The 138,893-nt window shown below is 33.9% G+C and overlaps 3 protein-coding genes and 2 long non-coding RNA genes across 10 annotated transcripts in view; 3 read left to right on the top strand and 2 right to left on the bottom strand.

The window, feature by feature from the left end:
* The first annotated feature begins 25,638 nt into the window (after positions 1-25,638).
* On the top strand, positions 25,639-26,420 carry LOC142225964 (uncharacterized). The gene is made up of 3 exons (XR_012719541.1): positions 25,639-25,727; positions 25,901-25,964; positions 26,361-26,420. It is a non-coding gene; the product is annotated as an uncharacterized LOC142225964 (long non-coding RNA).
* A 16,335-nt stretch (positions 26,421-42,755) lies between these two features.
* On the bottom strand, positions 42,756-48,790 carry LOC142225589 (uncharacterized). The gene is made up of 3 exons (XM_075295380.1): positions 48,781-48,790; positions 48,494-48,603; positions 42,756-43,634 (listed from the first exon to the last, which is right to left on the bottom strand). The coding sequence occupies exon 3, from the start codon at positions 43,614-43,616 to the stop codon at positions 43,308-43,310; it is 309 nt and encodes a 102-aa protein (XP_075151495.1). The 5' UTR covers positions 43,617-43,634; positions 48,494-48,603; positions 48,781-48,790; the 3' UTR covers positions 42,756-43,307.
* Positions 48,791-55,792: 7,002 nt separating this feature from the next.
* LOC142225588 (uncharacterized) lies at positions 55,793-78,883 on the top strand. 5 transcript variants are annotated; one of them, XM_075295379.1, is made up of 6 exons: positions 55,793-55,917; positions 69,844-69,911; positions 69,975-70,170; positions 70,320-70,400; positions 70,501-70,660; positions 78,467-78,883. In XM_075295379.1, the coding sequence occupies exons 2-6, from the start codon at positions 69,854-69,856 to the stop codon at positions 78,641-78,643; spliced, it is 672 nt and encodes a 223-aa protein (XP_075151494.1). In that variant the 5' UTR covers positions 55,793-55,917; positions 69,844-69,853; the 3' UTR covers positions 78,644-78,883. The 5 variants fall into 5 exon arrangements, with proteins under 5 accessions (XP_075151494.1, XP_075151491.1, XP_075151492.1 ...); XM_075295376.1 differs by having other exon boundaries at positions 55,878-56,031; XM_075295377.1 differs by lacking the exon at positions 55,793-55,917 and adding an exon at positions 56,525-56,606.
* A 22,276-nt stretch (positions 78,884-101,159) lies between these two features.
* On the bottom strand, positions 101,160-102,366 carry LOC142223072 (uncharacterized). The gene is made up of 5 exons (XR_012718539.1): positions 102,103-102,366; positions 101,920-102,008; positions 101,705-101,766; positions 101,395-101,610; positions 101,160-101,327 (listed from the first exon to the last, which is right to left on the bottom strand). It is a non-coding gene; the product is annotated as an uncharacterized LOC142223072 (long non-coding RNA).
* A 36,301-nt stretch (positions 102,367-138,667) lies between these two features.
* fon (fondue) overlaps positions 138,668-138,893 on the top strand; it is a 12,598-nt gene continuing 12,372 nt past the window's right edge. The window contains exon 1 of one of the 2 annotated variants that reach the window (XM_075295372.1): positions 138,668-138,792. In XM_075295372.1, coding sequence (XP_075151487.1) covers positions 138,744-138,792 — 49 coding nt within the window. In that variant the 5' untranslated portion in view covers positions 138,668-138,743. The remainder of the gene's footprint in view (positions 138,793-138,893) is intronic. The other variant, XM_075295373.1, reaches the window with a different exon arrangement.

Here is a 138,893-nt window from a genome sequence, read left to right as displayed (position 1 = left end):
GGGCAGTCACGACTGTATATGGTGGCCTATTTGCCACTTGTGCTACATTTGGGGCACCTCTATGGTATAAAACTGCTTTGGGTATATATGACCGAAAGAAGATTTACTCATGTCAGAAGATCGCAATGATGGCATGCTTGCCAGTATGCAGAACGGTATCTACGGAGGCACTTCAGGATGCACTCGGAATGGCTATTATGTATAGGGTCAAGCAGGGAATTCCGCTTGAGGATGAGTAGTGGCTCACGGGATCTGAGATTGGGGAAGGGGATCGTAGGCGACTCAAGGCACTCCTTATGGAGCTTCTTGATATTAGGTGGGGAACGAGATGGACTGATAGTGAGAACCGGCGGGCGACTTTTGCATTCATTCCAGACGCAACGTTCGTACGGGACCGTTAAGATTTTGGTTTCGGCCTAAATCTGGCTTATATACTGACGGGACATGGTCCTTTCAATACATTTTTGCATGTGAGGAGTCTTTGCACGAACGCTTGGTGTGATTGTGCGGTTGCTACGATAGCTGTTTGCAACATGTGGTTTTTTGTGAGGTGTGGCTGGACTCATCACATTGTCTGATTTATATAAGGGTTATCGGTGCTGGACGCTATGGTGGGTTGGTTTATTTTCCTCTCGCTTATGTCGTTTTCCTATTTTTCCCTATACGGCGTTGATTTGGCGATACACCTAGGTGACCAGTCCGGGACTAGTTGCGGTCCAAATGGTAGTAGTTTCGGTTACGAGGTCTGACCAGAAGCCCCTGGGATTCGTCCCAGCCTGACTATGGTGAGGACCCTGCTAAGGGTTAAACTTGGTGGCTGTGGTTTAACACCCATATCGCGGGTAAAATTTAGTCTCGGTGTGGAGTTGCATCTATCAACAGGCTGCCATTTAACCATAAAGCGGAAGGGGTATTGGATAGGCTCCGCTCCTCAAAAGAAAAAATCTTTTAAGGCCGGTATGCACCTCTAGCGAAAAATTTAATTCCCATAAGAAATGCATTGCTATTTATGCTAACGAAATTTTCGGTAGCGTTCAATTTCGTAAGCTGGTACGCACCTTTAATGAAAATAACAGGGTTGTCAAAATCATATTTTGGCAGCAAACATTTAATTTATTACAATCATTGTGTGCGTAAAAGTTTTAAGAGGTCTGTAAATAATAAACAATTTATTTGAGGAATATTTGGAACATATATTAACAATTTTTAAAAGCGATTAGCTGGTTTACAATTTGTGTGCACAGCCCTGTTTTTTTGTTGTAGACTTAAATAAATTTTTGCTACCGAAAATTTCGCTAGAGGTGCATACCGGCCTTTAATCAGAAAAAGCCTGCTGTTGTCACATGCTTCAAATGAAAGAAAGGATATTGGTGAGTAGTACATGCAAGGCATATAGCTTCTAAGCAAAATCGCTATTTTGCATTTTGTTGACATGAGATTTTGCATCGAATTTATTTTATATCGAATCGTGAACATGCAGGTGATAGAATCCTCCTACGTTTGCTCTGTAACAGATAACAGTGGCATCACATCCACTGTCGTTTACCAGAAATAAACTTTAAATAGTTTAATAGCCATACAATGCAATTGCCACAATTTTATCATTACAGTCCAGCTGAGATGCGACCTTCAGGCATAATCAAACGGACGTAGCGTCATATCACTGTTCGCTCGAACAAGTATTGTGCCATAGGTCCGTACCTGCGGTTCCTCTGGTGCTGCGCAGGAATGCTGTCACAACAACATATTGTCATTAGAAGGGTAAAACTAACCTGTCTCATTGTCAATAAAGGCCCGATCCAATATCTCCCACTTATTCTACACCTCTTATGTCACCTTACACTGCCAGATTAGAGTCAAGCTCAGCAGGGTCTTCTTTCCCCACTAATTTTTACAAGCCCGTTCCCTTGGCTGTGGTTTCGCTTGGTTGCAGAGAGGGACAGTAGGAATCTCGTTAATCCATAAATAACGAGGCATTTGGCTATTAAAATTCATCTTTACTTAAAATCCTATACAATGGTAATTCCATTTACTTAAGACTAAAGCATTTGAAAATATTATATTATATGAGTCCTTAAAAACGGATTAGTTTCGAGCTATCTTAGGGCGATGGTGTACCGACTCAAGCATGAACTGTACTGATCTATATTTAATATTAATTAAAAGTAGTTAGCTTATATAAATACAAACAGTAAGTTATATTCATGTCAACTAATTACAAACAGTATAACAAATCAATCCAACAATTAAATTCACGAGGTCGCCTCCCAGACGCATCTCATAAACTTGGCGTGCGTAATCGCCCCGGCCACCACCTATCGCACCTGACCCTTATGTAGCTTCAATGCCTCCATAAGGCATTCGTTGTCCTTGAACCAGCCACCCCTAGCACCTACAATGAACAGCTAGGGCCAGGAAAAAGTTCACCTAGCTTCTGCAGGAAGGAGGGCGTACAGTATTGCATTATGTGAGTGAGGATTTAGATGAAGAATACCCCTCACGAAGCACCTTATTTTTCTGTTCGCCTCCTCAAGCACCTTTCTTGTTAGTGGGCTGTTGAAAGAAGGCCACATAGCTGGACAGCAGGAAATCCCTAAGCATCCTTAGCTTTTGAGCAGGCTTAAGGGTGCTCTCTCAAGCCGCTGAAGATGGAAAAAGAGGGACTCGTTTGTCACCGTGTGCTCCCCGGACGCGGTGAATTCTGCACCCAAATACCTCGCCACACCATTCATCCCGACCGCTGCACTCCGCACCTCCCCACATTGTATAACACTACCCTGAATAGACACCTTCTTTTTGCTTAGTACAGTCTCAAGTCTGATGACATGGCTTTTCCGCTCATTAATTGCCATGCCCCTCGCAGCGACGAATGTCAACACCCGCTCCGCCATACTGGCTGCATCATCGGCGACTTCGCGAATAAAAATATGTCATTCACGTAGGCCAGAGCTGTGATTTTCTGACCTCCTATCCCAACGCCGGAGAACCCATCGATCACTATATTGAATAACAAGGGAGAGATAGGGTCCCCTTGCTTAACGCTCTGATTGACACCCACCGTGTCGAGGTGGTTGCTCCGAACAAATTTTGCTCGATGTAGCCCAGAGTCCTGCTCTCCACGCTGCCTCGGCGTAGAGCCCTAAAAACGCTACGGTGAGACATGGTATCAAACGCCTTGAAAATATCTACTGACACCATACACACCGGCTTACCTTCCCGCCTCAGCAGCTTTATAAGGGCGTTCGTGACTACCACATTTGCAAAGCATCCGTCCAACCTGCAGAAGCCCCTCTGATTTCTCACCAACTGGATGCGCTCAAGCCTCCGGCTTAACAATTCAACCGTCGAACTGAATGGATGTGTTTTTTAATAGCGGATTATTTCATCGTAATAGGTACCTATTACGAATTTCACGTATGGTGGAAAATTAAACCATCATGCAGCAAAATTCAAAGTCATCCACTGGGTTGCTAACTTCATGGCCCAGTGGACGGGTATCGACTGAAGTTTTAATTTTGGGCAGTGACCAAGAGTCAGGCCCAATTAGTCGACCTGTAGACGGGTCAACAGGTGGCGACACTTTGGCAAATCGAACCTTTTCTAAGGTAACGACATCAAAAGCAGGTAATCCCTCACGAAAGACATTCAAGGAACGCAGAAATGCCATCCTCTAAACGGGATCAAACATCGTTTGCCTCAGTTGCAAAAGACAGTGATGTGATGGCTATCATTAATAAAGGTGCATTGGACAGTATGGTTCCAAAACAAAAATGGGGGAAATTGAGAACGCGATGCCTGGTGTCTACTCAGAGGTGCGAAAAAAATTTCCAGGGCCAAGTCCTCGACAGCAAGATGCTGGATGGTATCAAGGACGATATAAGTTAATAGCAGCTGCAGACCAGAGATCTGTGGATTGCTTTAAAGCTGCATTGATGCTAATTGGTGATGTTTGGAAAGGAGCCGCTGTGGAGTTAGTCGATAAAAAAGACATACCGGCTAAACCTAGAGCACATACATGGATACCTGCAAACCCTCCTTATCCTGTGTCAATACTAAACAGACTAAAGGAATGTAACCCAGATCTTCCAACCACCGATTGGAAGGTTGGATGAGGTGGATGGACCAAGACGACATGCGGTGTTTATATTGAACGTTGAGTCGCTGCCACATCTAGTCCAGACCCAAGGACGTGTAAGTTATGGCTTTCATGATATCCATATGAAGGTATACAAAAGCGATCAGCCAAAGGATGTCGAAACGGACAAGCCTCCGGTAGAGTCAGAAGTGAAAAAATCTTGCGAAGCCGAAGGAGACATACAAACTGCAGACATTGACGAAAATCGAATGCGGGAAGTTTCTACAGGCTCAAACCTCACCAAAGCTGAGCCGTATATTGTTGCGAGAGTTACCGAGATCTGTGAAGAGGAAGCCCTTGATGCCTCAATTGAAGCGGCAATTGAAAATTTGGAAGGTTATACGGTTCCTCCAGATAAATCTTCACCTTTGTAAGGCCGCTTGTGCTGCCTAAAAAGTTCTCCTGATGAAAGGAGATATAGATATAGTTCTTATTCAAGAACATATATAAGAACAAGATCTGTGAATTAAGCACTCCGGGTTTCAAACTTTTGCATAATACCGGTAAAGATATAAATCGAGCATGTATAATTGCTAAAAACGAACTAAACTTGTTTCTGCTACCTTCATTGAGCAATACAGACACTGTCGTAGCCAGTCTAGAGATACCCAAATGCAAATATTGAGTATCTGCGGTCTACATGGGACATGATAGGGAGATGCCTACATGTGCCGTTAAGACCTTAGTTGAGGAGTCACTGAAAACAAAACTCATTATGGGATGCGATGCGATGCAAATACACATCGTAGTATTTGGGGAAGTAGTGATACTAATGCAAGGGGAGAGTCGCTAATAGAGTAACCAGAGTAGTAACCTGGTAGTTTGCAATAAGGGAGATACACCAACCTTCGTCACCAAAAACAGGCAAGAGGTTTTGAACGTCACATTGGCCTCTCCGGAACTGAATGATAAGTTATCTGAGTGGCAAGTTTTGAGGGAACATAGCTTCTCAGATCATCGCTACATCAGTTTCAGATTGGCTGTTCGTACTTCAAAGACCATATTTCCGCCAAATGTTAGGAAAGCTGATTGGAATAGGTATAGGGGATCGTTCAATTTGATGATACCGGAAATGCCGGAGATAAATATGAGCACTGTGCAATATATCGAACACGCAGTGGAGAGGATTACTAAGGCCTTCAACATTTCACTGAAAGCTGCTTGCCCTAGAGGAAAGCCAAGGGAAAAAAATCGGCCGCCATGGTGGACTACGGAGTTAAGTAATATGAGGAAATCCTGCAGGAAGCTCTTTAACAAAGCAAAGTCCACAAGATCGCCGGAGGATTGGGACACTTACAAGATGAATCTGAGAGAATATAAACGAGAACTGAGAAGGTCTCAACAAAACTCTTGGGATGATTACTGTAGCAGTATTGAGAATACGTCAGAGGCTTCCAGACTACGGAAGGTACTAGCATCCACTAACACCGCTCCAGGTTTCATTAAAAAATCGGAGGGAAATTGGACAACGTCCAGTGAGGAGACGTTGGAGGTACTTTTGGACACACACTTCCCTGGAAATCAGACGGTTGAACCATGTCCCGGCGGTGTAACAGAGGCTCAGCGATCATTTCCTATCGAGGAAATTGTGTCGGAATCTAGAATAAGATGGGCTTTAAATAGCTTTGGACCATTCAAATCCCCCGGACCTGATGGAATTACTCCGGCGGAGTTACAGGCAGTGGCTGAAAGAATTATCCCCTGGTTGACGGTGATATATAAACGATGTGTAAACTTAGCATATATTCCAGAAAAGTGGAGGGAAACAAAAGTCGTCTTCATACCTAAAGCAGGAAAAGCCTCTCACTCGAGTGCGAAGGATTTCCGACCAATCAGCTTATCCTCATTCCTACTTAAGACCCTGGAGAGGATGATAGACATGTATCTTAGAACTAGCGTGGATTCAAGTTTGCTCTCGAAACGACAGCATGCATACTCGAAGGGCAGGTCTACTGAGATCGCATTGCATGAACTAGTCAGATTTATTGAAAGCTCACTATCTGTCAAAGAATACACAATCGTGGCGTTTCTAGACATCGAAGGGGCGTTCAATAATGTCCATCCGAGCTCGATATTAAATGGACTGACAACTCTGAATGTTGATCCAGGTATACTTAGGCTGTTAGACGAACTTTTTAATAAAGAGACGTATTTCAGCCACACTAGGGCAAGCAAACATACAAAGGTATGTGAACAGAGGCACTCCCCAAGGAGGAGTTCTATCACCTCTTCTTTGGAATGTTGCTATAAACAACCTTCTGGTTTCCCTAGAAAAAGAAAGGATAAAAGTGGTGGCATACGCAGATGATGTGGCGCTAGCAGTCAGGGGAAAATTCCCATCCACAATCAGAGATAATATCCCATCCACAATCAGAGATAATATCCAGAGAGCTCTCCGGATGACTGAGAAATGGGCGAAAGATAATGGTCTTGGTGTAAATCCAGCAAAGACAGAACTAGTCATGTACTGCAAAGATCGCAAAACTCCCACGGTTAGGCCCATTTCCTTAGGGGGTACTGAAATTCCCTTTGGTGAGTGTGCAAAATACCTTGGCGTTATTTTGGACAGGAAGCTGAATTTTAGGCTTAATATTGAAGAGAGGGCGAGAAAAGCCACGGTAGCTTTGTACTCGTGCAAAAAGGCAATAGGGAAAAAGTGGGGACTAAGACCAAAAATTGTGCATTGGCTATACGTGGCAGTAGTTAGACCTATAATGCTATATGGTGTTATAGTCTGGTGGCCGGCACTTCAGAAACCGACTTGTTTAGATAAAGTTCAGCGTATGGCGAGCTTATGTATCTCAGGCGCATTTAGTAAGACAGGAACAGACTCCCTTAATGTCATGCTACATCTATTGCCGTTAGTCATTTTGGCCAAACAGTCAGCTGCAACAATGGCTGTGTGGTTGCGCGAGCTATCGATGTGGTCGGAAAAAATGTACGGTCATAGTTCGGTCCTCTAAGTAATGCCAGATGTGCCTAACGTAGTGGATTACACCCTGGCAAAACCACTTTTCGACAAAAAGTTTGAAACTCTAATTCCCAACAGTGAGGCGTGGTGTACACAGACCCCGGGGAATAAAAGATATATAGATTTCTATACTGATGGCTCCAAATTGAATGGACAAGTGGGGTTCGGAGTATATTCTAAAGATCTGGAAATTCGAATAGCGAAAAGGTAATCACTGTAGTGTTTTTCAGGCTGAAATATTGGCAATAAGAGAGGTGGTGAATTGGCTGAGAAGTAATGTTCCAATAAATATTGGCATTAATATATACTCAGACAGTCAACCTGCAATAAAATCCTTGGACTCTGTGTTCCTTAACTCGAAAACGGCCATAGACTGCCGCAAATCTCTCAACGAGATGGCTGAGCAGTACAATATTCACCTAATATGGATGCCTGGCCATGGGAACATACCGGGGAACTGCGAAGCAGATGTGTTAGCAGGGCTAGGAACTACCTTACATATTCCAGGGGAACTAGAATCTGTTGGTATGCCTCTGGCCACAAGCTCTGCAAGCTCTTACTGCGTGAGAAGGCTGTTATGATGGCCAATAATCGATGGGAAAATTGCAAGGGTTGTAACGACACCAAGCAAATATGGCCCCATTTAAACTTAAACCGCACACTAGATATGCTAGATAAGGCGTAAGCGAATTTTAGGAGCATATAGCTTTAGATTACTGGCTGACCTGGAAAACGTTAACTTAGGCAGTTGGTTAATGTTTTTGGAGCAATCTGGTTGGTTCCACAAAAGTAAATAATAGAGAAGGTTCAGTGGTTAAGACTAGAAGTATCCATATGTAATAGGTACTTTTAGGTAAATGTGGTATCACAATGGACTGAATAGTCTAAAATGAGTTTTGTTCTCCTCGATGCTCTCACCGATTTTCAACCCCCAAAAACTTTTTTGCTTGGAATGGTAGTGGCTTCCATTTCGTTTGCTATCTTAAGTCGACTATGGCTTAAAATAAGAAAAGTTAAACTTGATATTTTTATCATTACACGTTCGGAGCATCGTGTGTGTTTGGTTGCATTTGATTTGCTATCCTAAGCCGAATCTGGCTTAAAATAAGAACATTTTTACTTGATACTCATTTATGAGCACATTGGAATGCAAAATAAAGTTTTGCTCTCCTTGTTACTCTTACAGATGCTTTATCATGTATGAAACATTGTGGGTGTGTATTAGTGTAAGTTTTGATTTCGAATTTGTGTTTTTGGCGTCGCTTGCATTGTACTCGTATATGCCAAAGTATTTAGTATTATTGTGTGCTTAGACCCTAAGTGACAGTTAAGTAGCTTTATAAGTTATGAATAAAAAAGTTGAGACAGCATACAAATATTTAAAAGGTAAGTAAAAATTAAGTTTATTAGTTTAAAATGGCTACTTGCCAATAAATATGTATTTCATCATATTTAAATTTATTCTGCATACATCTATTAACAAACGTAGCGTCTATATACTAACAAAAAAATTTTTATCATGCCGACTCAAAAGTCATCGCATCGTTTTATGCGCTTTACAGACTATCAGTTATTCCGGACGGAATGTCGGTGTTTGTAAAGAATCGTACAGTGTGTCGGATCGATAAGACTTGTCGGCGATGACTAAATAATCGGTAAATGTGTTATCGATCCCATAAACATGCAGCAGTATCGATTATGCCTTCGGACTTAACTTATAATGTGCACAATATATGTGACATGTTCGACACGAGCACTGTCGTTCGGAATAACTGATAATCTGTAAAGCGCATTATAGAAATAATTGTTATAATTAATTTATGTTTTGAAATATATTTTAAATAGACAATAATACTTCTTGTTTTACAACCTCTACTTAATACCAAGGTCTGGAAGTGGAAATCCATGCGGAAATTTGTGAAAATAGGACGACGCGGCCCCTCCAAAAGTTCAACAAACGAAACATCAGAAGTTATCAAATTGACAATTTCGTAAAAGGAGTGCTTGAACAGAGCGCCAATGGATTTGGCCGGCATATGTGATAAGTGGAGGAAAACTTACAATTTAAAGCGACAAAGACTACAAAAGTTGAATTCCTCTGAGTTTCTTGCTTCCTGGCCCATGTTTTCTCCATGCATGAACTGCCGATTTTGTAAATAAAAAAAACATAAATATATATTTTTAATATTTTATATTATTTTGTATATATTTATTTTTATTAACAACATGTATTTTGTACTTGAATCAATTACCTATATTATAAATCTATGTAACTACTTCTTCACCTAGGTGTATTATTTGTATAATGCAGTTTCTTATTTTACATATTTTACTTTTCATTACAAATGTATGTGTCGATATAAAAAAAGAATAATAAAAAATATTTTAAAAATATATGAACAAATTTTTACTTTATGGGAATTAAGCGCACATTGAGATTAAAACAAGTACAAAGCACACTAAAATCAAGCGCATATAAAATAACATCGAATACGGTTCGGGATTAAATCAAGTACAGATCGTTCCTGAATCAAGAATAGTAGGATTATATTCAAGAATAAAAAAGATTGATCCAAGCCTTCAATCCGCTTAAAACAAGTTCATTTTGGCTCAAGTTAAGCGCTATTGGGTTTAATGTAAGCTTAAATGCGGATTGAATCAAGAACAAATTAGGATTAAATAGAGTTTCACTAGGCTTAAATCAAGCACTTCCCGTACTTAAAACAAGCACAAACACGATTGAAATTTTCTAAAATTAAGAAATCTGTACTTAATATTTTCGGGATTAAATTAAGAATTTTCTTCGTGGATTTAGAAATTTCGTACTTACCGTACTTTTGACACCGCTACGGCTTGAATCAAGTAAACTTTTCTCTATTAATTTTTTGGGTGTACATCAGTTTCAGATTGGCTGTTCATACTTCAAAGACCATATTTCCGCCAAATGTTAGGAAAGCTGATTGGAATGGGTTTAGGGAATCGTTCAATATGACGATACCGGTAATACCAGAGACAAATATGAGCACTGTGCAAGATATCGAATACGAAGTGGAGCGGATTACTACGGCCTTAAACATCACACTGAAAGCTAGAGGGAAGACAAGGGGGAAAAATTTACCACCATGGTGGTCTACGGAGTTATGTAATATGAGGTGCAGGATTTCTTTAACAAAGCAAAGTCCACCAGAGCTCCTGATGATTGGGACGCTTACAAGAAGAATCTGAGAGGTTACAAGCGAGAACTGAGAAAGGCTCAGAATAACTCTTGGAATGTTTACTGCAGCAGGATTGAGAATATGTCCGAGGCGTCCAGACTACGGAAGGTACTAGCATCCACTAATTGCGCTACAGGTTTCATTAAAAGGGCAATTGGACAACGTCTAGTGAGGAGACGCTGCAGGTACTATTGGACACATTTTCCTGGAAATCAGACGGTTCAACCATGTTCTGGCGGTGCCACAGTGGTTCAGCGGTCATTTCCTATCGAGAAAAATTGTATCGGAATCTAGAACAAAATGGGCGTTAAATAGCTTTGGGTCATTCAAATCCCCCGGACCTGATGGAATTACTCCGGCGGAGTTACAAGCAGTGACTGAAAGAATTATACCCTGGTTGACGGTGATATATAAAGGATGTATAAACTTAGCATATATTCTAGAAAAGTGGGGGGAAACAAAAGTCGTTTTCATACCTAAAGCGGGAAAAGCCCCTCACTCGAGTGCGAAGGATTTCCGACCAATCAACTTATCCTCATTCCTACTTAAGACTCTGGAGAGGATGATAAACATTTATCTTAGAACTAGCGTCGATTCAAGTTTGTTCTCGAAACGACAGCATGCATACTCGAAGGGCAGGTCTACTGCGACCGCTTTGTATGAACTAGTCAGATTTATTGAAAGCTCGCTATTTATCAATGAATACACAATCGTGGCGTTTCTAGACATCGAGGGGGAATTCAATAACATCCATCCGAGCTCTATATTAAATGGACTGGCAACTCTGAATGTTGATCCAGGTATTCTTAGGCTGCTAGACGAACTGCTAATGAGGAGAAGTATTTCGGCCACATTAGGACAAGCACAAATTCAAAGGTATGTGAACAGAGGCACTCCCCAAGGTTCTATCACCTCTTCTTTGGAATGTTGCTATAAACAACCTTCTGGTTCCCCTAGAAAATAAAGGATAAAGGTTAGGTTAGGTTAGGTGGCAACATCAAAATAAGGGATAAAAGTGGTGGCATACACAGACGATGTGGCTCTCAGTCAGAGGAAAATTCCCAACCACAATCAGAGATGTTATACAGAGAGCCCTCCGGATGACTGAGAAATGGGCGAAAGAGAATGGTCTTGGAGTAAATCCTGCAAAGACAGAATTAGTCATGTACTGCTAATATCGCAAAACTCCCACGGTTAAGCCCATATCCTTAGGGGGTATTGAAATTTCCTTTGGAGAGCATGCAAAATACCTTGGCGTTATTATGGACAGGAAACTGAACTTTAAGCTTAATATTGAAGAGCGAGAAAAGCCACGGTAGCTTTGTACTCGTGCAAAAAGGCAATAGGAAAAAAGTGGGGACAAAAACCGAAAATTGTGCATTGGCTATACACGGCAGTGGTTAGACCTATAATGCTATATGGTGTTGTAGTCTGGTGGCCGGCACTTCAGCAACCGACAGGTTTAGATAAAGTTCAGCGTATGGCGTGCTTGTGTATCTCAGGCGCATTCAGTAAGGCAGGAACAGATTTCCGTAATGTCATGCTGCATCTATTGCCTTTAGACAATTTGGCCAAACAGTCAGCTGCAACAACGGCTGTGCGGTTGTGCGAGCTATCGCTGTGGTCGGAAAAAATGTACGGTCACAGTTGGATCCTCAAAATAATGCCAGATGTGCCTAACGTAGTGGATTACACTGTGGCGAAACCACTTTTCGACAAAAAGTTTGAAACTCTAATTCCCAACAGTGAGGCGTGGTGTACACAGACCCCGGGGAATAAAAGATATATAGATTTCTACACTGATGGCTCCAAATTGGATGGATGGCGAAACATTACCTAATCACTGTAGTGTGTTTCCAGGCTGAAATATTAGCAATAAGATAGGTGGCGAATTGGCTGAGAAGTAATGTTCCAAAAAAGGTTGGCATTAATATATACTCAGACAGTCAGCCTGCAATAAAATCCTTGGATTCTGTGTTCCTTAACTCGAAAACGGCCATCGTCTGCCACAAATATCTCAACGAGATGGCTGAGCAGTACAATATTCACCTAATACGGGTACCTGGCCATAGAATCATACCGGGGAACTGCGAAGCAGATGAGTTAGCAAGGCTAGGAACTACCTTACATAATCCAGAACTACCTACATATTATATAGAATTCATAGAAAATGTAAAAACAAAAAGTAAATGATGGGAACGCCAATAATGAAATTATATACAAGATAAAATGCAAAAAGGCAGTATAAGAATGCTTAAGAGTAATTATGACTAAATATATATTGTTGTCATATGGATGCAGGGTTTATGTCTACTATATAATCGTACTCGCCCAGCTCTATCTCACGAAGGTAATCCACGAACGGGTCCTCATTATAATATATAAATTTTACAAAAAGTTTTAAGATTTTCTACACTTATAAGCAGTTTTATTCGAAAACAAGTGAGTAAAGTAGAAAGTCGGGCGGGCCGACTATATCATACCCTAAACCTACAGAATTATTAAACATTGTTTGTGGGGTATCCGTGGTTTAGGTTTGAGAGATAAACCGCATTTCCATATTTAAGAACATTAAGGGGTACATGGTTGGGAGTTTTATCACAATCTGAACAGAAATGTCTGATATTAGGAGCTATAATTGATTCTGGACCTACAGAGTTAGTATGCTACTATTATAGAGTCCATTATTAAAAAAGAGGAAATCGCTAAATTAGTGTGGATAATAAATCAAAATTTGTGAAACTTGAGAAATATATATATATATATATATATATATATATATATATATATATATATATATATATATATATATATATATATATATATATATATATATATATATATATATATATATATATATATATATATATATATATATATATATATATATATATATATATATATATATATATATATATATATATATATATATATATATATATATATATATATATATATATATATATATATATATATATATATATATATATATATGTAAGAGCTACATGTAAGTCTAACTACGATCGGCTTCTTTATTAGAATATTAGTTAATAAATAAGAGTCTTATGACCAAATTTGGGAAAATCGAGCGATGCATATATATGGGAGCTATATCTAAATCTGAACCGATTTGGAAGATATTTTCCAGATTTAGTTTATACCACAGAAGGTTATCTTGTGCTAAATTTGAGTAAGATCGGTTAATAAATAAGGCTATTATGGTCAGAGACAAAGTTATAATGGGTAAATATGTGAAAAACGGGCGAACATATATATGGGAGCTATATCGAAATCTGAACCGATTTGTATTATACTTGCAGATTTGGTTTATATTACAGGAGATTACCTAGTGCTGAATTTGAGTAAGATCGGTTAATAAATGAGGCCACTATAGCCGCAAATAAGGTTGTAAGGGGCTAATTTTTGAAAATCGGGCGCTACATATATATGGGAGCTAAATAACATATAATTCTGAACCGATTTGGATGATATTTGCACATGTCAGTACTATAGAAGATTAGAGTAAGCCAATTTTGAGTAAGATCGGTTGATAAATAAGGGTTTTATCGGGCGATACATATATATGGGAGCTATAGCTAAATCTGAATCGATTTCGATGAAATTTGGCACACTTAAAAGGTGGTTAATTAGATTACTTTATGGCAAATTTGACACCGATCGGTGGTAAATGAAAAACACTCTGTATTAACGGGTTGGCTGATAATTCCCCAGCCTAACAAAGAAAAACACATTTTTTTTCAAAATTCGTTTCTATTATTCAACATAGTTCCCTTCAAGAGCGATACAACGATTATAACGACCATCCAATTTTTTGATACCATTTTGGTAGTACTCCTTCGATTTTGCCTCAAAATAGGCCTCAGTTGCGGCGATCGCCTCTTCATTGCAGCCAAATTTTTTCCCTGCGAGCATCCTTTTGAGGTCTGAGAACAAGAAAAAGTCGCTGGAGACCAGATTTGAAGAATACGGTGGGTGAGGAAGCTATTCGAAGCCCAATTCATGAATGTTTGCCATCGTTCTCAATGACGTGTGGCACGGTGCATTGTCTTGGTGGAACAACACTTTTTTCTTCTTCATATGGGGCCGTTTTGCTGCGATTTCGATTTTCAAACGCTCCAATAACGCCACATAATAGTCACTGTTGATGGTTTTTCCCTTCTCAAGATAATCGATAAAAATTATTCCATGCGCATCCCAAAAAACAGAGGCCATTACTTTGCCAGCGGACTTTTGAGTTTTTCCATGCTTCGGAGACGGTTCACCGGTCGCTGTCCACTCAGCCGACTGTTGATTGGACTCAGGAGTGTAGTGATGGAGCCATTGTTCATCCATTGTCACATATCGACGGAAAAACTCGGGTGTATTACGAGTTAACAGCTGCAAACACCGCTCAGAATCATCAATACGTTGTTGTTTTTGGTCAAATGTGAGCTCGCGCGGCACCCATTTTGCACAGAGCTTCCGGATATCCAAATATTGATGAATGATATGACCAACACGTTCCTTTGATATCTTTACGGCCTCTGCTATCTCGATCAACTTCATTTTACTGTCATTCAAAATCATTTTGTGGATTTTTTTTTATGTTTTCGTCGGTAACCACCTCTTTCGGGCGTCCACTACGTTCACCGTCCTCCGTGCCCATTTCACCAAGCTTGTATTTTGCATACCAATCAATTATTGTTGATTTCCCTGGGGCAGAGTCCGGAAACTCATTATCAAGCCAAGTTTTTGCTTCCACTGTATTTTTTCCCTTCAGAAAACAGTATTTTATCAAAACACGAAATTCCTTTTTTTCCATTTTTTTTTCACAATAACAAAAGTTGCTTCACAAAAGACGCTCTATCTCACAAACTAATTGACTTACATACGTCGCATTTTGACACGAATCATTTGAAGGTTGGTACTATATAAAAATAATATGCATTTAATACTAGCGACTCCATCTATGTGTCAGACCGGGGACTTATCAGCCAACCTGTTAAATTTCATCGAAATCGATTAATAAATGCGACCGGAATCCTGCGAACACCAAATACATGGGTGGACGGACGGACACCAAGGCCTAGATCGACGCAGCAGGTGATTCTGAATCGATCGGTATATATTTTATGGGGTCTAAAATCAATATTTCTGCACGCAGAGAAGAAACATGATTGTCACAATCATATTCGAAGAGCAAAATAATATGATAGCAGCTATTTTTGCGGCGACCATGTAACATTTTAACCTGTCCTCATCTAAAATGTTATTATATTGATAAAAAGAATTTTGTTTGAATGAAAATACAATGGTCACGATTTAAAATGTTATGGTATTCATTAAAAATGTTTTTCTCCTAGTTAAAAGAACATGGTCACAATCTAAAATGTTTTGATCTTTATGAAAAAACTTTTTTCATCGTCGAAAAAAGGACGCCACTTGAGAAAAGGAACACACAAAATTAACTTTATTTGTTTGTTTTTATTTATTTATAAACTAATTCATTGTTTATTTGTTTTTATAATGCCGTTCAAGCAAACATCATATATTTTTATACACTCTATTTTATTTCAATTCCAACAATAAGTAATTATTCCATATTTACATCGTGCCCATCAAATGTACAAACGCAGACATCATGTAACTGCAAATAAAAATAAATGATCCATATAGCAAAATGTAGAACGAAAAACAGGTACACTTTTTCAATTGCACTCACATAAAACCACGTGCCACTTCTGAATAAATAAATTAACACAAAACACAGTAATCCGTATTCAGCGTCCATTCCAAGAAACAATCAACACACGACTGACGCGCAAAATGAAAATCGTGTGTACCTGCTCAATATTTTTATACAATTTTTTTCGCTGCAAAAAAGTTAAAAAATTAAATGGTCTTTATGGCCATGTAATGGTTCTATACATATCTATACTTAACCTATAAAAATACTATTTTCCCTGTAAAAAAGTAAAAAAATTGAATGGTCAGATGCATGATTTTCCCGACCATTCAATGGTCTCAAATTCTATCATTTAAATGATAGAACATGTTTGCGGCATTTGAGAACCATTCAAATGCTTATTGCCACCATACATTTTTCTCCACTCGAAAACTATTTTTACAAAGACAACATAAAGGGTGATTTGTTAAGAGCTTGATAACTTTTTTTTTTAAAAAAACGCATAAAATTTGCAAAATCTCATCGGTTCTTTATTTGAAACGTTAGATTGGTCCATGACATTTACTTTTTGAAGATAATTTCATTTAAATGTTGACCGCGGCTGCGTCTTAGGTGGTCCATTCGGAAAGTCCAATTTTGGGCAACTTTTTCGAGCATTTCGGCCGGAATAGCCCGAATTTCTTCGGAAATGTTGTCTTCCAAAGCTGGAATAGTTGCTGGCTTATTTCTGTAGACTTTAGACTTGACGTAGCCCCACAAAAAATAGTCTAAAGGCGACAAATCGCATGATCTTGGTGGCCAACTTACCGGTCCATTTCTTGAGATAAATTGTTCTCCGAAGTTTTCCCTCAAAATGGCCATAGAATCGCGAGCTGTGTGGCATGTAGCGCCATCTTGTTGAAACCACATGTCAACCAAGTTCAGTTCTTCCATTTTTGGCAACAAAAAGTTTGTTAGCATCGAACGATAGCGATCGCCATTCACCGTAACGTTGCGTCCAACAGCATCTTTGAAAAAATACGGTCCAATGATTCCACCAGCGTACAAACCACACCAAACAGTGCATTTTTCGGGATGCATGGGCAGTTCTTGAACGGCTTCTGGTTGCTCTTCACTCCAAATGCGGCAATTTTGCTTATTTACGTAGCCATTCAACCAGAAATGAGCCTCATCGCTGAACAAAATTTGTCGATAAAAAAGCGGATTTTCTGCCAACTTTTCTAGGGCCCATTCACTGAAAATTCGACGTTGTGGCAGATCGTAAGTCTATTCATGATGAAATGTCAAAGCATACTGAGCATCTTTCTCTTTGACACCATGTCTGAAATCCCACGTGATCTGTCAAATACTAATGCATGAAAATCCTAACCTCAAAAGAATCACCCTTTACATGGTTTTCGAGACAATTACATGCTCTAAATAAGCATTAAATAGATGCGGCAACCATGTTCAAACATGGTTTTTCTGTGCGTGTGGTGGGCACATTTTTTGACATATCAAAGTTATTATACTAACCCCCATTTTCATGAAGCTCCGTTAGTGCTCCGTTAACTAACGAACTTTTAAACCATATTATGGACATAGCTGTCGTCTTGCCTATATATTCCATATCCCAGTTAGGAACTTAACTGCCGAAAAATTTTCAGTCAAAATTAACCGGAGAGAAGATATTTGCAATTAACTTTCTGTTAACTGGGAGTTAAAGCTTAACGGAGCTACATGAAATTGGCCGTTATACTTATAGTGCACACAATATTTAGGTGTATTTAAAGAAACTTCGCTTAATGAAAACAAACAAAATTAGTTGCAAACAAAAATATGTTACAAGAGAACAACGTTGGCTACACCCGTATTGCAAACGTTTTATGTTTTTGTATCTGGGTCCAGAATTAGACAATTATTTAGCGCCGAAAGAAAACTTTGATTGTCGGAAATTTTGTTCCTCAGAAAAAAATTTCTTCTTCCAGTGTAGATTGATGTTGCAAAATAACAAATTTAATTTGCTTATTTTTCTTCTTCAAACTATATGAATTGCAGATTTTCATTTGTCAGCATCTTGTTCCACGTAAAAGCCAATTTTCGTTTTGGTGAAAGCAAATCAGAAGGTGAAATCTTTTTAAAGGAAATCAAGAACAACCCGCATGACTTTTTATAGCCTAAAAGCGTTTTTCTACAATAATTTTGTGATTTTTTTCAGCGTATGGGTTAAATGCTGTTATTATTAAATATGTGATATAATAATTCCGGAGTACTATTCGAGATATGCAAATTCCGGTTTGGTAAAAGAGATTATACACCAAAAAGAAGACCGACAGACGCTTGGTTTACGCTGTTTATTTTTTAATGGCTCAAAAGACAGAAGCTATTATTAATGGATCGTAATATAGGCAACTTGAAATTGTGGGTGATTCCCAAATGTAAATCAGAGAAACCTGTTCTCACATGATAGAGTCGCTTGGATAGACTTTGTTGAATTGAATTCACGTTTTAAAAAATGATTTGCATTTTGTCGATTGCATTCTCCGGCTTGGTTCAGTTTTGCCCTAGCACAGAGGAGAGATTTTTTCTAAATGTAATGCGGAGGGCATTTTGAGTAATATAAATAAATTGTTTCATTATTATTGGTTTTATCTCTAAAGAATAACAATAATAGGAGATCGGAAATGTTTTATTGGCATTCAATATTATAGAAACAGTCAAACAAAAAAGACTAGGGAGGAGTCGAACACATGATACCCTGAAACTGCAGTAACTCCAACACCCAAGGAAAAAAATACGTTGGGAAAACGGGTATCGCAAACATTGTTATTTTGTTACAGCGTTGAAATTTTCAAAAAAAAAAAAAAAACAGTGAACCCACCAGGAAGAAAAAAATTGGTTAATTTTAGAAAATTTAGGTTATTTTTACAAAAGTTTAACTAAACAGTATTACAAACGCTGACATCATGCCGATATCACAAAAATAAGTAAATATTTTTCGACAAATTGAAGAAAATTTAAGAAAAAATTGGAGTTCAAAATTGCAAGAAGGTCTCTAGTGCCATACGAAGTTCAAGATGAGCGCATTTGTAGTAAAATTTACAAATTTAAAGAAGTAATGAACTATTTTTTTGAGGAGAACGAATTTAGTAAATCTTTATGCTTCATTTGTGTATAATTTTTCCCCCGTTTTTTAGTTCATTTAACTAACGTACGCAAAAAATTATTAGAGAATAATTCCATGAACTAAAATAAAGTAAAATTGGCTTTAGTGAAATAGGCTGTTCACTTGTTTTGAGTGTGTTCTTTTCTGACTTTAAGTCTTAAATAAGACACATTTTGAGGTTTCGTAGTAAAAATTTAAAATAGTAGTATGCAATAGCCAACATCCCTTTGAAAGCATACATGTGAACATTTTTGGAACTTATGTAAAATTAGATCAGTTCCGTGTCCAAAGTTGTATTTGGTACATCGTTTTCAAGAAAGAGTCCGACTGAAGTAGATTGTTTTCTTTAAATACGGTTCTATTACTTGGGTGTTGTGTGACGATGAATGTGGTTTATAAATAGAACTGCTTGACTTGCGCGTTGATGGCTATAGCGATAATTGCCAGTAGATGACAATAAAAGCAGCTACGTGGCCGAGTGGTGAGTGTGTTGGCTTACAAACTGGACCGTCCGCGGCGCGTCAAATTTTCCAATGTGGAGTATAAAATATTAATATTGCAATGAAATTTCGACTTTAAGTTAAATATTGAAAGAATGCATGAATGGTGGGCGAATTTAATATTAATAGTTTAATTTCCAAAGTTGATGAGGGTGTGCTCCAAACAAACATACAACCATCGTTTACCATTTGCTATTTTGTTAGGAATAAAAGTACATTCCTTTCGCGATAAACATTGATTATTTTTATAGGATGCGAAAACATTCATAGAGACTCACTCAATTTTTTTTAATTTTCCGGCTAATTACATTTCCCTCACATCTTTCTCACTTCCACGAGGTTTATTTAGTTCTTAGAACTTTTTTCTGTAATACAAACAATATAGAAGAAATTATTCGATTTAGTCGGCCGCTTCCGTTGCACCAAATACAACTTTTGCAAACGGAAATAATGTAATAATCACAAAGAATCCAAAATTTTTGCAAGATTTCGAAAGGATGTTCAGCAGCACATAGTAGTATGTTAAGTAGTATTCAAATTGTAATACAAAACCTCAAAATGGGGCTTATTCAAGACATAAAGGCAGAAAAGAGCAACTCTAAGTACACAGAAAAAAGTGTCTCGTAAATTTAAGAAGATTTTTACAATAATTTATTGCAAGAATTTTCCAGAATTTTAGTTCATTTTTCGTATCTTTAACGAAAATTAACTACTCGAAAGGAAATTTTACAAATTTTAAGTAGCAATCGTTTAGTTCATAGCCTACAAAATACGATGGAAATTTCCTTAAAAATTTTCTTAACTGGTAGTTAAAAATTCTTTCGTCATACTATGATCGATAGCTTAGAAAAAAGTTATTATGAATGTTCAATATTTAGGAAAAATGCTGAAATGGAAAGTATATTGAAATTGTTTTATCTAATTTAATTTTTATTATTCAATGTAAAAAATAAATATTCAATTTCAGAGTAACTCCAGATGAATTTGGAAAATTGTTTGTTACACCTCAGCGTATAGTTTAATCATAAATAGATAAATGTTCTTTTTTCAATGTGGTTTTCTTTTAAAAAATAATATTCTTTATGTATATTATTAATTGCTAATTATTATTATTATTTTTTTAAGCCAGTTTCGTGTTTTTCTTTGTTGTAAAAAAATATTTAATTTAAGAGCAACCCAAATGGATTCGGGCAAATTTTTATATTTCTCCTCAGCGTATAATTTAATAAAGAAGTGGTAAGTTTTCTTTTAAAAATTGGCTTTCTTTTCACTAGAATATTTACGTTTTTACTACCTTATTTTAATATTACTTTAATCAAATATTTTTGGAAACCAATTTAATATTTTTAATATAAAAAAAAAATAATTTCAGAATAACAATTTGGAAACATTTTTATGAATTGGTAAGCGTTCTCTAACATTCTTTTAATAAGAATATTTAGTTTTTTTATGCATATTATTTCTTTAATTATATTTTTTGGAAACAAATTTAATGTTTTTTATTTAATGTAAAAAATAAATATTTAATTTCAGAGTAACCCCAAATGAATTTCGATAACTTTTTAACCTCAGCGTACAATGTAATAGAGAATTGGTAAGTTTTATATTAAAACTTTGGCTTTCTTTTAACAGGAATATTTATTGTATTATGTCCTTCACATCGATAACAACACAATTTTATGAGTTAATATATTACTTAATTCATTATTTCTCTAATTGTTTCAGGTACAAACTTTACGAGGTACGTTTATCTGAGAAAAGTCGAATTCCTTACACCATTTAATAAAATGCCGCCAACTATGGTAAGTTATAAGCTAATTTAAAGAGCTAAAAATTATATTTTATTACATGTTAATTTTTAACAATTTTCATTATTCCTTCCATTTTTTTCAGCAAGATATGTGAAAAATATACTTACGATGAATAAAAAACTAAGGAAAAGTCAAAATGTCCAAAAAGCGTGGACATTGTTCCACGTGGTCATAATTTTCATTCACAAAAACATTGTATTAAGAACTTTCATCATAAGTTTTTGTAATAAAGTACTTTTGCTTAAAGAAAGTTTAATTTTATTGTATGAAAATTTTCATAATAGTAAAACGGTTTGTTGTTCCTTTAATTATTTAATTTCTCTGTACTGTGGAATGATTAATTTAAAAATAGTTTAGTCGTCGACATGTTAAAGAGACTGTTAACCAATTTTTATTATCGGGTTTCCCAAAAAATAAGCAAGTAAACCAAAATAATACTGACTTTTTAACTTGGTAGGGGTATATAAATCTTATGGTGTTGTAAAAATGAACTAAAATACAATGTTATAGATGAACTAAAATTTAAGAGAATTATAAACTAGACAAGTTGAAAAAAATCTTAAGGGCTAAATCATGGTCAATATTACTACAGTTTAGTTCATTTTGCAATGGAAAAGGGTTCATTGTTTTTTCAGTGTATAAACGTAATGGATTATTCTTTTGGAACAAACAGTTTTTTTTTTTATTGCAAAAATAAAAAAATTGTAATAAAATCTAAAAAATGTTTATAACGGGTTTGTATTATAGAAGAGTAAGAAAGTGGTTAGTACACAGAAAAAAAAAGTGTCTCGTAAAATTAAGAAGATTTTTACAATAATTTATTACAAGAATTTTCCAGAATTTTAGTTCATTTTTCGTATCTTGAACGAAAATTAACTACTCGAAAGGAAATTTTACAAATTCTAAGTAGCAATCGTTTAGTTCATGGCCTACAAAATACGATGGAAATTTCCTTAAAAAATTTCTTAAGTGGTAGTTAAAAATTCGTTTGTCATGCTATAAAACTACTTGTGAAATGTAAAGTATTTTCTAAATAATAAGTGCAATTTACTATAAGATTTTTTTGTATGAGAAAATATTTTTTTACGAAAAATGAACTTGAAAGTGGATAGCAATTTCTTACTGACTATTCCTATAGTTAATAATTGTTGGTAAAAAATTACACAATGAAATATTTTTAGTTCACATGTAATTAAATTTATAGACATTTTCGTCAAAAATGGTAGATAACATTTCATGAAAATTTTGCAAATTTTAAGTTAAACGTTTCATGGCTCATAAACTGGAGTGCCTTTACGAATATTATTCTTAGAGTCAGCAGATGCGATGAACTAATGCATAGTACAGAGATCTTTATCGGAATAGTGGAATGTGATTAATGTAAAGATGATGTTACTTGAGTATTGTTGTGTATACATGAGCGTGGGGTTGTTTTTATTTTTGTTCATTTAGTGGTTTGTGTGTGCGTGTGTTTGTTATTCGTTGATGGTTTTTGGCTGGATGAGGTGTTGTTTTCAATAAAGGCACATGTGTTTTTGTTGTTGTAGGAATGTTTTGGCTTTGCTTGGTTTTGTTTGGCATGCTTCAGTTGTATAGTTAGCGTTGGCGTGGGCTGTTGCATCTGTTAAGTAGGTATGCAACAAGGGAATATAAAGGCATGGAATATTTTGGATTTTTGAGTCATATATTAGTGTTTGTTTATTAAACCTTTTAAATGAAAGTTATTAATATTTTATCGGTAGTTTAGAAAAAAGTTATTAAGAATATTTAGTAAAATATGTTGAAATTGAAAGTGTATTGAAATTTTCATTATTCAATGTAAAAAATAATATTCAATTCCAGATGAATTTGGAAATTGGAAAATTTTGTAATATCTCAGCGTATAGTTTATTCATAAATTGGTATTTTTTATACCCTCCACCATAGGATGGGGGTATATTAACTTTGTCATTCCGTTTGTAACACATCGAAATATTGCTCTAAGACCCCATAAAGTATATATATTCTGAGTCGTGGTGAAATTCTGAGTCGATCTAAGCATGTCCGTCCGTCCGTCCGTCTGTCCGTCCGTCCGTCTGTCCGGCTGTCCGTCCGTCTGTGGAAATCACGCTAACTTCCGAACGAAACAAGCTATCGACTTGAAACTTGGCACAAGTAGTTGTTATTGATGTAGGTCGGATGGTATTGAAAATGGGCCATATCGGACCACGTTTACGTATAGCCCCCATATAAACCGATCCCCACATTTGGCTTGGGGAGCCTCCCGGAGCAGCAAAATTCATCCGATCCGGTTGAAATTTGGTACGTGGTCTTAGTATACGGTCTCTAACAACCATGCAAAAATTGGTCCATATCGGTCCATAATTATATATAGCCCCCATATAAACCGATCCTCAGATTTGACCTCCGGAGCCTCTTGGAGGGGCAAAATTCATCCGATCCGATTGAAATTTGGTACCTGATGTTAGTATATGGTCTCTAACAACCGTGCAAAAATTGGTCCATATCGGTCCATAATTATATATAGCCCCCATATAAACCGATCCCCAGATTTGACCTCCGGAGACTTTTGGAGGGGCAAAATTCATCCGATCCGGTTGAAATTTGGTACCTGATGTTAGTTTACGGCCTCTAATAACCATGCAAAAATTGGTCCATACCGGTCCATAATTATATATAGCCCCCATATAAACCGATCCCCAGATTTGACCTCCGGAGCCTCTTGGAGGGGCAAAATTCATCCGATCCGGTTGAAATTTGGTACCTGATGTTAGTTTACGGCCTCTAATAACCATGCAAAAATTGGTCCATATCGGTCCATAATTATATATAGCCCCCATATAAACCGATCCCCAGATTTGACCTCCGGAGCCTCTTGGAAGAGCAAAATTCATCCGATCCAGTTGAAATTTGGTACATGGTGTTAGTATATGGTCTCTAACAACCATGCAAAAATTGGTCCATATCGGTCCATAATTATATATAGTTCCCATATAAACGGTCCCCAGATTTGACGTCCGGAACCTCTTGGAGGAGCAAAAGTCATCCGATACGGTTGAAATTTGGTACATTTTGTCAATATGTGGCCTCTAACAGCCATGTAAAAATTGGTCCATATCGGTCTTTAGTTATATATAGCCGATGACTTATTACACAAAAATTGGTCCATATCGCCAAAAATAATCTTCCAAAACTTTATTTCCATAGAAAATTTTGTCAAATTTTATTACAATAGAAAGTTTTGTCAAAATTTCATTTCTATAGAAAGTTTTGTCAAAAGTTTATTTCTATACAAATGTTTGTCAACATTTTATTTCCATAGAAAATTTTGTCAAAATTTTATTTCTATAGAAAATTTTGTAATCTACCAAAACTTTATTTCCATAGAAAATTTTGTCAAATTTTATTACTATAGAAAGTTTTGTTAAAATTTCTTTCTATAGAAAGTTTTGTCAAAAGTTTATTTCTATAGAAATGTTTGTCAAAATTTTATTTCTATAGAAAATTTTGTAAAAAATTTATTTCTGTAGAAAATTTTGTCAACATTTTATTTCTATACAAAATTTTGTCAAAATTTCATTTCTATACAAAATTTTGTCAACATTTTATTTCTATAGAAATTTTTGTCAAAATTGTATTGCTATAGAAAATTTTGTCAACATTTTACTTCCATAGAAAATTTTGTCAACATTTGATTTCTATAGAAAATTTTGTCAAGTTTTTATTTCTATAGAAAATTATGTCAAATTTTTATTTCTATAGAAAATTTTGTCAAAATTTTATTTCTATAGAAAATTTTGTCAAGGTTTCATTTCTATAGAAAATTTTGTCAAAATTTTATTTCTATAGAAAATTTTGTCAAACTAGATTATATACGTATTTAATCGGCCGTTTTTTGATTAATATATACCCCGTATGGGCTAACTTACAATTTAGAAGACAGTGTTAAAAAGTTTTACGATACCTTGCCATCGGCAAGTGTTATCGCAACCCAAGTAATTCGATTGTGGATGACAGCCTTTAGTAGAAGTTCCTACGCAATCCATGGTGGAGGGTACATAAGATTCGGCCTGGCCGAACTTACGGCCGTATATACTTGTTTAATATGGCTTTCTTTTGAAAAGAATATTTTTTATGTATATTATTATTTGTTAATTATTTTTTTTTGGAAACCAGTTTAATGTTTTTCTTTGTTGTAAAAGCGATATTTAATTTCAGAGCAACTCCAGACGGATTCAAACAAATTTAAAAAGGTAGAGAATTGGTAAGTTCTTTCTTTTAAAAATTGGCTTTCTTTCAACTAGAATATTTACGTTTTTATGACCTTTTAATCATCAGAATTACAGGTTTTTAATAACTTATTTTAGTATTTCTTTAATTAATTTTTTTGGAAACTAATGTAATATTTTTAATGTAAAAATAAATATTTAATTTCAGAATAACCCCTTAAAATTTGGACAAATTTTTAGTACTCCTTTGCCTGTAATTTAATAGTGAATTAGTAAGTTTTCTTTAACTTTCTTTTAACCCTGGACATCCATCCTTATTTTTTGTACATTAACGTCATCCTTTGTCATTTTGACTACGGCTGATTTCAAGACGATATAATTTTCATCGTGAGCGAACAAGTGAACCAAACTTGCATTTATTTTCTTATTCAATTTGGTTTTAAGTAGTATAAAACAAAAATTCATAAAACGGTCGAATTAGTATAACTTAAATTTACCATTTCCCAATAGACTAAAATGCATTTTAAATCGAAAATGAAATTACGTGTCGTCATTTTGATGACTGTCTAGGAATATCAAGAATATTTGGTTTTTTAAGCATATTATTGTTTTTTTCATTAGATTTTTTGAAAAGTTATTTAATAATTTTATTTAATGTTTAATTTCAGAGTAACCCAAATAAATTTGGACAACTTTTTATATTTCCCCTCAGCGTACAATTTAATAGAGAATTGGTAAGTTTTATATTAAAACTTTGGCTTTCTTTCAACTAGAATATTTATTTTATTATATCCTTCACATCGATAACAACACAGTTTTATGAGTTTATTTAGAATACTTCATTATTTCTCTAATTGTTTCAGGTACCAATTTTATGAGATACGTTTTCCAAAGAAAAGTTGAATTCCTTACACCATTTGATAAAATACCCCAAATATGGTAAGTTACAAGCTAAAATGAAGAATTAAAAATTATATTTCATTACATGGTATTAATTTTTAACAATTTTCATTATTGTTTCCATTTTTCCAGCAAGATATGTGAAAAAATTACCTACGATGAATAAAAAAAGGATAAGTCAAAATGTCCAAACAGTGGGTTCAAATGAACTACTCTCTTTTCCATGTGGATAGTTTAATTTTAATGTATGAAAATTCTCATAATAGTAAAACGGTTTGTTGTTCCTTTAATTATTTAATTTCTCTATACTGTGGAATGATTGATTTAAAAATAGTCTAGTCGTCGACATTTTAAAGAGACTGTTAACCAATTTTTATTATCGGGTTTCCCACAAAATAAGCAAGTAAACCAAAATAATACTGACATTTTAACTTGGTAGGTGTATATAAATCTTATGGTGTTGTAAAAATGAACTAAACTACAATGTTATAGATGAACTAAAATTTAAGAAAATTATAAACTAGACAAGTTGAAAAAAATCTTAAGGGCTAAATCATGGTCAATATTACTACAGTTTAGTTCATTTTGGAATGGAAAAGGGTTCACTGTTTTTCAGTGTACTAAATTTAATGTGATGTAGAAATAGGGTATTGCAATAAAACAAATCCTCCCCTTCGTTGAGGTCCCTACCCCAATTCAGCATGTGGTCCGGAAAGCCAAAATATTATTTGTTTTATTTAAAAAAAAAATGTACCTAGAGACATGTCCATGGTCCTAGGGCAAACACCTAGAAATCTGCTTCATTTTGAGCCCAGAAAGGAAAAACTTTTGGAATATGGTGAACAATAGATTATTCTGCAAATTGTAATATGATATGAAGGTTCAGAAATCAATAACCCATAAAGTGAATGTATATATTCTGGATCGTGGTAAAATTCTGAGTCGATCTAGCCATGTCCGTCTGCAATGCTCGTATTTATACCCTATTCTGCATATGTTTGCAACATCCAGGCAGATATACAATTGGTATCTTTGGCAATAATGCTCAGGACTGGCCCTTGAAATTAATGATTCTTATAGCATCGCCAAACAATTAAGACTATGTTGAAATAAGCTAAAATTCAACAATTTTTCTAACATATTTTCAAACAATTAGATAATATTCAACTTGGGAAATAGTTGAGAAAATCGCGTTCTCAACAAAACACAGACATTATCCTCAACAGTAAAATTCAACCCATTAATAACAGTTTCTCAACTGTAATCCTCATCGCCACTCAAACAGTTTTGCATGTGAGACAAACTAAACATTAATTGTGTTGCAAATATTTGTCAACCAAAATTTGAATAAAAGCTAATCCTGAACTGAAAGTAACGCCAAAATTCTAGGGATTTTATACATTTATTTTATTCATTTTCGGCAAAACATTGTAACAACCTAGCAAAAACTACCCAACAAAAATTAGGTTACCCCATCTCATTACAATTTACATTACAAGGAGTAAAGCTATCATTACATATTGCATTACGTTGCGGTGAGTTATAATGACTAACTTGTAATGACAATAATAAATACTTCTTTGATTCTCAAAATGTAATGCATTTGGCTGTTAATGACTTAATAAAATAGAATAAATGACGGTACCATTACACACAAAGAAAATTTCATTAAAATTGAGCCAACGAAAATTTTTCGTTGATATAACGAAAAATTTTCATTAATACAATGAAATAAATCGTTAATAGTACGAAACGTTACGTTGATTAACAGAAAATTCGTTATAATAATGAAAATTTTCATTGTATTAACGAATTTGTTTCATTGGCTCACTTTTAATGAAACATTTCGTTAATATAACGAAACTTTTTCTATCAGTGTAGGTAACTAATATTATTCACATAATTGAGCATTAAAAACAAAAACTCTAAAAGAATATGTTATGTAACGGCAATTCTGAAGATTTTTCCGTTAAGGAATATTCTTCACGAATATTTCATAATAATTGTGTTTTAAATTAATGACTTTACTATATTCTGTTTTAAATAAATGTTTTATTATACCTCACTAACATTACACTTCGAAAATGCACTTAAACTAGATTTCAACTGTCATTTGTCTTATAAAAAAGGGATTTAATATACACCTTTAGTTGATTTCGAGACTAATGTGAATGGGCTATTGGCAATATTATAACGAAATTCACGAATCCAACTCCCTTAAATAACCTTCATTTATTTCTATTTTAAGTGTGAAATTAGTTTGCCTGTAACCTTATTTAGATGACTTTTTCGATTTTTTTGTTTATTTCTACAATATTTGTTTCTATTCAAGTAGGGCTTCTATTACAGCATTACCCGCCATATTTTGATCCATTGTAATCCTCGAAAGAAGTCAATATTTTCGAGATTTGGTTGCCTAAGACAATAAGTGGCTATTTGCAAGCTTTGGTTTATCCAAGAATAAGTTATTACATATTAGGTGATTATATGCTTTAAAAGCACTACTTACCAGGCATACCTTCGTCCATGAAGAAGGTATGCCTGGGGAGAAGTACTTTCCTCCTAGGACATGCGTATGTAAATGTAATCCGGAGGGATGCCAAAGTAAATATTCTCATTATAAATATATGTATATTCCATATTTCATACATAAATGATTAATAAATATAAATATTATTAGAAATTTTGATTTTATTCGATCTTTCTATTTAATAAAAACATTATTTTTAAATATTTTTACTTCGAGAGTTCGATTTCCTCCATAATATTGGTGTCACAAAATTGTAGCAAAATTCATTATTAAGCGGGAAATTTAAGAGCCATGTCGGCCTGCATATTTGAATATATTTTTAGCAATATATTCAAATATATATTGAAGTCACAAAATAACAAATTAAGCTGATGGCGGGATGTAAATTAAATCCATAATTAGTCCATGTGGAAAAAGATCAAGTTTACACCAATTCCATTGGTTGCATTTTGAAATAGTTCAGGAAACTTTCCCTTGTCGATAAATCACCATGTTTATTTCACTGATCAGCTTCTGAATGTGTCATCCAAAGATATTTAGTTTTCTGCAAATAAATATGAGTTTAGTGACTTCCTTAAAGTTTTCATGTCATTTTGACTTACCAACTATAAACTATTGGGAGTAATTTCAGTTAATTGCAAAACAATATCCATATGTTTATATTTCTTCAAACTGTCCACGAACTTTGGACATATGTGTGTATATAAAATAGGGATCCGGACCATTTTGTTCGCTCCGGAGTTCATTACTTTCGCTCCGGAGAAAAAAATAGCTCCAATCCACATTTCGCTCCGAGAAAAAGAAATTCGCTCCACTCCCGCTCCTTCTTAGACAAACAAAAAAACATACTACCACAGGTCTATCACAAAAGAAACCCCGTAAGGAAAGTAAAAAGTCTGGCGGGGCCGATTGTATTATACCCTGCACCACTTTCTAGATCTTTATTTTCAATACCATCTGAAATCGTTCAAATTTTCAAAATTTGCTCTAGACTTAAAATTTAAACCGGGTAATGCACGGGGACGATGGACAATGTTAGTACCGATAAGGAAGGTCTAAGGTCGGACCGATTGTGGATACCATCTCAAATCCTTAATCCATATTCCAATTAGATATATTTAAAACCGAACTGATTTGGAAAAAAATTACACCTCTACAAAGTCTCTAGGTTTAAAATTTAAACGTAACGCCCTGGGACGCAAAATGTTAGCAAAAACAAGAAAGGAAAGTCTAAAGTCGGTGGGCCGGCGGGTATAATATAGACCCTGCAACACTTTGTAGATCTACATTTTCGATACCATCTCAAATCCTGGGTGCCATATACAAAGGTAAATATATTTGGATACCATTTTACCGTTGTGCCACTTTAATGGCAAATTTGCCACTTTTTTGGTTGGTGCCACTAAATGTGATACTTTTTTATTGTGCACCAACGGAAAACAGCTATCGTCCATTAATTTTTATTATATGCGAACGGTTATGATTCAATTTAGGTTGGTAAAGCGTAATCTGAATATATTAAATTTATTATGATGTTAAATATTGTTTCTATTATAATTATGAAAATGTTTAAGGTTTGTAGTGCATCCGCAAAGAATAATTGATGATGGATCTCATGAGACCTCAGTTAACAAAAGTTTTCACTCTTGGAGGCTGATTGTTCCGGTTCGACAGACTTATAATACTCTTCCGGAACCTTAGATTATATCGGAAACTGGAAAATGTCTTTCTATAAGAGTTCGGGAACTTTTGTTTTCATCCGTTTGGATATGATCAGGAGTTTGACAATTTCGAATGGGGCTTCAATGTATCAATGTTTGAATTGCATACTTAAGGGTCAGTTTTTGAGCTTCATATTATTACAAATATACATATACAAATTCTATTACAAATATACATATTTTTTAAATAGATTTAAATTGCAATTATTTAGCTGATATCGACTATAATTAATAATTATTTGTATATTAAAGAAGTTACGAAAGTATACAAAGGCCACGAAGCCAAATCACAAATTATTTCAGAAAACATCTCTGAAACTGATATTATTACATTTAAAACTTATATTCTAAAATTTTACCATAAAATTGTGCTCAAATTTTGTCATGAATTGACATAAATGACAAAAAATTTAATAATACAAAATTCTTAGATCCACATTACTTAAAAACCAATGATTACATATCTTATTTTGATATCGTAAATGAATTTAAAGATATAATTAAATAGCTTGATGATTTTACAAACGCTTAAAAATAATTTTAAATTGCATTTGTTTTCCAATTTGTATGAAAATCACAAAAACTGTAACTTTAACTCATAGCAGTATTTATTATTATTTTTTTTTTGTATAAGTCAATAAAAAGAATGTGGCACTTTTTTTGAATTATGAAAAATATGAATGAATGAAAAATAGTTGTGCCACTTTGTGAAAATTACCAACGGTAACGCTGAACTTCTTGCCATTGGTTAAGATTAAATGGTCAATGGTATCCTATGGTTCAGGATCAAATAGAGATCATGAGCCTTTTGAAAAAAAAATTAATACCAATTTTTCGTTTTACAACTTTCCAACGGTTTTTTTATGACTTTTACATTAGGCAACTGAACAGGCCAGCTAAGCACCCGCAATTTTTCATCGTAAATCCATTGTTTTACTTCCTTACACGTGCACTGGATGTCATGATCGCACTGAATAATCCATGCAGAAGGCAATTCCCGGAATGTTTATGGCAATATCACATGGGACAAAATGTTATTGGAAACTTTCGACAGCATAATACCCTCGACTCTATGAATCGAGCCAATAACTTGTCCAGAAAAACACCCCCAGACCATAATATTGCCTCCACCATGATTGACGGAACTTTTTGTATTTCTTGGATTAAGAATTTCCTTGCAGCCTTCGTACTAAATTTCTATCATCCGATCCATGCCAGTTAAACTTTGAGTTGTAGGAAAATACAACACATTTCCACTACTCTTCAGGCCATTTAACCCTTTCGACCCCGAATTTTTATAGGTATCGCTAAATTTTTTTTTACTTTTAATCATGTTGAAGTCGTTTAAGAAGCGTCTAGTCAAAATTTTGGGTCGCCACGCCCATTCGTTTAGGCGGTAGAGAATGTTGCCTGTGGGCAACTTTGGGCAATTGTGACTACCAAATATTTTGTTTTGTAATGATAGACGTATTACGTTTTACTGGATTTTTGTTAAGTTTTTTGTTATTTTACAGTAAATATATACTTAGATGCGCGCGTGAGTGGAATTTCAATCACGCTCAAACACATTCACGAAGAAATATTTGTACTCACGCATGCCATGTGGGTAGGAATTCACGGTCACGAAATGAAAAGTCATACTCGCACACGCTCACATATGAACAATGTTTATGTCTCACGCTTTCGCACGATTCACGACAATTTCCGTAATTCACGACAAATCTCGTAAGTCACGAATATTTTCGGAACACGACAATTTTCGTGGCTCAATAAAATTCTGGTAATTAATGAAATTTCTCGTGACTCAAGCTATTGAAATTTTAAGCGTGATTAAATATGTAAAGGTGATTAAAGTCGGTGAGCTTGAATTTAATCGTGAACGTGAATTTGTTCGTTATTGTGACTTTTTGTGTCTGTTTTACCGTGAGTGCGAATTTTATCGTGAATATGAATTTTATTGTTAACGTGAATTTTATCTTGAGCGTGAGTTGGATCGTGAGCGTGGGTTGGATCGTGAAAGTAAATTTTTATCGGGAGCGTGATTTCGGAGAAAGTTTACTCACTCACAATCACGAACACGATTTGATTTTTACTCACGCGCCACACATTTTTCTTCAATCCCGTTCACGCACATTCACGTGGTTTCGTTTAAATTTCATTCACGAGATTTCGTTTAAAATTCATTCACGGCTTCGCGTGAATCACGCGTGACTCACGAACATGTTTTTTTTTTTTTTTTTTTTTTTTTAACCCATGTCAATTTAACTGGCGGTGTAAAAAACCAAAGTATTATAAAGCGTCAATATTCGTGCTAATCCATTAGTATGTTGCCAAGAAGTGGCTTCCTCCCATTTTACGATTCCTTCCAAATTCCCCACTACACTGCAGATATGTTTCCACATCATCGCCGCATTTCTCGTCACTGGGGCATACCAATTGAAGTTCAAAATTTTTTCAACATCATTGTATTTCAAACCTTTTTTCTCCAGGTCTTATGTCCAAAAATATGTAATTTTACTACCACAATTTCCCAAAGTTGCCCACAGGCAACTTTTCAATTTTAAAAATTTCCCATCTGTTGTTTTTTTTGCAATTCTAAGATTTCAGAAATATTTTATTAGACATGTACTACAATAGATTTAATAAAAACTTTCAATATTTTAGTTGTAATTTTTGAAAAAAGTCACATGTATAAAAAATCTCTTTTTAAATTCGCAAATATTTTTTTCTTGAGGTACGTGCGTATTAATGAAAAAATGTTTTGCTAATTGACAACCAAATTAGCTGATTTTTCATTCAACTTGAAGAAAACACTTGTAGGTTTCGATACCGTTACAGTTTTATGAACAAAAACAAAAACAACGCTGACAGTGAGTCTCAAAACACAAAAAGTTGCCCACAGGCAACTTTAGGGTCGAAAGGGTTAAGGTACTTTTGCGAAAATTGAAGGCGCGTTAACTAATTTTTCTTGGAAATAAGTGGTTTTTGACATTATTGTATAATAGCACTCCGACTTCTAAAGCTCTACTTTTGATCGCTATCGTTGATATACAGTTTAATTTAATTTTTGACTCCTTTAGATGACATTTGAGTGAATTGTTGCATGGTTAATTTAATTATATGATCTTCTGGCATAGTCTTAGGGTTTCTTTTACCCCAGGGCACAGTTTTGGTTTATATCTCGATTTGTGGGCAATGTTTTTTTTTCCTTTATTGTTCCTCTTGGGAGCATAGGACTTCTACAACAATCTTTTATGCGTTTTTTTCGATACATATTATTTTAATATCATTCAGTGTTTTGTTTATTCTTAACAATTCATTTTGTATGATCCTGCGCCATGTGTTTTTGGGTTGTCCTGTTCTTCTCGATCCTTGGGGATTCCATTCTAGGGCCGTTCTAGAGATGCTGTTTGCCGGTTTTCGTAATGTACGCCCAATCCATCTCCATTTTCGTCTAGTAATTTTCCTTGTTATTAGTTCTTCATTTACTTTTGTGTGCAGTTCTACATTTATTATAGTGTTGGGCCAGAATATACCATATATTGTGCGAAGTCATTTGTTGATAAAAGTTTGAATTTTTTGGGCTATGTCTTTGGACATGAGCCAAGTTTCGCTTCCATATATATGAATTGATTTCACGCACGAATTGAAGATCTTTACTTTTGTGTTCTAAGATATTTGTCTTGCTCTTTAGACGGCCAAAAGCTAAGACAATCAACTTAAGGAAGATAGGAAATTGGCTTGCGTCATACCAAATGTTGCATTTGCCATGTTAGTTCCATACATTAAGAACTTAATTTTTCTTAATGAAACAATGTTAAATTTTTGGCAACAACAAAAAATTACATTTTCCCATTTATGGAAATTTATTTCGTGCATTATTTTCTTTTTATTTGCATTTTAATGCTATGTCAAAACTTGTCGTAAACGCGTTTGGTTCGAGTATGAAACTAACCCGGTAAATGGTTAGATCTCCTTAGTAGCTAATTTCCTATCTTCCTGAAAACATCATCATTCAACCGTCGAACGGAACGGACGTGTTTTTTAATAGCGGATAAAATCATCGTAATAAGTACCTACTACGAATTTCAAGTGTGGTGGGATATTAGGCCACCATGCAGAGAAATTCAAAGACATCCACTGGGTTGCTAACTTCAGGGCCCAGTGGACGGGTATCGACTGGAGTTATAAATTTGGGCAATGACCAAGAGTTAGGCCCAATTAGTCGACCTGTAGACGGGTCGACAGGTGGCGACAATTTGACAAGTCGAACCTTTTCCAAGGTAACGGCATCAAAAGGAGGTAATCCCTCACGAAAGAGATTCAAGGAACGCAGAAATGCTTTGTTTATCCTAAAGAAATTAGGATCAGACGATCCAAGCACGTTGTCGGCTAAACAAAGCGATTCCTTAAAATGGGCTCAAGGAATTCTTGAGGTTGGCAAAAGGGAATGATCACCGGGTGAGCTGCCATCCTCCAAAAGGGATCAAAGATCGTTTGCCTCAGTTGCTAAAGACAGCCTTGTGATGGCTATCATAAATAAAGGAGCATTGGACGGTATGGTTCCAAAGCAAAAATGGGGGGAAATTGAGAATGCTTTGTCTGGCGTCTACTCACAGGTGCTGGAAAAGTTTCCCGGCCCAGATCCTCGACACCAAGAGGCTGGTTGGTATCAAGGACGATTTAAGCTAGTCGCATTTGAGGACCAGAGGTCTATAGAATGTTTTAAAGCTGCTCTGATACTAATTGGTGAAATTTGGGAAGGAGCTGCTCTAGAGTTAGTCGAGAAGAAAGGCATACCGGCTAGACCTAGAGCACATGCGTGGATACCTGCAAACCCTCCTGACCCTGAATCTATTTTAAATAGACTGAAACAATGCAATCCAGATCTTCCAACAGCTGATTGGAAGGTTGGCCGTTTGGATGAAGTGGATGGGCCAAGACGGCATGCAGTGTTTATATTGAACACTCAGTCTTTGCCACATCTAGCAAAGTCTCAGGGCCGTGTATGTTATGGCTTTCATTATATCCAAATGAAGGTGTATAAAAACGATCAGCCAAAGGATTCAGAAATGGACAAGCCTCTGTCTGAATCAGAAGTAAGCGGATCCTCTTGCGAAGTCGAGGGAGATACCAAAGTTGAAGACATGGATAGATACCGTATGCGTGAGGAGGCCTCTACTGCATCAGAACTCACCAAAGTTGAACCTATGGTTATTGCGAGAGTCACCGATATCTCTGAAGAGGACATTCTTGATGACTCGATTGAAGCGGCTGATGTGACGGTTGTTGAAAATCTCGATGGTCCTACGGATCCTCCAGATAAATCTTCATCATTGTAAGGCTGCATGTGCTGCCTTAAAAGTTCTCCTGATGAAAGGGGACATAGACATAGTTCTTATTCAAGAACCATATGTTTATAGAAACAAAATATGTGAATTAAGTACTCCGGGGTTCAAACTATTGCAGTATACTGGTAATGATGTAATTCGAGCCTGTATAATTGCTAAAAACGAGCTTAACTTGTTTCTGCTTCCTTCAATGTGCAATGCAGACACTGTCGTTGCCAATTTAGAAATAGCCAAATAGCAAATATTGGGTATCTTCGGTCTACATGGGACATGACAGGGAGATGCCTCCATATGCCGTTAAGACCTTAGTGGAGGAGTCACTGAAAACAAAGACGAAACTCATTATGGGATGCGATGCGAATGCACATCATAGTATATGGGGAAGTAGTGATACTAATGCGAGGGGAGAGTCGCTAATAGAGTTTATTTTGCGTACTAATCTGGTAGTTTGCAACAAGGGAGATGCCCCAACCTTTGTCACTAAAAACAGGCAAGAGGTTTTGGACATCACCTTGGCCTCGCAAGAACTGAATGAAATGATATCTGAGTGGCATGTTTTAAATGAACACAGCTTCTCAGATCATCGCTACATCAGGTTCAAATTTGATGTTCATACCACCAAGACCATATTTCCGCCAAATGTTAGGAAAGCTGACTGGAATAGGTATATGGAATCGTTCAATATGATGATACCGGAAATACCAGAGACAAATATGAGCACTGTGCAAGTTATCGAACACACAGTGGAGAGGATTACTAAGGCCTTCAACATTTCACTAAAAGCTGCATGCCCTAAGGGGAAGCCAAGGGGGGAAAATCGACCACCATAGTGGTGGTCTACGGAGTTAGGTAATATGGTGGTGGTCTACGGAGTTAGGTAATATGAGGAAATCGTGCAGGAAGCTCTTTAACAAAGCAAAGTCCACCAGAGCTCCTGTGGATTGGGACGTTTACAAGAAGAATCTGAGAGGATACAAGCGAGAACTGAGAAAGGCTCAGCATAACTCTTGGAATGATTACTGCAGCAGCATTGAGAATACGTCCGAGGCTTCCAGACTACGGAAGGTTCTAGCATGCACGAGCTCCGCTTCAGGTTTCATTAAAACATCGGAAGGCAATTGGACAACGTCCAGTGAGGAGACGCTGGGGGTACTATTGGACACACATTTTCCCGGAAATCAGACGGTTGAACCATGCACTGGCGGTGCCATAGTGGCTCAGCGGTCGTTTCCTATCGAGGAAATTGTATCAGAATCTAGAATAAAATGGGCGTTAAATAGCTTTGGATCATTCAAATCCCCCGGACCTGATGGAATTACTCCGGCGGAGTTAAAAGCGGTGGCTGACAGAATTATCCCCTGGTTGTCGGCGATATATATAGGATGTATCAACTTAGCACGAAAGTGGAGGGAATCAAAAGCGTCGATTCAAGTTTGCTCTCGAAACGACAACATGCATACTCGAAGGGCAGGTCTACTGAGACCGCATTACATGAACTAGTCAGCTTTATTGAAAGCTCACTATCTGTCAAAGAATACACAATCGTGGTATTTCTAGACATCGAAGGGGCGTACAATAACGTCCATCCGAGCTCGATATTAAATGGACTGACAACTCTAAATGTTGATCAAGTTATACTTAGGCTGTTAGACGAACTTCTAAGGAAGAGACGCATTTCAGCCACACTAGGACAAGCAAACATACAAAGGTATGTGAACAGAGGCACTCCTCAAGGAGGAGTTCTATCACCTCTTCTTTGGAATGTTGCCATAAACGACCTACTGGTTTCTCTAGAAAAATAAAGGATACAAGTGGTGGCGTACGCAGATGATGTGGCGCTAGCAGTCAGGGGAAAATTCCCATCAACAGTTAGAGATATTATACAGAGAGCCCTCCGGATAACTGAGAGATGGGCGAAAGATAATGGTCTTGGGGTAAATCCTGCAAAGACAGAACTAGTCATGTACTGCAAAGATCGCAAAACTCCCACGGTTAGGCCCATTTCCTTAGGGGGTATTGAAATTCCCTTTAGGGAGTGTGCAAAATACCTTGGCGTTATTTTGGACAGGAAGCTGAACTTTAAGCTTAATATTGAAGAAAGGGCGAGGAAAGCAACGGTAGCTTTATACTCGTGCAAATAGGCAATAGGGAAAAAGTGGGGACTAAAACCAAAAAATGTACATTGGCTATACACGGCAGTGGTTACACCTATAATGCTATATGGTGTTGTAGCCTGGTGGCCGGCACTTCACCAGCCGACAAGTTTAGACAAAGTTCAGCGTATGGCGTGCTTGTGTATCTCAGGTGCATTCAGCAACACAGGAACACATTCCCTTAATGTCATACTGCATCTATTGCCTTTAGAAATTTCGGCCAAACAGTCAGCTGCAACAACGGCTGTGCGGTTGCGCGAGCTATCGCTGTGGTCGGAAAAAAGTTACGGTCACAGTTCGGTCCTCAAAATAATGCCAGATGTGCCTAACGTAGTGGATTACACTTTGGCGAGTCCACTTTTCGACAAAAAGTTTGAGACTCTAATTCCCAACAGTGAGGCGTGGTGTACACGGACCCCGGGGAATAAAAGATATATAGATTTCTACACTGATGGCTCCAAATTGGATGGCCAAGTGGGTTTCGGAGTATATTCTAAAGATCTGGAACTTCGAATAGCAAAAAGATTACCTGATCACTGTAGTGTTTTTTAGGCTGAAATATTAGCAATAAGAGAAGTGGTGAATTGGCTGAGAAGTAATGCTCCAAGCAATATTGGCATTAATATATACTCAGACAGTCAACCTGCAATAAAATCCTTGGACTCTGTGTTCCTCAACTCGAAAACGGTCATCGACTGCCGCAAATCTCTCAATGAGATGGCTGAGCAGCACAATATTCACCTAATATGGGTGCCTGGCCATAGGAACATACCGGGGAACTGCGAAGCAGATGAGCTAGCAAGGCTAGGAACTACCTTACATATTCCAGGGGAACTAGAATCTGTTGGTATGCCTCTGGCTACCTGCAAGTTCTTACTGCGTGAGAAGGCTGTCATGATGGCAAATGTTCGATGGGAGAATTGTAAGGGTTGTAACGACACCAAGCAAATATGGCCCCATTTAAACTTAAACCGCACACTAGATATGCTAGTGTTCTCGAGACGCCAGATATCACTCCTGATATCTGCTATAACGGGTCGCTGCCTGATAGGCGATTTTGCAAAAACTATTGGTGCGAAGTATAATGACTATTGTATGAGCTGTCATGATGCGGAGGAAAAAGAATCAATAAAACACCTCTTGTGTGAGTGTCCTGCATTTTGTGTAAGGCGTAAGCAAATTTTAGGGGCATATAGCTTCAGATTACTGGCGGACCTGGAAAACGTTAACTTAAGCAGTCTGCTAATGTTTTTGGAACAATCTGGTTGGTTCAACAGAAGAAAATAATCGAGAAGGTTCAACGGTTAAAACTAGAAGTGCCCATATGTAGTAGGTATTTTTAGTTAATGTGGTATCACAATGGACTGAATAGTCTAAGTGAGCCTGAATCTTAATCGGGCTGCCACTTTAACCTAACCTATCTTCCTGAATCTATAATCTTTGGCCAAAAGCTGATCTGGCTTTTTCAGTCGGTTGTCAACGTCTTCTTCTATACCGTTGTCTCTTGACATCATACTGCCCGGAGCCACCGTGGTGCAATGGTTAGCATGCCCTCCTTGCATACACAAGGTCGTGGGTTCGATTCCTGCTTCGACCGAACACCAAATAGTTTTTCAGCGGTGGATTATCCCACCTCAGTAATACTGGTGACATTTCTGAGGGTTTCAAAGCTTCTTTAAGTGGTTTTACTGCAATGTGGAACGCCGTTCGGACTCGGCTATAAAAAGGAGGTCCCTTGTCATTGAGCTTAACATGGAATCGGGTAGCACTCAGTGATAAGAGAGAAGTTCACCAATGTGGTATCACAATGGACTGAATAGTCTAAGTGAGCGTGATATATCGGGCTGCCACCTAACCTAAACCTAACATATACCGCCCAGATAACAAAATTTTTTGTTGTAGTTTCTATCCGAGGATTGATTTATACGCATTGCAAAGGTTTTGCTATTATTCACTTCCAAGCCTTGTTGTTTTGACATGGCGACGAGGTCGTTTAGCTTATTTTGCATGTCAGAGTGTTTATGGGATAGTAGACATATGTCGTCTGCGTACGCAAGGTATTAGAGGTGTGCACGTGAGTAATATTTTACTCACCCTCACGCACACTCACGACGGAAAACCTTACTCACGCACGGAATTGTTTAGTAGGACTCACGTTCACGGACACTCACGAAAACAAAATTGTACTCACGCACACTCACAGTCACGGAGAAATTATTTTCGTGGCTCACGCACGACTTTTGGTTTGTTTAGCACGCTCATGCACACTCACGCCTGTGCCATCATGAGTCAGGAAATTTTTCGTGATTCACAACAATTTCGTGTCACGTGCACACCTCTACTAGGTATTCAAGGTGCTTGTGCATGTTCCATACTATCTATCTTTTCTGTTGACAAAACTTTATCATAATGTCATCTAGAACTACTGCAAATAGAAGTGGCGAAAGTGGGCATCCTTGTTTAACTCCAGCGTTTGACTGTCACATTGTGGCATTGTGACGTACTTGTAGCGTGGTGTTAGTGTACATAGATATCAACATAATACGGCGAGAGAATCGAAAGAGAGCTGTTTGTGTATGTTGTTTTGGAAAACTGTTGTATGATAAGGCCAAAAATTTGATATGCTTAAGTCTAAATATTATTTAATTTGAATATTAGAATGAATATTCGGAGTAAAGAGAATAGACATTCGGAACCAAGAGAATAGACATTTGAAAAAAAAAACAGCATTTGTTTTCGCCTTGAGAGCAGCATTTTATGTATGTGTGGACATGTGTTTTGTTTATCATTTTGGCATTATGGGCACAATTTTTTTCTTGGTTCGTTAAAAGAAATCGGAACGTACAAGGAGTACGTCAAAATATTCAGGCAAAGGAAGTTAAAAAAACGGTGGAAAATATACAAAAATTACAAAGGGATCTTCATAAAAGTAGCGAAAGGGCACTATATTCTTTTTAGAGTTGGGGCAGTAAAATGAAAAAAGGAGGAAATAGTGAAAAATTAAACAGTAAAATGTATAAAGACAAAGTTTAGATACTCTTTATTAATACGTAGTCCAAGAGGAGTTGACGGACATCTTCAAATATAAAAGCGGTCATTAAATTCGAGTTTTGCAGCTAAAGCAATTGAAAAAGTTTATTTTCTTTAAAATGAATTATTAAAGAAAAGTAAAAGGCAACACAGCGTCATTTTAGAGCGATAATGCCAACTTAATACCGGCCTTAAAGATAAAATTGAAATTAAGTACAAAACACTATACGTTTAAATGCAATGGTGTTAAATGCTAGTAAACAAATGTTCACGCCTAAATAAATTTATGTGTATATTATAAAATTATTTATGTATGTTTATACTCGACTCCACGTTCTTCTTTTGTTAGAATTTTTGAATTCCTTCCAAAATTTCAAACCTTTATACCAAAAAAAGCTTTTTGTTACCAAATTTTTACTTTAGCAATAAAAAAATAGTATTTTATCCAAGAGCTCAGTCCATTTCGTTTATATCAAGCATTGTTTCTTATTGTAAATCTTTAATAACCCACATTTCGAAGTTTCATTATAAAAATTTAATATAGTAAAAAAATGGTGTTCGGTCGGAGCAGGGATTGAACCCACGACCCTTTGCATGCAAGGCAGACATGCTAACCACTGTTCCAAGTGGTCAACAAATGTATGTTTCTTTTAAATATTGTTATGTTTGCATGGGCTCGTGGGCGCTGCAAACTATGCTATATAAATAACGATAATTGTCTACTGGTGACTATAACAGCTACGTAGCCCAGTGGATAGTGTGTTGGCTTACAAACAGTATGGTCCTCTGTTCGATTCTCCGTCCAGGCGAAAGGTAAAATTTATAAAATTGAATAATACCTTCAACATTATTTGTATTACAGAAAAAGGTGCCAAGAACTAAAAAATTTCGTGGAAGTGAAAATTATGTGAGGGAATGAGCACAATCTTCATTGGGGAAAATTCTTCCAAGCATATAATATTTTTGGGCTCAAATTGCTTCTAAACATATAATATGTTCACATAAAAGAAACATATTAATGTTTCGGCAGTATCCAATAATATATGTGCTTCCTGCAAAATATGTTTGGAACATATATTAGAGAACGATTTTTTGAGGGTGTATGTAATATCGTATTATTTAGTAATAATAAAACCATTATTTTGAAAACGTATAGGGAAGACCTTCTTGTACTATAGAACACCTTCTTGCCGTAGCGCTGCAACATGCCTGTAATAAGAAGGGCGGAAGATGTGGTTCTATTTTCAGTAATTACACGGACGAAAAAGACTGTTTTTCATATGTTTGGGTGTAAAAATTATATGTTTGGAACTCAAATTTGTAAACATAACATGTGATTGCGTGGCATAAAAGTAGAAAAGAAATAAAAAGGCACTGGTTTAGAAGTTGAACCAAAATATTTGGGCTTTATTTAATCAATTATTGTTCGTCAAACAATATTTACCTTCGTAGAAGCGAGAGAGTCTCAAAAGAGAATGACCAAAAAGCTTGAATGTCGAAAGGCGGGGGTTGATGACATTTGACGTTAGAAAATGTCCTCATTTTCGTACCGAAAGGCAGAAAAGGTATAGACAAATCCTAACGGCGGGATTACACTTGAAAATTATTATATGATTTAACAAAAGCTAAGAAAACGGCATTTGAACTTAAACATTGCCGCCCGCCTTGCAACATCCAGCCATGTTGCAAAATTTAAAAATAAGTTAAATAATATTTACATGTTCAATAATGAAATAGTGAAAATATACAGAATGTACATTTCCGTTAATAAAAAAAAAGGAGCATTTTATTTTAGTTCAATTCTTTTTTTCTCTTGTTATGGTTTCCAATTCGTGTTTCATTTTTTCCAAAACATATTATTTACAAATGTGCTCGTTAAGCACGCGTTACAAATGTGCTCGTCAAGCCCGATCGTTGTTATTAAAAATTTTTAAAAAAATTTGACTCGGAAGAGCCGGGTGTCGAGGACTCGTAAAGTCAGAAGGCAGTTGAAGACTACCTTACACCCAAGTGTGATATGGGGTGGCGAAGCCACAAACAATTCTCCTGGAGGAACCCCAGAAGCCGTCGTCAACGGTTTTTTATTGGTTGCTGTTGCAACATTGTCGGCCAGAATGGCAGAATCAGTAGTCGTACTGATGGTATGTTCATCGGCAAGGGGTGCGATGCTAGAATTAATCTCCCGTTCCTCATCCAACATGGGGACGTCGTCCTCAGACTCTGGAAGGGTAGCAGCCATCTTTGCTATGTTTTCTATCTATGAAAATATAGAAAGATTTCGATGACGGAACGAAAAACCAAATTAACAAAATGGTCAGGGTGACCAGAAACCCTAGGTCGCCTTACAACTTGTATGTTGCCCGATCTATCGCGATTCGAACGCGGCCATCAACCCAAAGATTTTTCACGTAACAAAAACTAGGGAGGACGCGAGCATAACGCGACAGATAGACCTATGTTAACTCCCTAAAAGACAAGGATGTAATCCATTTGAACAAACGACGACCGTTAGTACCCGGATGAACATCGCGAAGACGACATAATTTCCACGTAGTGGGGAGTAATAGTACTCGTCGAGAATGTCGTGGACAAATCAAAAGTAGCATGTAAAGTTACCGCTTTCGTAGAAAAGCAGACAGTTTTGTAAATATAACCGTGGGTTATCATCAAGGCGTGACCTGTAAAGCATTCCACATAATCCCATTGTCAAAACCAGTAGTGGTAAAATAGCGTCGCGCTCTATGTGAGAAGACAGCTCAGAATTATGGTGTATATTGCCCCTTGAACCAGACGCATTATTCAAATTATGGTACCCCGTCAATACGTCGTCAGCGTACATGCACTTCCGTAGGACTTGTACATAAAGAGGAAACCCATTCTCCGTGTCGTCAGCCAAATGCCAAAGTTGTCCAAGTCACTGTCTGTAACTAAAAGTTCCGAATAATATTTGCAGAGAATATCTTAACTGTATTCAATGCAGAAATGTCTAGGACGGGTCAACATATATATGGCGGTACATCTGTGTGATATCGCAATTGTACACGAATTTATACAACCTCCACCTCAAAACGAGGAGAAACAAGTCTGATTGTTGAGTCGGACCGACGTGTAAAAATGTCATTCAAGGCAGTGAAAACCAATCGAAGTCAAATTGTCTTTTTATCGGTGGATGACCGGCGACAAGGCAGATAACAAATTTTCATTCGTAGGCGTAACCTAAACTGGCCTCATATGGTATAACTGTATATACCCCCGGACAAAGTCGTGGTGAATCGTATTAATTCATGGTTTTCACAAGAGGGATGCCTAATTTCGATGAAATTGTGTCAGCCAGGCCGTCCTTGGTTTCCGATTTGTCCGAAGAAATAAGTTTCAAGAGGAAGAGTATCTTCACTCAGAATACCGTCGGGATATCGTTTTATAATTGTCCTCGCAAAACTTATCTAAATCAGATAAGAGAGGACGTCGGGGAAGCTCTTCTAGTTCCCAAAGTGCGGTGAAGTGTCTCGTGAAGACCATTTTCTTTGGAGAGGTCCACAGTAGTCGTGTAGACAGAAATATTCGAGGAAGGGATAGGACCCGTGACAACCCAGCCGAAGACTGTGTTTTGTGCTAGTAATGATCCCAAAATATTCGTTCGAGTACCGTGCAATAAAATTTTCGGATAAAGATCCGCGCCCAACAGAAGGTCAACAGGACGACAAACAAATAAATTGGGGTCAGCCAAACGTAGATTTGGCATGCTAGACACAATGTCACGATTTAGAGAAAAAGATGGCAGGTTGCCGGAAATGTTCGGAAGAACGTACGCTGTAGTCTCCAGTAGGAGCGACTCATCTAGTGGGGTACCAATGCAAAGTGAACAAAGTTCTCTCGACGTGATCGAAACACTTTGATTCACTCCAGAAATTGTAGCCGAAGTCGAAGACGTGCTCAGTCCAAGTCGGTTCCGCAATCCTTCCGTAATAAAGGATGATTCCGAAGCGGGATCCATTAAGGCCCTAGCAGGATACGTGATACCCTGGTGAACGATATTCACCATTGCAGTTCCTAATAATACATTTCCAGTACGCGAAGTATGGAATACCTGTCTACTCGACGTCCCTGACACAATGCCAGTCGATGTAGAAGGCTGATCGGTATCCACTGATGCTACCCCGGTATCTCGTATAAGCGGTGCGGAAACGACCGGAGAAGTTATGGGATCATTTGATATATCCCTGTGCAGAAGAGTGTGGTGTCTTCTACCACATTTACCGCAATCATATGCGCTGGGGCAATTAGCTGCAATATGTCTGCGGGACAGACAATTCATGCAGCACTGATGGCGCTTAATAATATTCATCCTCTCAAGAACTGAAAGATTATGAAACCTAGAACACGTTCTGAGGTGATGCTGTCGTCGACAGAGAACGCATAATCTGTCAGGAGAGGACTGGGAGGAACGAGGCGTACTTGTTGGGGAACGAGGTGCTTTCGCATTCGTGAAATGCGAACGAACTCTTTTGGTGGCCGGAGGCCTGGCGTCAATGCCGCGGATATCCCGAAGACATGTCAATGTCTGGATTCTTTCCGTGAGAAAGAAGTCCAAATCTGACCAAGAAGACAAAGCTGACTTTTCCTTAATACTCTGTTCCCAAAGTGTGACAGTACATTTCGGCAATCTTTGAAGGCATAAAAAGACGAGGATGGGATCCCAATCGTCAGTAGCCACATCGTAGATGGACATTGTCGAAATGCATGTCGAGATACCACGTTGTAACTTCTTCAGTCCTGAACTGGTCTCAGACTCCAAGACTGGCAAATCAAATAATAATTTGAGTTGGTGGTTCACCAAGAGGCGGGTATTATCATAAGTACCCTTTAGCGCCTTCCACGCAAGAGCGAAGCTTCTATGCGTGAGCGGAAATTTCGAAACCACATCGCGAGCTTCACCACTGGTTTTCTTGAGTAAATGACACAATTTTTCAATATCGCTAAGTCGGCTATTGTTAATATATACCGCTGTGAAGAAATCTCTAAATGTCGGCCAATTGAGAAAATCGCCGTCAAAAACATCTATATCACAAGGCGGCAGATTGAGACTGTGGGAGGAACTATTGTCTCCCCTAGAGCCAACGGAAGAACTGTGAGAGTCATCGGACCTATGAGAAACATTCAAAAGTAATGTTTGGTCCTCCAACCGAGACGATTTAGCAGAGTGCTTAGATGGTGCACGTAGTGCATCCAATTTACGTTGGATTGATTCCATAACGTTCAGATAACAATTATAAGCCACGTCATATTTGCTGTCAGCAGCGGCGACTGCCTCGGTGGCGTTGCTCTGTGTGGACACAAAGTCAAGACATTCGTCGAATAAGCTCTTAACTTTTTCCCACAACGACTTAGCCTCGGAACCATGACATTCTAGTCTATGGGCGGTGAGATCATCGTCTCGCAAACTGTGAAACTTCGTTTCAAATCGGACTACTGCGTCAGTTGCTCTTGTGAAAGCAGTTAGTGGTGTAGTAGTCATTATGACAAAGTACTGTCAAACTTAAAGGGCGAAGAAATTGACACGTGATGTCCAAATCTCTCGAAAAGAGTATAAATCGGTTCAAAAAGCTACTTCGATTTGTCGTCGAACAAATGAAAACGCAGTTATTCCTCTCAGTGTATGCGAAAGTTGTATCGTCAACACACAATATTTTTCGCAGTGTACCGAAAGCACCACAAATGTGAACAAGGTAACGTAATTACCACAAAAACACAAAAAATGAGATAAGAAAATTTCTCACAGTGTACGGAGTACAACCAATTTTTTACAGTGTATCGTCGATACACCAATTTCCTCACAGTGTATTGGAAATACCAGCTAAAATTAGCTCTGTAAGGTAAATTATAAGTATTTTAACTTTTTGTAATAATTGGCGAAAAATTTCTCCAAGTGTATGAAAACACGTAAAGTTTCTTCAAGTGTATCGTAAATACATGAAACCCTTTTTCGCGTGGCGAAATATATGCAAAATCTTTATTTGGAAAATATTACAATATTTTTCCAGTGTACCCTGTGTACCAAAAGATTTTTGCAAGTGTATCGTGAATACAAAAAATATTTTCAGTGTATCGTAGAATACAAAGAATAATTTTCGCTTGGCGAATTATTGGAAAAATTGAAAATTCTATATATTTCGAGAGTTTCTCTCAGTGTACATTCAAAATTTCTCCCAGTGTACGTAGATACACAAAATTTGTGCAAGTGTATCGTGAATATCACTTACCAAATGGAAAAATTACAAGACAATGAAAAGTCGTGAACTTTAAATTGTAAAATGTCAACTTGACCGATTGTAGGGTGCACGGACTGTAAGATGCACACTACGAAACAGTAAGGTCCAACAACAACAATAATATAAAAAATCAAAAAGTTTCGTGGAAACTCAAATATGTCAATATTAAAATAATATAATATATAATAAATACTGTTATTTTATTGTTTATATCGACCGACCGTAGGGTACACTACCACGTAACACGAACGATAATAGTAAACGACCGATATCCGTAGGAATCAACAATAAATACTTCTCTCAATTGAACTTGCCAAAAAAATTATTTTTATAATTTCGCGCCGTAAGCGACCCACGCTAATAAACCAACGTGTATGCAGTTCGAACGTATGTTGGATGTAACACCTGTGTGCGTACGTGTGTATAGTAAGTTGAACGGCAACTGTATAACACTTTACTATTGATGCCTATTGGCAAACCAATGCTTACAACCAATGCAATTGTTTTTGTTTTTTCTATGCAGATCGAAGATCAAAAACCCAAAAGAAAAACACAACAATGTATACGCAAACAAATGACAAAATACAGCGAAAATTAAATGCAACTTTGACGTTGAATATTTGGACGAAAACAAAGTGGAATTAAACGCACTTTTCAACACTTTAATGAGAATGTAACCGGGTATTAAAGACCGACGGATAATTTAATTTTTTCTCGTAGAGATTTAATGTACAACCGATATAAAATACGAGTTGTAAAGCGACCGTAGGCGAGTGTTTATTTTTGTTTTATTTATATTTACACCGAAGGATATGCTCACTTTTTAATTATCACTGAAAGTACATACCTTGGTTGTTGATAATATAATTATATTTATGTGCAATAAATTGAAAATGCCTCGTAGAGGATGGTGATCGTCGATCGTTTGTTGTTGTTGTTGATTGGCGTAGCCTTTGCCTTCGAAGAAGAAATAAAAAACACCGAATTAATACTTTCCAATAATTATTCGGCTCGAATGGACCAATGATTGCGTGGCATAAAAGTAGAAAAGAAATAAAAAGGCACTGGTTTAGAAGTTGAACCAAAATATTTGGGCTTTATTTAATCAATTATTGTTCGTCAAACAATATTTACCTTCGTAGAAGCGAGAGAGTCTCAAAAGAGAATGACCAAAAAGCTTGAATGTCGAAAGGCGGGGGTTGATGACATTTGACGTTAGAAAATGTCCTCATTTTCGTACCGAAAGGCAGAAAAGGTATAGACAAATCCTAACGGCGGGATTACACTTGAAAATTATTATATGATTTAACAAAAGCTAAGAAAACGGCATTTGAACTTAAACAACATGTTTGGGACATATATGTTAATATGTTAGAACATATTATGTTTGGGACATAAAATGTTTGTAAATATAATATGCTTGGATGCAAACATATATTAATTTAGAAATAGACTATAAACATATATGTGTTTAGAAAAAGAGACATAAAATGAGTGCTGGAAGTAAAATCATGAAAGTAACAAATTGGCGCCTTAAAAATATATATACACAAAGAAAATTCAATTAAAGGTTGGAAAAATAAACAAGTATAAATTTCCAAATTTGGAGTAAACATATATATGTTGTGATATAAGACCGCCAAAAATTGTATATGCTTAAGTAAAAAGATTAAAATGAGTATTCGGAGAGAAAATTCATTCGGAACCAAGAGAAAAGACAATTAAAAAAGAGCATGAGTTTTGTTTATCATTTTCGCATTACGGGCACTTTTTTTTTGTTTCGTCAAAACAAATCGGAACGTAGGACGAGTAAGTCAAAATATTCAAACAAAGGTAATACACTGAAAGGTATACACTGAAAAATAGCATGCCCAGTTCCAAAGATTGGGTCTCTATTTTAACAATTTTAGTATTGATTCCGAGCCAATGAAGCCGAGAATTCAAGTAAGGATACTTTTAAGACACAATTCTCTTTTAAATGTGAGTTTTGTGTATTTGACTCTATGAAGCAAATTTTATTTTTTCGCTTTTTCAGCTACACCCTCAAAAAAAATCGCTTCTTTTACATATGTTCCAAACATATTTTGCAGGAAGCACATATATTATTGCATACTGCCGAAACATTAATATGTTTGTTTTATGTGAACATATTATATGTTTGGAAGCATTTTGAGCCAAAAATATTATATGCTTGGAAGAATTTTTCCAGAACATGATTGTGGTCATTCCCTGACATACTCGTAATTTTCACTTCCACGAAATTTTTTTGTTATTGGCACCTTTTTCTGTAATACAAATAATGTTGAAGAAATTATTCACTTTTATAAATTTTTTAAATTTTACCTTTCGCCTGCACGGAGAATCGAACCGAGGACCATACAATTTGTAAGCCAACACACTATCCACTGGGCTACATAGCTGTTATATTCACCAGTAGATAATTATCGTTTTAAGTTACATTTATATAGCATAGTTTGCAGCGCCCACGAGCCCTTGCAAACATAACATTATTTAACAGAAACATACATTTGTTTGCCACGTGGAGCAGTGGTTAGCATGCCTGCCTTGCATGCAAAGGGTCGTGGGTTCAATCCCTGCTCCGACCGAACATTTTTTTTGTTTTTTTTTTTTAATTTACACATTTATATTGATACTATATTAAATTTTTTTAAATGAAACTTCGAAATGTGCGTTATTAAAGATTTATAGTCAGTAACAGTGCTTGATATAAACGAAATTGACTGATTTTTGGATAAAATATTATTTTTTATTGCAAAAATAACAGTTTTGTAATAAAAAACTGTTTTTGGACAAAACTTTAAAATTTGGAAGGAATTCAAAAACTAACAAAAGAAGAACGTGGGGTCGAGTATAAACATACATACATAATTTTATAATATAAACATAAATTTATTTAGGAGTGAACAGTTTTTTACTAGCATTTAACACCATCGCTCTAAAATTCCTTTTATTTTTCTTTAATAATTCATTTTAATGAAAGTAAACTTTTTAAATTGTTTTAGCTGTAAAACTCGAACTTAATGCCCGCTTTTATATTTGATGGTGTCCGTCAACTCCTCGTGGACTACTAAAGAGGAACTAAAGTTTGTTTTTTTACATTTTACTGTGTAATTTTTCACTATTTCCTCCTTATTTTATTTTACTGTCCCAACTCTAAAAAGTGTATAGTGCCCTTTCGCTATTTTTATGAAGACCCCTGATTTCTTTTAACGAACCAAGAAAAAAATTGTGCCCATAATGCCAAAATGATAAACAAAACACATGTCCACACATACATAAAATGCTGCTCTCAAGGCGAAAACATATGCTGTTTGTTTTTCAAATGTCTATTCTCTTGGTTCCGAATGTCTATTCTCTTTATTCAAATTAAATAATATTTAGACTTAAGCATATCAAATTTTTGGCCTTATCATAAAACAGTTTTCCGAAACAACATACAAGCGGTTTCACAGAAATTGTTCTCTTTTGACTCTTTTGCTGTGTTATATTGATATCTTTCGTCAACTCTCCCGTTTTCCATCTCTATTTCTCTTTATACTCTCTCTGTCGCTTTGAATAAAATATCACAACATATGTATGTTTGTAAATTTATATATGTTTGTATTCACACATATGATTTTTATGAAACATTCATGCCCCAAACATAATATATTCTAACATATTAACATAGATGTCCCAAACATTTAGTGTTAGTTTAGGAACATTACATGTTCGCACTTAAATATATTGTGGTTTAAAATCGTGCCCGAAACACATTTTGTTTATATCGGAACATATGAAAAACATATTTTTCTAACAGTGTATAAAAAGTCCGTTGAAAACAAGACGTCCAGTAGAAATTATGCTATGTTTCAAGTAAAAAACGTCTTCAAAATAACGTTTTGAAAAACATGTCCAGATGCAAAAATGCAACAAATTTGAAGACAATTTCATTAGTTTTAAAGAATTTTTCTGAATTATTAAAGTCAAGTTGACCTTAGTTCAATTTTTTTTCTTTCATGTTATTATACCCATTTTCAAGTCACTTAATTAATTATAAGGACAACACGACTTCAGTAAAAAGTTTATCGACTTTTGAACATGGAAAAAACTTTATATTAGAGGAATGCGTCGTCTAAGCTAAGCAAAATTTGTATTCTTATTTTAAGGACATGAATTCTTTGGCATCACGACAATATTTTTTCAGTGTACTCTTTTTAGAGTTGTGACAGCAAAATGAAAACATTGGGAAACAGTGAAAAATTAAACAGTAAGATCTATAAAAACAAAGATTAGTTCCTCTTTATTAATGAGTAATCCAAGAGGAGTTGACGGATTCTTCGAAAATAAAAGCGGGCATTGAGTTGGAGTTTTGCCGCTAAAATTATTTCTCATTGTAACGGCAAAACTCGAATCGGTAAACCCAGAATAACATTATAACTTTTTTAGGCAAATTGGATTATAACTTGGTGGGGCATGATCCCAAGCAACAATTGAATAAGTTTATTTTCTTTAGAATAAATTATTAAAGAAAGCAAATAATTGTTCACACCTAAATAAATTTATGTCTTGGTTGTAAAATTATTGTTTAGAATTTAAATATAATGTGCTTTTGAATGGTTATCGTTAACTTTAGGATTCGATGGAAAAATATTTATATATATACTCGACTTCACATTCTTCCTTTGTAAGAATTTTTGAATTTCTTCGAAAATTTCAAACTTGTATACAAACCCTTTTTTGTTACAAAATTTTTATTTTTGCAATAAAAAATAATATATGATTTGAACTCAGTCCATTTCGTTTATATCAAGCACTGTTGTTTTCTGACTTTAAGTCTTTTATAAGACACACTTTACAGTTTCGTAGAAAAATTTAATATAGTAGTACGTAATGTTGATCCACGCCGCCAACAAATGTATGTTTAACAATGTTATGTTGTTCAACAATGTTATGTTTGCATCGGTTCGTGGGCGCCGCAAGCTATGCTATATAAATATGACTTATAACGATAATTATCTCTTGATGACCATAACAGCTACGTAGCCCAGTGGTTAGTGTGCTGGCTTACAAACTGTGTGGTCCGGTGTTCGAATCCCCGTGCGGCAAAAGGTGAAATTTAAAAAAATTATAAAATTTAATAATTTATTCTACAATGTTTGTATTACAGAAAAAGGTGCTATGAACTAAAAAACTCGTGGAAGTGAGAAAAATGTGAGGGCATATATAATTAGGCAGAAAAAAATTTGAGCACAATCTTCTATGGGAGAAAATTCTTTTAAGCATATAATATTTTTGGGTTCAAAATGTTTCCAAACATATTATATGTTCACATAATAACATATAGTTTTTTGGAAGACAACATTATTGAATTTGGATGGAAAAATACATAATGTTTGGAACTTAGACTACCCAAACATATTATATTGTTTAGACCAATATGCTTTCAAACATATTATATATTGGAAGAAATCAAATATATAAATGTTTGGGCAATACCCAAAAATGTATATGCTTGAAGCAAAATGTGTTTGGGAGTATATGTTACAGAAGCGATTTTTTTTAGGGTGTATATAGGAATTCTAAAATACACCCCTGTGAAACTCCTTCTGTTTAGAGGGCTGAAGAACGTACAAACAAGGCCTTGCCCTCCAGTCTCACCCTATGTTAAATGGAAAGAAAAGGAATTTCCTAAGCAGGTCTCTGTAATGTCTAGACAGGCCTGGAAGGAGGACTTCCAAGCACATGAACTACGCCGCTGGGACACAAAAATGTATTTTTGTGTGGTGAGTGGCTCATATCTTTACGAATATGAAGAGAAACAAAAGTTTTTCATTGGTTTATACCTTTTCGGCGGCACAGAGTCACTGTAAAACACGATTTTTTTTTGAAAATTTGTCCTATTTTCATCGATATATTTTGAACCACTTTACTTCTCACAGATCCAATTGTACACGTTTGTTCGTCATTTCAATGCCTGTCATTTAGACAACGATATAATCGGACATTTCCAGCTCGATATATGGTTTGTCTACTGAAAAAGGAAGAAAAACTAAAAATAACGGGATATCTCAAAAACTGTTCCATTTTAACCTTAATTTTTGAATTCAGCCTATTTTCATAGGAAGAAAAGAAAAGTCACCTCTCATTAAATGTACATTTTCAGTGTAAACTATTTTTGGTAAGTTTTCATAGTGTTACACAGAAAAAAATTTCTGTAGTTAAACTAACGCTAAATGTAACTTATTTTTATTGGAAACAATTTATTTGCTTGTAGTTAAATTTTATTATTTTTATCGAAAATTTCCATAGCCTAATGAAATGTTACTTTTTTTAAGTATGTCTCAAAAATTTTATGAACTAAACGTGAGTATAAAGTTCAATGACCGTACACAAGTTCAATATGAACTAAAGCAAAAGAAGATTTTCGTACGATTCCCAAAAATAGTAAGAATGAACTACTGAATGGTTAAAATGGTCATGATTTGGCGCCAATGATTTTCTTCTGTACTTTTAGTTAGTTTTTTCATCTATGAGATGATGTAATATCGTGAACTGCAGTGAAAAAGTACAACAGGGCATTAAAATTTCCTGGTTTTAACAACGCTTTGTGGAAATATCAAAATGTGGAGTAAAATTTAGTTCAATTTTCGTGCGAGGTAGTTCATTCTTTCTATAAAACAGTTCACTTTTTTCGGTGTAACTAACACATTTAATCATTAAAGATTGTTTAAGATTGTGCCTGAAATTGTCTAAGTGCAATACAATTTTAATTATGCTATCATTTCCCATAGCAAGAAGAACATAAATCACCCTTCAGATTTTCCCATGATAGAACGTGTTTATTTACGCCCCCTATTAAAAAGTTGTTTTATATATTCCATTTTCGACAACATAGAAAATATAAACAATTACGAGTCAAGCTTCTATGGTTCTTTTCGTTGACTAGACTGAGCCGAAAGCGTTATTCTGCAGCTAGGAACTTAACAGCTAACATTTTTTCAGTTAAAATTAACCGGACAGAAGATATCTGAATTTTAATTTCTGATAACTGACAGTGAAAGCCCAACAGAGCTACATGAAAATGACTGTTTATGTTAGTTTTTTACGCAGCAAAACGTTTCTTTTAAAGAACATTTTGGGATCCCCCATCAATTATTTTCCACTTTCGATGCAGTCCTTTTGAACATGTCTTACAAAGTTCGCAATTAAGCCGTTTTAAGTAGAGGTGTGCACGTGAGTAATTTTTTACTCACGCCCACGCACGAAAATCTTTTGAAGTCTCAAGCACACTCATTATAGAAATGTCGTGACTCAAGAAAAATATCATGACTCACGAAAAATGTCGTTACTTTTATTAGTAATTTACAAGATGAACCTGACTGAAAACATGAAAGCGATTAAAATCGAGTGCGTTATTAAACCCGTAACATCCTATGTGTCACAAAATTGTAACTGAATTCAACTCGTAAGCGTTTTATATTCGTGAGCGTGTTTTTCCGAAATTCGTTACTCACGCACACTCAAGAAGATATTAGTTTCGTCATTCACGCTCACACACGACATTTGGTTTGGTAATCACGCACACTCACGCCGTTGATTTGTGTAATGGACTGAATAGTCTAAGTGAGCCTAAAATTGTGGGCTTCATCATACCTAACCTAAGTACAAATTAACAATTAAGATATAGATTTTATTTGTAAAACCTAATATAACTTGTAAGAAATTGTCCAAATAATCAACTCAATAAGATTTCTTTCCTTAAAATAACATGGCAACACGAACTCCGTACCGGCTCATCCTAACGTGAACTGATGTAACAGATATTTATGAAAATCGGGCAATACATATGGGAGAATCGAATAATAATTTCCACCTCTATATTGCAATAGCGAAACATCTACACATATATTTAAATAGCGAAACATCTACACATATACACACGTGTTTGTAATTGAGCAACTGTAAAGACAATGCGTAACAGAGCTGTTAAAAGGCAAAACAGACAACTTTCTATGTTTACAACCATTTGCAATTAACCCATAGTAACATTTTATAACACAATCCTCTCTCCGCTCAGTGTGTTGGTTATCGGCTGTAGGAAAGTTTCCCCAAAAAAGCCCCAAAACCAGAAAACATCAATAGCCAAAGCACCGAATATAAACATTGGCAATTTGGCCATAAGCAAAAAATATTTGAGCGGGGCTTGGGACAAACTCAGAGCTAAATAAGCAGGTGTGCCGAACGGTCAAACATTGCTCCAACTCCCAGGTACTTATAAGAAGATGTTCTATTACTTGTTTACCTCAAACGTTAAATCGCTGCCAATAAGTGAAGACGAACCTTCATTGAATCGCGCAAAGCTCATCCAATTTTCTGTTACCGGTAAAAATCGTTCTCACATATATAATTAAGCAAAAAAAACGACGAAATTAAAACGGCGATCAAATACTTATTTGTGTAAATAAATGATTAAACTTTACCTAATGGCCAGTCAGTGTAGTTTTTGGCCAATATTTAAGCCATCTCAAAACAGATCTAGAGATTCTGATGTGATTGTTTCGTTTCTTAACAAAGGCGTACTATTGTTGGCTGTTTAAAATGTGACGCATAAGTCGTGATTGTCCGATTTATTATTTAAATAATTATAAAATGAACACACACATACATACGTGTGTGTACATATTGTAGATCTGATGAGAATAGTGTAAACATTCCATTGTACAGATTAAGTCTGCTGTGTCGTTGAGGACCATTTATTTATAGATTTAGCAAATTTATAATCCTCTTTTAATCACGTTAACGATCTTCGGTCTTATCGCGATGTAGAGCTCCATGGGTACGACCACTAATCCCAAACTGGGTGTAGCCAACGTATTATGGGATTCTTGACATTTTTACGATTTAGTTTTGCAAGTTTACGCGAAGCGTATCATTCATATTTCCCTCGACATTAGAAAGTAAATATTCCCCTTGGCTGTTATATTTTTTTGGTTTAGTTTCTCTTAATTAGCTGCCAAATTGGACAATAAAAAATAAGAATTCTATACATTTTTGTTGTTAATTTTATTATTTAGTTTGTTTTTGTGACTTAATTATCGGCTTCTTGTCTGAGATCATGTGCTGTTTACGAATTTTGGGGATTTTTTCAAAAAAAAACAGAGAAAACAGAGAAAACAAAAACCAAAAAAACAAAACAAATTTGAAATAGAGCCAATTAATCCCCAAACTTGATAATACTTTAAGAGTATCTATAGCAAAAATTAATAATATGACTACATTTGAAAAAAAGATTTATATATATATATATATATTTTGCTAATTAGATGTGAAACGTTTTCTCTCTGAATACAAAAGGGGGCAAATCGAATGAGACATTGTGTTTTAAAGTGATACATTAAAACAAAGTAAACATTAGAAGGAATTCAAACCATAGTAAAAGGATATTCCAACTACAAACTATATTCAAGGGATTAAGTGACATGTACCTTCGATCTAAATCGATGTAAGTTAAGCTGTTCTTCACTGAAAAAAAAAACATGTCCGGCTCCAAGGAATTTGTCTTTAAACTAATGATGTTGGTATTGATTCCCGAGCCAAAGAAACGGAGAATTGGAGTAAAGGAAAATTTAAGACACAGTTCTCTTTTAAATTTGAGTTTTGCGTACTTGAGTTTAGGAAACAAATTTTAATTCATTAATTGTTTTCACCTTTTTTCGTGTACTATTAAAGTCAAAAAATCAGTTAACGACACATTAAATTTTCAAATTCAGACTAGACTACAAGTAAAAATTATACTATATTTCAAGTAAAGACGTCTTTAAAATAAAGTATTAAAAACAGCTATTTTGATAAACGCTTTTTTGCATTGTAGTCAAGATGCAAAAATTCGACAAATTTAAAAACGATTTCACTACCGAAATAAACCTAAAGTTAAAAACTTTAATTTTCCTTCTTTTTTACTTGTACTAACAGCATGTACATGGATGAAAAAGACTGTTTGGGTGTAAAAATCGAATGTCCTCATACGTGGACATATGTAGCCAAAGCGTTAATTTTGAATATTTTTCTGGAGTATTAAAGCCAAGTTTACTTTAATAAAACGAAATTTTCATTTATGTTAGCATACCCAATTTTAAGTCGAATCACTTACCTATAAGGACAAAACGGCTTCATTGAAAAGTTTATTTGAATTTTGGACAACGAAAAAACCTTATATCAGAGAAATTTGTCTTTTATGCTAAGCAAAATAATCATTCGTACAATAAATATGACAAACGCTAGTGGATTACACTTTGGCGAGTCCACTTTTCGACAAAAAGTTTGAGACTCTAATCCCCAACAGTGAGACGTGGTGTACACAGACCCCGGGGAATAAAGAATATATAGATTTCTATACTGATGGCTCCAAATTGGATGGACAATTGGGTTTCGGATTATATTCTAATGATCTGGAACTTTGAATAGCGAAAAGATTACCTGATCACTGTAGTGTTTTTCAGGCTGAAATATTAGCAATAAGAGAGGTGGCGAATTGGCTGAGAAGTAATGTTCCAAAAAATGTGGGCATTAATATATACTCAGACAGTCAACCTGCAATAAAATCCTTGGACTCTGTGTTCCTCAACTCGAAAACGGACATCGACTGCCGCAAATCTCTCAATGAGATAGCTGAGCAGTACAATATTCACCTAATATGGGTGCCTGGCCATAGGAACATACCGGGGAACTGCGAAGCGGATGAGTTGGTAAGGCTAGGGACTACCTTATATATTCCAGGGGAACTAGAATCTGTTGGTATACCCCTGGCTACCTGCAAGCTCATGCTGCGTGAGAAGGCTGTTATGATGGCAAATGTTCGACGGGAGAATTGCAAGGGCTGTAATGACACCATGCAAATATGGCCTCATTTAAACTTAAACCGCACACTAGATATGCTAGTGTTCTCGAGACGTCAGATATCACTCCTGATATCTGCTGTAATAGGTCGCTGCCCGATAGACGAATTTGCAAAAACTGTAGGTGTGAAGTATAATGACTATTGTATGACCTGTCATGATGCGGAGGAAAAGGAATCAATTAAACACCTCTTGTGTGAGTGTCATGCATTTTGTGTAAAGCGCAAGCAACTTTTAGGAGCATATAGCTTCAGATTACTGGCGGATCTGGAAAACGTTAACTTAAGCAGTCTGCTAATGTTTTTGGAACAATCTGGTTGGTTCAACAAAGAAAAATAATCAAGAAGGTTCAGCGATTAAAACTAGAAGTGTCCATATGTAATAGGTACTTTTAGTTAATGTGGTATCACAATGGACTGAATAGTCTAAGTTAGCCTGAATCTTAATCGGGCTGCCACTTTAACCTAACCTAACCTAACGCTATATTCGTTCATTAAATGAGGTAAATTGTGTTTTATAGCAAGAATGAACTACCTTGTGCAAAAATTGAACTAAATTGTACTCCACATTTTGAGATTTTCACAAAGCGTTTTTAAAACCAGGAACTTTTTAACTGCAATTCACGAACTAACACCCTCTCATTGAAGAGTAAATTAACTTAAATTAAAGAAAAAATCATTGGCGTCAAATCGTAACCATTTTAACCAAACACCTTTCTTTGGAATCGTACGAAAATTTTCTTCTGCTTTAGTTCATATTGAAGTTATGTGTACGGTCATCGAATTTTATACCCATGTTTAGTTCATAAAATGTTTGAGACATAATTAAAATTACAAGGAAATTTTCACTAAAAACAAGTTAAAATTATCGTTGGTTTAACGGATTTTTCTTCTGTGTACATATATCGTTTCATATACATACACTTTTTTATTTATATGTAAATTTTTATAAAATGTTTCGTACAATATCGAAATGGAAATAGTAATTTGGAGAGATACAAAATCTGTAACAACAGAACAACGTTTGTCACAACCGTTTTATTTTTTGCGTGTACATTATTTGAAAGAAAAGTAATACACATAAATTATAAAGTTATTTTTTTACTTATTTTACATGAAATTTATATAAACGGATTCAAAAAAAGTAGAAGAGAATAGACTTATTACTTATTGGATTACTTCAAGCCGAAATTACTATGTCCTTCTCGTTGGTGCAGTAAACGTCACGATCGTTACACGCTCATGCTCATATTAGCCTTCCACAAATTTCTGCAGAAACTGAAAGCGAGGACTACTTCTAATTTTATCCTTTTTTTTCAGATTTATTTTTGATTTTAGCGGCTAAACTCATACTTAGTACTTGCCTTAAGAGTGAATTATAAATTCACTTTTCAACTTATTAGAGTCAATTTCCATACTAATTAAAAATTGTCAAAAACTCTAGCTACACTGAAAAAAATCGTACTCGGTTCCAAAGATTTTGTCTTTACTTTAAAAAATTTGGTATTGATTCCGAGCCAAAGAAGCGAAGAATACAAGTAAGGATACTTTAAAGACACAATTCTCTATTAAATTTAGGTTTTGTGTACTTGCTTCTAGGAAGCAAATTTTAATTTTTCGCTTTCTCAGCTTTTTTTCTTCATATGCTATCAAAGACCTTTAAAAACGAGTTAACGGCAACTTTATTTTCCAAATTAAGACTCGACTTCCAGTAGAAATTATGCTATGTTTGAAGTAAAAAACTTCTTTAAAATAAAGTTTTGAAAAACATGTCCTATATTTGAACGATTTTTTGCTTTGTAGTCAAGATGCAAAAAGACAACAAATTTAAAGACAATTTCATTAAATTTAAAGAATTTTTCTGAATTATTAAAGTCAAGTTGACCTTAGCCTATAAATTTTTTTTTTCATGTTAAGATACCCATTTTTAAGTCAAATCACTTAATTATAAGGACAATACGACTTCATTGAAAAGTTTATCGACTTTTGGACAAGGAAACTAACTTTATTTTAGAGAAATGTGTCTTCTATGCTAAGCAAAATTTGTATTCGTATTTTAAAGACATGAAATATTTGACCTCACGACAATATTTTTTTCAGTGTAGTCATTCGCTGATGCAACGAAAGCTTGGTTGAACATTATGGACCACGCAAAATCCGAATAGTTTGATGTTGCGAATGTAAAACTAGTTAAGTTTTCAATAAATACAATGTAACATTATACATTTTACGTCCCTTTTATCGGGGAGCCAAACTAAATTCAACTAAAAAATGTTTACATTTCTTTTTGTTCAAAAATATGTTTTCTACATTAGGTTTACGACTTTTGCGACATACGTATTATACCGTCGTAAATGTTTGTCGCAAAATTAACAGTTTGCGACAGGCCAACCATGTTAAAGGTATACCGATTTTAATGGGGCGTTATTTTTTAAGGGCAACGATATGAACAATATACATATGCGTATTCCGAATAAATTTTCAAATAAAACAAAAAAATACTTTCTGTCATCATTATTATAATTAAATTTTCTAATTTCTGACATTTGTTGTAAATAAATTCGATTGAAAACAGGCTTGTTGATTACATATCATATGCTATTAATGATCTGGAAACCCCCAGCACATATGGTCATTATTCCGAATAAAGTAATTTAAGTCAAATATTTATTGGGTTTTATGACCGTACCCAAAGGACGTTAGTCCCACAATTATAATGTAGACTTCATACTACATTGAATAAATTTAGATTGGGGACAAAATATTGCACTGTTTTGTTTAGCATAGACGATGCATTTCTCTTATACAAAGCCTTTTCCTTGACAAAACGTCGGTAAACTTTTCAGAGAAGACGTTTTTTCTTAGACGTAGGAGATTCGACTTTAAGTGTCTTTACATAAAAGAAAATACTATAGGGGTCGTCTTTAAATTCGACGATCGTCTTTAGCTTGATTATAAAGCTAAAATGTACTCAAAGTCGAGTTTGAATTTAGAATTTTAATTTGTGGTTAAGATGTTGATGACGGACTTTGGTACCTGAAGAAAACAGACGGAAAACGTAAAAATTATTATTTGGGTCCTAGTATTGCATCTTAAATGTATTCTTAGTGGAATTCTCCGCTTCTTTGGCTCGTAATCAATATCAAAACCATTGGTGGAAAGACAACATCTTTGGAACCGAGCAATTTGTTTTTATTTTATTGTATAAAATACAGCCTTGCAGGGATCATCAAAATTTTTTGTAGTAATTCTAGTAATTTCTTGCGTAATGGATACAAGGATATAAATTTTAATTTAATATTTTTTATGCATATTTCTTCATGTGGCATTGACGTCCTTTGCAGCGTGTTAATGACAATTTACAATTACACTTGTAGAAATTATGCTATGTTTGAAGTAAACACGTCTTTAAAATGAAGTGTTGAAAAATATCTCCTTTTTTGAACGCGTTTTTGCTTTGTAGTCAAGATTTAAGACGATTGCATTAACTTTGAAGAATTTCTTTATCGTAAATAAACCCATTTTTAAGTCGAATCACTTAACTATAAAGGCAAAGCTACTTTATTGAAAAGTTTACCGACTTTTGGACAAGAAAACAAAAATCTTATATCTGAGAAATGAGCCTTCTATGCTATGTAAGCATTCGTATTTTAAGGATAAGAAATATCAGGCCTTACGACAATGTTTTATAGGTAGCATGCAAACAAAAAACATTTGGAAAAAGGGTTTCGCAAAACTTTGTTCTTATCTTACAGTTTTGAGAATTTCTTCGAAATATTCGATCTTTTATAAAAAAATGCATTTTTGTTATACATTGTTTGCAATAAAAGTATTTCCGTTTCCAAAAGTTATAATTGGTACATCGAGAAAGGGAGCCACTAAAATGGTTTGTTTCTTCTAAATAAATTTTCTTTACATCAGATTGTGTCCGCCCAACTGGCTGTCTATAAATAGAACTGTTTGATGTATCCGTTGCTTGTGCATATTTTTCTGTTTTTTTTTTATTTCGTAAGAAAATTTCCCCAGCCCAATGAGATTTTCTTTATTCCAAGAATGTCTCAAATGCGGTATGAGCTAAATATGAGAAGAAAGAATTTCGTAAACTCTCGTAGTACACTGAAAAAAATATTGTCGTGAGGTCAAAGATTTCATGTCTTTAAAATACGAATGCAAATTTTGCTTAGCATAAAGGGTGATACGGTCAAAATTTGGTCAAGGGAAAACGCGTGTAAATCGGTGAAATCGTTTATTTAAAAAATCAAATTAAATTTATTTTTCAAGTTCAATTAGTATAAAATTCAGGAAAAATATTCAGTTAGGCTTTCGCTTTTCCAAATCCGAATTGCCGGGCCTCACGCTTGACACCTGCCATCAGATTTTGTACTGCCACCTTGTCCACCTTCTTCGCCGCAGAAAGCCAGTTTGCCTTGGACTGCTGCTCGTCGTTAGCAGTTTTTTTGGTCTTCTTTAGGTTCCGCTTGACAATAGCCCAGTATTTCTCAATTGGGAGGAGCTCTGGCGTGTTGGCGGCCTTTTTACCGTAATGGCAAGATGCCAAATCCGGCCCGATGCACGGTTGTAGACGATACACCCAGCTTATTTGCGGCATCTCGGAGAGAGAGGTTAGGGTTTCGCTTGAAACTACCGGCAAATCTCTTTGTCGTCTCAGCGGCTTCCGGTTTTCGATTTCCCCCCGATCCAGACTTCCTGGCTGTCAACAAACGTTCCCCAAACACTTTAATTACATTTGTAACGGTTGATTTGGCAACTTTTAGCGATTTTGCCAGCTTTGTGTGCGAGTAGCTCGGATTTTCGCAATGCGTGAGCAAAATTTTGATACGCTGCTCTTCTTGCTTGGACGGCATTTTGACAACTGAAGAGTGAATTTCAAAATCAAAATAGGAGCAACATTCTTCACACACACACCTTCAAAATGAGGGGTGTTCAGGTTTTTTAAATGCAAAATTGAAAGAAATACGTCAAGTTTATATTGACCAAATTTTGACCGTATCACCCTTTAGAAGACGCATTTCTCTAATATAAAGTTTTTTTCCTTGTCCAAAAGTCGATAATCTTTTCAATGAAGTCATGTTGTCCTTATAATTAAGTGATTGGACTCAAAAATGGGTATCATAACATGGAAGATTTTTTTTTTGGGCTAAGATCAACTTGACTTTAATAATTCAGAAAAATCCTTCAAATTTAATGAAATTGTCTTTAAATTTGTTGCCTTTTTGCATCTTGACTACAAAGCAAAAAATCATTCAAATATAGGACATGATTTTCAACACTTTATTTTAAAGACGTTTTTACTTGAAACAAATCATATTTCTACAGTAAGTCTAGTCTTAATTTAGAAAATAAAGTTGTCGTTAACTCGTTTTTAAAGGACTTTGATAGCATATGAAGAAAAAAAGCTGCAAAGCGAAAAGTAAAAATTTGCTTCATAGAAGCAAGTACACAAAACCCAAATTTAAAGGAGAATTGTGTCTTAAAAGTATCCTTACTTGTATTCTCCGCTTCTTTGGCTCGGAATCAATACCAAAATTTTTAAAGTAAAGACAAAATCTTTGGAACCGAGCATGCTTTTTTTTCAGTGTAGTTAAAAGTCCAAAACTGTTTTGTGAAAAACTTTTTTCCTTTTTTTCTGTGTACTTTTCTTCCAAACAAATTGCATATAGAGAAAAGCAAACGTTTGTGGCGAAATAGTTTCTTTTTTTGCGTGTAACACCATTAAATTGAGATGAATATTTTGTGTGGTGTAGCGATGATCAAATCTTGAAATCTGTTGTATACTCAATAAACCGGTTAATTTTTGCTAATTTCTGTTTCCACGAACTTTCTTGGTTGCCGGTCTCCCATGCATAACACGAGCTAGATATTACGGTCAGGGTGGTGAGGATACAAAATAAAAAAAAATTAAATCGGAATTCTGAATTATTCATGACCGTACTTGTAATCCAATGCAAACTCTCTTCGAGATTGGTGTAAAAGCTTTGATTTAATTTTGTTAAAAAGTTTTAGAAAACCTTGTGTTGCCCTATTCGCTCATTTGTAAATTTATTAAACTTTCGCGTTTTATAAATAAAAAATTGGGGAATGTTGAGACACAAATGCAAATTCAGTTTAGTGAGATTGCATGCAAAGATGCTGATATTGTGATCAAGATTTCTTCACTCTTTTTTGAATGGGATTTTTTCCACTTTGTTTATTAATGCATGACATATCTTACATGCAGCAAAATAATTCTTTCCTCCCAAATAAAATTGTAGATAAACGAACATTGTTGTTGGTACTCTTAATGCTAATAATTTTTCTTTGAAAGCCAAATCTAGAAACTGTTTGGAAAACGGTTAACTTCCAAAAACGTACTTTGTATTGCCGAATATAGTGCAAATTAGGACGGAACTTCATTAAAAAAAATGAAGAAAAACATTTTTCCCTTATTTTAAGTTCATTTGAAAGAAGAAAAACCTTTTTTCCTTATTTTACTTTTAATTTTTATCAATTCGATAAACTTATATAATATCAACATAAAAACTAGTAATCTGCAAACATGTAACACATACAGCCAAGCGAATCTATTTATAGACCAGTGTGTAATGCACGCACAAAACGTATTTAAAGAAAATTCGTTTAATGAAAACCATGCATTTATCATATTCGAACAACGACTTTGGTTGCAAACGTCTGACGCTCCGTTTCTTACAAACGATACAAATTTTGGGTACTATTTCAAAAGGGTACGTTTTTCAAATGTTTAATTCATTAATATTCGATGTAAGCAATGAACATAATGCTTATTATAAATGATATGATAATCTTTAAAGAGTTTTTAAAAAGTAAGATAATCAGCAAAATAATGTTACACACAAAAAGAAAATACTTTCCATTTTTATGTTAGCCTGATATCAATACAGGCTGGTCCAAATCATTTAAACTACAAGGCTCCATGAAATATGTCCCCAATTTCCTCTACAGAGAACAAAAACAACGTTTTTTGGGGAGTTAATTCATATTTTGGGGAGCTATTTCATTTTCAATTTTGGGGAGTTATTTCAAATGAAATAACACCCAAATTTGTCATAACGAAATAACTCCCCAATATGGATTTTGGGGGGTTATATCTCTATTTTTTTAAATTTTAAAATAATTCATTAAAGTAGTGGCAGGAACCGTTATGTTTATGAATTTTTGTGTAGGTCTATAGGTATGCTCAGTTTTTGAAAAAAAAAACATGAAGCGGTAAAGATATAAAATGAATAACGATTTATAAACCGGTGTAGAAAAAGAAATTTATACAATGGTGAGTGCAGGATTAAGTCGTGTAAAGCGAGAGTGACTGTATTTTCAGATGGCTAATATGTTATGGTAGTACACAAAAAAAAAAGCATGCCCGGTTCCAAAGATTTTGTCTTTACTTTAACAATTTTTGTATTGATTCCGAGCCAAAGAAGAGGAGAATTCAAGTAAAGATACTTCTCTCTTTTAAATTTAAGTTTTGTGTACTTGGCTCTAGGAAGCAAATTTTACTTTTTCGATTTTTCAGCTTTTTTTCTTCATATGCTATCCAAGTCCTTTAAAACGAGTTAACGACAACTTTATTTTCCAAATTCAGACACGAATTCCAGTAGAAATTATGCTATGTTTCAAGTAAAAAACGTCTTTAAAATAAAGTGTTGAAAACCATGTCCTATTTTTGAAAGATTTTTTGCTTTGTAGTCAAGATGCAAAAAGACAACAAATTTAAAGACAATTTCATTAATTTTAAAGAATTTTTCTGAATTATTAAAGTCAAGTTGATCTTAGCCCAAAAAAAAATTCTTCCATGTTATGATACCCATTTTTAAGTCCAATCACTTAATTATAAGGACAACACGACTTCATTAAAAAGTTTATCGACTTTTGGACAAGGAAAAAACTTTATATTAGAGAAATGAGTCTTCTACGCTAAGCAAAATTTGCATTCGTATTTTAAGGACATAAAATCTTTGGCCTCACCGACAATATTGGACGCACGTATATACTGCAAGTGATCCCAAAGGATAATCATATTTCACCTGCCAGAAATGAAACCTTATACGGATAAGAAATTAAAATGGCATCTGATTTAAATTGATTACAATCCAATATCACCAAACTACAAAAAAGTTCAAGACATACAAGTTGGTGAATGCAAAAGAAAAATATTTTTTAGAAATTAATTAAAAAATTCGCGGGAATTGTATGTCTTCCACTTCTTCTTCTGCAAAAGCGAAAGATTTTTTAGTTTTTGCTTTGGGGTTCATCAAATTATAGATAATGTTTCATTTATTTGTAGTTTGATTATATTAGAGTATAATTAATTTAAATAAGATATAATTTTGTTCACTTATGTTATCCGTTATTGACATTTCTGTTTGATTCTTAATACGGTTTAATTTCTGGCAGGCTGTAAGCCGAAACATCACTAAGCGTAGGGATCTTTTGCAGTAAGTACGTACTTCTAAAAATGTCGCAATACCATAAAATATTATTGTTATGCTCCAGACGTATTCACGCAGAATGCATCATCCGATGATGAAGAGACTAACGAACTGGACGTGTATCCAAACTCGGTTAAAGAATGTGTAGCGTGTAGGGATAATACTCCTAATATCGTGATTAGGCCTTGCAGATATTTATAAATTTTTAGCGAATGTTTATTGTGACTCCTGGCTGATTGTCGTACTTTAGTTACAAATTGGTTTCAAATATATACCCAAATAAATATACTACACGCAGAGAAGGAATATGATCACCACAAACATGTTTCAAGAGCAAAATGTTATTTTTGTATGGTGACCATGTAACATGTTTGTCACTAAAATGTTATTTTCTCGTCAAATATAACCTGCTTGGCGAAATCAGATACATGATTTCCGAGAAAATAACATGGCTGCGAAAACCATGTTACATGGATACCACCCACAAATAACATTTTGCTCTTAAAACATGTCTGAGGTGATCATATTCCTTCTCTGGGTATACTACATCTGTGAGAAGTTGAATTGGTTATGAACTATAATGAAGAAATAATGTATTTTATTCATGAATTTATTATTACTTTTACGAAATAAGTCCCCAAAATATTGGGGATTTATTTCATTTTTGGGGGTATAATTTCATAAAATATCTTGGTGTTTTATTTCATATTGAAATAAGTCCCCAATTTTGGGAACTTATTTCATTTTTCATTTTCGGGAGTTATTTCATGGGGTCTTATTTCATGGAGCCAAACTACAAGTTATTACAATATATATTCGAGCTTAGATTAACGTAAACGACCCAAATTAAATCATCTCACCCGGCCAGATCTCACAAACTCGTCTTTTGTCTGCAGGCAGGTCAAGTTCGAAGATGGGCTATATCGGTCCAGGTTTTGATATAGTCCCCATATAAACCGACCTCCCGATTTGGGGTCTTGGGCTTATAGAAATTGGAAATCTAGAGGTATTTTAGGACCACAAATACGTGTGCCAAAAATTGTATAGTATCGGTCCATATTTTGGTATAGCCCCCATATAGACCGATCTCCCGATTTTACTTCTTGGGCTTATAGAAACCGCAGTTTTTATCCAATTTACCTGAAATTGGAAACTCGAGAGGTACTTTAGAACCGTAAAGAGGTGTGCCAAAAATGGTGAGCATCGGTCCATGTTTTGGTATGGTCCCCATATAAACCGATCTCCCGATTTGGAGTCTTGGGCTTACAGAACCCGTAGTTTTTATCCAATTTACCTGAAATTGAAAATCTAGAGGTACTTGAGGACCATCAAAAGGTTCGCCGAAAATGGTCCGTATCGTTCCATGTTTTGGTATAGCCCCCATATAGACCGTAGTTTATATACAATTAGCCTGAAATTGGAAATCTAGAGGTATTTTCGGGCCATGAAGAGGTGTGCCGAAAACGGTCTATATTTTAGTATAGCCCCCATAATAACGATCTCCCGATTTAACTCCTTGGGTTTCTAGAAACCGTAGTTTTTATCTGATTTGCCTGAAATTGTAAATATTCTGGTATTTTAGACTCACAAAAACGTGCATCGGATTAAGTTTTTATTTGTCCATTTGGTAATGCCTCCATATAGACCGACTTCACTTCTTGAAAGTGTTGATCATGAAAATTGCTTGAAACTCAATGTAAAATTTCCAGATTTTACTTCTACAGATTTAAGATTTCAAATCAAGACGTTATTTTATAATTTTCTTGCACACTTACAAGAGATGTTAATGATTCCTCTAAAACTCAAACAAAAATGGTTCTTATAAATCCAGAATCTGATATAGCCCTCATAGGTGAAATCTTTAAATTTATCTTCGGGAAGTGTCCTCAAGCCCTCCTGAAATTTCAAAGGAAACCCTAATATTTGGTTCATGGTGGTGGGTATTTAAGATTCGGCCCGGCCAAACTTACTGCTGTATAGACTTGTTTAATATTAAGTTGCTGAAAAGAAAATGCCAGATACCAATGTCGCAGGCCTGACTATACATATTTTTCAGTGTTGGTCACTACACATTTCCATAGTCTTTAGTGAGATCTCGCCGGGTGAGATGATTTAATTTGGGTCGTTTACGTTAATTCCTTATGAAATTTACATACGAAAATTATTCTTCCCAAATCGAACAATTTTTTCATCACCACTGTGAATCATACATTCCTCCGAAAGTATTTTCTTCCTCGAAATTTTAGAGAACCAAAACAACAAATTTAGCCGAATTTATGACAAGCAAACGGATTCAATAGCACAATCCGAATCACTATCAGAAGCCGGATAGTGAAAAAATTGGCATTTACGGTTAATCGGGGTTTGACCATCAGTTAACCGGTTTTCTGTACTTCAATGAAATTGCTATCTACTTTGTCACATATTTGTTGAGATTCTACGGGAAATTGGTGCACATAGCCACTGACGGAACTATCGCAGGAGTAGTACCGATGCTCCAGTTTATTGCAATTTTTAGATTTTTTATAATTCTTAAATATATATACGTTTTTCGTATTAAAATCTTATTGGAGATACACATTTAGAGAAATAGAATTATCTGAATTTGTTTGTTTTTAAACGTTCATTTTCTTATAATGAATTATTATTTTTTGTTCTTTAAACCTATAATTGCATTTTATTAATTGTCAACTAAGGGGGATATATGCCCCCCCTTCAGGAAAATTGTCTAGGCATAGATATGTGCCAGACATTTCACTAACGTCTTAATCAGCACACCCTTTACCCTATTAATTGCAGCTTCAAATATAAATTGTAGTTTTTTTAATTTTACAGAAACTTCAAAATGTGGAAGATTATTGCAATATCCGCTTGCATTCTATTGGCTGCCATGGATTCCGAAGGTAAATAGGATATTCGTCTTTCAGTATTTTTACCATCAGTAACCGATTCTTCCAAATTTTTAGCTGCAAAGCGTACCAAAAAACGTGGAACTGGATCATATGCCGGTAGCTATTCTGGTGCTGGTGCTGGGGCTGGTGATTATGATGATTATGATTTTGGTTTTGCTGGTTATGCTCCATATTTTGGATTCATCGATCCATATGCATTCCATCAGCAGTTGACACAACAAATTTTAGCACAACAGGCTGCCCAACAACAGTGAGTTTGTTTTCGACTTTACGAAAATTTTTCTTTAACTTTTTTACACAATTCCATATATTAAATACTTCCTGTCATGCTTCTTGGTGAATGTGCTTTTTGATATTAACAACTCTAACGCTTGTATATAATCTTGCTAATGATCCTAGAGCTATTGCTTCAATTTTCTCGAGTGGCGACGCAACAGTTGGGGCTAGTGCCTCCAATTTACCCGATTACATGGACGATGAGTAAATATTCCTATGTCTATTCAGAAATTCTTTTCTATAAAATTTGTTTAGCACTTATAAAATTACATTTTAAATTCATATATATCTTTTGCTCTTTCAGTGCCATTCGTCGCCAACAACAGGCAATTTTCGATCATGCCAGACGTCAGAGTCACTACAATGGCAAAGGTAACCGTTATGCACCCAACTACTCTGCCGCTGCTGCTTCAATTGGTCCTGATGGAGCCTACCAAACTGCTTTTATTAACCCTGCCAATCCTGTAAGTTGAATTTATTGTCGTTAAAGTAGATTTTCTTGTAATTTTTCTGAATCTTAAAAATCATTTCTTTTCTGCAAAAAGAAATTTTATGCCAATGAATATTTCAATTTTATGATTTTAAAACAAGAAGATTTTAAAGCCAATTTGTCGATTGTTTAAAATTTTCGATTTTCGAAGTCGATTGTGTAAAAGTCGGCTTTTGCCGCTACTTTCGACATTCTGTCCACTGGTGACTTTGTTTTAATTCTGGATTTTCTTTCAAAAAATTAAATTCAATTTTAAATTATTATTCAAAAGAAAAAATGTCGGAAAAAAAATGTCCGAAAGTCGAAAGTTTTGTCTTTATGGCTAGGTGATACGATATTTTATATTAAAGACGCTTTTTACCTGAAACATAGCATAGTTTCTACTTCACTGTTAGAAAAATATGTTTTTCATATGTTCCGATATAAACAAAATGTGTTTCGGGCACAATTTTTAAACACAATATATTTAAGTGCAAACATGCAATGTTCCTAAATTAACTCTAAATGTTTGGGACACATATGTTAGTATGTTAGAATATATTATGTTAGGGGCATGAATGTTTCATAAAAATAATATGTGTGAATGTAAACATATATACATTTACAAATTTCGAGTAAACATATATATGTTGGGGTATTTTATTCAGAGAGCGACAGAGAGAGAGAGTATAGAGAAAGAAGTAGAGATGGAAACCGCAAGGGTTGACGAAAGATATCAACATAACACAGCGAGAGAATCAAAAGAGAGCAACTTGTGTGAAATTGTTTGTATGTTGTTTCGGAAAACTGTTTTATGACAAGGCCAAAAATTTGATATGCTTAAGTCTAAATATTATTTAATTTGAATATTAGAATGAGTATTCGGAGTAAAGAGAATAGACATTTCAAAAAAAAAAAAAAAACAGCATGTAAAAAACTGTACACCCCTAAATAAATTTATGTGTATATTATAAAATTATTTATGTATGTTTATACTCGACTCCACGTTCTTCTTTTGTTAGAGTTTTTGGATTCCTTCCAAAATTTCAAACTTTTGTACCAAAAACAGTTTTTTATTACAAAATTTTTCCAATAAAAAAAATAATATTTTATCCAAAAGCTCAGTCCATTTCGTTTATATCAAGCACTGTTTCTGACTGTTAATAACCCACATTTCGAAGTTTCATTATAAAAATTTAATATAGTATAAATATAAATGTGTAAATTAAAAAAAAATTGGTGTACGGTCGGAGCAGGGATTGAACCCACGACCCTTTGCATGAAAGGCGGACATGCTAACCATTGCTCCACGTGGCAAACAAATGTATGTTTCTGTTAAATAATGTTTTGTTTGCATCGGCTCGTGGGCGCTGCAGACTATGCTACATAAATATAACTTATAACGATAATTGTCTATTGATGGCAATAACAGCTACGTAGCCCAGTAGATAGTGTGATGGCTTACAAACTGTATGTTCCTCGGTTCGATTCTCCGTCCAGGAGAATGGTAAAAATTAAAAAATTTATAAAATTGAATAATTTCTTCAACATTATTTGTATTACAGAAAAGGGTGCCAAGAACTAAAAAATTTCGTGGAAATGAAAATTATGTGAGGGAATGAGCACAATCTTCTTTGGGGAGAATTCTTCCAAGCATATAATATTTTTGGGCTCAAAATGCTTCCAAACATACAATATGTTCACACAAGACAAACATATTAATGTTTCGGCAGTATCCAATAATATATATGCTTCCTGCAAAATATGTTTGGAACATATGTTAGAGAAGCGATTTTTTTTGAGGGTGTTGATGTCGAGTCTGTATTTGGAAGTTTAAATTTTAATTAACACGTTTTTAAAGGACTCTTATAGCACATGAAGAAAAGAAACGAATAAATGAATGAAAAAATGAATAATTAAAAATTGTTTCCTTGAACCAAGTACGCAAAACTAAAATTTAAAAGAGAATTGTGTCTTAAATGCATCCACACTTCAATTCTCTGCTTCTTTGGATCGGAATCAATACCAAATTCATTAGTGTAAAAAACAAAATCTTTGGAACTGCACTGAAAAAAAAAAAAAAATATTGTCGTGAGGTCAAAGATTCCATGTCTTTAAAATACGAATACAAATTTTGCTTAGCATAAAAGACGCATTTCTCTAAAATAAAGTTATTTTCCTTCTCCAAAAGCCGATAAACTTTTCAATGAAGTCGTAGTGTCCTTATAATTAAGTGATTTCACTTAAAAATGGGTATCATAACATGAAAGAATCATAACATGTTTGGGCTATGGTCAACTTGACTTTAATAATTCAGAAAAATTCTTTAAATTTAATGAAATTGTCTTTAACCCTGCTATTATGTTGGGGTCATTTGATGACCCAAATCGAATTTATTATTACCGCATTTCTTTGTGGTGGAATATAATTAAAATATATTATTACTCAGTGCATGAATTGGTGAAATGTACTCAATTCAATAGGGTTTGTTAAAATTTTATGTTCGTAGGGCTTTTTATTCTTGGTGTATACACATAACAGGTTGGGGTCATTTTATGACCCCATATATTACACAGGGAAACAAACTCGAACTTTTTTGTGTTGATTTGAAATTTATAGCAAATTTTAGTAATTTGAGGTCGCTGAATCCAAATATACACTTGGTTTTTTCTATCAGCTTGACTTTTCGAGATATACCGTTATTTTCAAAACTAAGGCACTTCCGCTACATATATTGGAAAAACTTGAAAACGGTTCACCATTTTAAATAAAAACAAACCGAAAATCCCAAAGAATATTATCTTTAAGCCGTCTTTACATTGTTTTTCAATTTTCTAAGTAGTTTTAGAGATATCGTTCAAGTTTTGAAAAAAAAAAAATGAAATTTTAAAAAAAAAAAAATTTGTTCTTTAAAAATTCCTGCAAAATAAAAATGGGGCAAAAATCACAGTTTTGGTTCAGAAATAGTTAATAGTTAATATATTTCGAATAAAACGAGCTTTATTTCATTACAATCGGTGCACGACTTTTAATATTGTTCACGATTTACTGAATTGATATAAATCACGATTTCCGTATAAAAATGACATTTTCTAATGGGTGAATGTTTGTATGTAATAAGTTAGTTTTTTATGGTTCTGTTGATGAAGAACTGAATATTGTTTTTATAGTTATTTGGGACGATGAATCCAAATGTGCACGTGGTTCCACATTTCGGTGAAACCACATAGAGAAGTTTTGAAACTCAGAAATGTCACCAGCAGTACTGAGAATAGATATTATTCCACCCGCTGAAAAAATACTTAGGTGTTTGGTCGAAACTGGGGTTGAACCCATGACCCTTTGTAAAACGGGCATGCTAACCATTGCGCCACGGTAGCTCCCATTACATTACCCATTACAACTTTTTTACAACCAAAAGGCGTGAGTAAATTTAAAAAGTGTAATTTTTTTCATTAAAGAAAAACTTCCAATAAAAGCATAACTGGCAAAATAAACGGTATGTTCGTCCCACCGACAGATAATTCCAGTAACAACAACCTATTCCGATGATCACAAACTATAAAAAACCTTAACCCCAACATATAATCTGTAAGTTTTTCTAACATAGTAGCAGGGTTAAATTTGTTGTTTTTTGCATCTTGACTACAAAGCAAAAAATCGTTCAAATATAGGACATGTTTTTCAACACGTTATTTTAAAGACGTTTTTACTTGAAACATAGCCTAATTAATACTGGAAGTCGAGTCTTAATTTGGAAAATAAAGTTGTCGTTAACTTGTTTTTAAAGGACTTTGATAGCATATGAAGAAAAATAGCTGAAAAAGCGAAAAATTAAAAGTTGCTTCCTAGAAGCAAGTACACCAAACCCAAATTTAAAAGAGAATTGTGTCTTAAAAATATCCGCTTCTTTGGCTCGGAATCAATACCAAATTGTTTAAAGTAAAGACAAAATCTTTGGAACCGGGCATGCCTTTTTTTCAGTGTGGGCATGCTTTTTTTCAGGGTTCAAAGTGGTTCTGCGATACTTTGAACCCTTCTCGGCGAAGCGCCGTTTTGAGTTGATCGATACATTGATAGGTTTTACTGTAATTCTTACTCTCCAAAATTCCCTAGGCGCAAAAGTCCAAAAGATAGAGATCCTTTATGCGGTAAAAATGAAGCAAAAAACCTCCTTTTTAAGCCATTCTTGGTTGACGCGTCCTGATTCCTGCTGTAATGTCCATGATCTGAGACCGAAATGCTGTCTTTATGGCATTTTCCCGATAATATTCGGCATTTTAATAGGATACATTTTATTCTTCTATTCTTTGTTTACTTAACGATGTATTGATTGTTATCTGCACCGAAAACAACACAGCTGATTTTATACGATTGACAATGTACTTTAAAATGAGTACCGAATAGTTTGGTTGTTATTTTTCTTGTTATCCCTTCTTAACGAAGCGATTCATCGTTAAAATTGAATACAGCATCTCACTACAGGTATTGATAAATAATCGAAACTATGGTATAACCTACCAATTCTGCTTTAACGTAGGGTTAAAGCAGAATTGGTAGAAACAAATTTCACGAAAATTTTTCCAATTAAAATCTTAATTGAGTTTTAAAAAATATTCAATTAAAAATTTAATTGAGTCAACAAATTTTTTAATTGAAATAAAAATCAATCACACAAATTAATAGTATCAATTAATTTTTTAATTGGCTCAATTAATTTTTTAATTGACTGTCAATTAATATTTTAATTGATTATATCATTTCTGTGATTGAAGACATTTCAATTAAAAATTAATTGGATCAATTAATTTCGTGATTGAACCAGAAATAAATTTGTTTGTGTGTAGACAGTAATCCTTCGTCAAAATCACAATGCTTAATTGTATTTTCGACGTAAAGTGTGTTTTGGTCGATTCGAATATGATAAATATTAGTTATACTAGCTCAATCATTATATAACTTTTTGTTTATTATTAATTAAAAATTAACTGAGTAACAAAGTAAACTAAATTTTGGGCATTATTTTTGTTCACGGTGCAATTTATAGAGCCTTGAAAAGTCAAAATGACGAAGGATGACGTTAGTATACAAAAAATAAGGATGACTTTCCAGGGTTAACTATTGTTTGGTTGAATAATTATATAATTAAATTATATAATTATACTAATTATATCTAACCAAAATTCGCAATTATATTTTTAATAGGAAATTAATTTTATTTAGAATGTTAATTAGGAAATTAATATTTTAACTTAAAACATAAAAATGTTACATTTATAATTATTAATTTGGTTAAAAAGTCAATTATATAAATTAATGTTTTAATTCATTACGTTTTAAACTTCAATGAACTTTTTAATTGAAAATACATATATTGTTGATATTGTTTTCTGTGAACTAGTTACAAAATTTCACGTTTTCAAAAGGTGTTGAAACTCAGTCAGTCAGTCTCCAGTAATTAAAATTAATTTAATAATTACTCTCTCTGTCTCTACAAGTTATATCAAGCCCTTTCCCACACTGTATACAGTTATGTGAAAATAATACGGACAGTGCTTTCTTTCTTTTTTAAACGATTTATTTATTCTTAAAATGTAGATACAATATTAGTACCAACATTTTTATTGCTATTGTACGAGTAATTCGATATTTTTATGATTTGGTATAAATTGACATGATTTACGTGTGAAAAAAATAAGCACACTTAATGAAAGTTTAAATCTAACTATAACTAACTTTAGTAAAATTAACTAGATATTTATACTGAATATTGTTCCATAAAGCATCAATGTTACATTAGTACTTAGTTGTGGATCCTTTGTTATCCAGAACAGTAGAACTTCTTCTATGTATGGAATCGACAAAAGTTTGGCAAAAATGGAGCAGTATTTCGTGCCACGCATTAGATTATAAAGCTCATCGCAATTTGATGGACACGTTCCCCTGATTAGGGCAATCCACAAATTCTGTTGGAATCACTTCTGGGGATAATACCGACCACTCTAATACATTGATTTTATTGTCCTGGAACCACTTCTTTGTGTACCTTGCCGTGAGCTGGGGGTGATTATCCTGCTGGAAGACCCATTGAAGTGACATATTTTATTCGGCATAAGGCAACATTGTCTTCTTTCTTTGTAATCAGCTGATTTCATTATATTCTGTATACGATATGGAGTGCCCACACTATAATCCGAGAATAACCTCCATACCATGATGCTGTCACTACCTTTTTGGACCGTCCCTAAATTATATTTACGATTGAATTCTTGATGGATAGGTCTTCATACATCGTGGACACCTCTATCAGAAGAAAACAGCTTTACTTTTGTTTCAACGGACCACAAGATATTACGCCACATTTGTTGGGCCAATTGATTTGATTTTTAGCAAACTTTATTCTTTTTTTAATATTCTTTTTGGATAATAATGACACTTTTCTTGCACTACGGACTCTAAATCCATCTCCAATGTGTGTTTTTCAAATAATTTATGCATCAACTTCAATATTTAGACCATTTCTTATTTATTCAGATCCGATAAACAGATCCTTTTTACGCATAGACTGATACTTCTCTTTATAGTAGGTGTAATTTTAGGTTTTCTGCCACGTGTTTGGCCCTTAGGAATCTATTTATTGGCATTTTAGCCATGGGTTTAAGATATACGACCATTTTGGTAATATTTCTGTACGAATGTCCGCTTTTAATTAATTTTTTAATACTATTTTGGATAGTGCTGTCGTAGCGCAAATTTGTACCCATATTTCACAAAATGTTTATAGAAGTGCAATTTATTTAGCAATTAGTGTGAAGCTATGAATATGTTTTATGCATTTACTTATAAAAATAAATGGGTTTTTAATTTTTAGTTTCGGTTTTTCACAAAAAAGCAAAACTGTCCTTATTATTTTTTACAACAGAAATCACTCATTTTGCAAAATAAAAAAAAAATATTTTGATATGAAAACGAAAAAAAGAGAAACGCAAATTAAAAGTATTTCTTAATGTCGTCTACAAGCATTGCACACAAAAATTCTTTTAATGCACTGTTGTACTTTTTAACTGCAGTTCACGAAATTACATCATCTCATAGAAGAAAAAATTAACTAAAAGTAAAGAAGAAAATCATTGGCGCCAAACCATGACCATTTTAACCATACAGTAGTTCATTCTTACTATTTTTGGGAATCGTACGAAAATTTTCATTTGTTTTAGTTCATATTGAACTTATGTGTACGGTCATTGAACTTTATACTCACGTTTAGTTCATAAAATTTTTGAGACATACTTAAAAAAAGTAAGATTTCATTAAGCTGTGGAAAATTTTGATAAAAGTAATAAAATTTTACTATATAATTTTTTTCCAATAAAAATAAGTTAAATTTGGCATTAGTTTAACTACGGCAATTTTTTTTTTTTGTGAAGAATGTCTTTAGTGACATACGAAGTTCATGATAGACGTAGTAAAATTTACAAATTTAAAGAAATAATGAACTATTTTGTGAGAAATACGAATTTAGTAAATCTTTATGCTTAATTTGTGTATATTTTTCCCGTTTTTTTTAGTTCATTTAACTAACGTACGCAAAAAAAATATTAGAGTAAAAGAAACTTTCTTCAAACTTAATAATTCCTTGAACTAAAACAAAATTAAATTGGCTTTAGTGAAAAATAGAGTTCAAATTTTTTGAGTGTATGAATTCGTAAACACCAAAGACGGTGAATGCGACTGTCCTTATTATTTTTCACACAACTGTATATACCAATAACACATTTTGATCTTTATGGTTTCCTTGCAGGGTATTCCAAATATCAGTAATCGTTTTTCTTCGACTAGTCCTGGAGGTTTCAAGGGAGTTTCAGTCAGCTCTTACAGTACCAGCTCGGATGTTAATGGCAAACGTACCAGTCACCGAGGGGCCCAGACAACCATCAATGACAATGGCAAAGTAACCACCTATAAAACTCACTCATAGATACGTAGTACGAAATTGGGTTATCTATTTATTTATCCACTCGCTTTTTGTAATTTATTTTGAAACTCGTAACGAAATTCCAAAATTATTCTTATATTTATAATATACTTTGAATTTCATTATTAAAATATAATGAGCTTATTATTCGTATTTTTATACAAAATTATCTCTTAAAATTATAAAATGATAAAAAAAAAATAAAAAAAAAAAAAACAAAACACAAAAAATATAAAAATCCAATCAATTGTGTTATGATTTCCTTGCCCTCTGATTTGGGTGCTGAGGTTCAATATTAGATTCACTTCCAGCGGAAATAAATCATCAATGCCATTTGCTCACTCAGTGAATATACATAGAGCGTGCTATTGATAATGCAAAAATTTCATGCTTGGTTTGTGAAAAGTTGCATTTCATTCTATTCCAATGTTAGAGGTGATTGTCAGTTCTTTGACTTGAAATTGATAACGTTTCCGAACAAAGTAAACCATTCAGAACTGAATATTCGTTTCTAAGAATTATAAATAACTTATTCTGAATTCATTCATATATACATATTTATTAAAATTTTATTCAAACAAATACGTGTGATAAGTTCCTTAAACAAAAAACTTGAAAATTGAAAATGTTGAGGAAGTTTCTTTTATTTTAATTGTTAGTATTACTAACCCGGACCTCAAGGTTGAATCTCCTGCCGGGAGTTTGCCCAGGTGGCGGATATTTGGTCGTTTGTGCTTCCTTTAAGTACGGGAAGTGCTTGTTTCAAGGCTAGTGAAGCTCTATTTGATCCTTATCTGTACTTGATTCAAACCTCATTTAAGCTTATATTAAACCCAATTAGCGCATAACTTGAGCCAAAACAAACATGTTTTAATCAAGGCTTGGATTAATGTTTTTTATCAAGGCTTGGATCAATCTTTTTTATTCTTGAATATAATCCTACCATGCTTGTTTCAAGAACGATCTGTTCTTGATTTAATCCCGGACCGGATTCCATATTATTTTATATGCGCTTGATTTTAGTGTAATTTGTACTTGTTTTAATCTCTTAATTCCCATAAAATAAAAATAGTTTCAAATATTTTTTATTCTTTTTTTTATATGGATATATATTTGTAATGAATAGAAAAAGACTTAAAATAAAAAAATGCATTATACATATAAGACACCTAGGTGAAGAAGTATAATAATATTTGTATGATGCATTCACTTCTTTATATTCATAATTTTCGATCTCCTCACTTTCATGTGAGGAGTACACAATACTTAGGTTCTAAGCAGTGCTGCTGCTACTACTTCAATCGAAGTATTTTGCTTCATTTTCACAAAATTTACTTCGTCACTCCTTCTTCCAAAAATCTGCTTCACTTTTTGTTCTGCTTCATATTTTAAAATTTTTCCCCATATTACATAATTGTTTTTCCTATTCCTTTAATTACGATGAACATAGCGGTTTTAATCATTGAATTATACACCGATGTGGACCAATTTTTGCATAGTTGTTAGAGACCATATACTTACACCATGTACCAAATTTCAGCTGGATCGGATGAAATTTGCTTCTCGTTTATATGGGGGCTATACGTAAAAGTGGACCGATATGGCCCATGTGCAATACCATCCGACCTACATCAATAACAAGAACTTGTGCCAAGTTTCAAGATGATAGCTTCTTTCCTTCGGAAGTTAGCGTGATTTCAACGGACGGACGGACATGCTCAGATCGACACAGAATTTTACCACGACCCAGAATATATATATACTTTGTATAATAAAATGAATTCTATTGTTTTGTGTTCAAAAATGTATGCTACTTCAATTTTATTCAATCTACTCCACTTTTTTCCAAAATCTACTTCACTCAATTTTTCACTAGCGGCAGCACCGTTTCTAAGTACACAATAGAGTAAGAGGAGAAAAGACTCTATTTTATGCTCTCAGTATCTAACTCTCACAGACGAATTAAGTAACAATTTTCTTGTTTTAATTCACACAAGCTTAATCAAACTTTAAGTACTTGAATTGCAGAAATAAGAATATTCTGTACTTAATATAAGTATAACTAGTATTTGCGTATTTAAAATTTTAAGTACGAATAAGAATTTGAAACTTGATTTTAAAAATCTACTTATCTTTGGGTGCTCATGTGTTGTTTTTGCCTGCTATGGTTTGGAGATTTCAGCGGTTAAACTACGCGATGAATGCAATTGTCAGATTTGTCTTAAAACTACGCCGAAGTCTTTTGGTGTAGTATTTTCTCATTTTGTTAAATATTGCAATCTGCAATTCTCACATAAAGTTGTTCGGAGTGGGGTACTCAACTCTCTATGTACTTTATTTCGATTCTCTCGTTCGACAAAAACATGCAGATTGAATCTCTTGCTGATTATATGACCAGCGGTGCCAACTCTGACTATTTTTCGTCATTTTGACGATTTTTGATTGTAAATTTGGCCTTTGACGACGAATTTAAGGAACGTAGCTATGACTTGACGATTTTTGAAAATGTTCGACTCAAGCGCTTCCTTTTAACGTTTTTATGACGATTTGATGAAGTGACTTTATAAATTGACGATTTTCATAAGTTGTAATATAAACAAGTACTTCCCTGTAGGAATGTCTCGAACTCACTCAAAATCAAACTAACTTTTTACTAACTAATTTGAGGCGACTTTAAGCTAACTAATTATTTATGCAGTCTTGAGTCAGTTGAATTTTTCCCAAACTCACTTTTTCTCGATCAGCAATGAGTTACCTTTTTACTCACTCTAAGCTGATGCATATTTAAGTGAAGTAAAGTCATGGAAACAATTCAAATAAACAAACAAAAAATATGTATTGACTTCTATAACTGTCAATTTGGATTTGGCTTTTTATATATGTTTCAACTTAGCTTTTATTTTCAGAGAACTTTTGTAATTTTTTGTCACGGTTAGCGGTAAGTAGCATAGAAATGCATAATTCTAACGCAACTTAATAATTAAACTTTCCTTATTTCCACTAGAACCCATCATTATCAGTGAAGGAATAAATGGAAACTTCGAATAAAAGTGTTAAATGGCTATTTGAGGACGTAGATATTGGGAAATACACTTAAGCCTTTTGGACTTCCCTGACGAATGCCACTTCCATTCAGTGTGCGTCATTACAAAAGTAGGTACAACTCCCTCTGAGTTAAACGAGAAAATTAACACAACACTCAAACTCAAGACAATATGAACTCAACTAATATTATCCGAATTTTTACTTACGTTATATTTTATTTATTGTAAAATAATTTTAAAAAATCTGAATTGTTATTATTTTTTAATTAATTCAAAATAAAATGAATCAAAAATAATAAAACAAAAACAAAATATTTTATTATCCACAAAGAGCTCACCATAATCTAATCAGTTAAGAGCTAACTCATAGTATGCTCATATATTATCAGCCTAAAGCAAACTCACTTTGAGCTAACTTTTGGTTAGCTGAAGCTTATGCAGGTTTCAGTGAGGACTGGCTCGTTCCAATGACAACACGTGTTAAAACTGAATAGGATTTTACATGGGAAATGAGTTAGGATTTGAGTCACCTGTGACTCAGTTATGACTAACAATTTATTAACTTAAAGTCACCTCAATTTCCTACAGGGTTTTTAATGTCAATACTATGACAATTTATATTTACATATACTCCAAAACACATTCTGCTTCAAGCATATATATTTTTTCAAACATATTATGTTTCACGTTAGGCATACACTGGTAGAAATAAATTCTAATGAAATTTTCTTTGTGTGTATATATTTTTCAGCCGCCAATTGGTTACTTCCCCTTTTTTAGTTGCAGCATAATGTTATGTCGCAAACATAATATTTTTTAACATATTAACATATATGTCGCAAACATGTTATGCTAGTTTATGAACATTATATACTTGCACTTAAAAATTATGTGCTAAAAATTTGAGTTTCAAACATATTTTTTACACCGAAAAAATATGGACAACTGTCTTTTTCATCCGTGCAGCTTGCTCTCAACTAAAAAATTAAATGTCGGAAGTCCTTTGAAACTTAAACTATACAAGGTATTCGTTTGTCCAAAATCCATTTAAAGCTAAATAATTCTGATTGTTATCAAGTCAGTTAAGTTCAATTCACTTCATTCATTACCGATAAGTTATGCCTACAAATAGTAATAATATTATTAAAAATTATACATGAGCAAGTAATAAGTATTTTAAAAATTTGTTAAACAAGTTGAATCGGAACATCCAGTGCTTAAAAAAGTAATCACGCGCAAAGAAAAAAAGTCAAAAACTATACTATAAAAGCATAAAATTTACCTAATTTAATAGTATGAAATACGACTTTAGAAGTTTGATTGGTAAGTAGGGTTTTTTTTCCCGGGAACGGGATCCCGGGAATTCCCGGGAAATTGCTATTTTTTCGCTCCCACTTTCCCGGGAATGAAGTGCGGGAATTCCCGGGAAATTTTCTTTACAATATTATATGTATAATAGAGGGTTTTATATGGCAAATGACAGTTGAAATCTAGTTAAAGTGGATTTTGGAAGTGTAATGTGAATAACTATGGTACCAAGTCGTAGTAGTTGCCTTGAGGAGCATACATAGTCGTGGGTTCCAATCCAGAATCCAACGGGCTCCCAATTGTTAAAAAGAAGTTTGCACTTCCTAATTTATGATTGTCATATTTCTGTAAACCGACATTCCGATAGACTGGTAGGCTGAGTAAACCTTTAAAAACAACGGGACATTTTATCTTATGTAACCCACGTTGGCAATTGCATAATTTCAAAATTTCATAATTATTGCAAGGATGTTCTTTTTATGAAATAAGAAAATTCCAACCTTTTTAAAGATGTTTAATTTAATTTCAAATTTATACCTTATACACATTAGGCTTGAAATCTATTAAAATTGGGGTTTAAAGCCCTTATTTATAGGGCATACGACAATTGAAATCTAGTTAAAGTGGATTTTGAAAGTGTAATGTGAATGTCGTATTACATGTTAGTGTTTCCCTTTTGGGAATATTGACTGAATATGTGCATTCATTGACCCCGTTGAACGATGGTGAAATCGAAATAAGTTTCTTTCATTTTCAAACTGGTTTTTAGTGTTACAAAAAAATCCCACTATATAAATAGTGTTCTTCCGAAAACTATACCGAAAGAAACTGCCTTAACCATTGTCAAAATGTTTTGTATTACAAAATATTTCGTATTTTAGTATGATTTATGGCTGATGTAAGAGAACAACATAATATATATTATTATTATTACTACCTTATAACCGTAGCTTTAGGCTATTTCTAATTTATTAAAATGTCTAAATATATTCCACATCAAAGTAGGTTTCCCTTTGACCGGGATCCCGGGAAATTCGAAAAAAATTCCCGCTTTCCGGGGAGTGCAAAAAGTCCGGGAAAAAGAAAACCCTATTGGTAAGCAATACAGGAAAAACTCGTTAAAATTGGCAGAAGAATGTCATTGCAAAATCATGCAATAAAATTGGTAAATTTTACAAATTTTAAGTGGCTTATTTGAGAAAGCACTTTTAGGCAGAATTTAAAATAAAAATGCCAAAAATAATTGTTTCTATTTGCTATTATCGATTTGTTTTATTTATTATATATTTATTACTAGTTACCCCAAATAAAACTCAAAATGTCTTATCACTGTTGATATATATTTATTACCAACGAAAAGTACAGCTTCTAAACAAATAAGAAGCATCGCAAGGAATTCAAATTCTCCTGAAAAAAATCAAGCAACAGCATTCTTATAGCAGGATGTTTGGTATTACGGAGTGTATGTAAAATTGTGAACCGAATCTCGTGAGTCGTGAATAAAATCTGGAGTAACTCTCGTGAATGTGCGTGAATGGGACTAAAACAAATATGTCGTGTGTGAGTGTGCGTGAGTAATAAAATCGTTTCGTGAATGTGCGTGAATAAAATTTCTGCAAAATCACGCTCACGAAAAATATCAAGATTTAATTTTTACTCGTATGCTAACTGAAATTGATTTAGCTGTATACGAGGGCGGTTCGGAAACTTCTTAGCCTATCAATGAAAGAGAATAGTTAGTTTTTCAAAAATATTTTTTTTTTTCAATATAATCTCCTGAAACTTCAATACACTTAGTCCGACGCTTTTCTAGCAATTTTATCCCTTGATTAAAATAGTTTTCCTCAAAGTCTTCAAAATAGTGGTTTACAACTGTAATTGCATCTTCATTTGAGGTAAAACGCTTGCCAGCAAGGAATTTTTTAGATTTGGGAACAAGTAACAGTCACTGGGAGCTCTTGTGCGCTGGTGCGTTGTCTTGATGAGACATTATTTTTTTGTGTTGTAAGCCAGGACGTTTTTCTCGAATTTGTACATTTAATTGATCCAAAAGGTTGCAATAGTACTCTGAATTTATTGTTTTACCCTTTTGCAGATAGTCAATCAATAATATACCTTTGAAGTCCCAAAAAACCGTTGCCATAATCTTACCAGCCGATTAAATTGTTTTTGCCTTCTTTGGGGCACTCCTCCAGCTTCAGTCCATTGTTTGGGTTATTTTTTTGTCTCTGGAGTATAGTGGTGGATCCATGTCTCATCAACAGTTATGAAACGACGCTTAAAATCCATTTTATTTCGCTTAAAACGATCCAAACAAGCTTGAGAAATGTTCATTCTTATGCGTTTTTGATCGACTGTTAACAAATGCGGCACCCATCTTGCAGAAAGCTTTTCCATCTATAGTTCTTCATGCAAAATTAAATGGACTCGATCATTTGAGATGCCCACGATATTTGCAATTTCACGCACTTTTATTCGTCGATCATTTAATAACATATCATGCACTTTGGCTACAATTTCTGTTGTTTTTGCTGTTGTTGCTGCTGGACGTCCACTACGTGTTTCACCTTCAATGCTTGTACGACGACCACGTTTAAATTCTTTCATCTAACACATTCACCATATCATTATGAATTTCTTGTCCCGATAAACCGTTTTTATGTAAATATTTAATGACAGCACGCATTTCAATTTTTTCCATTGTAAAAAAATTGCGTATGCGTCTTTTTTGAACACCTATTTCTATATGAAGGAGTTGCCAGATCGAAACAAAATTTAACATGTGTTCATAACAGAGATGGAAGTTTCCAAAACACTTAACTTTTTTCTGTTTATACCGCGCTTTTAGTGGTAGGCTAAGAAGTTTCCGAACTGCCCTCGTATTATAACAGGTTGGCTGTAAAGTCCCCGGTCTGACACATAGATGGCGTATTAAATGCATATTATTTTTATATAGTACCAACCTTCAAATGATTCATGTCAAAATTTGACGTCTGTAAGTCAATTAGTTTGTGAGATAGAGCGTCTTTTGTGAAGCAACTTTTGTTTTGTGAAAAAATGGAAAAAAAGGAATTTCGTGTTTTGATAAAATACTGTTTTCTGAAGGGAAAAAATACGGTGGAAGCAAAAACTTGGCCTGATAATAAGTTTCCGGACTCTGCCCCAGGGAAATCAACACTAATTGATTGGTATGCAAAATTCACGCGTGGTGAAATGAGCACGGAGGACGGTGAATGCAGAGTACGCCCGAAAGAGGTGGTTACAGACGAAAACATCAAAAAAATTCACAAAATGACCGTAAAATGAAGTTGATCGAGATAGCAGAGGCCTTAAAGATATCAAAGGAACATGTTGGTCATATCATTCGTCAATATTTGGATATGCGGAAGCTCTGTGCAAAATTGGTGCCGCGCGAGCTCACATTTGACCAAAAACAACAACGTATTGATGATTCTGAGCGGTGTTTGCAGCTGTTAACTCGTAATACACCCGAGTTTTTCCGTCGATATGTGACAATGGATGAAACATGGCTCCATCACTACAATCCTGAGTCCAATCGACAGTCGGCTGAGTGGACAGCGACCGGTGAACCGTCTCCGAAGAGTGGAAAGACTCAAAAGTCCGCTGGCAAAGTAATGGCCTCTGTGTTTGGGATGCGCATGGAATAATTTTTATCGGTTATCTTTAGAAGGGAAAAACCATCAACAGTGACTGTTATATGGCGTTATTGGAGCGTTTGAAGGTCGAAATCGCGGCAAAACGGCCCCATATGAAGTAGAAAAAAGTGTTGTTCCCACCGTATTCTCCAGATCTGGACCCCAGCGACTTTTTCTTGTTCTCTGACCACAAAAGGATGCTCGCAGGGAAAAAATTTGGTTGCAATGAAGAGGTGATCGCCGAAACTGAGGCCTATTTTGAGGCAAAACCGAAGGAGTACTACCAAAATGGTATCAAAAACTTGGAAGGTCGTTTTTTTTTACATCTGACATATAATCTTTTTGCCACGATTCGATCGGGCAAAAGTTATTCTACGAAAAAGATGGTTTGATTCATTATTGTAAACTATTTTATGCAAGAGAAGAAGGTCTTTATATATAAAAAGATTTTCCAAGTTCATGTTGAATATCTTTTACGAATATTCAGATATGTGTTCTTTTCGTTTCCGCTTAAGAACATATCTGGCTATGTTGTTGTATGTTACTTTTAGCCGTTGGTGGTCGATGAAATTGCAATGTGGAAGATTTCAGATCCATATAAAAGTGTAGGTATTAGATATGCCTTCGCTAGTAGTAAACGTATATCATATGCCATTGAGTCATGAACTGCCCAGAGATTTCGTAGCATGGCGTGCACTTTTCCACAAGTTCTGGAGTTATGGGCATTCCAAGAGAGTGTGTTTTTAAAAACAATACCCAGGTTAGACGAAGATGATGTAAATTCTATACTAGAGTTATCTATTTGAAACTGCAAGCCTAATTTTGTGACCTGGCGTAAATGTATACATATTATACATTTTGATTTTCGAGGGTTAATAGGTTAGGTTATGTGGCAGCCCGATGTATCAGGCTCACTTAGACTATTCAGTCCATTGTGATACTACAGTGGTGAACTTCTCTCTTATCACTGAGTGCTGCCCGATTCCATGTTAAGCTCAATGACAAGGGACCTCCTTTTTATAGCCGAGTCCGAACGGCGTTCCACATTCCAGTGAAACCACTTAGAGAAGCTTTGAAACCCTCAGAAATGTCACCAGCATTACTGAGGTGGGATAATCCACCGCTGAAAAATTTTTTGGTGTTCGGTCGTAGCAGGAATCGAACCCACGACCTTGTGTATGCAAGGCGGGCATGCTAACCATTGCACCACGGTGGCTCCGAGGGTTAATAAGTAATCTATTATTTTTGGCCCTTTGATTTATATTCTCCAAATCATCATTGATATATTGGATACATGTACTCAAATCCGAATTTTCGAAGTCAATGTAAAGCTGAACATCGCCTGCATATAAATGCACATTACAGTGTTTGAGTCCATCTGGAAGATTATTGATATAACATATGTGCAAAATAACGGTCCCAAAGTTCATCCCTGGGGAACCACCCTGGTTACTTTTAAGCTTTTCGAAATTTTCCTATCAAAATATACACGTTGCGGTCGGTTGCTCAAATATGAAGATAATAATCTGCATGCGGAACCAGAGAAGTTAAATAATTTCTCAAGTTTCGTTATAAGAATCTGGTGATCAACAGTGTCGAAGGCTTTACTATGGTCCAATAGGACAAGAAAAGACTCCTTACCATCTAATAAATAAATCCTGATTGCTTTAGAAATGAAGTCGATCATCTGTCTGTGCATCAAAGTCTCTAGAACCTTCGATAGGAAAGGCAGAATTGCAATAGGTCTAAAGTCATTGTTTGCTTTTGGAAGTGGAAAAATCTTTGCAATCTTCCAAGCCATTGGAAAAATGTACATAGTCAAGCAGGTATTGTATATATGAGTTACGTGTGGCACGATAATTTTGATAACTTTCGGATTCAGTCCATCTAAACCTTCAGAATTAGACTTTACAGACATAACGGATGAAATAACTTCATCTTGATCTACACATCGAAAAGTAAAAGAATCTTCCCTACTTACATTGCAATAATTGTCATAATAATTTCCAGGAACGTCATTCACGTGTTCACCAATAAAATTTGAGTTCAAAGAGTCTACGTCCACCAAATCATGCAGTTCGGTCGTCTTATACCTTTTCTATCGGTTATAGTGTTCATCACGTTGACGAATCAGATTCCTAATACGATTATTGAACCAAGGTTTATTGTCATGCATGATTACCTTTGATCTAAGAGGAGCACAGTAATTGAAAATTTCTTGCAGATTCTCATTTAGAAAATCAACTTGATCATTGACATCCGAAAGATGGTACAATGTATCCCAAGATACACTGCAGACTTTGTGCTGAAGAATTTCGTAATTAGTGTTCTTGAAATCACGATACGTGATAATTTCAGGTTCGAAGAGCACATTTGTGTCATATATCATGAACAAGAGATCGTGTTTAGAGAATATTGGGGTCGAAAGCTGACCATATAGAAGTACATTTTCCCTCTTATTAACGAAAATGATATCAATTAGACTATTGCATAAAGCTAAAATAATTTCAAAATAATAGATTCCAATAAGATAAAATATAAATACATCATTTGGGTAATTTTTCCAAGTATTAACATCATCATGTGATGTTTAGTTGGCAACACCATCAGTGAAATATGTTGGAGTTCACAACTAATTGGCAATATCGATGGTACATGGCAGATTAGTTGACGAACGAAAAATATTGTTTAACTCGTCAGCTGAATTAATACATACAGCACCATCAGCTCCGGGAAGTTTAACATAAATAATTCCACTCATTGAGAACGGCGCTGATAATTGTTTTTTTTCTTTTTTTGCTTTAAAGCGGTTTACAAAAGTTTATAGTTCTCACTACACACAAAATTTTTTTTTTGATTTCAATCACGAAAATCGCGGATTCAATCATTTTTTTAATTGAAATGTCTTCAATCACGAAAATGATAGTATCAATCACCCATTTTGATTGAAAACCAATACGATTTTCAATTAAAAATTTAATTGACTTTTGTCACGGAATCAATTAATTGTGTGATTGAATCAATTAAAATCGTGATTGATTTTTAACATAAAATTCAATCACAGTTTTAATTGAATCAATTAAAATTTTAATTAATTTCGCGACAAAAATCAATCAACTGTTTGATTGATTCAATTAAATAATTAATTGAAATTGGCGATCAAAAAATTTATATATTGCGACCCCAAAATCGTATTTAGTTTTATTTAAAATTAAAGAAAATATGTGTTTCTTATAAAACATATTTAATATTTTATTATTTTTTGAATTATGCAATAAACAAATAAATTTGGTTGTTGTCATTTGTGTTTTGTTCTAACATAACTTACAAATACAATTACTATCAATAACAACTATAGGGTGAAAAAATAAATTATATAAATCATTATCTTCCTTATAATAATAACCATGTTAGCATGTTCCTTCTAATATGTAGATGCGCCTAGATTTCCAATAATTCAGCAGCCTGTAAGCTAAATTAGTTTTTCTGAAAGTAATCAGAATAATTCGATTTTAATTTTGTTCAATTAAAAGTTAATTTGTTAAACATTACCTGCATAGAATATCAAGTTCAATTCTTAGTTCCAGGTTGTAGATTAATCTTCTTTTGCAGTTGTAGTCTTTTAGCATAAAAAGGTGTATTAAGGAGCTCGGTAATTTAATTTGATTTAATTTAATGAAATCGTCTATTAAAATTTGAACCAATCATAGACAAAAATATTGGGAAAGCAATGTAATATTTGGTATTATATTGATGATACTTTGCAAATTCTAAAAATAGAAAAAATATATAAATGGGAAATACATATTTTTATTATTTTCGGATATTTTTCATATTTTTAAATCCAAATGAAAGAACTTTTTTACCATTACATAATTCAGCGCATTAGTTTATATATCAGATATATTGCTCTCTACTTGGGTTCAAACTGAAAAAGGCAGGTAAAACAAAAATGAAATTTAATGCCAACGCCACTTCGCAACTTCAAGGTGAATCTTACAACAAACCCATACCGCTCTTGGTTTTAAGAAAACTAGGAGTGAAAAAAATTTATAATTTTAAAAGATCAATACGGTACTCACTTTTTTATTGCAAACATATTCTTATATATTTGATAAAATGATGGAGTTAGAAATTTTGATTGGACAATTTCACGAAATAAAATTGGTCACTAAAAGAAATGAATAAAAAATATATTATTTTAGTCCGTTTAATGTAAACAGGCTTCAATGGAAAACGGTATTCACATTTCACAATTTCTTACCATCAATAAACGTAGATTGTTTTCCATATTTACTACCACAAAACACAAACACAGGTAATTTCAAATGCGTTCTCTCATATATTTTTTTCAAACCTTTACCACGTGGTCGTTTGTTGTTGCACACTTTATTTATTTCAACCCTTTGTTATGATTTGTTGTAGCGTTCAAAATATGTATGCACACATTTTGAATGCAGCAGACAGAATGTCGCCAATCATGTTTTTCAATTTACGCGAAAAACAAAAAACCCAACCGTTCGTTACGAGTTACTTCCACAGACTGATCTCTCCATCATACATTGTTGAATAAATACCCATTATCTTGTTCTCTTTTCGCTCTTTCCATTGCTCAAAATTATTCAGTTTCAATCACAAAGGTGATTGGATCAATCACATGTGTAATTGTAAACGGAAAAATTTTCAATCACGTTTGTAATTGAAAATTATTTCCGAATTGATTAACAAATTGATTGAATCAATTAATATTTTAATTGGAAACGTAACAAATATCAATCATTTTTTTAAGTGGTTTTTATTCGGATTTGATTAAATAATTAATTGAATCAATTAACATATTAATTGAATCCGTTTCCAAATTCAATTAAGTGTTTAATTGAAAAAATGTTGGTGATAATTTTTTGTGTGTAGTGAGATCAGCATGGTATGTCCGAGTCAAAGCCGCACATACGAAGAGAGAGATGTGTTTTATTTACTCTTCTAAATTTGTTTGCGCCATAGACCTTATAATACATAGATGATCCACTATTCTCTTTAAAAAAAATGTGTCAGTTCCAAAAATTAATTTTCTGACATTCCGTTTTGATTTTATCGTAAAGAGTCAGTCCCAAACATTAATTTTCGTGCATTTGCTTTTGTGTTGTTCGTAAAGAGCAATGCTGCTCAAAATTAAATTTCGTATTTTCTCGGTTTTGGTCACAATTTTTTGTTCAAATATGAACTTTTAATATATTAATTTATTTATAAATCCCCTGTTGCATCATAAACGTTCTAATTTTGTGTAAAATTGGCAAACTACAAAATGGAAAACGAAAGAGATTGTAAGCGTGCTCTTATTTTTCCCGTTTCCCCGTCCTTAATCTTCGGAACTGTCAAACATAGTTTGATACCCATGGCTCATCTATGTATTATAAGGTCTATGGTTTGCGCTTTTCAGAACTGCATTTCTCTCTTGAGATGTAAAATGTTTAACGAGTATGATACCATCAGCTCTAGGGTTTTTATTGTTTCTAATTCGTTGAATTGATTTAATACTTGGTGTTAAAATGTTCAATGAAGCACAAAAAGTGTGAAACAGTTGAAACAAATTTTCGTTTTCAAAGAAAGGAATACCACATATGCGGAAATTTGTTCATGTGCTTATGTTTTGTTGGTGTCGCATCTGCTTTTTTATTATGTCAAGTTCGTTGCGAATTTCTCTTATTTCGTTTTGTGTTTCTTTTTCTTCTTTATTCACAATTGAATAGAGTAGAAAATGATATGTTGCACTCAAAAAAAAAGTGAACTCTCTATTTCACTAAAGCCAATTTAACTTTATTTTAGTTCATGGAAGTATTATCTATGGAGAAAGTTTTCTTTACTCTAATAATTTTTTGCGTACGTTAGTTAAATTAACTAAAAAACGGAAAAAATTATATACAAATGAAGTAAAAAGTTTTACTAAATTCGTACATCTCACAAAATAGTTCAATATTTCTTTAAATTTGTAAATTTTATTACAAATGTGCCCATCATGAACTTCGTATGTCACTAAAGACATTCTTGCAATCTTGAACTACAATTTTTTTCTTTCAAACTACAAAATTTTCTTTAACAAGTGAAAAAAATTAATTATGTCTAATAAATTTTTTTGAATTTATCGAAAAATATTTACGATGTCAATGTTTGTAATACTGTTTAGTTAAAATTTTCTAAAAATATTAAAACATTTCTAAAAATAACTAAATGTTTTCTTCCTGGTGGGTTCACTGTTTTTTCAGTGTGCACACATCATTTATCTTAGTTTCTAATTGATGCATTGCTTCATCAACACTATGTTTTACACATTTTTTTGGATATTGATGATCATTATTTTAGCAAGGGAAATTCATACTTAAACGGTTCTTACAACCAGAAGGAAATAACATGGATAATAAGAGTACGAGTACGCTTTATTTTAATGGCAAAAAGGTCATATCAAATGAAGAGATAAAACTATGTATGATTTGCAATCTTCCAGAAAAGGAAACCGTACAACACTTCTTGGGAAATGTCCAATCTTTGTAGATATTAGACGACAAATGTTCGGGATAGATATTTTATCCCAAAATCAAAAATTAAATATCTTAAATAGACAACCAAAATTATTTGTTTGTAGTTAAATTTTCTTACTTTTTTGGAAATTTTTCACAGCCCAATGAAATTTAGCATACAAGTCTGAACAGAATTCAGATACAGTGTCAGAAAGAGAAGATATAAGATTCATATTGATATCGAAGTCCGACCACCGAAACTAAAGGACAATTTTTCATAAATTTAGTTTAGAATTTAAAACTGAACAAGAATATTTTATTCACTGATAACAATGCATTCATAAAAATGAACAAAAACCGAACTAAAACCGAGTTTCTTCAAATTTAGTAAATTTTTTTATAAAATGATAAATCTTACATTACATTATTATGGAAAGCTTATTATACATACGAGTAAAACTTAGTATAAAAACCAGTAAGGAAAGTCTAAAGTCGGGCGGGGCCGACTATATTATACCCTGCACCACTTTGTAGATCTAAATTTTCGATACCATATCACATCCGTCAAATGTGTTGGGGGCTATATATAAAGGTTTGTCCCAAATACATACATTTAAATATCACTCGATTTGGACAGAATTTGATAGACTTTTACAAAATCTATAGACTCAAAATTTAAGTCGGCTAATGGACTAGGGTGGAACACAATGTTAGTAAAAAAATATGGGAAACATTTTTTCTGAAGCAATCTTAAGGAAACTTCGCAAAAGTTTATTTATGATTTATCACTCGATATATATGTATTAGAAGTTTAAGAAAATTAGAGTCATTTTTTCAACTATTCGACTAAGCAGTGGCGATTTTACAAGGAAAATGTTGCTATTTTGATCATTTTTGTCGAAATCAGAAAAACATATATATGGAAGCTATATCTAAATCTGAACTGATTTCAACCAAATTTGGCACGCATAGCAACAATGCTAATTCTACTCCCTGTGCAAAATTTCAACTAAATCGGAGCAAAAAATTAGCCTCTGTGGTCATATGAGTGTAAATCGGGCGAAAGCTATTTTTGGGAGCTATATCTAAATCTGAACCGATTTCAACCAAATTTGGCACGCATAGCTACAATGCTCATTCTACTCTCTGTGCAAAATTTCAATTAAATCGGAGTAAAAGATTGGCCTCTGTGGTCATATGAGTGTACATCGGGCGAAAGCTATATATGGGAGCTATATCTAAATCTGAACCGATTTCCACCAAATTTGACACGCATAGCTATAATGCTAATTCAACTCCCTGTGCAAAATTTCAACTAAATCGGAGCAAAAAATTTGCCTCTGTGGACAAAGGAGTGTAAATCGGGCGAAAGCTATATATGGGAGCTATATCTAAATCTGAACCGATTTGGATGATATTTTGCAAGTTTTTCGAGACTCATAAAATATTGGGATGTACGGAATTTGAGGAAGATCGGTTGATATACACGCCAATTATGACCAGATCGGTGAAAAATATATATGGCAGCTATATCTAAATCTGAACCGATTTTTTCCAAAATCAATAGGGATCGTCTTTGAGCCGAAACAGGACCCCATACCAAATTTTAGGACAATCGGACTAAAACTGCGAGCTGTACTTTGCACACAAAAATACATCAACAGACAGACAGACGGACATCGCTAAATCGACTCAGAATTTAATTCTAAGACGATCGGTATACTAAACGATGGGTCTCAGACTTTTCTTTCTTGGCATTACATACAAATGCACAAACTTATTATACCCTGTTCCACAGTAGTGGTGAAGGGTATAAACAATAGTTTAGTTCACTCGTACTAAGATGACAGGTAATCGATACCTGTCATCGATGTTTACCTGTCATCGATGATTGTTAAAAAAATAATGTAATAAATAGCAAATAAAATATTTGTAGTTTTAAACTAATGAGTAAAATTGTTGTTTTTTTAACTATTTGACATAAATAACAAAAAATAAGTCTATAACAGCCCTTTCATTCGTTTTGATTATGGAATCTTCAATTAACATTCAGTGACGCTAACCTTTTGTGAAGACATTGGTTTATGATTTTTTTTATTTTTAGGTATTGAAATTGTAAAAGGAGGAAAACATTGTTAGGCAACAACTTATTAAAACCGGAAGGTAGAAGTTGCAAAAAATTACGTTTTCCAGTTGATAACATTACATGGAAATTGGAAATAGTAGGAAAATAAACTAATATTTCAAGGCCAGTCTATGCTGTTGATTCTTAATAAATATATTTAATATATTAATAAAATATATATTTTATTGAAGAAAAAATGCACCTATATAAATAAATACAATTGTATTTAAAAACACAAGTAAACAGTTCTAATTTTGAAGTAAAAGGTAAGCAGTTCAAATTTTGAAGTAAAAGGTGGTACATAAATATACGAAAGTATTAACAAAAATATAGAATGTATTTTTCCTAATTTCTACGAGAATCACATCGTTCAAACAAATAAAAATGTCTTTTCTTCAAAATTAATTCATTTTAGTTTAAAGAAGGGGTCACTTTTTTCTGGGTTTCCCATCTGTAGAGATAGGGGTTGTACTTCAATGGTGCTTCTAAATAGAAAATAGGTTTAATTTTGCGTTTATGCTTTAACAAAGAGATTGTACAATATATGCAACAAATATCGAATTACCTACTGAAAGCGCAAAATTCTCGCTCTCATGAGAATCAAATCAAAAGAAAAAAAAAGATTCTAAATAAATCATAATCAGCGATCTATAAAATAAAATATAATATAATATCTCTATTTTTCAAATTATTATTGTTGTTTTGACTTCAGCTTAAAACCATGCCTTGACTAAACTACAAGAGTAGCTTCTCTTGTTGGTTAAGCTAGCTTAACCAACAGAGGAAAAATCTACCAACACAAATTCAACTTGACTTGAAACGGTTTACATCCAATACCCCAGCGGGAAAATTGCGAAGTACCGCAAAAATCATGCTTTCTTAACCCATGATTTTGGGATCCTTAACACCTTCCCATATGCCTTCTCCTATCATGCATGCTAAAATGCCTCGCAATTCCTTTCTAAAAAATACCCGCAAACATTATTCTGTGCCTTCTTTGGGAATTGGAAAAAGAAGGACCTACATTGTTGTTATAAGAACGAAAATTCATTTTTTTATATAATCATCAAACAAACATTTGAATCAACATTTTTAACAGAACACGGTTTTAATCCGATTTGTCTCAACAAGGCCGTAGCCAGGATTTTAATTGGGGCGGGGGGGGGTTCAACTTAAAAAAAAATATTCATATAATCTCATGTGTAGAAAATTTTATTTATGCATAGGTATGTATACAATATTTTTATACCCACCACCATAGAATGGTGACGGGGGTATAATAAGTTTGTCATTCCGTTTGTAACACATCGAAATATCGATTTCCGACTATATAAAGTATATATATTCTTGATCAGGGAGAAATTCTAAGACGATATAACGATGTCCGTCTGTCTGTTGTAATCACGCTACAGTCTTCAATAATGAAGCAATCGTACTGAAAATTTGCACAAACTCGTCTTTTGTCTGCAGGCAGGTCAAGTTCGAAGAAGGGCTATATCGGTCCAGGTATTGATATAGTCCACATATAAACCGACCTCCCGATTTGGGGTCTTGGGCTTATAGAAATCGTAGTTTTTATCCAATTTGCCTGAAATTTGAAACCTAGAGGTATTTTATGGCCATGAAGAGGTGTGCCAAAAATGGTGATTATCGGTTCATGTTTTGGTATAGCCCCCATATAGACCGATCTCCCGATTTTACTTCTTGGGCTTATAGAAACCGCAGTTTTCATTCAATTTACCTGAAATTGGAAATCTAGAGGTATTGTAGGACCACAAATACGTGTGCCAAAAATTGTGAGTATTGATCCATATTTTGGTATAGCCCCCATATAGACCGATCTCCCGATTTTACTTCTTGGGATTATAGAAACCGCAGTTTTTATTCAATTTACCTGAAATTGGAATTCTAGAGGTATTGTAGGACCACAAATACGTGTGCCAAAAATTGTGAGTATCGGTCCATGTTTTGGTATGGTCCCCATATAAAACGACCTCCCGATTTGGGGTCTTGGGCTTATAGAAACCGTAGTTTTTATCCAATTTGTCTGAAATTGGAAATCTAGAGGTATTTTAGGACCATAAAGAGGTGTGCCGAAAATGGTGAGTATCGGTCCATATTTTGGTATAGCCCCCATATAGACCGATTTCAAGATTTTACTTCTTGGGCTTCTAGAATCCGAAGTTTTTATCCTATTTGCCTGAAATTGGAAATCTAGAGGTATTTTCGGGTCATAAAGAGGTGTGCCGAAAACGGTGAGTATCGGTCCATATTTTAGTATAGCCCCCATAAGAACGATCTCCCGATTTAACTCCTTGGGTTTCTAGAAACCGTAGTTTTTATCTGATTTGCCTGAAATTGTAAATATTCTGGTATTTTAGGCTCACAAAAACGTGTATCGGATTAAGTTTTTATCGATCCATTTGGTAATGCCTCCATATAGACCGACTTCACTTCTTGAGGGTGTAGAAGGCGCACTGATCATGAAAATTGCTTGAAACTCAATGTAAAATTTCCAGATTTTACTTCTACAGATTTAAGATTTCAAATCAAGACTTTATTTTATAATTTTCTTGCACACTTACATGAGATGTTAATGATTCCTTTAAAACTGAAACAAAAATGATTCTTATAAATCCAGAATCTGATATAGTCCTCATAGGTGAAATCCTTAAATTTATCTTCGGGAATATCCTCAAGTCCTCAAGCCCTCCTGAAATTTCAAAGGAAACCCTAATATTTGGTTCATGGTGGTGGGTATTTAAGATTCGGCCCGGCCGAACATAGTGCTGTATATACTTGTTATTATATTAAATTGAGCCGACGGGCTTTTTGGGCAGCAAATAAATCAATGACTTCTTCAGTCGGCACATTTATTCGGCGATGAACCGACATTAATGCCAATCCTTTGAGTCTACTCTCGCTAGTCGAATTTCTAAGATACGTCTTTAATCTCTTCATTGTTGAAAATGAACGTTCGGATGAGCACGTAGTAACTGCAGGGATGGAAAATGCAGTACTATAGTACTTTTTTCAAACCCTTTTCACCCCCGTCAGTACCGTAGTACCCCCGCGAATGATTTAGTACCTTTTGTGAAGACATTTTTGAGTCGATATCAGATTTATGGTACAATAGCTTTGACAAAATATTTTAATATTTTGAGAAAGTCTTTATCAACCTTATTTGCTAATAGTCTTTTACAAATATGGCAAAACAGACATGTTCATGTGGGAAGAAAATCTCGATTTTGTAAAAGACATAGTCAAAAACAGGATTTTATTGAACTTCAAGAATGTTTTAGTCGAAAAAAGAATGCGATTCTATATTATCGATTTTTTATTTCGGTAGAAAACGTTGTCAAAATTTTATTTCTATATAGAATTTTTGCAAAATTTTATTTTTATAGAAAATTTTGTCAAAATTTTATTTCAATTGAATTTTGTACAAATTTTATTTCTATAGGAAATTTTTGCAAAATTTTATTTCTATAGAAAAAATTTTGCAACATTTTTTTCTACAGATTTTTTTACAAAATTTTGTTTCTATAGAAAATTTTTGCAAAATTTTATTTATATAGAAAATTTTGTCAAAATTTTATTTTCTTTAAAATTTAGTCTCTTGGCAATAATTTTCCAGTATAATTTTTGTTGAAATTTAGTAAAAAGTACCTTTCCGCTCAAAAAATACCTTTTTTGTACTTTCTTAAAAATTTTATATTCCATCCCTGAGTAACTGGCAAAGTCACCAAAATTTTTAAACGAATATGCACGTTTGGAAATATCTCTTTATTGCACTCTCCAAGTGCTTCCGTCGCTGAATTAGGCAGGTTCTTTTCGCAGGTTTTGCGCCATTTCATTTACACATGTGTGTTTGGCTGTTTCGTTGTTGTTGCTATGGCCAAAAAACACACATAAAAAGCAGAAAGACATTTTCCAAAAATGAAGTTTGTGGTGCGAGAACAAAACAATTTGTTTTTTTCGACCGTCGTTTGACGGGCTTTTCAACTAGTATTCTATGATTTGTGCAAGTTTTATAGGTAAGCGTTTTTCAAAATAAAACCTCCAGCTTTTCTTCAACATCTTCGATAAGATTTTTCTATGCAGCTAAAAATATATATTTATTTATATAAAAATATTCATTCATTTCGGGGGGGGGGGGGTTTGATCCCCCTCATCCCCCCCCCCCCCTGAATACGGCCTTGTGTCTCAAAACTAGAATTTGCTGTTATTTCGCAAGATAGATATTAGATATTGTTCTTGATTTTAGATCTATAGCATGTAATGCGCTATTCTCATATATTTTCCAGAAATTTGGAAATTAGTATCCCTCCCCGCCTTCCAGTGTATTTAAAATAGAATATATCTTTATACTCTCCACCATAGGAACAAAAAAAAAAAGCAGTAGAAAAGTGTAGTTTTGTATTCGAAACAGCGTTTCTGGCTATGTCTTAAAATTTACGTATTTTTGGGATTAAGTTGGACACATAGTTAGTTGTAAATCAATTTACCCACACATTTTCCATTGGTTTTACTTTATACGTTTGTTTTGATCGTGATATTTCTATTTGTCTTCTATATTAGTTGTTGTTGTTGTTATAATACAGTTTTGTAATGTTGTTGTGAGAGCATACACACAGAAAATTTATTTGACTTCAAATCTTTTGACCTTTCCTTAAGGATTTCGTTATTGAATCTGAGATATTGTTTTTTTTAATATAAAGTCACTTTTTTGGAAGCTAACTAGCTCTAGATCTAGGCTCTGTGAATTTAAAGCTAGGATACAGGTCTCATTTATTGAATTTTCGTTCACGTTTTACGATATATCAACACAGGTATACAGCTATAAATAAATTTCGAATAAAAATCCAAATTGTAAAATACATTTTAATGCAACAAATGTTTTTTTTTCAAATAAATTTTTAACCAAAAATGCAAAATCCTCTAAATGCAAAATCCTATTTTGAAGTTTTTTTATCTTTAATACAAGGGTTCAATATCACAGTTAATTAAAAGATTATTCACTTAAATCATTTTTTTCTTCTTTATATTAAGTGAAATTGGCCTTACTTTAAGGACCTATAACTTTGATAGAGGCACGAACATTTCAAAGATTCTTGTACTAAATATAAATGAAATAGATTTTAATTTAAGATTATGAACTCTTTTCAATTATTTTTGTTTTGTATATGGGCAGTTTTATCTCTACATGGTTACTATAGTTTGTTCTCCCTTGCTTTTGAAAAATACAATTAAAAGAAAATTAAAAAGTATAGCACTTGTTGTATTACATATCAGCCACCCTGTACATATGGAGAGGTATATATAACTCCGATCAGGTTTGAACTAAACATAGTAAAAGTGCCTGCCACTCAAAAAAACAAGTGTTTGTTCAATATTTCAAAAAAATGGCCGAGTACACAAAACAAAAAAAATACTTCAATCAAGAAAATCGCGGATTCAATCATTTTTTTAATTGAAATGTCTTCAATCACGGAAATGATAGTATCAATCACCCATTTTGATTGAAAACCTACACGATTTTCAATTAAAAATTTAATTGACTTTTGTCACGGAATCTATTAATTGTGTGATTGAATCTATTAAAAACGTGATTGATTTTTAACATAAATTCAATCACAGTTTTAATTGAATCAATTAAAATTTTAATTAATTTCGCGACAAAAATCAATCAACTATTTGATTCCAATTAAATAATTAATTGAACTTGGCTATAAATTTCGTCAAAAAAAAAATTAGTATATTGCGCACCCAAAATCGTATTTAGTTTTATTTGAAATAAAAGAAAATATGTGTTTCTTATAAAACATATTCAATATTTTATTATTTTTTGAATTATGCAATAGACAAATAAATTTGGTTCTTCTCATTTGTGTGTGTTTAATAACAACTATAGGGTGAAAGAATAAACTATATAAATCATTATCTTCCTTATCAGAATAACCATGTCGGCATATCCCTTCTAATATGTAGATGCGCCTAGATTTCCAATAAATCAGCAGCCTGTAAGCTAAATTAGTTTTTCTGAAAGTAAACAGAATAATTCGAATTTAATTTTGTTCAATTAAAAGTTAATTTTGTTAAACATTACCTGCATAGAATCAAGTTCAATTCTTAGTTCCAGGTTTTATAATATTCTTTTGCAGTTGTAGTCTTTTAGCATAAAAAGGTGTATTATGGAACTCGGTAACTTAATTCCTTTCCAAAATTTCCACTCATTGTCTATTAAAATTTGAACCAAACAAAGACAAAAATAATGGGAAAGCAATGTAATATTTGGTATTATATTGGCGATACTTTGCAAATTCTGGAAAAAGAAAAAATATAAATGGAAAATACATATTTTTATTATTTTCGGATATTTTTCATATTTTTAAATCCAAAAGAAAGAACTTTTTTACCATTACATAATTCAGCTCATTACTTTATATATCAGTTATACTGCTCTCTACTTGGGTTCAAACTGAAAAAGGCAGGTAAAACAAAAATGCAATTTAATGCCTAAGCTACTTCGCAACTTGAAGGTGAATCTTCCAACAAACCCATACCGCTCTTGGTTTTAAGAAAACTAGGAGTGAAAAAATCTATAATTTTAAAAGATCAATACGGTACCCACCTTTTGATTGCAAACATATTCTTATATATTTGATAAAATGATGGAGTTGATGGGATTGATTGGCCAATTTCACGAAATAAAATTGGTCACTAAAAGAAATGAATAAAAAAATATATTATTTTAGTCCGTTTAATGTAAACAAGCTTCAATGGAAAACGGTATTCACATTTCATAATTTCTTACCTTCAATAAACGTAGATTGTTTTCCATTTTTACAATACCACAAAACACAAACACAGGTAATTTCAAATGCGTTTTGTCAAATATTTTTTCAAACCTTTACCACGTGGCCATTTGTTGTTGCACACTTTATTTATTTCAACCCTTTGCTATGAATTGTTGTTGCGTTCAAAATATTTATGCACACATTTTGAATGCAGCAGACTGAATGTCGCCAATCATGTTTTTCAATTTACGCGAAAAACAAAAACCCTACCGTTCGTTACGAGTTACTTCCACAGACTGATCTCTCCATCATACATTGTTGAATAAATACCCATTCTCTTGTTCTCTTTTCGCTCTTTCCATTGCTCAAAATTATTCAGTTTCAATCACAAAGGTGATTGGATCAATCACATGTGTAATTGGAAAAATTTTCAATCACGTTTGTAATTGAAAATTATTTCCGAATTGATTGAATCAATTAATATTTTAATAGTAAACGTAACAAATAGCAATCATTTTTTTTAATTGGTTTTAATTGGTCGGATTTGATTAAATAATTAATTGAATCAATTAACATATTAATTGAATCCGTTTCTAAATTCAATTAAGTGTTTAATTGAAAAAATTTTGGTGATAATTTTTTGTGTGTAATACGGGATATAAACTCAAATCGGACGATTATATATACGGTCCTATCGAAATTGGAAATTTTATGTTAACCGATCAACTGATTTAGCTTATATAGGTATTTAATCTACCTTCATGTACATTAAGGCAATGTTAAGAAGTTTTAAGATACCTTGTATTTAGTAGAACTTTCATAAGACTCGGCCTGCCTGACATTACGGTCTAATTTACTTATTTTTATAGTGCGGTTAAATAAATAAACATAAATCTTTCTAAATAATTAATAATTAAATTAATAATAACAAAAATTTATACTTTTGCCTATGGTAGAATCTGTTCGAACCCACCAATGATCCCATACTCATTCTTTGTTGACTGCCAATCTATTAATTTGCTTATGTCTAGTTACTCCTAACTTTGGACTTCTAGAAGACATTTTCTGTAACATATAAAAGACCCATTATAGGTTCACTTCCAACAGAAGGGAACGCGGAATGACCTCACGTGTAGCTTAAGTTTACATTTTGGCGCCCACATCACATAAATGTGTCGTAGGCCAGTGGATGAGTGTAGGACTACCTATAACGAGGACCCCGGTTCAAATCCCGACGGAGCAGAAAAATAAAAATACACTTGAGGTAAATATTCAAATCACAAAAACAAGATAAACTGTGTAGGAAAAGTAAGTCAAATTAAATTCTAACGTAAAAGGTATGAGAGCAAATGTTCAGTTCATAGACAACCTTGCCTTCAAAATATTTATTTTTACACGCTTTCTTTTACGCCTTCCTGTTCAGGTCTTTTTGAGGGCTTTCTTTGGAAGGCATGATTTTTGTACTTAGTATGAAGGCCTGATAATATTTATTTTTACACGCTTTCTTTTACGCCTTCCTGTTCAGGTCTTTTTGAGGGCTTTCTTTGGAAGGCATGATTTTTGTACTTAGTATGAAGGCCTGATAACATGGCATCGATCACACCACCTCTAGAAGGCATACGAATAGAAGCGAGAGGCAAGGCCTTGGAGAATCCAATGTTATAACTACCCGGACAGCACTTCCATCATCGATTCCACGTCGCTTCCATTTCCCGCTGGGACGTTTTCAAATGTTTTGCAATTTACTTCCAAATGGTCAAAACGTTGAAAACGTGTTGCAAATACTATCCTTAAATATAACAAAGGAAACCTGTATTTTTCAATTCTACTTTGTGCAACAAAGTTCGTGATCAATTGGAAGGAATAAAATATTATTGAACATTTTGGAAATTTTTTTGAAATTACTCCAAATAGTCTATAATAATTAGTAAGTCAAAATAAAAAATGAGTTAAAAACTTTAAGGATGCACCAAAGTCGTATCATTTTGTTGAAATTAATTCTTGGAAACATTAAGAAGCTGATCGATGAAATAAGGGAAAGTTTCCCGAAAAGTTCAACCAATTAAAATTGGCAGAAACCCCACCAACTATTGGATAAACTATTACATCGTCAATTTAATTTAGATTCCATCATTTAATTTTTTATTTTGCGAATTCGTATTGCTGGAAATCTATTTCAATATACTAGCCATCACGGTACTTACACTGAAAAAACAGTGAACCCACCAGGAAGAAAACTTTCAGTTAATTTTAGAAAATTTTGAAAATTTGTAGAAAATTTTAACTAAACAGTATTACAAACGTTGGCATCACGCCGATGTCATAAAAATAAGTACATATTTTTCGACAAATTCAAGAAAATTTATTACACTTAACTAAGTTTTTTCACTTGTTAAAGAAAATTTTGTAGTTTGAAGGAAAAACTTGGAGTTCAAAATTGCAAGAATGTCTTTAGTGACATACGAAGTTCATGATGGACGAATTTTTGATAAAATTTACAAATTTATAGAAATTCTGAACTATTTTGTGGAAGACACGAATTTAGTTCATCTTTATACTTCATTGGAGTATATTTTTTTCCTCGGGTTTAGTTAATTTAACTAACGCACACAAAAAATTATTAGAGTAGAGAAAACTTTCTCTAAACATAATAATTCCATGAACTAAAATAAAGTTAAATTGGCTTTAGTGAAATAGAGAGTTCACTTTTTTTTGAGTGTATGTATAAATGTTTAAAAATTATGTTTAAGACACTGAAAGTTTTATTCATATAATTTTTGATTGGGTTTGCAGTGTAAATCAGCTTTCGTTTTTTGATATTATTATTTTTGTGGAAAATTAGTAAATTATACAAAAGCCCTAGAACTTTGGTTTTGATTTTCAGTTAGAAGTGATGTTAGCTTTGTTTGGTTAAAAAATATTCAAATCTGCAATTGGAACTTAGCATTTTTGGCTAATCCTCTGAAAAAGTGTTTAAAAGGAATTCTCCAAAGCTTATATTTAAAATTTAAAATTTTCCAAAAAAACTTGAGGTGCTCTGCACACAATTCAACCTACGACCACCATGTTCACTAAATTTAAACAGAGTATGTACTACCCAGTTGTTAACGCCATATCATTCAACATGTTTTCTGTTAGAGAGATGACGCCTAAAAGTATGCGAAGTTCCCAAATGTCATTTATTTTAACCACAAACTATTCAGCTTAAGACAAAGTTTTGTCATTGCAACACTGAAACACTAGAGGTCTCTGCCAACATAATGTCATAAAGTTTGCGATGTCTGTTTAAATGTCTTGTGTGCGATGAAAAATAGTAATAATATTTGTGAGTTTGATAACCCTGCGGTAGGCGAACACTTATTTACGTGTATTTCTTATGGGAAGCCCAAAATCCGCGACGGAATACCGTGACGGCTAGCGGCGTGTCGCTAAATTAAAACTTATTCTAACTCCTTGGCGAAAACTGGTATAGTGTTGCCATCGCTTATCAATTTTTTTAACTCACCACTAGGAATTGCTGTTGCCTGGACACGTGTAGATTATTTTTTCTTGAAATAACTCAACAAATAACAAGCCATTGTATGTTTTTATTCAACTTCATTGTTTAATATTGTCAAAGCATGCTGTATTGACAACAAAAACGCTAGGAAACGTGAAAAACAGTGTTGCCAATTTGGTGCGTTTAGCACCAAATTTAGTGCTTTTTGATTTCTAAAAAGCACCAAATTGCCTTTTTGGTGCCTTTTCAAAAAAAGCACCAACTTGGTGCTTTCTGGCATTTTCATTTAGTGCTTTTGGTGCTTGTTTTTATTTTGAACAGTATTAAGTTTAATTGATACAAAAATTTTGATTAGACGTTCAAGAGCCGAAGAAACTCAAATTTATTGCCAAATATAGAATTTGATTGTTATGAAGTTGGTATTGATTATTTTTTAATTAATATTGTTATTTAGGGTACTCTGTAGGAAAGTCGAGCGATGAGTGTCGAATTTTTGAATTTGGTAAAGATGTCATTAAAAACGTTTGTATTAAATTCACAAAAGCACGCTGAAATAAGCAATAGACTCCTTCCATATATTAATATTTTGAAAGTTGAAAAACATCACTGATCAAAATGAATTGGACGAAAGCATTAAAACTGATCAAAGTGTATACTTGAATAGCGGTTCATAATGGTGAGTACTAAGTTCCAGTTTTGCCGCTAAAGTGAAAACTATATCAGTAAAAAAGGCATAATTATGCATATTTTGCTGCAAAGTTTGTATTCCTTAAAATGAATTATTAATGAAAAGTAATTGTGAAAAAATTACTCTTTTAGCAGCTAAACTCGATCTTAATACCCACCTTAACTTCTTAAAATTGAATTCACAAAAGCTCTATAATACATCTTCGGAAGTTTTTTTTTTCTTTTTCTTTTTCTTTTTTTTTGTTTTTTTTTAGTAGAGCATTTAATTTTCGATTTTGTGGTGGAAGGTGGTATGTTAGAATTTATATTATATTTTTGGTGCTTTTTGGCCTTGGGGAGTTGACAACACTGGTGAAAAAGGGAATTATTCGCCGTCAAGCTTATTGTATTTGCCGTTGCGGCAAAAATGTTTCGCCTACCGCCTATCGCTATGGTTATATTTACACACTAAGCTTCAGCTAACCAAAAGTTAGCTCAAAGTGAGTTAGCATTAGGCTGATAATATATGAGCATACTATGAGTTAGCTCTTAACTGATTAGTTTATGGTGAGCTATTTGTGGATAATAAAATATTTTGTTTTTGTTTTATTATTTTTGATTCATTTTATTTTGAATTAATTAAAAAATAATAACAATTCAGATTTTTTAAATTATTTTACAATAAATAAAATATAACGTAAGTAAAAATTCGGATATTATTAGTTGAGTTCATCTTGTCTTGAGTTTGAGTATTGTGTTAATTTTCTCGTTTAACTCAGAGGGAGTTGTACCTACTTTTGTAATGACGCACACTGAATGGAAGTGGCATTCGTCAGGGAAGTCCAAAATGCTTAAGTGTATTTCCCAATATCTTCGTCCTCTAACAGCCATTTAACACTTTTATTCGAAGTTTCCATTTATTCCTTCACTGATAATGATGGGTTCTAGTGGAAATAAGGAAAGTTTAATTATTAAATTGCGTTTGAATTATGCATTTCTATGCTACTTACCGCTAACCGTGACAAAAAATTACAAAAGTTCTCTGAAAATAAAAATAAAAAAATAAATTGAAACAAATATAAAAAGCCAAATCCAAATTGACAGTTATAGAAGTCAATACATATTTTTTGTTTGTTTATTTGAATTGTTTCTATGACTTTACTTCACTTAAATATGCATGAGCTTAGAGTGAGTAAAAAGGTAACTCATTGCTGATCGAGAAAAAGTGAGTTTGGGAAAAATTCAACTGACTCAAGACTGCATAAATAATTAGTTAGCTTAAAGTCGCCTCAAATTAGTTAGTAAAAAGTTAGTTTGATTTTGAGTGAGTTCGAGACATTCCTACAGGGAAATTTCTATATTAAAAACAATAATACAAAAATGATTATAGGAAATTACAATAGAACGGACGAAAAAGAATGTTTTCGTTTTGGGATATATACACCCAGAAAAAAGGGGCTCTAATGCCAACTGAACTTTATTTTAGTTCATGAAGATTAGTTGATTTTAGTTAAATTTTGCACAATATGAGTAAATGTTCCTTATTTGAATAATTTTTTGCTAACTTTAATGACGTGAACTAAAAATAAGAAAAAAAGTTGTATAAAGGGTGATACGGTTAAAATTTGGTCAATACAAACTTGACGTATTTCTTTCAATTTTGCATTTAAAAAACCTGAACACCCCTCATTTTGAAGGTGTGTGTGTAGAATGTTGCTCCTATTTTGATTTTGGAATTCACACTGAAAAAACAGTGAACCCACCAGGAAGAAAACTTTGGGTTAATTTTAGAAAATTTTGAATATTTGTAGAAAATTTTAACTAAACAGTATTACAAACGTTGGCATCACGCCTATGTCATAAAAATAAGTAAGTATTTGTCGACAAATTCAAGAAAATTTATTAGACATAACTAAGTTTTTTCACTTGTTAAGGAAAATTTTGTAGTTTGAAGGAAAAACGTGGAGTTCAAAACTGCAAGAATGTCTTTAGTGACATACGAAGTTCATGATGGACGCATTTTTGGTAAAGTTTACAAATTTAAAGAAATTCTGAACTATTTTGTGGAAGACAGGAATTTAGTTAATCGTTATGCTTTATTTGAGTATATTTTTTTCCTCGGTTATAGTTAATTTAACTAACGTGCACAAAAAATTATTAGAGTAAAGGAAACTTCCTCCAAACATAATAATTCCATGAACTAAAATAAAGTTAAATTGGCTTTAGTGAAATAGAGAGTTCACTTTTTTTTGAGTGCACTCTTCAGTTGTCAAAATGCCGTCCAAGCAAGAAGAGCAGCGTATCAAAATTTTGCTCGCGCATCGCGAAAATCCGAGCTACTCGCACGCAAAGCTGGCAAAATCGCTAAAAGTTGCCAAATCGACCGTTACAAATGTAATTAAAGTGTTTGGGGAACGTTTGTCGACAGCCAGGAAGTCTGGATCGGGGGGAAATCGAAAACCGGAAGCCGCTGAGACGACTAAGAGAGTTGCCGGTAGTTTCAAGCGAAACCCTAACCTGCCGTTTCAAGCGAAACCCTAACCTGCCGAGATGCCGCAAATAAGCTGGGTGTATCGTCTACAACCGTGCATCGAGCCAAAAAACGAGCCGGACTATCGACTTACAAGAAGGTAGTGACTCCAAATCGCGATGCAGGTGGTTCCCAAGGACAAGAACCCTCCCAACACGCCAGAGCTCCGCCCAAATGAGAAATACTGGGCTATTGTCAAGCGGAACCTAAAGAAGACCAAAAAACTGCTAAGGATGAGCAGCAGTTCAAGGCAAACTGGCTTTCTGCGGCGATGATGGCAGGTGTCAAGCGTGAGGCCCGGCAATTCGGATTTGGAAAAGCGAAAGCCTAATTGAATATTTTTCCTGAATTTTATACTAATTGAACTTGAAAAAGAAATTTAATTTGATTTTTTAAATAAACGATTTCACCGATTTACACGCGTTTTCCCTTGACCAAATTTTGACCGTATCACCGTTTACAAATATAGTGTACAATTTTACTACAAAATGAAATAGTTCATATTTTCCTAAAATGGCAGGAGTTTGCTTAAAAGGAGTTCATAAGTCTCTAAAATGAGTAAATTTTACTAAAATTGCACCTGTCTTGAACTTCGTACAGCGCTAAAGACATTTTAACAATTTTTAAATCCAATTTTTTCTTTCAACATATGAAATTTTCTTAAACAACAGAAAAAAATTAATTATTTTTAAACAGATTTCTTCAGTTTGACAAAAAGTGTTAACTTATTTATAACATGTTGCAATTAGAAAACTATTTTAGTTAAAATTTTCTAAAATAAACCTACATTTCACTTTTTTTTTTGGGTGTATGTTAAAATGTTAGAACATATTATGTTTGAAACAGTACATTTTCTAAAACGTAGTGCCTCTGGATGCAAACATACATAAATGCCCTGTTCCTGTATATCGAACGAAAACCAGATCGAAAGAAAGGCAGTCACTCGAATTCGAATGAATTTGGGTTTTTCTATTTTTGAAAGTTCGATTCGTTTGTATGAGAATACATTGATTATTAAAAATGAGTATTTTTACATTTTTGGCCTGAGAATTCATTCAAATGTTAACAATGCTTTTACTTTTTTCTTGACACTTATTGTATATGTTCGTTTATTACTCGACAACAAAATATGAAGTGACTTGCCTTTCGAAATAAAAGAACAAAAATCAATTTTCTTTCGTTTGGAATACGAAAGAAAGCTTTCGTTCGATATACAGGAACAGGCCATAACTTAAAAAAAATTTCGTATAAACATATATATGTGTAGAAAAGAGAAAGATGGTGCCATTTTCCTGTAAGCGAACAAAAGTTTAAAAACTGGAATCAACTATTTGTGGCCTTACAATAGATATGCTAAGAGCGAAATATAATATGTTTTCAAAGTGCAAAAAATTTTATGTTTGAACACAATGCTGAAGCATTTTGATAATAAAATTCAATAATTTGCAAGAGTTATTCGTTTTTAAGAAGATTTGTGGTAATATTATAGACCAAATTGAATATATTTGAATGGTCATGTTTTAAATAAGGCTCTTCAATTTTTATTTGTTCAATAAACAGTTAGATCAGCGTTTCACAAAAGCGGGCAACCAAGGTTCCAAGGAGGGCGTAGCGTCAGTTTAGGTTGAGTGTTTTGTTTTTCAACAACACAAATTTATAAGTTCATCAAAACATAAAATTCGGACATTTTAATTTATAACCAAAGTGAGAAGTTCCATGCAATGTAAATTTAGATTTTCCCTTATTAGTTGTTCACTATCTATGTTTCTGGCTAAAATATCGGAACTTGTATCCACTTTTGTCATTACACATTTTTAAATTTTGGTAGAATTTTCGTCAACTTATCTATACAAAAAAAAGCTTTTCCACACTCTTAAACATAAAATCAAAATATCGGTGTTGCCTTCATTTTGAAACTGATTTGAGATGTTCTTTATCAATAATTCTACCAAATATTAAAATAGTTAATGAACACAAAATTAATTGCTAAAATCTTGTGTATGAATATTCATTAACATTGTTAATTTTAATTGTTTTTAATGATTTTCCTTGTTTTTATACCCTCCACCATAGGATGGGGGGTATATTAACTTTGTCATTCCGTTTGTAACACATCGAAATATTGCTCTAAGACCCCATAAAGTATATATATTCTGGGTCGTGGTGAAATTCTGAGTCGATCTGAGCATGTCCGTCCGTCCGTCTGTTGAAATCACGCTAACTTCCGAACGAAACAAGCTATCGACTTGAAACTTGGCACAAGTAGTTGTTATTGATGTAGGTCGGATGGTATTGCAAATGGGCCATATCGGTCCACTTTTACGTATAGCCCCCATATAAACGGACCCCCAAATTTGGCTTGCGAGGCCTCTAAGAGAAGCAAGTTCCATCCGATCCGGCTGAAATTTGGTACATGGTGTTAGTATATGGTCTCTAACAACCATGCAAAAATTGGTTCACATCGGTCTATAATTATATATAGCCCCCATATAAACCGATCCCCCGATTTGGCTTGCGAGGCCTCTAAGAGAAGCAAATTTCATCACATCCGGCTGAAATTTGGTACATGGTGTTAGTCTATGGTCTCTAACAACCATGCAAAAATTGGTCCACATCGGTCCATAATTATATATAGCCCCCATATAAACCGATCCCCCGATTTGGCTTGCGAGGCCTCTAAGAGAAGCAAATTTCATCCGATCCGGCTGGAATTTGGTACATGGTGTTAGTATATGGTCTCTAACAACTATGCAAAAATTGGTCCACATCGGTCCATAATTATATATAGCCCCCATATAAACCGATCCCCAGATTTGACCTCCGGAGCCCCTTGGAAGAGCAAAATTCATCCGATTCGGTTGAAATTTGGTATGTGATGTTAGTATATGGTATCCAACAACCATGCAGGAATTGGTTCATATCAGTCCATAATTATATATAGCACCCATATAAACCGATCCCCAGATTTGATCTCCGGTGCCTTTTGGAGAAGCAAAATTTATCCGATCTGGTTGAAATTTTGTACGTGTATAGTAAAGGGTGATTCTTTTGAGGTTAGGATTTTCATGCATTAGTATTTGACAGATCACGTGGGATTTCAGACATGGTGTCAAAGAGAAAGATGCTCAGTATGCTTTGACATTTCATCATGAATAGACTTACTAACGAGCAACGCTTGCAAATCATTGAATTTTATTACCAAAATCAGTGTTCGGTTCGAAATGTGTTTATCGACAAATTTTGTTCAGCGATGAGGCTCATTTCTGGTTGAATGGCTACGTAAATAAGCAAAATTGCCGCATTTGGAGTGAAGAGCAACCAGAAGCCGTTCAAGAACTGCCCATGCATCCCGAAAAATGCACTGTTTGGTGTGGTTTGTACGCTGGTGGAATCATTGGACCGTATTTTTTCAAAGATGCTGTTGGACGCAACGTTACGGTGAATGGCGATCGCTATCGTTCGATGCTAACAAACTTTTTGTTGCCAAAAATGGAAGAACTGAACTTGGTTGACATGTGGTTTCAACAAAATGGCGCTACATGCCACACAGCTCGCGATTCTATGGCCATTTTGAGGGAAAACTTCGGAGAACAATTCATCTCAAGAAATGGACCGGTAAGTTGGCCACCAAGATCATGCGATTTGACGCCTTTAGATTATTTTTTATGGGGCTACGTCGAGTCTAAAGTCTACAGAAATAAGCCAGCAACTATTCCAGCTTTGGAAGACAACATTTCCGAAGAAATTCGGGCTATTCCGGCCGAAATGCTCGAAAAAGTTGCCCAAAATTGGACTTTCCGAATGGACCACCTAAGACGCAGCCGTGGTCAACATTTAAATGAAATTATCTTCAAAAAGTAAATGTCATGGACCAATCTAACGTTTCAAATAAAGAACCGATGAGATTTTGCAAATTTGATGCGTTTTTTTTTTTAAAAAGTTATCAAGCTCTTAACAAATCACCCTTTATATGACATTTAACAACCATGCCAAAAGTGGTCCATATCAGTCCATAATCACATATAGCCCCCATATAAACCGATCCCGAGATTTGGTTTTGGAGCCTCTTGGAGGAGCAAATTTCATCCGAGTCAGTTGAAATTTGGTACATTGTGCTAGTATATCGCCGTTAACAACCATGCCTACACCCTCAAAAAAAATCGCTTCTCTAACATATGTTCCAAACATATTTTGCAGGAAGCACATATATTATTGGATACTGCCGAAACATTAATATGTTCGTTTTATGTGAGCATATTATATGTTTGGAAGCAGTTTGAGTCCAAAAATAGTATATGCTTGGGAGAAGTCCCCAAAGAAGATTGTGCTCATTCCCTCACATAATTTTCACTTCCACGAAATTTTTGAGTTCTTTGCATCTTTTTCTGTATTACAAATATGCGGTTTTTTTCAAATGTCTATTCTCTTGGTTCCGAATATTCATTCTAATATTCAAATTAAATAATATTTAGACTTAAGCATATTAAATTTTTGGCCTTATCATGAAACAGTTTTCCGAAACAACATACAAGCGGTTTCACAGAAATTGCTCTCATTTCATTCTCTCGCTGTGTTATGTTGATATCTTTTTATTCAACCCTCCCGGTTTCCATCTCTATTTCTTTCTCTATACTAACTCTCTCTCTCTCTGTCGCTCTCTGAATAAAGTATCCCAACATATATATGTTTACTTGAAATTTGTAAATTTATATATGTTTACATTCACACATATTATTTTTATGAAATATTCATGCCCCAAACATAATATATTCTAACATATTAACATATGTGTCCCAAACATTTTGTGTTAGTTTAGGAACATTACATGTTTGTACTTAAATGTATTGTGTTTAAAAATTGTGCCCGAAACACATTTTGTTTATATCGGAACATATGAAAAACATATTTTTCTAACAGTGTAGCTAGGTCCATATCGGTTTATAGTTATATATAGCCCTCAGATCCATATCACTAATTGTATATAGCCCCCATATAAGCGACCCCCATATGTCAATTCTGGCTCCCTACGTACCGTGCAAAAGTCCATATCGATCCGTAATTATTTGAAGACTTACCTACACATTTGTTTTTGTCTAATGTATACCACGTATGGACTAACTCACAATTTAGAAAACGATTTAAGATACCACAACCCAAGTAATTCGATTGTGGATGACAGTCTTTCGTAGAAGTTTCTACGCAATCCATGGTGGAGGGTACATAAGATTCGGCCTGGCCGAACTTACGGCCGTTTATACTTGTTGATTAGTTGGAATTCTATCTATAAGTTAAGGTAAAATATATACCAAATTTATGAGGAATTTATAAAAAATGATATACACCCGTCAAGGATTATATTAACTACTTCTATTCTACTTTATCTAAAATTGTCAATGTGAGGAAAAACACTCCAACATATAATAAAAAGGGAAATAATCTGTAGGTAGCCATCATACGAATCGGTAATGTCGTTAAGTTAATTTTTACTACAAACATTTTTTTCCATACAAAATTTTTATACCCTCCACCATAGGATGGGGGGTATATTAACTTTGTCATTCCGTTTGTAACACATTGAAATATTGCTCTAAGACCCCATAAAGTATATATATTCTGGGTCGTGGTGAAATTCTGAGTCGATCTGAGCATGTCCGTCCGTCCGTCTGTTGAAATCACGCTAACTTCCGAACGAAACAAGCTATCGACTTGAAACTTGGCACAAGTAGTTGTTATTGATGTAGGTCGGATGGTATTGCAAATGGGCCATATCGGTCCATTTTTACGTATAGCCCCCATATAAACGGACCCCCAAATTTGGCTTGCGAGACCTCTAAGAGAAGCAAATTTCATCCGATCCGGCTGAAATTTGGTACATGGTGTTAGTATATGGTCTCTAACAACCATGCGAAAATTGGTCCACATCGGTCCATAATTATATATAGCCCCCATATAAACCGATCCCCCGATTTGGCTTGCGAGGCCTCTAAGAGAAGCAAATTTCATCCGATCCAGCTGAAATTTGGTACATGGTGTTAGTATATGGTCTCTAACAACCATGCAAAAATTGGTCCACATCGGTCCATAATTATATATAGCCCCCATATAAACCGATCCCCCGATTTGGCTTGCGAGGCCTCTAAGAGAAGCAAATTTCATCCGATCCAGCTGAAATTTGGTACATGGTGTTAGTATATGGTCTCTAACAACCATGCAAAAATTGGTCCACATCGGTCTATAATTATATATAGCCCCCATATAAACCGATCCCCCGATTTGGCTTGCGAGGCCTCTAAGAGAAGCAAATTTCATCCGATCCGGCTGAAATTTGGTACATGGTGTTAGTATATGGTCTCTAACAACCATGCAAAAATTGGTCCACATCGGTCCATAATTATATATAGCCCCCATATAAACGATCCCCAGATTTGACCTCCGGAGCCCCTTGGAAGAGCAAAATTCATCCGATTCGGTTAAAATTTGGTACGTGATGTTAGTATATGGTATCCAACAACCATGCAGGAATTGGTTCATATCAGTCCATAATTATATATAGCACCCATATAAACCAATCCACAGACTTGACCTCCGGTGCCTTTTGGAGAAGCAAAATTTATCCGATCTGGTTGAAATTTTGTACGTGGTAGTAGTATATGATATTTAACAACCATGCCAAAAGTGGTCCATATCAGTTCATAATCACATATAGCCCCCATATAAATCGATCCCGTGATTTGGTTTTGGTGCCTCTTGGAGGAGCAAATTTCATCCGAGTCAGTTGAAATTTGGTACATTTTGCTAGTATATGGCCGTTAACAACCATGCCTAACTAGGTCCATATCGGTCTATAGTTATATATAGCCCTCAGATCCATATCAATAATTGTATATAGCCCCCATATAAGCGACCCCCATATTTCAATTCTGGCTCCCTACGTACCGTGCAAAAGTCCATATCGATTCGTAATTATTTGTAGACTTACCTACACATACTTTTTTTGTCTAATGTATACCACGTATGGACTAACTCACAATTTAGAAAACGATTTAAGATACCACAACCCAAGTAATTCGATTGTGGATGACAGTCTTTCGTAGGAGTTTGTATGCAATCCATGGTGGAGGGTACATAAGATTCGGCCTGGCCGAACTTACGGCCGTTTATACTTGTTTCTTAGTAAATTGTCCACATTTCGTACACTCAAAAAAAGTGAACTCTCTATTTCACTAAAGCCAATTTAACTTTATTTTAGTTCATGGAATTATTATGTTTGGAGAAAGTTTCCTTTACTCTAATAATTTTTTGTGTACGTTAGTTAAATCAACTAAAACCGAGGAAAAAATATACTCAAATGAAACATAAAGATTAACTTAATTAATAGTTCAGAATTTCTTTAAATTTGTAAATTTTACCAAAAATGCGTCCATCATGAACTTCGTATGTCACTAAAGACATTTTTGCAATTTTGAACTCCAAGCTTTTCCTTCAACCTACAAAATTTTCTTTAACAAGTGAAAAAACTTAGTTATGTCTAATAAATTTTCTTGAATTTGTCGAAAAATATTTACTTATTTTTATGACATCGGCGTGATGCCAACGTTTGTAATACTGTTTAGTTAAAATTTTCTACAAATATTCAAAATTTTCTAAACTTAACAGAAAGTTTTCTTCCTGGTGGGTTCACTGTTTTTTCAGTGTAGCTTACTACATTATTTTTATTTTGCCCATGTATTTTTATAATAGTATCAACGATGCTTTAACTACTGTGTTGGAAATTTATTTAAGGAAAAATCCTTCCCATTTCGTAGTTAGTGAACTAAAAAAACATTTACTGAATTATAAAATTTCAGTTTTCCTTTAGCTAAGTTAATTTTCGTTGTGGCTACGAAAAATGAACTATATTACAGTAAATTTATTGAACTATGTGACAGTTAAGTTCCTAAAATTTACAAGACACTTTTTTTTGTGTTCCATTACATTTTTTGGCAGACCATTTGAAATTATAACTGCTGATGCCTTTATAAACAATTTATCAAAACAGCGCTTCGACCGCAATTCGATAATGCCAAAGCTGCCGACATCTATACGGTTGACATCTGTTGTTTTTGTAGAAGAGAAATTTTCGTCCTCTTGTGCAGTGAAAAATTGAGTGAAGACGATTTTGGAAAAAAGTGGAGTAGATTGAATAAAATTGAAGTAGCATACATTTTTGAAAACAAAACACTAGAGTTCATTTTATGGGCCATATCGGTCCCTTTTTACGTATAGCCCCCATATAAACGGATCCCCAAATTTGGCTTGCGGGGACTCGTAAGAGAAGCAAATTTCATCAGATCCAGCTGAAATTTGGTACATGGTTTCAGCATATGATCTCTAACAACCATGCAAAGATTGGTCCACATCGGTCCATAATTATATATAGCCCCCGATCCGGCTGAAATTTGGTACATGGTGTAAGTTTATGGTCTCTAACAACTGTGCAAAAATTGGTCCACATCGGTTAATAATTCAATGATTAAAACCGCTATGTTCATCGTAATTAAAGGAATAGGAAAAACAACTAGGTAATATGGGGAAAAATTGAAAAATTTGAAGCAGAACAATAAGTGATACAGATTTTTGGAAGAAGGAATGAAGAAGTAAATTTTGTGAAAATGAAGCAAAATACTTCGATTGAAGTAGTAGCGGCAGCACTGCTCTTGTGTCAGTATTCTCTTTGACAGAGTAGTTTTCAGGGTTGTCAAACGTTTCGTTACTTTAGTGGGTAGAATCAATCTTGATGTACAGAGTATTAGAAAATGATTGATTTTGAAATAAACTTCGGATGTTGCATTAGTACGAATCAACTCATTAGCGTATTGTCCATTATAGCACTTTTGGTTTTGAACATATTTTGCCATGAAAAATAGTCGTAAAATATTGAATTCTAAAGCTCAAACACAAGTGATTTCAATTCGGCAAAATGTTTCATATTCGGATGGCCGGAACACGCCAAAAAAGCAAATTCGCAAAATATTTGCGAATGCGTTTGCCAGAACAGGCCTAATATTCCAGGAGAACTAGAATCTGTTGATATGCCTCTGGCTACCTGCAGGCTATTATGATGGCGAATGTCCGATAGAGAATTGCAAACTTAAACCGCACACTAGATATGTTAGTGTTTTCAAGACGTAAGATATCACTCCTTATATCTGATACACCTACGGAATTTTTTAGTGATATAGTTTGGCTTTTCTTCGTGAATTTTAATTATTAATTTAAATTGCTTTATAATTCCATACCCACTGATATTTTTCCGATCTATTTTTTTTTTGAATTTTTTCATGAAATTAAATGAATATGGCTATGTTTTGTTCTGAAATTCGCTGAAGTTCGCTAAAGTGAACATTTTCATTAACGTGAACTTTCTTTGTTTTAATTAGTTCACGTTACCGCGAGTGCACTGTATAAAGGGTCGCCGCCTGATAGGCGAGTTTGCAAAAATTATTGGCGCGAAGTATAATACATACAGTATGCAGTGTTGCCGGTATTGGGGATTTTCCCCAAATTGGGGTTATTTTTTCGTGAATGGGGACGAAAGTTCTGAGTTGGGGACTTGGAGATATGGTGGGAAATTTCCATAAATTTGGGGATTTTTGTGGGGATTTTTTCGAGAAATCGTTTTAATATTTTTTTTTTACAAAATTTTATATCTGTAGAAAATTTCGTCAAAACTTTACTTATATAGACAATTTTGCCAAAATTTTATTTCTATAGACAACTTTGTCAAAATTTTATTTATATAAAAAAAATTTTCAAAATTTTATTTCTATAAAAAATTTTGTCAAAATTTTATTTCTATAAACAATGTTGCCAAAATTTTATTTCTATAAAAAAATTTGTCAAAATTCTAATTCTATAGACAATTTGCCAAGATTTTATTTCTATAGAAAATGTTGTCAAAATTTTTTTTCTATAACAAATTTCGACAAAATTTTACTTCAATAGAAAATTTTATCAAAATTTTATTTCTATAGACAAATCTGTCAACATTTTATTTCTATAGACAATTTTGAAAAAATTGTATTATTTCAAAATTTTATTTCTGTAGAATATTTAATCAACATTTTATTTCTATAGACAATTTTGCCAAAATTTTATTTCTATATAAAATTTTGTCAATTCTATAGACAATTTCGCCAAAATTGTATTTCTATATAGAAAATTTGCTGAATTTTTTTTTTTTATATAGAAGATTTTCTCAAAATTTTATTTCTATATCAAAAATATTCTCAGAATTGTATTTCTATATAGAAATTTTTTTCCGATTTTTTTTGAAAATTTTGTCAAGATGTTATTTCTATGTAGAAAATTTTCTCAACATTTTTTTCTATATAGAAAATTTTCTTAAAATATTATTTCTTTATTTTTTTTTTAATTTATCAAAAACGTATTGGGGATCTTTTTGAGGAGTTTAAATAAAACTTGATTTTTGGAGACTAAATCATCATAATTAGGGGACAAGAGCCAGAAAAATACTGGAAAATGTCCTCATTTTGTTTCTATGTAGAAAATTGTCTCAATTTTTTTTCTATATAGAAAATTTTCTCAAAATTTAATTTCTATATAGAAAAGAAGTGAAGTTTATTTCTATAGAATATTTTATCAACATTTTATTTCTATAGATAATTTTGTCAAAATTTTATCTCTATATAGAAAATTTTCTCAAAATTTTGTTTCTTTATTTTTTTGCTTTTTTTAATTTGTCCAAAATGTATTGGGGATTTTTGGGGACTAAAACATCATTATTTGGGGACAAGAAAAATACTGGCAGCACTGACTGTATGAGCTATCGAGATGCGAAGGAAATGGAATCAATTAAACACCTCCTGTGTGAGTGTCCTTCATTTGGAGTAAGGCGTAAGCGAATTTTAGGGGCATACAGCTTTAGATTACTGGCGGACCTGGAAAATACTATCTTAAGAAGTCTGTTAATGTTTTTGGAACAATCTGGTTGGTTCAGCAGAAGAAAATATTCGAGTATGTTCAGCGGTTAAAACTAGAAGTGCCCACATGTAATAGGTATTTTAGTTAATGTGGTATCACTATGAAATGAATAGTCGAAGTGAGCCTGAAAATAAATCGGGCTGCCACTTTAACCTAACCTTTGGTTGGTTAATCACGCTCATGCACACTCATGCCGTTGCCATCAGCGTGTCTCATGGCTCACGAAGATTCCCGTGAGTCACGACAATTTTGTGTCACGCTTTTCCTCTTGCATCACAGACATCAAAACAATGATGATTGAAGAAGACACAAACAATAGCAAAACAGTGAAATTTTCACATTACGGTGAAACCACTTAAAGAAGTTTTGAAACAATCAGAAGAGTCACAAGGATTACTCAAAGTGGATTATCCACTGCTGAAAAGTTTTTAGTGTTTGGCTGAAATTGGGATTAAATTCATGACTTTTTGTATGCATGGAGGGCATGCTAACCATTGCACAATAGTGACTCCATCCCTAGATCATCTTGTGGCAACATACTTCAAGAATCTATAACATCCATAATCGATTTTTCGACGTGTTTCAAACGGAATTTTAGTAGGAGGTAGAGCAATTTGTGATATTACTATATCCGGAATACACGGGCAGACATAAATTGAATTAAACAAAGATTTGTCAGGCAGATTTCAATCCAAACTGTTGACTTGCATCCTGTGAATATTAATATGCCGACACTTTATTCTAACACTGCAAATACATTATTAGATCTTTTTCTGTAAATAGTCAATCAAGGTCCTGCTGTATGATCAATTATTTGGTGCAATGTTCTCAAGACATGATATTATTATATTAACTTACGACTTTAAAAACAGAACTGGCAGTGAGACCATCAGATATAGAGACTACAAATCCACAAATTATAACCTTTTGCAGAATCTTATTTGTGATACTAATTGGAATCTATTGATGAGCAAATATCTTTCCTAGAAAGCAATATTGACCGCCTATATGACATGTGTGTGCCTCTTAGACATAAAAGAGTGAAACACCGGAACTACATGCTACTTACAAATATTATCTCCAAAATGTTGTAAAACACATTGCAGATGCAAAAACCTCCTTTTACAAGAGCAAATTTTCTTCTGCGCTAAATTGTAAATCGAAATGGCGTAAAACAAGAAACATTGGCATTGGAAAAGATCATTGTACAGATAGCCACCCTGAAATCGATTTGAATGAATTAAATTATAGTTTTGTTGGAGACCTAATATAAAACATAGAGATAATGTATACAAACAATACTGCAATGTTCCTATTGAAAACATGTTTACCTTTCGTTGTGTTGGAGCAGATGAAGTTTGGAATAATCTGTTAGCAATAAAATCGAATGCCACTGGAATGGATCAAATAAACCCAAGATTTCTAAGAATGATACTACCAACACTCATACCGCACGTATATCTTCAACAATATAATAACCAAATCTACTTTTCCCTTCTCATTCAAAACTACAAAGGTAATTCCAATTCCAAAAGCCAACAAAGAATTTCACCCTATTTCAATATTACTTTTTATGTCAAAGGCACTTGAAAAATTGTTATACTCTCAAATTGAAAGTTTTCTCGCCCAGAAAAACCTGTTATCGACCTGGCAATCCAGTTTCAGACCTAAAAGAAGTTGTACAACTGCACTCATTCCAGTTACAGAAGAAATCAGGAAATATATTGACAAACGCTTAACCCTTATACTACGTTGGGGTCATTTGATGACCCATGTCGTATTTTTCATCACCGAATTTCTTACTGTTCGAATATAATTAAAAATGTCTATCACTCAGTGCATGAATTGGTGCCATATGCTGAATTCATGCTGAGTAGTAAGAAGTTTTAATTATAATCCAACAGTAAAAAATTCGGTGATGAAAAATACGACATAATACCCTACGTAGTATAAGGGTTAATAACCTTTTTGGTTCTACTTGGTCATAACAAGGCGTTTGACATGGTTAACCACTCCATCCTTCTTACATAGGGTTTCCATATGGATAATTTTCAAAAGAGAACTTTCGCTTAAAAAAAAAGAGAACATTTCAACTAAAAAGAGTTTACAATAAAAAAATTCTTTATTAAATAATTAATTATTATTGATGTTAAAATTAAAATAATAATAGTTTCTAATGATAGAAACAACGAAATAAATACACATAGACCTCGCTTTGCATTGTTTCGTTTTGCGTTGTTCCGAAGTTGCGTCGCTGCTGACTTAGTACTAGTTTTCACTTTGCGTCGTTAGTTTTTCGAAGTTGCGTTGTTATCGTTGTTATCTATCTCCAATCTTTGCATGTTTTGCCATAGAAACTCATAATTCACTTTGCGTTGTGTTTTTTTGGAACGTATCTGCGACGCAAAGCGAGGTCTAGGTGTATATAATAAAACCATAAAAAACAAAAAGAATCACATTTTCTTAAAAAATAAACAAAATAAATTCAAAAATACGCTGTCAAAAATAAAACACACATGTTCCTATGATCTCGCCCACAATTGACGACGACAACGTATTGGCGTATTTACGTCGTACGTTCAATTATTCGAAACGTCGCAATTGTGTTCCGGCCTTTAATTTGTCAACAGATTTAAACCAGTAAACAATTAGTGGCGAACAATTGTGGCGAATTCCTACTAAATAAATAAAATCCCATCCATCTAGGATTTTTTTGAAATAGAGTACATTAAGAGCACTGTTGGACATAAAGATACGGAAACAAAAAAAAGAGAGTGAACAAAAAGATACGAACACAAAAAGAGAACATGTTCTCTTTAAAAGAGATGTAATGGACAGCCTATTCTTACAAAACTTGAAAAGTTTTTCTTTTTCTCGTCTTCTGCATGTCGTCTCATTGCATCGTACCTGAATAACCGATGTCAAGCGGTTTGTTTAAATAAAAACTTTTCAAAAACTAGAACAGTAACAAGAGGAGTTCCACAAGGTTCTACTTTGGGTCCCCTCCTTTTCTGAATATACATACATGATTTACCAGATGTACTCAAACACTGCAAAATCCATATGTACGCTGACGATGCCCACACTCTTAGAAAAATATGTTTTTCATATGTTCCGATATAAACAAAATGTGTTTCGGGCACAATTTTAAAACACAATATATTTAAGTGCAAACATGTAATGTTCCTAAACTAACACTTAATGTTTGGGACATCTATGTTAATATGTTAGAATATATTATGTTTGGGGCATGAATGTTTCATAAAAATCATATGTGTGAATGCAAACATATATAAATTTACAAATTTCGACTAAACATACATATGTTGTGATATTATTTAATTTGAATAAAGAGAATGGATATTCGGAACCAAGAGAATAGACATATTATGTATGTGTGGACATGTGTTTTGTTTATCAGTTTGGCATTATGGGCACAATTTTTTTCTTGGTTCGTTAAAAGAAATCAGGGGTCTTCATAAAAATAACGAAAGGGCACTATACTCTTTTTAGAGTTGGGACAGTAAAATGAAATAAGGAGGAAATAGTGAAACATTACACAGTAAAATGTATAAAAACAAAGTTTAGTTCCTCTTTATTAATAAGTAGTCCACGAGGAGTTGGCGGACACCTTCAAATATAAAAGCGGGCATTAAGTTCGAGTTTTGCAGCTAAAACAATTTAAAAAGTTTATTTTCTTTAAAATGAATTATTAAAGAAAAATAAAAGGCATTTTAGAGCGATGGTGTTAAATGCTAGTAAAAAACTGTTCACGCCTAAATTAAAAAGTTAATTGAAGTTGAAAACGTTTCCAATTAATAAATTAATTGATACAATTAACTTTTTACTCATGATAAAAACATTAGGTTAATTAAGCCAATGGTTGAAAAATTTAAAATTTTTAATTAAAAAATTAATTGATACAATTAACTTTTTAATCAAATTCGGAAGACTAATTCAGTTAAAAAAAGTGCTGATTTTTTTAAATTTTTAATTAAAAATGTATTTCAAACAATCATTTGTTAATTCAAATAAAAACTCTAAGTCAATTCAGAAAGTAATTAAAAATAGTTACCTTTTTTAATTAATAAATTAATTGAGTTTTGCAATCAACATCAATTAAATTTTTAATTGAATCAATTAAAAAATTAATTGAAATTTGCTGAAAAAATCAATTAGTTTTTTAATCAAGAATTTTTTCTATGCCCAATTAAAACTGTGATTGATACTATCATTTTCGTTTAATTTTTGAAGACATTTCAATTAAAAAATTAATTGGATCAAAATAATTTGGTGATTGAATCAGAAAAAAAAATTTTGTGTGTAGCCCAGTGGATAGTGTGTTGGCTTACAAACTGTATGGTACTCGGTTCGATTCTCCGTGCAGGCGAAAGGTAAAATTAAAAAAAAATTATAAAAGTGAATAATTTCTTCAACATTATCTGTATTACAGAAAAAGGTGCCAAGAATTAAAATATTTCGTGGAAGTGAAAATAACGAGTATGTTAGGGAATGAGCACAATCGTCTTTGGGAAAAATTCTTCCAAGCATATAATATTTTTGGGCTCAAAATGCTCCCAAACATATAATATGTTCACATAAAACAAACATATTAATGTTTCGGCAGTATCCAGTGATATATGTGCTCCCTGCAAAATATGTTTGGAACATATGTTAAAGAAGCGATTTTTTTTGAGGGTGTACATTTAGTGACTTCCTTAGAGTTTTATTTCATTTTTATACCCTCCACCATAGGATGGGGGGTATATTAACTTTGTCATTCCGTTTGTAACACATCGAAATATTGCTCTAAGACCCCATAAAGTACACTCTTAGAAAAATATGTTTTTCATATGTTCCGATATAAACAAAATGTGTTTCGGGCACAATTTTTAAACACAATTTATTTAAGTGCAAACATGTAATGTTCCTAAACTAACACTAAATGTTTGGGACATCTATGTTAATATGTTAGAATTATGTTTGGGGCATGAATGTTTCATAAAAATCATATGTGTGAATGCCAACATATATGAATTTACAAATTTCGACTAAACATACATATGTTGTGATATTTTATTCAAAGCGACAGAGAGAGAGTATAGAGAAAGAAATAGAGATGGAAACCGGGAGAGTTGACGAAAGATATCAACATAACACACCGAAAGAATCAAAAGAGAACAATTTCTGTGAAACCGCTTGCATGTTGTTTCGGAAAACTGGTTTATGATAAGGCCAAAAATTTGATATGCTTAAGTCTAAATATTATTTAATTTGAATAAAGAGAATGGACATTCCGAACCAAGAGAATAGACATTTGAAAAACAAACAGCATACGTTTTCGCCTTGAGAGCAGCATTTTATGTATGTGTGGACATGTGTTTTGTTTATCATTTTGGCATTATGGGCACAATTTTTTTCTTGGTTCGTTAAAAGAAATCAGTGGTCTTCATAAAAATAACAAAAAGGGCACTATACTCTTTTTAGAGTTGGGACAGTAAAATGAAATAAGGAGGAAATAGTGAAAAATTACGCAGTAAAATGTATAAAAACAAAGTTTAGTTCCTCTTTATTAATAAGTAGTCCACGAGGAGTTGATGGACACCTTCAAATATAAAAGCGGGCATTAAGTTCGAGTTTTGCAGCTAAAACAATTTAAAAAGTTTATTTTCTTTAAAATGAATTATTAAAGAAAAATAAAAGGCATTTTAGAGCGATGGTATTAAATGCTAGTAAAAAACTGTTCACGCCTAAATAAATTTATGTTTATATTATAAAATTATTTATGTATTTTTATACTCGACTCCACGTTCTTCTTTTGTTAGAGTTTTTGAATTCCTTCCAAATTTTAAAGTTTTGTACCAAAAACAGTTTTTTGTTACAAAATTGTTATTTTTGCAATAAAAAAATAATATTTTATCCAAAAATCAGCCAATTTCGTTTATATCAAGCACTGTTACTGACTATAAATCTTTAATAACCCACATTTCGAAGTTTCATAATAAAAATTTAATATAGTATAAATATAAATGTGTAAATTAAAAAAAAAAAAAACAAAAAAAAATGTTCGGTCGGAGCAGGGATTGAACCCACGACCCTTTGCATGCAAGGCAGACATGCTAACCACTGCTCCACGTGGCAAACAAATGTATGTTTCTGTTAAATAATGTTATGTTTGCATGGGCTCGTGGGCGCTGCAAACTATGCTATATAAATGTAACTTATAACGATAATTATCTGCTGGTGACCATAACAGCTACGTAGCCCAGTGGATAGTGTGTTGGTTTACAAACAGTATGGTCCTCGGTTCGATTCTCCGTGCAGGCGAAAGGTAAAATTTAAAAAATTTATAAAAGTGAATAATTTCTTCAACATTATTTGTATTACAGAAAAAGGTGTCAAGAACTAAAAAATTTCGTGGAAGTGAAAATTATGTTAGGGAATGAGCACAATCTTCTTTGGGGAAAATTCTTCCAAGCATATAATATTTTTGGGCTCAAAATGCTTCCAAACATATCATATGTTCACATAAAACAAACATATTAATGTTTCGGCAGTATCCAATAATATATGTGCTTCCTGCAAAATATGTTTGGAACATATGTTAAAGAAGCGATTTTTTTTGAGGGTGTATATATATATTCTGGGTCGTGGTGAAATTCTGAGTCGATCTGAGCATGTCCGTCCGTCTGTTCAAATCACGCTAAGTTCCGAACGAAACAAGCTATCGACTTGAAACTTGGCACAAGTAGTTGTTATTGATGTAGGTCGAATGGTATTGTAAATGGGCCATATTGGTCCACTTTTACGTATAGCCCCCATATAAACCGAGCCTCAAATTTGGCTTGCGAGACCTCTAAGAGAAGCAAATTTCATCCGATCCGGCTGAAATTTGGTACATGGTGTTAGTATATGGTCTCTAATAACCATGCAAAAATTGGTCCACATCGGTCCATAATTATGTATAGCCCCCCATATAAACCGATCCCCAGATTTGGCTTGCGGAGCCTAAAAGAGAAGCAAATTTCATCCGATCCGGCTGAAATTTGGTACATGGTGTTGGTATATGGTCTCTAACAACCATGCAAAAATTGGTCCACATCGGTCCATAATTATATATAGCCCCCATATAAACCGATCTCCCGATTTGGCTTGCGGAGCCTCTAAGAGAAGCAAATTTCATCCGATCCGGCTGAAATTTGGTACATGGTGTTAGTATATGGTCTCTAACAACCATGCAAAAATTGGTCCACATCGGTCCATAATTATATATAGGCCCCATATAAACCGATCACCAGATTTGACCTCCGGAGCCTCTTGGAAGACCAAAATTCATCTGATTAAGTTGAAAATTGGTACGTGATGTTAATATATGGCCTCCAACACCCATGCAAAAATTGATCGATATCGGTCCATAATTATATATAGGCCCCATATAAACCGATCCTCAGATTTGACCTCCGGAGCACCTTGGAAGAGCAAAATTCTTCCCATTCGGTTGAAATTTGGTACGTGATGTAAGTATAGGGTATCCAACAACCATGCAGGAATTGGTTCCTATCAGTCCATAATAATATATAGATCCCATATAAACCGATCCCCAGATTTGACCTCCGGTGCCTTTGCTCACAAAAAAATGTTTCTCTGATTCAATCACCAAATTAATTGATCCAATTAATTTTTTAATTGAAATGTCTTCAATCACGAAAATGATAGTATCAATCACAGTTTTAATTGGGCATAGAAAAAATTCTTGATAAAAAAAATTAATTGATTTTTTCAGCAAAATTCAATTAATTTTTTAATTGATTCAATTCAAAATTTAATTGATGTTGATTGCAAAACGCAATTAATTTATTAATTAAAAAAGGTAACTATTTTTAATTACTTAGTAAGATTGGCTTAGAGTTTTTATTTGGATTAACAAATGATTGTTTGAAATACATTTTTAATTTAAAAAGTAAAAAAAATCAGCACTTTTTTAACTGAATTAGTCTTCCAAATTTGATTAAAAAGTTAATTGTATCAATTAATTTTTTAATTAAACATTTTAAAAATTTCAATTAATTACTTAATTAACTTAATGTTTCTATCATGATTAAAAAGTTAATTGTATCAATTAATTTATTAATTGAAAAAATTTTCAACTTCAATTAACTTTTTAATTGGAAATATTTTGGTGATATTTTTTTCTGTGTGGAGAAGCAAAATTCATCCGATCTGGTTGAAATTTGGTACGTGGTGGTAGCATACGATATTTAACAACCATGTGAGTTGAAATTTGTGGATGACAGTCTTTCGTAGAAGTTTCTACGCAATCCATGGTGGAGGGTACATAAGATTCGGCCTGGCCGAACTCACGGCCGTATATACTTGTTTATTTTCACTTACCTATTATTATAAACTATTTGGAGCAAATTCTGTTTTTTGTCTGAAATTTTCCAATTTTTATTTCTTCGAATTGACCACGAACTTCGTTGCACAAATAAGTATTGAAAATCACATGGTTTTTTCGTTGTATTTTAGGGTAATGTTTTGTCAAAGTTTTCTCATATTATCTTCAACACGTTTTCAATGATTTCGTCAAAATTTTGGAAAATTGGAAGTAATTCGCAAACAATTTTTATATTGAAGATGAGCTGTTTCAAGTCAAGTTGAATTTATATTGAAAATTATATTTACCCTCAAACTGAAAAGTTGTTGCATTTGAAAAACGCTCATCCTGTGTTTATTGGGAATGAGGACTAAAAATTTATCTATAAATGGGCTCTGAATAATGGACGCAGCATTAATCCAAATAAATCCAAATGCATAATAATAAGTAAACGAGTTTGTGCTATATGTTACCTGCTCATGAAGTAAAGCTAATTGGCAACACTATAAAATATGTGCTCTCATCTACCAACCCTGAAATAATAGTTAATGAAAAACTTAATTGGTCTAATCACATTAACTCAGTAGCTGCATGCAAAGAAAAAAAAAACGTTTGGAAAATGTGTACCGAAAGCGTTTTTCTTTTGTAAGAGTTTTTTGAATTGCTTCGAAAATTTTAAACTTTTATCACCAAAAAAATTCGTTTGTTACAAAATGTTTATTTTTTTAATAAAAAAATATTTTTGAGCCAGCAACAAGTCCATTTCGTTTATATCAAGCACTGTTCTTTTCTGACTTTCAGTCTTTAATAAGACACATTTTACAGTTCATAGTAAAACTTTAATATTGTAGTATGTAATTTTGAACATCTTTTCGGAATAATCCGAACATATCTGGAATATATGTAAAACACAAAAAACTATTTTTTGATGTTCGGTCGAAGAAGGGATCGAAGCCACGACCCTTAACATGCAAGGCGGACGTAGCATTCACTGCTCCACGGTGCCCGACTAAATGTATGTTTCTGTTAAATAAAGTTTGTTTAATCGGCTCGTGGGCTCCGCAAGCTATGTTATATAAATATAACTTATATGGATAATTGTCTATTGATGACAATAACAGCTACATAGCTCAGTGGATAGTGTGTTGGCTTACAAATTGCATGGTCCGCGGTTCGATTCTCCGTCCAGGCGAAAGGTAAAATTTATAAAATCTAATTATTTCTTCTACATTATTTGTATTACAGAAAAAGGTGCTAAGGACTAAAAAACATCGTGGAAGTGAGAAAGATGTGAGGGAAAATGCAATTAGCCAGAAAGGATTGTTTTTTTTGAGTTAGTCTTTATGAAATTGTTTTTACATTCTGGAAAAGAATAAACGTTTATCACAAAAAGTATATACTTTTCTTCCAAATGAACTTCCTTAAAGCAAAAAGCAAATGAGAAACGAAATTTGCGTGTGGGAAAGTGTACGGGATGTTAAGAAATCTTTGAATCGTTCAATCAGCAACACCTTTCGAAATTCGAATGCTAACATATCTGATACCAACATTACTTTATGGTGCTGAAGTATTTTCCAATTGAAGCTATGCCGATTTTACTAAACTAAAAACTACCTACAACAATATTGCGCGATATGTATTTAACAAGAAGAAATATGAAAGAATCTCTCAACATTCAACTTTAGAACTTGTTGAAGTATAAAAACTTGGTATTACTACCCAGCAAAAAAATTTGCAAGTTCTTCCAAAGGCACATCTTTAAAAGCACTTCCATAAGATGTACTCCCAATGATGTTCTTTATTTTAACTACACAGGAAGTTCTTTTCATTCAATTTTTTACAACATGTTTTTTCATATTTTTGATGGATACTTTTAATCTTTTTGTTTCAAATTGGTTATAAACAGTTTAGGAATTTATAAAATGGTACAAATTATTTAAATTTTGTCGAAAAAAATGCTAAGTCCAATCTGAAAAAATGTTGAATTTTTGAAAATATTTGAGGTCAAACGTTTAAGACAAGAGTTAGAATCCATTAAAAATTAGAAAAAATTATAAAAATTATTTATTTGCCAAAATATCACAGAATTTTTTAATTTACATCCAAAACATTGAATTCGGATCACACCTCAAGAAGTGATGCAAATTCAATGCATCGGCTGTTGAAATGGAGGACTTCCGTCCTATGACAAGCCCATGTTAAATTCATCGCTTCTGCGTCAATTTTGCACCACTTCCGAATCAAAAAAGAACATTTTCACTCCTTTTTTGGCGACGCTTTTTTTGCTGGGTACATAAGGTTGGCTGATAAGTCCCCGGTCTAACAAAGAAAAACACATTTTTTTTGTCAAAATTCGTTTTTATTATTCAACGTAGTACCCTTCAAGAGCGATACAACGATTATAACGACCTTCCAATTTTTTGATACCATTTTGGTAGTACTCTTCGGTTTTGCCTCAAAATAGGCCTCATTTTCGGCGATCACCTCTTCATTGCAGCCAAATTTTTTCCCTGCGAGCATCCTTTTGAGGTCTGAGAACAAGAAAAAGTCGCTGGGGGCCAGATCTGGAGAATACGGTGGGTGGGGAAGCAATTCGAAGCCCAATTCATGAATTTTTGCCATCGTTCTCAATGACTTGTGGCACGGTGCGTTTTCTTGGTGGAACAACACTTTTTTCTTCTTCATATGGGGCCGTTTTGCCGCGGTTTCGACCTTCAAACGCTCCAATAACGCCATATAATAGTCACTGTTGATGGTTTTTCCCTTCTCAAGATAATCGATAAAAATTATTCCATGCGCATCCCAAAAAACAGAGGCCATTACTTTGCCAGCGGACTTTTGAGTCTTTCCACGCTTCGGAGACGGTTCACCGGTCGCTGTCCACTCAGCCGACTGTCGATTGCACTCAGGAGTGTAGTGATGGAGCCATGTTTCATCCATTGTCACATATCGATGGAAAAACTCGCGTGTATTACGAGTTAACAGCTGCAAACACAGATCATAATCATCAACACGTTGTTGTTTTTGGTCAAATGTGAGCTCGCGCGGCACCCATTTTGCACAGAGCTTCCGTATATCCAAATATTGATGAATGATTTGACCAACTCGTTCCTTTGATATCTTAAAGGTCTCTGCTATCTCGATCAACTTCATTTTACGGTCATTCAAAATCATTTTGTGGATTTTTTGATGGTTTCGTCGGTAACCATCTCTTTCGGGCGTCCACTGCGTTCACCGTCCTCCGTGCTCATTTCACCACGCTTGAATTTTGCATACCAATCAACTATTGTTGATTTCCCTGGAGCAGAGTCCGGAAACTCATTATCAAGCCAAGTTGTTTGCTTCCACCGTATTTTTTTCCTTCAGAAAACAGTATTTATTTTTATCAAAACACGAAATTCATTTTTTTCCATTTTTTTTACAATAACAAAAGTTGCTTCACAAAAGACGCTCTATCTCACAAACTAATTGACTCACGGACGTCAAATTTTGACACGAATCATTTGAAGGTTGGTACTATATAAAATAATATGCATTTAATACTAGCGACGCCATCTATGTGTCAAACCGGGGACTTATCAGCCAACCGTTAAACTAATTTATACCAAAGCACAAAGAACCAGGAAACATATATGAACAATTATCTTTTGCCAGATCTAACAGAGGAAAGAAGATTTTACAAACAAAATTTAAAAGTCGAATATTTGAAAGACAATTTTTCATTCCAACCATACGTCTATGGAACAATCTACCTCACCATATCCACATAATTAGCAACGTTTCTACATTTAAAAAAGGAGTTAATTGATATTTTGAATTAATATTAATGTTCATAATTACAACGTATGTATAGATATAGTTATAATTTAACACTACGTTTATAAAATCCACCGATTGTTATTGTTTAAATCTGCAAATTACGCTGGCACATATCTGATAAGATTTAGTTCTTGTTGTGTTAGGTTTACAAAGAAATTAAATAAATAAATAAATAAATAAAATAAATGAAAATATTGTACTAAATCTTGAATATGGCAAGCAACATTACAAAACGTTTATTTTGTTTAAAATGAATTATTAAAAAAAAAAAAACAACCTTGAAAAAGTTACTATTTTCGCGCAATAATGCGAACTTTATACCAGACATTACAGCAATTTTTTAACTCCCAAAGCTTTGCTCATCTCAATACCATTTTTTACATTTTGTCTAGAATTAAGTAAATATAATTTTACGAATCACACCAATCTTTTTCATTTAGAAAATTTAAGAAAAAGTTCTTAATTACGACACTGATTTAACCACATTTACACAATAATATCTTCGAAATAAATAAATTTTAATTAATCTTAAGTAAAAAATCTTTGTTTTATTTTTTATTAAATTTATTTCTTTGATGTAAGGAAAATTATTTTTAATTTAAAGAAATGATTTTTAAATTAAGTGAAATATTGAATCTTGTGATAGAAGAAAAAAGCTTCAAATTTAGGTTAATGGCGTATTCTTTTCTTGTCTTATGACCTTTTTAGGCCGTTTGGTAAAAAATGCAGCAGTTTGAAAAAGTATAGAATTATATTATGAAAATTTTGTCATGCATAGAGGCAAATTGGGGACATTTTCAGCACTACTCTATAGAATTCTTATAATTATAATGGACTTTTCAGAGTAAAAAATGTTTTGTTAATTAAAAAAAAAACCAAAGATGAGAAATCCTTAATGTAAGTCTTAGCCTATTTTTGAAGTTTTTTATCTTTAATCCAAAGATCCAATATTCAGTTGATTTAAAGACCATTTCTTTACATTAAAAATATTTTTTTACTTTAAGGAAACAACGACATGCGACTTTAACAGAGGGACGCGAATTTCAAAACTTTCTTTTATTAAAAAATTTTAAGGAAATGTTTCCTTAATATTGTCTAATTTGTCCTGACAATATTTTTTCAGTGTGCAAAGAACTTCCATGGAAATGAAAATGCTAAACGGCATAGGCGATGAGCTTTTTAATATTATTTTAATTGCCTTTTTTAGGTTTTATCGCAGTCAGCTGTTCACAGCTGAGTACATCCAACTTTCAAAAACATGTCTTGTTACTATTGGTTACATAACATATGTTACTATTGGTTACGTAGGTTCTATTGGTTACATTTCACATGCCACAGGTTATTATTGTCAAAATCATGTCTCGTTACTACTGGCTAAATAGGTAACTATTGGTTACACAGGTTACTATTGGTAACTAACATTAATATGTAAACAAAACAAATTGAAAGTATTTAATATCTTTTGTTTACTAACATTAAATTTGTAAACAAATCTGACATCTGAATGTATTTGATTTTTTTTGTTGTTTTTATTTTTTTTTTAATACTGCAACTAAAGGGTGATGCGGTCAAAATTTGGTCAAGGGAAAACGCGTATAAATCGGTGAAATCGTTTATTTAAAAAATCAAATTAAATTTCTTTTTCAAGTTCAATTAGTATAAAATTCAGGAAAAATATTCAGTTAGGCTTTCGCTTTTCCAAATCCGAATTGCCGGGCCTCACGCTTGACACCTGCCGTCAGATTTTGTACAGCCACCTTGTCTACCTTCTTCGCCGCAGAAAGCCACTTTGCCTTGAACTGCTGCTCGTCCTTAGCAGTTTTTTTGGTCTTCTTTAGGTTCCGCTTGACAATAGCCCAGTATTTCTCAATTTGGCGGAGCTCTGGCGTGTTGGGAGGGTTCTTGTCCTTGGAACCACCTGCACGTTGTTGGCGGCGTACCCCTTCATGGCCTTTTTACCGTAATGGGAAGATGCCAAATCCGGCCAAAACAGTACGGAACAACCGTGTTTTTTCAGGAAAGACAGCAGACGTTTATTCAAACACTCTTTCACGTAAATTTCTTGGTTGACAGTCCCGGAAGCTATGAAAATGCTGCTTTTCAAGCCACAGGTACAGATGGCTTGCCAAACCAGATATTTCTTTGCGAACTTTTTACAGTTTTATGAGCTTGAAAATATCTGCTACCTTTCCCCTTCCTTTTGCCGTATAAAACTCCTGTCCCGGAAGCTGCTTGTAGTCGGCTTTGACGTAGGTTTCGTCGTCCATTACCACGCATTCAAACTTCGTCAGCATCGTGGTGTACAGCCTCCGGGATCGCGCTTTGGCCGTCGTATTTTGTTTATCATCGCGATTTGGAGTCACTACCTTCTTGTAAGTCGATAGTCCGGCTCGTTTTTTGGCTCTATGCACGGTTGTAGACGATACACCCAGCTTATTTGCGGCATCTCGGAGAGAGAGGTTAGGGTTTCGCTTGAAACTACCGGCAACTCTCTTCGTCGTCTCAGCGGCTTCCGGTTTTCGATTTCCCCCCGATCCAGACTTCCTGGCTGTGGACAAACGTTCCCCAAACACTTTAATTACATTTGTAACGGTTGATTTGGCAACTTTTAGCGATTTTGCCATGCGCGAGCAAAATTTTCGCGATGCGCGAGCAAAATTTTGATACGCTGCTCTTCTTGCTTGGACGGCATTTTGACAACTGAAGAGTGAATTCCAAAATCAAAATAGGAGCAACATTCTACACACACACCTTCAAAATGAGGGGTGTTCAGGTTTTTTAAATGCAAAATTGAAAGAAATACGTCAAGTTTATATTGACCAAATTTTTGACCGTATCACCCTTTACCTGGGAATTATTTTACCATTTTTGAATATTTTTAGAAAATTATAACTAAACAGTATTACAAGCGCTGGTATCACGTCGATTTCGCAAAAATAAGTAAATATTTCTCGACAAATTCAAGAAAATTTATTAGACACAAATAATTTTTTTCACTTGTTAAAGAAAATTTTGTAGTTTGAAGGAAAAAATTGGAGTTAAAAATTGCAAGAATGTCTTTAGTGACATATGAAGTTCATGATGGTCCTAGATTTAAAGCTAGATAGGTCGTTAAACATTTCTTTATTTTAAAGAAGCCGCATCTTTGGCTCGGAATCAATACCAAAATCCTTAAGGGAATGTCAAAATCTTTGGACCCAAGTAATCTTTTTGAGTGCACCAATAAGAAAAAATTTAGTTACATTTAGAAAATTTTGATTATTTGTAGAAAATGTTAACTAAACAGTATTACAAACGTTGACATCACGCCAATATCACAAAAATAAATAAATAATTTTCCACAAATTCAAGAAAATTTATTAGACATAATTAATTGCTTTCACTTATTAAAGAACATTTTGCAGTTTGAAGGAAAAATTGGAGTGCAAAATTGCAATAATGCCTTTAGTGACATACGAAGTTTAAGATGGGCGCATTTGTAGTAAACTTTAAAAATTTAAAGAAATAATGAATTATTTTGTGAGGAGTGCGAATTTAATAAATCTTTACGCTTCGTTTTTGTTTAATTTTTCCAGTTTTTTAGTTCATTTATCTTTCTCCAAACATAATAATTGTATGAACTAAAATATAGTTAAATTGGCTTTTGTGAAATAGAGAATGCATTTTTTTGAGTGCATGATTTACACCTAAAACCCCATACACATTACACTTTCAAAATCCACTTTAACTAGATTTCAACTGTCATTTTCCTTATAAAAAAGGCATTTCAAATCCACTTTTAGTGGATTTCGAGCCTAATGTGAATGAGCTATAAAACAAAGTGAGTCCACCATGATAGAAAATGTTGGTTTATTTTAGAAAATTTTGACTAAAATATTTTTCTAATTGTAACATCTTACGAATAAGTTAATACTTTTTGTCAAAGAAAATTGTTTAAAATTAATCATTTTTTCAGTTGGTTAACCCTTCTGTGCGTGATGAGGTCCCGCTGGACATTTTTGATTTTTATTCATACATAACATTATTTGTTATATGATTTGCAGCGTGATGGTTTATGACTTCTTGTATTAGGTTAGGTTGCAGCCCGATGTATCAGGCTCACTTAGACTATTTAGTCCATTGTGACACCACAGTGGTGAACTTCTTTCTTAGTGCTGTCCGATTCTGAGTGCTGTCCGATTCCATGTTAAGCTCAATGACAAAGGGACGTCCTTTTTATAGCCGAGTCCGAACGACGTTCCACATTGCAGTGAAACCACTTAGAGAAGCTTTGAAACCAGCGTTACCGTTGGGAATTTTCAAAAAGTGGCAAACGTCGAAAAAAGGGGCACAATTATTTTTGAAAAGTGGCACAAAAAGTGGCACATTCTTTTTATTAACTTATACAAAAAAAAACTTAAGAAATAAATACTGCTATGAGGTCAAGTTGCGAATTCATACAAATTGGTGAACAAATCCTATTTAAAATTATTTATTAAGCGTCTATAAAATAATCAGGCCTTTCAATTATATCTTTAAATTTATTTACGATATCAAAATAATTTATATCATCATTGGTTTTTAAGTAATGCGGAACCCCTTTTTCTTCAGTTTTTTGTCATTTATGTCAATTCATGGTAAAATTTGTCCACAACTTTCGGATTGTGATGTCGTTTTGTGACCTATCTATATTGTTTTAATGTTTTTAATATACAAAGAATTTTTATAGTCGATATCTGCTAAATCACGTTTTTACAAACTTTCTTACAAAATTTATGTATATTTGTAATAGAATATTTTTGTTAAATATAATTAATAAACAATTTAAGGTAAGCACTATGTTCGATTTTCGAGTTGAAATTTTCGCGGTTACTTTACTAAAACAGTTCAATATAAAGCAGATAAATTAACTCAATAACTCAATCATTTATAATTTTGATTATTTCAGGAAAAGTAATCGCGAAAATAAAGTGATTTTCAACTCGAAAACCGAACATAGTACTCACGTTTAGGAGGATTCGCTTTGGAATGTTTTGTTAACGGTATTCATACTTTTGATAATATAAACTAAAAATTTAAGATAAATCTTTGGTATTTGAAAGTGCATTTTGGATCTTTAACATATACTTTCTCTAATTTCTTAGGACACTTCTCTTCCAATTTTTCTCTAATGAGGTAATGCTTCAATACTGTCCACTGTTCCAGCATTCATTTTGAGGAATATAGTAGAATTGGAGCAATCTGTCCAAAGGCGATTGCAATTTTTTCTAACTGGGTCCTTATGGGATCCATCATCAATTATTTCCTGCGGTCGTAATACAAACCTTAAACATTTTCATATTTATCCTGATATTTCATGCCACAATAAATTTGGCATATTCAATGTACGGTTTACCAAATAAGTTGAATCGTAACTGTTCACGTAATAAGAATTAATGAGCGAAGGCTGTTGGTGCACAATATTAAATTTTCTTAATAACACATCTATGGTGATAACTACCCATAATATTTAAACTTTTGAAAAAGTGGCACAAATTATTGGAAAAGTGGCACAAAATCGTAAAAAGTATCACATTTAGTGGCACAAACAAAAAGTGGCGCAAAAGTGGCACCGACCAAGAAAAGTGGCAAATTTGCCACTAAAGTGGCACAACGGTAACGCTGTTTGAAACCCTCAGAAATGTCACCAGCATTGCTGAGGTGGGATAATCCACCGCTGAAAAACTTTTTGGCCTTCGGTCGAAGCAGGAATCGAACCCACGACCTTGTGTATGCAAGGCGGGCGTGCTAACCATTGCACCACGGTGGCCCCCACTTCTTGTATTAAAATGTTTTAAGTTGAAAATTGTATATGTTTATGTGATTGAATCACTAAGTCGGTTTTTATAGGTGTTTGAAAATTAATTAAGATTGACTCATTTAAGAAAAATATGAACCAAGTTGTAGTTCATGTCACAGAAGTGAAAGACCAGGCTACGCAAAAAATCAAAATCAATCTAAGAACCTCATTCTGATAGCCGAGACAAATTTATAATGTTATACAACACTTACGAGTATGCATCAGTTTTACTTAATTTCACTAACCAGACATTTCCAATGTAAAATTAAGGAAGATTTGTCATTTTTTTTAATGCAGCCGGAGTTTATGCTAGGAATCGAACATGAAAATCAACTTAAATATTTAAGACATACTTAATGTTAAGCAAAATATCAAATAAATTAATTAGTTAATTTATTGAATCTTATTGAAGATTCGAAGATTTTACGAAATTTATATTCATAGGGGATTTTTAAAATTTATTTTTCAGAATTGTACAAATCTTCTTTGAAAAATGTTCTTTGTTTTTTTTTTTAACGAGTGTTTAAGGTATATAAAATCAATTATAAAAACATAGACCTTCATGGTAATTGGACCGCGTCCAACAAATTTATGTTCCTTTTTTTCCAATAAACAGTCAATATTCTCTTGTATTTATGAATGTCACAATAAAAAAATTCAATGAAAGCCATTCTCGGCAATAATCTTTTGTTTATTTCGTTTTGAAGCCCAATGGTCTTATCAAACCTCGACTATTTTGTAGGTCGTCTTGGTATCACCAGGTTCAAGTCTTTGCTGTGTCTTATCAGTGGAAGCTTAATTCCGAATACGAATTTCCCGAGAACGTTTTAACACATATGGCTAGAAAAGATTTTTCAAATAAAATCCATGGCATAAATTCTATGATTAGTTCCACAAAGAGAAACATTTACTATTGGTCAGTGCTAGAAGTAAGACAGTACAAATCTCGAATTCGATTCGATTTACAAAATGAAATTCTTGGTAGTATTGGCATTGTGCCTTGGTGCTGTTGTGGCAGGTAATGTGAAAGATGTGATCAAAAAGTGACAATGCAATTTTAAACGTGGAACATTTAGAATTTTAGCAATATATTTGCTTAAAATGAGTGCTGCAAAAAGG

This window comes from Haematobia irritans, chromosome 2 (assembly GCF_050003625.1).
Source record: "Haematobia irritans isolate KBUSLIRL chromosome 2, ASM5000362v1, whole genome shotgun sequence".
In the NCBI taxonomy this organism is placed as follows: Eukaryota; Metazoa; Arthropoda; class Insecta; order Diptera; family Muscidae; genus Haematobia; species Haematobia irritans.
This window is presented reverse-complemented; position numbering and strand designations above follow the sequence as displayed.

What these genes read in the sequence shown, in the direction of transcription:
- LOC142225589 (XM_075295380.1), bottom strand. Translation starts at nt 43,616, where the DNA reads ATGGCTGCTACCCTTCCAGAGTCTGAGGACGACGTCCCCATGTTGGAT.
- LOC142225588 (XM_075295374.1), top strand. Translation starts at nt 57,129, where the DNA reads ATGTACCTTCGATCTAAATCGAT. An exon ending in TACCTTCGATCTAAATCGAT is followed by an intron (nt 57,152 to 69,843) that starts GTAAGTTAAGCT and finishes TTAATTTTACAG; the next exon opens with AAACTTCAAAATGTGGAAGA. An exon ending in CCCGATTACATGGACGATGA is followed by an intron (nt 70,401 to 70,500) that starts GTAAATATTCCT and finishes TTGCTCTTTCAG; the next exon opens with TGCCATTCGTCGCCAACAAC.